Here is a 144,179-nt window from a genome sequence, read left to right as displayed (position 1 = left end):
ACAAGAGACTCACCTAATAGGCCCTGAGTGCATCTCGGTGAGGGGTGAGACCTCTCCAGGGACTGGGACATTGGCGGCGGCCATTGTTGTGGCCTGGTGTGAGCGTGCTGACACAAACGCCATTGGAGTTCTCCCTGAGGCCTGCTAGCCCAGGGTCTGCTCCACCCGCTAGAGCACCCATTTAATCCAGCTCAGCCAGGGCAGGCAGCCCACCCTAGAGACTGGCCCCACCCAACAACAAGCCCTCAGGCAACTAGTGGGCCTGCATAGATTGGTGACTGGATTCTCTGCAGCCTGGAAACTGAGCTGACTTGAGCTGGGCAGGGTGTGCACAAGGAGCGGGTGGAGAGTGTGGGGTGGTGGCGGAGTGTGTGGGGCTCCCGCCGTGGAGAGACTGGGTCCGCTTGGGGAGGTCGGGGCACCCACACGGGGCAGGACTGTGTTGACTGTGTGTGTGGACCTGTGGGCAACAGGGCTTGTCAGCTGCAGGAGACTTGTGCTTCTCAAATACTCACATAGGAGGTTTGCCCCACCTTCCAAAGCCTGAAACAATTGGGTGCTCCTGTGCCTAAGGGCAGCCCCACCCAGCTGCAATCCTCAGAGAGCTGACAAGAGACCTAATAGGCTAGAGGTTTACAGCAATTGTAAGGCCCTGAGCCTAACAACCTGCCACACTGGGGGCCTACTCACTTAAAAGAAATACTGCAACACAGATGTGGTATTAGAACTTGCAGCCAACTGTGCTGGGGCTCCCCACACCTGATAAAGAGACTGAAGGGCCCACAACAACTACAAGCAGCTGAGCATTACAACAGCTGGCCAGGAGCATAACTCAGCCTCCCTGGGCGCCTATAGGGAGAGCTAACAGGCCACAATAGAAGGACACACGTAGCCCACATAGGGGCCACCCCTGGAACATTGAGATCTGAGGGAAGCACACTGGAAGCCTCCTAAACCATCACTTACATAAGGTCACCTATCCAAGAGCAGGAGACGTAGCTGACCTACCTAATACATAGACACAAGCACAGGGAAAGAGGCAAAATGAGGAGGCAAAGGAATACATTCCAAGTAAGGGAACAGGACAAAACCCCAGAAAAGGAACTAAGTGAAACAGAAATGAGCAACCTACCCTACAGAGAGTTCAAACTAAGAGTGTTAAGGATGCTCACTGATCTGGGGAGAAGAATAGATGAACTCAGTGAGAATGTCAACAAAGAAATGGAAGATATAAAAAAGAACCAATCAGAAATGAAGAATACAATACTGGAAATGAAAAATTCATTAGAGGGACTCAAAAGCAGAGTAGAGGATACAGAAGAACGGATCTGTGAGCTGGAAGAAAGACTAGAAGAAATTACCCAAGGTGAACAGGTAAAAGAGAAAAGAATTAAAAAGAGTGAGGACAGTCTAAGGGACCTCTGGGACAACATCTAGCGCACTAACATCCGTGTTATAGGTGTCCCGGAAGGAGAAGAGAGAAGCGAGACAAGGGGGCAGAGAATCTATTTCAAGAAATAATAGATGAAAACTTCCCTAACCTAAGGAAGGAAAGAGACATCCAGGTACAGGAGGCACAGAGAGCCCCAAACAAGATAAACCCAAAGAGGCCCACACCAAGACACATCATAATCAAAATGTCCAGAATTAAAGATAAAGAGAGAATCCTAAAAGCCGCAAGAGAATGTCAAGTTACATACAAAGGAAACCCCATAAGGCTATCAGCTGACTTCTCAGCAGAAACCTTACAGGCTAGAAGAGAATGGCACGATATATTTAAAGTGCTAAAAGGAAAAAACTTACAGCCAAGAATACTCTACCCAGCAAGGTTATCATTCAAAATGGAAGGAGAGATCAAAATTTTCCCAGATAAGCAAAAATTAAAGGAGTTTGTCACCAAGAAACCAGTGTTACAAGAAATGTTAAAGGGACTGATTTAAGGGGAAAAGAGAAGACCACAAATAGGAAAAATTATCCATTTCCACGATTAGAACGTAATGGATACAAATGCACAAAAAAGAAGTTGGATATGATATCAAAAATATAAAAGGAGGGAGGAGGGTAGTTAAAGAGTACAGCTTTCAGACAGAGGTCAAACTAAAGTGACCATCAATTCTGTATAGAAGAAGTAAGGAACAGAGAAGGACTACTAAAACACTGAGGGGAAAAAAAAAAAAAAAGTTAAAAAATGGCAGTAAGTACATACTTATCAAAAGCTACTTTAAACGTCAATGGACTAAATGCTCCAATTAAAAGGCATAGGGTGGCTGACTGGATAAAAAAACAAGACCCATATATATGCTGCATACAAGAGACACACTTCAGACCTAAAGACACTCACAAACTGAAAGTGAAGAATTGGGGAAAAGATACTCCACATAAATGGCAATGAAAAGAAAGCTGGGAGTAGCAGTACTCATATCAGACAAAATAGACTTTAAAACAAAAACTGTAAAAGAGACAAAGAAAGGGCATTACATAATGATCAAGGGAACAATCCAACAAGAGGATATAACACTTGTAAATATCTACGCACCCAATGTAGGTGCACCTAAATATATAAAGCAATTATTAACAGACATAAAAACAGAAATAGACAGTAACACAATAATAGTAGGGGACTTTAACACTCCACTTACACCAACGGATAGATCATCCAAACAGAAGATCAATAAGAAAACAAAGGCCTTAAACGACACACTAGAACAGATGGACCTAGTAGATATATACAGAGCATTCCATCCAAAAACCGAAGAATACACGTTCTTTTCAAATGCACATGGAACATTCTCCAGGATTGATCACATATTAGGCCACAAAACAAGTCTCCATAAATTTAAGAAGATTGAAATAATACCAAGCATCTTTTCTGACCACAACGGTATGAAACTAGAAATCAACTATAGGAAGAAAATCAGAAAAGCCACAAATACATGGACATTAAACAAAATGCTACTGAACAATGATTGGGTTAACGAAGAAATCAAAGAAGAAATCAAAAAATACCTGGAGACAAATGAAAATGAAAATACGACATACCAGAATTTATGGGATACAGCAAAAGCGGTTCTAAGAGGGAAGTTTATAGCAATACAGGCCTATCTCAACAAACAAGAAAAATCTCAAATAAACAATCTAAAAATGCACCTAAAGGAACTGGAAAAAGAAGAACAAACAAAGCCCAAAATCAGTAGAAGAAGGGAAATAATAAAAATCAGAGCAGAAATAAATGAAATAGAGACCAAAAAAACAATAGAAAAAATTAATAAAACCAAGAGCTGGTTCTTTGAAAAGATCAACAAAATTGACAAATCTTTAGCTAGACTCACCAAGAAAAAAAGAGAGAAGGCACAAATAAGTAAAATCAGAAATGAAAGAGGAGAGGTTACAACAGACACCTCAGAAATACAAAAGATTATAAGAGAATACTATGAAAAACTATATGCCAACCAATTTGACAATCTGGAAGAAATGGATAAATTCTTGGAATCATACAACCTTCCAAAACTGGATCAAGAAGAAGTAGAGAATTTGAATAGACCAATCACCAGTAAGGAGATCGAAACAGTAATCAAAAACCTCCCCAAAAATAAAAGTCCAGGACCAGACGGCTTCCCTGGTGAATTCTACCAAACATTCAAAGAAGACTTAATACCTATCCTTCTCAAACTCTTCCAAAAATTGAGGAGGGGAAGCTCCTAACTCATTCTACAAAGCTGACATTACCCTGATACCAAAACCAGACAAGGACAACACAAAAAAAGAAAATTACAGGCCAATATCACTGATGAACATCGATGCAAAAATCCTCAACAAAATACTAGCAAATCGCATACAACAATACGTTAAAAAGATTATACACCATGATCAAGTGGGATTTATTCCAGGTATGCAGGGATGGTTTAACATTCGCAAATCAATCAACGTAATACACCACATTAATAAAATGAAGAATAAAAATCACATGATCATCTCAATAGATGCAGAGAAAGCATTTGACAAGATACAGCATCCATTTATGATAAAAACTCTGAATAAAATGGGTATAGAAGGAAAGTACCTCAACATAATAAAGACCATATATGAGAAACCCATAGCTAATATCATCCTCAATGGTGAAAAACTGAAAGCTATCCCTCTAAGAACAGGAACCAGACAAGGATGCCCACTGTCACCACTCCTATTTAACATAGTATTGGAAGTCCTAGCCAGAGCAATCAGGCAAGAGAAAGAAATAAAAGGGATCCAAATTGGAAAGGAAGAAGTGAAACTGTCACTATTTGCAGATGACATGATTTTATATATAGAAAACCCTAAAGAATCCACCAGAAAACTTTTAGAAGTAATAAACGAGTATGGTAAAGTTGCAGGATACAAAATCAACATACAAAAATCAGTTGCATTTCTGTACACCAACAACGAAGTAGCAGAAAGAGAAATTAAGAATACCATCCCATTTACTATTGCAACAAAAAGAATAAAATACCTAGGAACAAACTTAACCAAAGATGTGAAAGATCTGTACACCGAAAACTATAAAACATTGCTGAAAGAAATTGAAGAAGACACAAAGAAATGGAAAGATATTCTGTGCTCTTGGATTGGAAGAATTAACATAGTTAAGATGTCCATACTTCCTAAAGCCATCTATAGATTCAATGCAATCCCTATCAAAGTTCCAACAACATTTTTCACAGAAATAGAACAAAGAATCCTAAAATTTATATGGAACAACAAAAGACCCCGAATAGCTAAAGGAATCCTGAGAAAAAAAGAACAAAGCTGGAGGTATCACACTCCCTGATTTCAAAATATACTACAAAGCTATAGTAACCAAAACAGCATGGTACTGGCACAAAAACAGACCCACAGATCAATGGAATAGAATCGAAAGCCCAGAAATAAACCCACACATCTATGGACAGCTAATCTTTGACAAAGGAGCCAAGAACATACAATGGGGAAAAGAAAGTCTCTTCAACAAATGGTGTTGGGAAAACTGGATAGCCATATGCAAAAAAATGAAAGTAGACCCTTACCTTACACCATACACAAAAATTAACTCCAAATGGATTAAAGACTTGAATGTAAGACCTGAAACTGTGAAACTTCTAGAAGAAAACATAGGCAGTACGCTCTTTGACATCAGTCTTAGCAACATCTTTTCAAACACCACATCTGACCGGGCAAGAGAAACAATAGAAAAAATAAACAAATGGGACTACATCAAACTAAAAAGCTTCTGCACAGCAAAGGAAACCATCAACAAAACGAAAAGACAACCTAACAATTGGGAGAAGATATTTGCAAACCATACATCTGATAAGGGCTTAATCTCCAAAATATATAAAGAACTCATGCATCTCAACAACAAAAAAACTAACAACCCAATTAAAAAATGGGCAAAAGACCTGAACAGACATTTCTCCAAAGAAGATATACAGATGGCCAACAGACACATGAAAAGATGGTCAAAATCACTAACTATCAGGGAAATGCAAATCAAAACTACAATGAGATATCACCTCACGCCCGTCAGAATGGCTATAATTAACAAGACAGGAAACAACATGTGTTGGAGAGGATGTGGAGAGAAGGGAACTCTCATACACTGCTGGTGGGAGTGCAAACTGGTGCAGCCACTATGGAAAACAGTATGGAGATTCCTCAAAAAATCAACGATAGAACTACCATATGATCCAGCTATTCCACTGTTGGGTATTTATCTAAAGAACTTGAAAACACCAATTTGCAAAGGTACATGCACCCCTGTGTTCATTGCAGCCCTATTCACGATAGCCAAGACTTGGAAGCAACCTAAGTGCCCATCAAGGGACGAATGGATAAAGAAGATGTGGTATATATACACAATGGAATACTACTCAGCCATAAGAAACGACGAAATCCAGCCATTTGTGACAACATGGATGGACATTGAGGGTATAATGCAAAGTGAAATAAGTCAGAGGGAGAAGGTCAAATACCGTATGATTTCCTTCATTAAGTAGTAGATAATAACAACAATAAACAAACACATAGGGACAGAGATTGGATTGGTGGTTACCAGAGGGGAAGGGGGGAGGGAGGAGGGTGAAAGGGATAATTCGGTACATGTGTGTGGTGATGGGTTGTAATTAGTATTTTGGTGGTGAACATGATGTAGTCCATGCAGAAATAGAAGTACAATGATGTACACCTGAAATTTTTACAATGTTATAAACCAATGTTACTGCAATAAACAAAAAATTAAAAAAAAAAAAAAAAAAACAAGACAGGAAACAACATGTGTTGGAGAGGATGTGGAGAGAAGGGAACTCGCATGTTTTTGGATAAATATTCAAGAGTGGACTAGCTGGATCACATGGTCGTTCTGTTCTTAATTTTTTTTGAGGACTCCCCATACTGTTTTTCATTGTGGCTGCAACAGTTTGCATTCCTACCAGCAGTGTTTGAGGGTTCCTTTTTCTCCACATCCTCTCCAGCACTGGTTATTTCTTGTCTTGTTAATTATAGCCATTCTGACAGACGTGAGGTGATATCTCATTGTAGTTTTGATTTGTGTTTTTCCTTATTAATTAGTGATGTTGAACATTTTTTTCATGTGCCTGTTAGCCATCATTATATCTTCTTTGGAAAGATGTCTGCTCATGTCCTCTGCCCATTTTTTAATTGGGTTGTTTATATTTTTGTTGTTGAGTTGTAAGTGTTCTGTCTATCTTTTGGATATTAACTCCTTATCAGTTATATGATTTGCAAATATCTTCTCCCAATTGTTAGGTTGTCTTTTCATTTTGTTGATGGTTTCCTTTGCTGTGCAGAAGTTTTTAGTTTGATGTAGTCCTATTTGTTTAGTTTTTCTTTTTTTTCCCTTGCCTGGTGAGTCGTGGTGTTCAAAAAGATACTCCTAAGACCAATGTCAAAAAGCAAACTGCCTATGCTTCTTCTAGAAGTTTTCTGGTTTCAGGTCTTACATTCAAGTCTATAATCTTTTTTGAGTTAATTTTGGTATGTGATGTAAGATAATGGTCCACTTTCATTCTTTTGCATGAGGCTGCCCAGTTTTCCCAACATCATTTATTGAAGAGACTGTCCCTTCCTCATTGTATATTCTTAGCTCCTTTGGCATAAACTAATTGACCATATAAACATGGGTTTATTTCTGGGCCCTCTATTCTGTTCCACTGATCTGTGTGTCTGTTTTTATGCCAATACCACACTGTTTTGATTACTATAGCTTTGTAATATAGTGTGTGTGTGTGTGTGTGTGTGTGTGTGTGTGAGAGAGAGAGAGAGAGAGAGAGAGAGAGAGAGAGAGAGAGAGAGGAAGATTGGCCCTGAGCTAACATCCATTGCCAATCTTCCTCTTTTTGCTTGAGGAAGATTGTCCCTGGGCTCACATCCACGCCAGTCTTCCTCCACTTTGTATGTGGGACACCAGCACAGCATGATTTGATGAGAGGTGTTTGGGTCCGCGCCCAGGAACTGAACCCGCCCAGGAACCTTGGGCAGTGGAAGTGGAGCATGTGAACTTAACCACTGTGCCACTGGGCCAGCCCCTGCAATATAGTTTTAAATCAGGGAGCATAATGCCTCCAGCTTGTCTCAAGATTGCTTTGGCTATTTGAGATCTTTTGTGTTTCCAGACAAATTTTAGGACTGTTTGTTCTATTTCTGTGAAAAATGCCACTGAAATTTTGATGGGGATTGCATTAAATCTGTAGATTGCTTTAGGTTGTATGGACATTTTAACAATATTAATTCTTCCAATCCATGAACATGGAATATCTTTCCATTTATCTTGTCTTCTTCAATTTCTTTCATCAATGTCCTATAGTGTTCAGCATACAGGTCTTTCACCTCCTTGGATAAATTTTTCCCTAGGTATTTTATTCTTTGTGATGAAATTATACATAGAATTTTTTCTCAATTTCTCTGATGGTTTGTTAATAGTGCATAGAAATACAACATATTTTTGAACATTGATTTTTTTATCTGCACCTTTACTGAATTCACTTATTGGTTCTAAAAGTTTTTTGGTGGTGTCTTTATGGTTTCCTATATATAATATTATGTGATCTGCAAATAGCAATAGTTTTACTTCCTCCTTTGCAATTTGGATGCCTTTTATTTCTTTTTCTTGTCTAATTGCTGTGGTTAGGACTTTCAATACTATGTTGAATAAAAGTGATGAGAGTGGGCATCCTTGTCTTGTTCCCGATCTTAGAGGAAAAGCTATCAGCTTTTCACTGTTGAGTATGATATTAGCTGTGGGCTTGTCATATATGGCCATTATTATGTTGAGGTATGTTCCCTCTATATTCACTTTGTTAAGTGTTTTTATTGTAAGTGGATGTTGAATTTTGTCAAATGCTTTTTCTGCATCTGTTGAGATGATCATATGATTTTTATTCTTCATTTTGCTAATGTGGTGTACCACATTCATTGATTTGCAAATGTTGAACCATCCTTGCATCCTTGGAATAAATCCCACTTCATCATTGTGTATGATTCTTTTAATATACTGTTGAATTCAATTTACTAATATTTTGTTGAAAATTTTTGCATCTGTGTTCATTAGAGATATTGGCCTTTAATTTTCCTTTTTTGTGACATCTTTGTCTAGTTTTGGTATCAGGGTAATTCTGGCTTTGTAAAATGAATTTGGAAGTGTTGTCTCCTCTTATTTTTTGGAAGAATTTGAGAAGGACTGGTATTCTTTTTTGAAGGTTTGGTAGAATTCACCAATGAAGCCATATGGTCCTGCATATTTGTTTGCTGGAGATTTTTTATTGCTGATTCAATCTCCTTACTAATAATCAGTGTGTTCAGATATTCTATTTCTCAATGATTCAATTTTTGAATGTTTTATGTTTCCTGGAATTTATCCATTTCTTCTAGGTTGTCCAATTTGTTGGCATATAATTGTTTGTAGTAGTCTCTTGTGATACTTTTTACTTCTGTGGTATCAGTTATAATATCTCCTCTTTCATTTCTGATTTTGAGTCCTATTTTTTGTGTGTGTGTGTGAGGAAGATCGGCCCTGAGCTAACATCTGCCCATCCTCCTCTTTTTTCACTGAGGAAGACTGGCCCTGTGCTAACATCCATGCTCATCTTCCTCTACTTTATATGGGATGCCGCCACAGCATGGCTTGCCAAGCAGTGCGTTGGTGCGTGCCCGGGATCTGAACCGGCGAACCCTGGGCCACCACGGCAGAAAACACTCACTCAACTGCTTGTGCCACTGGGCCGGCCTCTTGAGTTCTCTTTTTTTCATGATGAGCATAGCTAAGTGTTTATTTAATTTTGTTTATCTTTTCAAAGAATCAGCTCTTGGTTTCATTGATCTTTTCTTTTTGTTTTGTTTTGTTTTTATTGGTCTGTATTTCATTTATTTCTGCTCTGATTTTTGTTATTTCCTTCCTTCTACTAATTTTGGGTGTCTTTTGCTTTTTTTCTAGTTCTTTGAGGTGTAGTGTTAGGTTGTTTGAGACTTTTGTTCTTTCTTAAGGTAGTTATTTATCGCTATGAACTTCCCTCTTAGAACTGCTTTCCCGCATTTCATAAGTTCTCATATACTTTATTTCCATTTTCATATGTCTCAAGGTATTTTTCAATTTCTCAATTATTTCTTCAGTGACACATTGTTCAGTAGCATGTTGTTTAATCTCCTTATATCTGTGGATTTTCCAGTTTTATTCTTGTAACTGATTTCCAGTTTCATACCACCCTGGTTGGAAAAAATGCTTGATATGATTTCAATCTTTTTAATTTCATTAAGATTATTTTGTGTTCTAACACATGATCTCTCTTTGAGAATGTTCCCTGAGCACTTGAGTAGAACGTGTATTCTGTTGCTTTTGGAAGGAATGTTCTGTATATATCTGTTCAGTCCATCTGGTCTAATGTGTTGTTTATGGCCAGTATTTCCTTATTGATTTTCTGTCTGGATGATTTATCCTCTGATGTAAATGGGGTACTAAAGTCCCCTACTATTATTATATTGCTATTTCTCCCTTTAAGTCTGTTAATATTTGCTTTGTATATTTAGGTGCTCCTATGTTGAGTGCATATATATTTATAAATGTTATATCCTCTTGTTGTATTACCCCTTTATCATGACATAACGTCCTTCTCTGTCTCTTGTTACAGTCTTTGTTTTAAAGTCTATTTTCTCTGATATAAGTATAGCTACCCCAGCTTTCTTTTGATTTACATTTGTATGGTATATCTTTTTCCACCTCTTCACTTTCAGTGTGTTTGTCCTTAATGTAAAGTGAGTCTCTTGTAGACAGCATATAGATGGGTCTTTTGTTTTTATCCATTCATCCACTCTATGCCTTTTGATTGGAGAATTTAGTCCTTTTACATTTAAAGTAATTAGTGATAAGTATGTACTTATTGCCATTTTTCAAATTGTTTTCTGGATTTTTTTGTGGTTCCTCTCTGTTTCTTTCTTTTTCTCCTGCTCTTTTCCTTTGTGGTTTGATGACTGTCTTTAGTGGTATGCTTATATTCCTTTCTCACTATCTTTTGGGTATCTACTATAGGTTTTGCTTTGTGGTTAACATGAGGCTTACATATAACAACTTATATTCGTAACAGTCTATTTTAAGTTAATAACAACTTAACTTTGAATGCATTCTAAGGCTCTATATTTTTACTGCCCCCAACAGGTTTTATGTATTTGAAGTCACATTTTACACCTTTTTGTCTCGTGTATCCCTTAACAAATTATTATAGTTACAATTATTTTTACTGTCTTTGTCTTTTAACCTTCATGTTAGCTTTATAAGTGATTAATCCACTAACTTCACTATATATTTATCTTTACGAGTGAGATTTATACTTTCATATGCTCCCCTGTTACTAATTAGTACCCTTTCTTCTCAGGTTAAAGAAATCTCTTTAACGTTTCCTGTAAGGCTGGTTTAGTGGTGATAAACTCCTTTAGCTTTTGCTTGTCTGGAAAACTCTCTCTCTCTGCATCAATTCTGAATGATAACTTTGCCATATAGAGGATTCTTGTTTGGAAGTTTTTTCTTACAGTATTTTGAATATATCTTGACACTCCCTTCTGCTCTGCAAAGTTTCTGCTGAAAAATCTGTTGATAGTCTTATGGGGGTCCCCTTGTATGTAACAAGTTGTTTTTTCTTGTTACTTTTAAAATTCTACCTTTGTCTTTAACTTTTGACATTTTAACTATAATGTGTCTTGGTATGGGTCTCTTTGAGTTCACCTTATTTGGAACTCTCTGGGCTTCCTGGATCTGTATGTCTGTTTCCTTGCCCAGGTTAGGGAAGTTTTCAGCCATTATTCTTCAAATAAGTTTTCTTCCCCTTTCTCTCTCTTTTCTCCTTCTGGGATCCATATAATGTGAATGTTAGTTTGCATGATGTTGTCTCATAAGTCCCTTAAGATATCTTCACTTTTCTCCATTCTTTTTTCTTTTTGCTGCTCTAATTGAGTGTCTTCCACTGCCCTGTCTTCAAGGTCACTGATCTTTTATTCTGTTTCATCTAGTCTGTTGTTGAACCCCTCTAGTGTATTTTTCAATGCAGTTCTTGTATTCTTCAGCTCTGTGACTTCTGTTGACTTTCTTATATTTTCTATCTCTTTGTTGAAGTTCTCACTATGTCCATCCATTCTTCTCTAGTGTTCAACGAGCATCTTTATGACCATTACGTGGAACTCTTTATCAAGTAAATTACTTATCTCCATTTCATTAAGGTTTTTTCTGATATTTTATCTTGTTCTTTTGTTTGGAACACATACCTCTGTTTCTTCATTTTATTTGACTCTCTGTGTTGGTTTCTATATGTTAGATGAAACATTCACCTCACCCAGTCTTGAAGGGTTGGCCTTGTGTAGGAGATGAAACTTATCATTCAACCTTGCCATAGCTCTTGTTTGTCTCTCAAACCTTTATGATTGTCAAGCAGCCTATTTTATTTTTCTTAGCTCTCAGTAGTTGAGAGTGTCTCAAGACCTATCACTGTCCCAAAGGGGAGGATCTCAGTCAGCACCTAGATTCAGGTTGATTGGAAGCCAAACCCTCAGGCAGCAGCTTTTAAAGAATGCAAATATATATAGTCCTGTGGGACCACAAGCATAAGCCCCACTGGCATCAGAGCCAGGCAATCTGGAGGTGTCCCCTGGATGACAGTCACAAAAACCAGGGCTCCACATGAGTATATAAGCCCCTTTCTGGGAGACACCAGTGAACGAGAGCAAGGCAGAGGGAGAGCACAAAGATGGTGTTCCCCAGCCTATGTTCCTTTAGAGCACCTCTGTAGCCCTCAGATATGTGCAAACCTGAAGCCTGCCCCTCAAACCAAAGCTCCAGGGCAAGCAAGTAGGCCTCTTTCACAGAAAGACTGGGAGGGTGTTTCAGTCTGCTGTCTGTGCAGTGCCCTGGGGGTCGTAGCCTGCCAAGAACTGTCTCTCCAGTTGTTACAGTCCTGTGGGACCCAGAAATGCAAGTCCCCCTGTCCATCAGAGCCAGGCAATCAAGGGGCATCTCCTGGGCAGCAGCTGCAAAAATCAAGGCACTAGACATAGGAACTGCAGTACCAGACATGTATAAGAGTGCCCCTCTGAGAGATGCTGGCACTCTGGAACATGGTAGAGAGAAAGCACAAAGATAGTGACCACCCTCCAAGGTCTTAGGAAAGGTTTACAGTCAGCCCTTAGATAGGTGTTTATTAGAAGTATGCCTCTCAGGCTACAGCTATGATGATAAGCTTAAAGGCATCTTTCACAGAAAGACTAAGCTCCTGGGTCTGTTGGCTCTTGCTATGTCCTGGGGGTCGTAACCGCTTAAGAACTCTTTCTCAATTGGTTATAGTCTTGTGGGACCTGCAAACATAAGCCCCACTGGTCACCAGAGCCAGGTGATATAGAGGTGTCAGCTGAAAAAATCAAGGAGCCAGACAAGGGTATAAGCTCCTTTCTGGAAGTTACTGGCCTGCTGGAGCCAGGCAGAGGGAGAGCGCAAAGATTGTGTCCACCAGCCTCTGTTCCCTAAGAGCACCTCCACAGGCCTCTAGACGTGTGCCAGTCCAGAAGTCTGCACCTCAGACCAAAGCTCCAGGACAAGCAAAGAGGCTTCTTTCTCAGAAAGGCTGAGGATGTGTTTCAGTCTGCTATCTGTGCAGTGCCCCAGGAGTGGTAGTCTGCTAAGAACTGTCTCTCCAATTGTCAAAGTCCCATGGGACCCAGGAACACAAGCCCCCTTGGCCTCCAGTCAGGCAATCAAGGGGCATCCCCTGGGTGGCAGCCATAAAAACCAGGGTACCAGATATGTGTAGAAGCTCCTCATCAGAAGATACTGCTGCTCTGGAGCACAGCAGAGTGAGCATGAAGATGGCACCCACTGGCTGTAGTGAGGCAGAGAGGGAATGCAAAGATGGCACTCCCCCAAAAAAGGACAAAAAAGAAGAAAAAGATGGCACTCATTGGCTTTAGCAAGGGAGAGGGAGAGCACCAAGATGGCTTCCACCAGCCTTCATCCCTGGAGAGTATCACAGCATGCCCCTGCCTCTCAGACCAACACTTTAAAATTAGCAAGAGTCTCTTTCATACAAAGATTAGGCACTTTTCAAAGGGCTGCTTCTGTGCTGGGCCCTAGGGCAAGTGAATCTGCAGGCCAGCCCTTTAAGAACCATTTCTCTGTTCGGCACAGCCCTGGGTGCTTCATGGGTGCGAGCCCATTGGTTTTCAAAGCCAGATGTTTTGGGTGCTCGTCTCTCAAATGCTGGTCTTAAAAGTTGGGATGCCTGATGTAAGGTACAAACCCTTCGCTCCTCAGGGAGAAGCTCCCGATTTTGATTTCTCTCCTAATTGTGGGTCTCTGTGCTGGGGATGGGATTTATGGTAAGATTTGTCTCAGCCTTTTCTGCCCACCCAATGTGTTTTTTTCTCATTTTCCCCAATGTGAAGGTCTCCCTCCACTAGTTTTTAGGATTTTTTCAGAGGAAATTGTTCCATGTGTAGCTGTAGACTTGGTGTGTCCCTAGGAGGAGATGAGTTCAAGATCCTACATTGCCATCTTGAACCTGAACCCAACAAATTCCTTTAAAGACACAAATTACCAAACTGAATTAAGAAGAAATAGGAAACCTAAGTAATCCTGTATGAATTAAAGGTATGAAATTCAGAATTAAAAAATATTCCACAAAGAAAACTGCTGGCTCACATGGATGCACTGGTGAATTCCATCAAAAACCTAAGGATTAACACCAGTCCTACACAAACTCTTGGAGAACACAGAGGAGGAAGAAATACTTTCCAAATCATTTTATGAAGCTAGTGTTATGCTGATAGCAAAACCAGAACAAAGATATCAAAAGGCAACTTCACACCAATGTCTCATGAATCCTAAAGTAAATAACAGCAAATTGAATCCAACACATTCTGACCCAGTAAGTTTTATCTCAGGATGCAAGTTTAGATGAATATATAGACATAAATCTAATATATCATATTAACAGAAGAAAGAACAATAACCACAGGATCATCTTTGAAAAAGGCATTTTAAAAATTCAACACCCATTCACAATAAAACCTTTCAGCACACTAAGAATAAAAGGCCACTTCTTCAATTTGATAAAGGGCATCTATGAAAAACTTATAGCTGACATCATACTTTATGGTGAAAGACTGAATATTTTCTACTTAACAGTATATGTTAATGCATAGATATATTTTTCTGGGAAGAAAAATGAGAAACTGTTAACTGATAGTTTCTGGGTAGAGGACTCGGGTGAATGAGAGATGAGGGTAATGATGTGACATTTATTTTTATATGTTCTTGAGTATGATTTGAATTCTCTTATGTGTGCGTGAATAATATTTTCAAAAATAAATTACATTAAAATCCCTTAACACTTGTAAAACACTTGACAGATCATCCTCAGATGATGTGTCAGGACTCAGATTCTGATCCTCTACTCAAGGACCAATCAGCTTTTCAAGGAACTATTTTGCCTTAGAATTTCCATTTCTGAAAAAGGTGGGCTAGATTGTATGGACCAATCCTCCCACTGAAAATAGCTAAAAATGCCATGTAAATGACAAAAACCATCTTCTTAAAAGCATCAAAGAGCTGACAAGATAATAATAAATGACTACACCCCAAAAAGAAGGGAGAGATCCTGCTTGGCCTCCACAGAGAACTGCATCCTGAGAAATGGAAAAAAGGCTCTGTAAGTTCATTGCCCAGACATGGAGCCCAGCACTTCCAGCTCTGTGCCCTGGGCTCTGGACTTTCCTACCCATCTGTTTCCCTTTTAAAAATTTAAACAGAGCTTTTTTATTCTGATTATGATGTATATGTATAATGTATTATATACGATTTAATATATATTCACTGTAGAAAAATTATAAAATGTTAAAAGCTATAAATGACAAAGTAAAAATAACTGTAATCCTCATACTTGGAGATATTTTGTTGCATTTTCTCCTAGTCTATTTTATATCCTCTTGGTGCTGTTCAAGTGCTGGAACTCTCTCTCTAAGTGGATGAGCACAGAGCTCAGTGGTCCCCAGCCCTGCTCTCTCCAGGTGCCATTTCCTGAGGCAGTTCACTCTCACTCCTCCTGAGGGGCCTATATCTCACTTTCTCTTCTCTCAATCCCCTCCTCTCCCTCCTCACTCCCCACTCTTAGGTGATGAACTTCTTTCTTTTTTCATTCAGAAAAAAAGAAGGACTCAGATGAGAACTGCACCATCATCCCCTCACACCCCACATCTGTACCTGTATCCTCTGCCTTCACAGCAGTGATGATGGATGGTCCTCCTCCTGTCTAAGGCCACCCCTCAGCTTGGACACAGGATAAAGTCCCCTCCATCCCCTGCATCATCAGCGTCCAACTCTCTACTGGCTCATTCATTCCTACATACAAATATGCTGTAATATCTCTCTTTAAAAAACAAAAACAAATGAAACTGAATAAACCAAAACAAAATCCTCCCATAAAAACCCACCGATGGATCCCACGTCTCCCTCCAATTACTGCTCCATTTCTATGACACTCTTTGTAGGACAATTCTTGAGTCCATTCTCTCACCTACCATGTTGTCTTTTTATTTTTATCAAATGGATAATGTACATAGTTTAAAAAGTCCAATATTTCCACAAGGCTTGTTATGAAGACAGATGTCCCTCCCATTTCCTGAATCTCAGAGACAACTTGTTTTAGTTCTTTTAGCTGACTCTCCAATTGTTACTTCTATGCTTCTAAATGTCATGCTTATTATACTCCTTTGTTCCTCAGTTTTAGCAAATTGGCTCTTCTTTCACACACCCCCATCCTCCCAACATAATTACTTTACAGTTGTGATAAGCTCAACGTGCAGTATTTGCATTATTATGACCATGTAAACACTAGTCACAACTGAGCATTTAGTAATTTATGACTATTTTTCCTTTCTTGAGTCAACTTTTTATGTTCCCTGGAGTTAGTAAATATTTTGTTTCTTCATTTGCCTAGTTTCTGTTGTATTCATCACTAAATCATTCCCTTGCTGCCCCCAGAGTCTAAATGTTCGTGAATATATTTGAGCACATCAGTTATTCTACCAACTTCATCTTTGTGAAGACACCTGTCCCACAGCCCTCAGTCCTGCCACACGTGAACTGGTTCCCTGCACACCTGGGGCAGGGCTGACATCCTGGATCTCCTTCACCTCATCCTGGGAGCCCTTTGCCTGTCTCTTATTCTGGTTCCTCTGTTGCTTGGATCCCATTTTTCCCCCTTTTCGGTTTTCTCCATCATTGTTCCCCTCTTTGCCCAGTACTATCCTGAGGAAGGGAACATGGAAAGTAAAATATTCAAACTCTAAACATCTGAAATGTCTTTAGACTGCCCCAGCCCTTACTCACATCTTTTTTTGTGTGTGTGTGTGAGGAAGATCAGCCCTGAGCTAACATCCATGCTAATTCTCCTCTTTTTGCTGAGGAAGACCGGCTCTGAGCTAACATCTATTGCCAATCTTCCTCCTTTTTTTTCCCCAAAGCCCCAGTAGATAGTTGTATGTCATAGTTGCACATCCTTCTTGTTGCTGTATGTGGGACGCGGCCTCAGCATGGCCGGAGAATTGATGCCTTGGTGTGCGCCCGGGATCCAAACCCAGGCCGCCAGTGGAGGAGCGCACGCACTTAACCACTAAGCCACAGGGCCGGCCCCCCTTACTAACATCTTGACTTGTTATGGAACTCTGTGTTGGAATATTTTTTCCTCAGAATTTGGAAGGCATTGCTGCAAGGTCTTCTAGCCTCCAGGTCTGTGTTTGTTGCCTCTTGAAGTTTTCAAGGTCTCTTCTTTTCCACTCTCTTTCTGAAGTTCCATTGTGATTTTCATGGTGTGGGTTTGTTTTCATCTACTGGAGTAAGAACTTGGTTAGGCCATTCAGAATGTCAACTTTATCTGTAAAGTGTGAGAAATTTTCTTGTAATTGTTTTTTATCATTTCCTACTCTCCATTATTTCTGAAACTGGTATTATTTAATGTGTTGGAATCCCTTGATTGATAGACTAATATTCTTGTAGATCTTCTCTCCTGATTGTCAAGAGTTTTCATCTGTACTACTCAGTGATAGTGTGACTTTAATCTTTCAGTTCATCTACTGAATTATTCATTTTTATGATGATATTTTTAATTTCCAAGAGCTCTTTCTTGTTCTATGATTGTATATAATTGCATATAATTCTGTTTTTGTTTCATATGCCATGTATCTTACATCTCTTAGATATTATTGATAATAGTGGTGGGGGACCTGTAAGGTCTCCTGGTTGTCTGCTTTCATGTCATCATGAACTCTTTCCTCACAGCACTTGGCTCAGTAGTGATTTCATTTACCTTTGTCATTTCTGCTAAATGTCCATCTCTCTCAGGACAATGCAAGCTCCATGTCACCAGGGTCTTATTTTCCTCTTCACTGTATCTTCAGAGTCTAGCTGATCTGGATCCACCAGAGACCTTGAAATATATGCTGGATGATGGACTCTCCTGTGGTTTTGGCAGTTAAGTCACACTACCCCTTGATGTCCTTCTGAGCTCTGAGCCTAGTGGCCTCGTGTCATAAAAGATTCTGGAACACTGAAACAGTTCATTTGCATGGGGTGCAGAGTCATCCTACCACCAACATTGGCCAGGGAAACCAATGGAAGACGAGTCAACAAAGCTCTGAGAGAAACTCCCTGGGTTCCACCCTGGCTCCTTCCCCTCCTAAACCTCTCTGAGTCTCCCTTTCCCTGTCTGTACAAAGGGATCACATGTTGGGTGCCTCACGGGTTTGCTCTGAGGATTAAATTTGACCCTCTACATAAATCATGGCATTATTGATTGAGACATATTACATGTTCCACTATTTATAGCTCCCATCGTTATACAGATTATAGCATTTAGATAAATTCTATTCTTTTGCTTTTATAAACCACAATTCAAGAAACATCCTTGAACACATATTTTTGAGAACATGTATGATTATCTTCTTAGGATAAATTCCTAAAAGAGAAATTTCTGCATCAAAATGTAAGCACACCTAAATTGCTGTGGTGTTTTGCAAAAGTGCCATTTAGAAGTCTCATATTCCTTTTCTGTACTTCAGAGCTGAAGAAAGCCTAACACTTTATTAACATTTAATGTAATCATTAATTCTAGTATTTTTTCCTTCAAGTTTTCATACTTCAGGATAGAGATGAGCAAAACATTCTGGGCTTTAGAAATCTTTCTCGGAGTGATTAAGAAAGTCAGCTTTGTGCTTGGCACACTTAAAAATAATTTTATATTATATAATCTTTTGGTAACAATATTTAGACCATGTCCAGGGAATCTAATATTCAATTACTAAATTGTGTCCTCTTTACTACTTATTTTGTAACCTTATAATAGGGTGAGAGTAAATACAAATTGATAAAGTGCTAAGAAGAAGGGAAAAAAAGAAATTTTGTATTCCAGTTTTCAATCCCATCAAGCTTTAAGACAGTATATTTTCCCTATAGTCTGGTCAATTTCCTCATCATTTCCTTTCATCTTTGCCAAGCTGATAGATTTTCATTTTTATTCCCATTTCTTATTCCACATTCTCATTTTTGTTTACGTTTATTGCCAATATATTTGTTTGACATTTGCATTTCTTCTTTTCCAACTTACTTTCAATATATTTAATTACTTTCTGATTGAGATGTGCATATTTAAAAATATTGAATTTAAGAAAGAAGAAAAGCAGCTCCTGACATCCGGGAACTGGTCTGACGCTTAAAACTAGACATCAGTGCCGTCAAAACGCGGCCTGGTGCTCACAGCTAAGCTATGTTGTTCTCCTGTTGGACAAACCATCTTATAAAACACTCACATCAGACAAGGACACTCTGAGACCATGACAAAATGAGACAAAACAAGACCACTACATCATTTTATTTAAGCACAGACAAAAACAAGGCACTGTGCAACTCACAAAATACCAAACGTCTCCCTGTACTGGCTCATATGAGCGACTGCTGCTTCTTTCCAGCTAGAGTTTTGTCCTTGCTCTAGTCAGCCCTGTCTACAGACAAGATTTATTGAGATGCCCAGTCATAGAATTACTTCCATTTCCAGACAATATCCAATCTAGAGTGAGCCCCTGCTTCCACTGACCTTCCCCAAAATCACCCAACCAAAGCCCAAATCCTGTAATATATTCTTTCTAACAGCCTGATCCTAAGACTCCACACAGTTTCGCATGGTGCATGCTCCCCTCTCTACATTGAGTAATAAACCCAAAGTGTTCAACTACAGGTATGTTCCTGGTGGTCTTTGGCTCAAGCACATTGACACATGTTGCCCTTTTGTCTGTCAAATTTTTTTGTGTGTCTTTGAGTTTGATTATGGGCATGTATTTGAACATTTGTCAGTTTGTGGTTGACAAAGAGAAATTTTATTTTTTCTTTATGGTTTTTCATCTTTCAGTCATGCTTAGAGAATCCTTCTTTACTCCACAATTGTAAAAGTTTCATGTATATTTTCATCTGGGTAGAGACGATGAGGAGGGAGAGGTCTGAGGGTGAAGGGAAATAGAATTGTTTGAACTTAGGGAAATGTGATGGGGAGTGGGGAGCAATAGCTAAAGAGTGCTAAGACAGTAGAATTCTAAGGTTTAAATCTTCTGCTTATATTTTGAAAATATGTCTAAAGGGCCCACATCCCTGTCTTACCTTCATGTTGCATGAGGTGCAAATTCTTACCTCTCTATTGAAAATAAGAGTCTGAATATAAACTTTTCTCAAATTCTTGCCATGAGGTGGGGTTGGTGGGTTAATAAAGGAAAGATTCTTAAAACTTGAGAGAGGAAATAAAACCTGAGAACCTTCCAGAATCTGCATGTTTGCTGTGCTAAGTCTGTTGCAGGTGGGGACAGGAGAAGGCTCTGAGTAGCCGAGTGTGGATGGGACCTGTGCCCAGTCGGTGCTCAGTGCATCATGGGCTTTTATGTGGTCACTCCTCTGCTGGGTCATCTCTCTGTTCCTTTGTCCTTGTCCCTTCAATAGGATCTTGGCCCACCAGGACCTGTGATCACAGGGACTTGGGTATCACCTGGGTCTTGTAGTGTCTCCAAGACTGTGGGCAGCGGGGACTTCATGTGGCCTGGTCAGCCTAGGCTCAGGCCTGGGTCTGGCCCTCAGCCTCCATCTTTTGTGTTTTTATTTGCTGTTTGTTTGTTTCCGTAGGAAGTTGTGCCTATTCTTGTTCTTGTGTGCAAGTTCTGGTCTCATTCTCCTCTGGGTGTCCCCGTCTCTGACAGCAGCAGGAGTCATCTTGCCTGTCATTGTCCCCACGAGGCCCATGGTGGCACTGCATGCAGGAGACCCTGTGGTATTGAGAGATATGTTTTCAGACTGTTCAGCTCTTTCCCTCTTTCTAGGGCTGTATCCTGGATTGTTCTTTCCATCTTTTCCCCAACCTTTTTAAGGAAACAGATTCTGAAATTAGCAGAGAGGAGAGATTTGATAGTTTATCATCTTGGATAAATTCCTGTTAGATTTCTAGCTTCTCTTCTCTCCTACCCATTTTCCATGCCCTTAGCTCTAGTAATCCAAGTGCTGGCTCCAATCCAAACTCATGGATTTATAAAGCAGAGTCTCATTTAGATTTATATTCAGTTGGAAAATAGGGCCCATAAATCAAGGATTATTGTTTTCTGAAGAGAGAAATATAATGATTCACAGTGTGCAGGAGGGTTGTGGGAGAGAGGGAGAGATGGATGGACGGAGGGGAGACGAGCACTTGTGAGAAAAGTACAGGTGGCATTGATGGCAATGTGAGTGAATGTTGTGCTGTTGCTGCCATAAAATAATGCTTGATCTGAGGCTACATTAATAAAGATACTATCTCTAGAATAGGGAGGTGCTCTACAATGATGATTCATGCAACCAATATTTTTTGAGTACTGGCTACATGACACACTATTTTTGCATCTAGAATACATCAGTGAACTAAAAACTGGTGAAAACTGCTGGCCTTGTGAATCATTTGTTCTAGAGGGAAGGGGCACACTATATACTGTAAGCTTAGTAAATAAGGGAAATGTTTATATTCGAAAGTGGTAAGTGCTATGGAGAAGGCGATCCTGAGTGTGGGTGTGTCTGGAAACGGGAGATGGCTATTCTACTAGCATGGTCAGCATGGGTCTCATTGAGAAGGTGACCTTTGAGGAGAGATGTGAAGGACGTGAGGAATTATCCATGAGGATGTCTGGGGCAAGCTGTTTCCAGGCAGGGGAACCTCCAGTGCAGATGCACAGGGGCAGGAGTGTGTCTGTGTGTTCTTGAAACAGTCAGGAGGCCCGTATGGCTGGAGCAGAGCATAACTGACTGGGGTCAGATGAATGGGGAGACCATGTAGGCTGGAGGATATTGGAGAGTTTTGACTTTGAGTGAAACAGTTCTGAGCAAAGACAGACAAGGTAGGACTTCCCTTTTAAAAGTACCCATCGAGCTGCTGTGCTGAGAATGGAATTAAGAGACAAGGGACAAACAAGGCAATAGGGAAAAGCATAGGACATTATTGCAGTCTTCCAGACTAGAGATGGTGGTTGTTTTGACTGAGGTATTAGTGGTGAAAATAGTGGGAAGTGATTTGATTCCAGATACATTTTGAAGAGGGACTTTGCAGCATTTCCTAGTGGTTTAAATCTATAGTATGAGAAAGAAGAGTCAAGGACACAAAAAATTTTGGATTATGCAAGTAGAAAGATTGAGTTGCAGTCAGCAAAGATAGGGAAGACTCTGGAAGGAGCATATTTGAAAAGAGGGCATCACAGGCATTCAGTTTAAGAGATGTTAAAGAGGAGAAGTCTACTAGAAATACAAGTGAAGTGTCAGGTTGGCAGTTGGACAGATGAATCTGGAGACATTTAGGGGAAATGTCTGGGCTGGAGAAATAGACTTGAGAAATGATGCCATAAAAATGATATTTGAAGCCTTGAGAACGGATGAGGTCACCAAGGTAATGATGACTATAGAACAGAATGGAACAAGGACTGAACCCTGGACCCCCCAGTGCTAAGGGATCTGATCAGACAACACCCAGGGCAGACTGCACAGTTCTGACACCACATCTAGAAGGCTCAGAGACCAGGGAGTCTCAAACTTACCTGTGCACAGGAATCCCCTAGACGTCTCGTTAAGGTTCAGAAAATCTGGAGTAGAGCATGAGATTCTGGATTCATAACAAGGTGATGATGATACTGGTCTTCAGATCACACATTCAGTAGCAAGAACACAGACCAGGATTCCCACATGGCTGGGCATTAGCCTCACCTGTAGCTTATTTATATTTATTTATTTTTTTTGTGAGGAAGATCAGCCCAGCTAACATCCTATGCCAATCCTCCTCTTTTTTGCTGAGGAAGACTGGCCCTGGGCTAACATCCATGCCCATCTTCCTCAACTTTATATGGGATGCCACCACAGCATGGCCTGACAAGCAGTGCATCAGTGCACACCTGGGATCCGAACCTGCGAACCTTAGGCCGCCGAAGTGGAGCACGTGCACTTAACCGCTGCACCACCAGGCCAGCCCCCTGTAGCTTGTTAAATAAGTGATACCTGGACTCCATGCCCAACATTCTGACAGCAGTTTTGGGGAGAGACCTGCATATTTTGTAACAAGCTGTTATGTCAGGTTCGGGGATTCGATCGGAGACGTAAAAGACACTTTCCACTCCAAACAAATGGACTGAAGGTATATTTTATTATATAGAGGATAGTAAAGGCGACAGTCTGCAAACTGATCTAAATAGGTCAAATATTAAGAGGGAAAAAACATCAGCCCGACTGGAAAGGGAAAACACCCACATCGGCTGAAGAGAAATGACACAAATCAACCGGAAAGAGAAACACCAGGTTGACCAAAAAGAGAACACATCAAATCACTTACTACACATCAAATCAATTACTTCACATCAAATCAGTTACTCACAACATCCACGCCCCACTGCCGGGAGAGTCCTGTCAATCGACGCGGCTGGGCAAGGATCACACGTCCTGGGCAAGGTGTCCCTTCCATAGGTGGAACTCTCACCGGGGCTCAGTTTCCAGCAGTTTTTATACCATCAGTGATTTTCAGAGTAAGCAATTACAGAGTTTGCAGAGCAAGCATTTAGTGTTCCCATGCACAAAATGGTTATCAGTGGCGTACGCGCACTGAGCCCCCTGGCTAACGTCCCAGCCCAGTAGTTGTGTACGTGCATTGTTCTCTTTGGTTATCGTCTCAGCCCGGCACAGATGGCCAGTCCATTCCGGGCCACGACGCTCCAAGAGCCTTGAAATGTTACAACTTGCAACTCTCTCCGTGGGAGAAAGGCCAGTTCCCGGGAAAAGGCCAGTTCCCACCACACAGAAAGCAGCTTGGTATTTCTGTTTGTGCTGGTGGCTGTAGGTCAATGGAGCGGCCAAACATGGCTGTACTCATGTCAAGACACAAGCCCACAAGCCATCCTGGTCTTGGCAAGATTTGGAAACACAAAAGTCAGTGATGAGAAAGCACCCAAGGTGGGGAGGGGCCTTAAAGCCATATTTAAATATCGTTTTTTCCTGGGAAAGAAAAGGGATTTCATACATCATCAATTATGAGACATGATGGTAGGAGATACCTGTTGTTTTCTCTATCATGGGGTACAGCCAGGCGAAAGATTTAGGAAGTTGCTCTCAATTCAGCATAATTAAAAATCTCTGAGCATTTGCTCTCTGAAACTATTCCCCAGATTAATTTCTCACTTACTTCTTGGAGGAAACAATGGAATCCAAATGTTTCTAATTTAAACATAAAAGAATTTATATATGTCGTGTCAGAGGCTCATTTTGTTTGGGGGAAATCCCTAGAACCAGGCTTGAGGCTACACAGCCAGGAACAGAATCCACAATCTCACCCTAGGTCAGGTCCCACATGGGAACCACTGCCCCTTCTCCTGGACACAGACATCACTGTTCACACCCCTGACACCCTGATGCTGGACACTGGACCTTGAGGCTGGGACTACTATCACTGTTGTTCCAGGCAACTGGCCATTGTTACTGCCACTCACACCACCCTTGACAAATGCATTCTGCATATTTCTACCTTCTCTGTGTCACCACGTCCTGATTCAGAGTCCAGATAAGGTCACCTGACTGGTGGACCCAAAGCCTCATGCTGTGTCCAACTGCAGCAACGCTGAAGAAAGCAAATGTTCCTCTTTTACGGAAGGAGGTGATCTCTGCCTCCTACCAAGACTCTTTAATCATGAGATTTCCCAACATAAGAAGCAAGTTCAGATGCTGGGGGTAGGGGAGTGAGGCATGGAAAAAGAATGACAAATTTCAATTCTTGGAGCAGTGATCTGAGACCACAACTTGATCTGGTATACTGTAGGCACTCAGGTTTGGTTGGATAAATGAGTGACTAATAAATGACATTTTTCAACTTATTCCCCTGATAGTTTGTTTTGGGGTCCAGCTTTTGTCTACTCCAGTTTATACTCTCAGATAAGTGGAGTGAGATGGTGAAGTGGTTACTCAGTGTCTTCTCCCTACCTCTGTCTCTTGCTAGGATTAAAACACCCAGGTCCTTAAGACTTCAGAGGATCTGTGTATACACTGACATTTTATATTTGTACTTTCACATATTTCTAGGGACAGTATCCATAACATTCATCACTTTTACGTGATGCCCACAAAAGCCTAAAAAAAATCCTACTTTAGACACCATGCTACGTAAACTCTGGCCTGTGAACAGCTGACAACCAGAGTGTTTTTAGCAGACCTCAGGACACAATATAAGTGCTCACCTTTTGCCTTGCTGTTATCAGTCTGGGACAAGATAAGAGAGAGGTTCACTTGCTTACTCTCACTCTCAATTTCTGTACGTATCTTATTGTGGGTTGATAACAGTTCTCAGACCAGTGTGGCCCACAGACCACGCTCAGAGTTGCGTTGGTCTAAATGAACTTGTATTCCAGCATTTACCCTGGTGTCAGATTAAGAGCAGGCATAATTCACTGATTAATGGGGATACTATTTCTAGTAATATAGCGGACTAAGACATAAAGCTGCCTCTCCCAATAAAAACAATTAATAAAATATAAAAAGCATCCAAAAGTATAAAAGAACAAGCAAGAGAACAATCCTTTAGGCCAAAAAATAAATGTGGGCAGGAATTCAGAGGCAAAAATTGCTATTATCCTGAAGGCATCAGCCAAATCGAAAACTCTTAGCTTTGACTTTTTCGAGCTCACAGTCTATAGTAGACAGGATACACCCTCACAGCTTGTTTGTATGGGAAGTATAAAAGGAGACACTCTCACACTCTGGAAAATCTAGGAAACTAAAGACACATTTCCTCAGAGTAAGGGTGATGAAACAAAACAAAATCTGTTTCATCCCCCAACACGAGTATTCTAACAAAATTTGACTTTGAGTCAGCAAAACACAAAGCAAACAACTGTTTTTGTGAATTTGTAACACCAGCCAGCCCTCCTGTGTATTTGTTGCCCAAATTTGCTTTACTGTTTTCGGCCAAGATAACCACATGCCATGATTTTGTTTTATAATTGCCCTGGGTTGGTGGTGACCCAAAAACTAGAAGAAGGAAACAAAAGTCTATAGAGAAACCTATATTTAACTCATGTGTCAAATAATTTACAAGAATAATTTCACAAGAAAAAAGAGCAGCTCAGAGCAAGAGATGCATAAGTACAAGTGGAAAAAGTCAACATGATCGAGAACCACAAGAAACAACAGATAGTAAAAAGAAGCTCCTAGGACTTCAATGTTGGAATTATGAAACATAGAAAATAAAATAATCAGGATTATTGTATATAAAGAGAAAAATGACAAGCCTGAAAATGCCATGATGGAGTATGAAGGACCAGATTTACTCTCCCTCCTTAAACACTACAAATTCAGATAAAATATGAAACAATGATATTTAGACATTGTACAGTAGAGAACACAAGTATTGTGATCTCTAAGAGATGGGAAATAAAAGAGGTGAAGCCTAGGATTGTCCAGCTTTCTTCCTGGAGAGTTTCCAGGATACGGTGCAGGCAGGAGCCCTAACAGAGCCCAGGAGTCTCACTGAGTTGTGGGGACAGTGTTGTGAACTGGGGAGGCCACAACAGCCAGAATTGAAGGTGAAGGCACATAGAGAAGAGAGCTGGACAGAAAAGGCACTGGAAGTCTGCAGAGGCTTCTCCTCAAGTCTTCATGCATGTAAGGAAACTATCCAAGGATAGAGGAAGAACAATCCAAAAGGATAACATATATAGCAGGTAGTGCTCCACAGAACTGGGAATAGCACCTGTTCCCAGCCAGTCTCGGAATTCTCATAATTCGCTGGGCATTGGATAGAGTATTCAGAAGGGTCTTGTGTCAGCATTTGGGAATAATTAGCCCTGGACTAAATACTTTCCAGTTTTGCCTAACAAATATTAAAAGTAAGACCCCAAAAGATGAAACTGCTTTTAAATAACTTAATTTGTCCCAGAAATGAAAGCTGAAGAATTTATAGAATGCAAACATATCTGGCATGTAACCTGGTAAAATCACAATGTCTGGCATCAAATTAAAAATAACCAAGCAAGTAATGAAAACAAGATAATACAACTTGTTAAGACAGAGAAAAGCAATCAATCTAATCCAGAAATGACACACTTACACAGATGTTGGAATTAGCAGACAATGACATTAAAGCAGTTATTATAAATGTACTCCTTATGTTCAAAAAATTATATAAGAGACAGAAAAGATACATAAAAGACTAAAATCAAACTTCTAGAGATGAAAATGTCTGAGATGAAAAATATGCTGGATATGAGATGGCATTAATGGTAGATTTGATACTACAGAAGAAAAGATCAGTGATCTTTCCAAAATTATATGAAGTGATCATCATTACAATGTATTGTTGGGTCTATAACATATTTATTTATTGTGTGTATAATTATAACAGCACAAAAAGGAAAAAGAGGAGAGATATAGAGCATAATGTTTCTATATCTCACTGAAGTTAAGTTAGTATGAATTGAAGTAGATTTTGATAAGATCAGATGTATATGGCAAGTCCTAGTGCAACCACTAAGAAAATATGCAAAATAGTGATAAAACATTAAAGGAATTAAAATATTACAATAGAAAACATCCTCATAATACGAGAAGAATCAGTGAAGGAGGAAAAGTGGAACAAAAAGGACATGAGACACATAGAAAACAAAAAGTAAAATGGCATTGTAACTCCAACCGTATCGATGTTAACATTAAGGAATGAACAAGCCAATCAAAAGGCAGAGATTGTCACGATGGATAAAAGAACAAAGTCCAACTATATGTTGTCTACAGTAGACACTCTTGAGATTTATAGTTACAAATAGATTACAATTAAAAGAATAGAAAAAGATATATCAACAAGAACCATAAGAAAGCTGGAGTGGCTACAGTAATATAAGATAAAATAGACTCTTAAAAAAATTCTAGTAGAGATAAACAGGGACATTTTATAATGCTGAAAGGGCCAACCCATCAGAAAAAAAAAGTATAACTGTATATGCACCTAATAAGAGAGCACCAAAATACAGAAGACAGAACTGACAAAAATCAAAGGAGAAACAGACAATAAACAATAGTAGTCGGAGACTTCAATACTCCACTTTTGGTAATGGATAGAACAACTAAACCGAAGATCAACAAGGAAATAAAGGATCTGAACAACACTATAAACCATCTAGACCTAATGGACATCTATAAACACTCTACCCAACAACAGCAGAATATACATTCTTATCCAGTACAAATGGAACATTCTTTAGGATAGACCATATGTTAGGCAATGAAAAAGTTAATAAATTTAAAAGGACAGAAATAATACAAAGCATGATCTCTGACTACAATGGAATAAAATAGAATAGAAATCAATTAATAACTGAAAAAAATTTGGAGAACTCACAAATATATGAAAATTAAGCAACACACTCCAGCATAACCAGTGGGTCAAAAAAATAAATCAAAAACAGAAATCAGAAAATACTTTGAGATTAATGAAAATGAAGAGACAACATGCCAAAACTTATGGGATGCTAATAAAGCAGAGCTTACAGGGAAATTTCCAGCTGAGAAAGCCTACATTGAAAAGGAAAAAGATTTCAAATCAATAACTTAACTTTCCACCTTAACACATGATAAAAAGAAGAGCAAATAAAACTCAAAGGAAGCAGAAGGAAGGAAACAGTGAAGATTAGGGTGGAAAATAATGAAATAAAGAATGAAGAATACAGAAAATCAATGAAATCAAACACAGTTCTTTGAAAAGAAGGACAAAATTAACAAATCATCAGCTGAACTCACTAAAAAAAGGAAGACTCAAATTACTAAGATCAAAAATGAAAGAGGGGACATTATTATTGAGTTTACAACAAAGAAAAGAAATGAACAATTGTATGCCAATAAGTAACTTAGATAAAATGGACAAATTTCTAGAAAGACACAAATTACTGAATCTGACTCAAGAAGAAATAAACAATCTGAATATACCTATAAAAAGTAAGACATTGGAGAGTGATGTCAACATCATGGTGGAGTGAGCTTCCCCTATAGAACTCTCCTCCTCTAAGACACAACAAAAAAGACATTCATATTCCAACAGAAGCTATTCACACAACACAGGGGACGTCTGAGGCACCCAGGCAGCTGTACGCCCAAGGACTGAGGTGCTGGAATCCCCAGAGTAAGTGGAAGGAGGTAAGAGGAGCTCCCTTCCTTCCCCAAGGACTGCAACCCAGAGACTGAGACCATGTAGCTCGCAGAGGAGGGGGAGGGGCAGCTCTCCACATGAAAACCAGCGCTCTCCAAGAGCCCTCACAGCCCCTGGGGATCCCCCTATGGAGGCACCGGAACTGTTGCAAGGGTAGTTTTAACAAGCTAGACCCTCAGGAGAGTAGAGAGCAACAGGGAGGCGAGAAACATCTGAGATTGGGGAGGTGAAAAGAAGTGCCCCTCCTCCACCCAGCCCACCCAACTGGCGCTTCAGCATAGCAGTGCTTCAGCTCAGCCCCATCTCCAGAGGCAGCAGCCCCCAGGTGCCTGGGCCCGACCAGCAGCGGGGCAAGCCTGCACCCACACACCAGAGGCCGCAGCAGCTCAGGTCCTACCACGCCACAGCCTCAGCTGCTCCAGCTGGACCAAACCAAGGCCCCAGCTCCCCTGGCTCTACCGTGCCCCACCCCAGCTCCTTCGGCTTGACCGCTCCCCTCCCCCTGGCTCCAGCCACTTCGGCTTGGCCTGCGCTCAGGTTCCAGCTTACTTGGCGCCAGCAACTTCGACACACCACACTCCAGTTCCAGTTTCTTTGGCCCAGTGGCGCTTCAGCTCCTGCTTCTTTGGCCTAGCGGCACTTCAGCTGCAGCTGCTTCAACCCACCTGCACCCGAGCCCCAGCTGCTTCAGCCTAGCTGTGCTCCAGTCCCAGCTGTTCCCACTCTCTAGCTCCTGCTGTTCCCATGCTTCCCCCCAGCAGCCTCCACTCAGCCACGCTTCAGATCCGCTAGGGGCCGATGAGAGTGCCCGCAGATTCAGGCGGGCCAGAATATACAGACTTTGACCCCCACCCAGCAGCAGCAAGAGGCAACTGTGACCATATATTTTCACTATGAGGAAAAGTAAGCCAACACCAATAGGCAGCATGCAAAAATATATTAAATCTCCAGACCAAAAGGAAAATGACAGGCACCCAGAAGTCAACACGGAAAGCACAGAAATGTACAACCTTAATGACAGAGAATTCAAAATAGCCATCATAAAAAAGCTTAATGAAATACAAGAAAACATAGGCAGACAACTCAATGAAATCAGGAGTTTCTTCATAAAAGAGATTGAAACTATAAAAAAAAAACAATCAGAAATCTTAGAGAGGAAAAACACAATAGAGGAGAAAAAGACAAATCTGGAAGCCTTAAGCATCAGAGCTGACATATGGAGGAAAGAATTAGCAATATTGAGGACAGCAATGCAGAAATGCTCCAGATGGAGGAGGAAAAAGAACTAAGACTAAAAAGAAATGAAGAAACTCTCAAAGAAATATCCGACTCAATTAGGAAATCCAACATAAGGATTATAGGTATTCCAGAGGGAGAAGAGAGGGAAAAAGGAGCAGAGAACTTGTTCAAAGAAATAATATCTGAGAACTTCTCAAACCTGGGGAAGGAGCTGGAAATACTAGTGAATGAAATAAATAGATCTCGTAAATATACCAACATGAAAAGACCCTCTCCAAGGCATATAGTAGTAAAGCTGGCAAAAGTCAACGACAATGAAAAAATATAAAGGGCAGCTAGACAAAAGAAAAAAAAAATAACACACAAAGGTTGGCCTATCAGGCTCTCAGCCAATTTCTCGACAGAAACTTTACAGGCTAGGAGACAGAGGAACAACATATTCAAAATTCTGAAGGACAAAAACTTTCAGCCAAGAATACTCTATCCAGCAAAAATATCCTTCAGATACGATGGAGAAATAATAATTATCCCAGATAAACAAAAGTTAAGGGAGTTCATTGCTACAAGACACCCCTACAAGAAGTGCTCAAGAAGGCCCTCATCCCTGAGGAAAAAAAAGAGAAAAGAGATTCAAAGTTTTTAACAAGGAGGAAAATAGGTCCACAAAACCACAAAAATTGCAGTCCTCTATCAGAATAGATTAGGAAACACTTAATTATAAAATCAAAGATCAAGGGAAAGTAAGCACTAAGCATAAATATAACCTCATCTTGTTAAACACGAACTCACAACACAAGAAGGAATAAGATGTAACAACAATAACTTAGAAAGGGAAGAGGTAAGGGATCAAATCATCTTAGTCTAAGGGAATAAGAGGCCATCAAAAAATGGACTATCACATCCACGAGATTTTTTATACAAACCTCATGGTAACCGCTAACCAAATAATCAGAACAGAATCACACATGATAAAGAAAGAGAAAACTAAGAGAACCCCCATATAGAACTACCAAACTGAATTGGCAGTCCAAAACACACAGGACGAGAAACAAAAGAAATGCAAAAGAACCGGAAAAAGAGCGATAAAATAACAACAACAATCCCCCATATATCAATAATTACCCTAAATGTAAATGGACTGAACTCTCCAATCAAAAGACACAGAGTAGTGGGATGGATTAAAAAACAAGACCCAACAATATGCTGCCTCCAGGAAATACATCTCAGCTCTAAAGACAAACACAGGCTCAGAGTGAGAGGATGGAAGACAATACTCCAAGCTAATGGCAAACAAAAGAAAGCAGGTGTCACCATACTTATATCAGAAAAAGTTGACTTCAAGATAAAACAGGTAATGAGAGAAAGAGGGGCAATATATAATGATAAAAGGGACACTCCACCAAGAAGACATATCACTTTTAAATAGATATGCACCCAATACAGTAGCACCAAGGTACATAAAGCAACTATTAACAAACCTAAAAGGAGATATTAACAACAACACAATAATAGTAGGGGATCTTAACACCCCACTCTCAGCAATGGACAGACCATCCAGACATAAAAAAAATAAGGAAATAATGGACCTCAACGAAAACTAGACGAGATGGACTTAATAGACATATACAGAGCACTCCACCCAAACACAGATTACACATTCTTCTCAAGCGCACATGAAACATTCTCAAGAATAGACCATATGTTGGGAAACAAGGCATGCTCATATAAATTTAAGAAGATTGAAATCATAACAACCATCTTTTCAGACCATAATGCCATGAAGTGAGAAATCAACTACAAGGAAAAAACCAGGAAAGTGACAAAGCTGTGGAGACTCAACAACATGCTACTTAACAACGAATGGATAATTGATGAAATTAAAGGAGAAATCAAAGCACATCTGGAGACAAATGAAAATGAAAATACACCATACCAACTCATATGGGATGCAGCAAAAGCGGTCCTGAGAGGGAAACTCATAGCAATACAGGCCCACCTTAACAAACAAGAAAAAGCCCAAATAAGCAACCTCAAACTACGCCTAACAGAATTAGAAAAAGAAAAGCAAAGCCTAAAGTCAGCAGAAGGAGGGAAATAATAAAAATCAGAGCAGAAATAAATGAAATGGAAATCAAAAAAACAGAAAAAGGATCAATGAAACAAAGAGCTGGTTCTTTGAGAACAAAAACAAAATTGACAAACTCTTAGCCAGACTCACCAAGAGAAAAAGAGAGAAGGCTCAAATAAATAAAATTAGAAATGAAAAAGGAGAAATTACAACAGATACCAAAGAAATACAAAAGTTTATAAGAGAATACTATGAAAAACTATATGCCAACAAATTGGACAATCTAGAAGGAATGGATAAATTCCTAGACTCATACAACCTCCGAAAACTGAATCAAGAAGAAACAGAGAACTTGAATAGACCAATCACAAGTAAAGAGATTGAAAGAGTAATCAAAAACTTGCCAAAAAAGAAAAGTCCAGGACCAGATGGCTTCTCTGGAGAATTTTACCAAACATTCAAAGAAGACTTAATACCTATCCTTCTCAAACTATTCCAAAAAATAGAGAAAGATGGAATACTTCCCAACACATTCTACGAGGCCAACATCACCCTGATACCAAAGCCAGGCAAAGACAATACTAAGAAGGAAAACTACAGACCAATATCCCTGATGAACACAGATGCAAAAATCCTCAACAAAATATTGGCAAACCGAATACAGCAATACATTGAAAAGATCATACAGCATGATCAAGTGGGATTTATACCAGGCACACAGAGATGGTTTAACATCCGCAAAGTAATCAATCTGATACACCACATTAACAAAACAAGGAATAAAAACCATATGATCTATCTCAATAGATGCAGAGAAGGCTTTTGACAAGATCCAACATCATTTATGATAAAAACTCTCAACAAAACGGGTATAGAAGGAAAGTACCCTAACATAATAAAGGCCATATATGACAAACCCACAGCCAACATCATACTCAGTGGGGAAAAAGTGAAAGCCATCCCTCTGAAAACAGGAACAAGACAAGGGTGGCCACTCTCACCACTCCTATTCAACACAGCACTGGTGGTTCTGGCCAGAGCAATTAGGCAAGAAAAAGGAATAAAAGAAATCCAAATAGGAAACAAAGAAGTGAAACTCTCACTGTTTGCAGATGACATGATGTTATATATAGAAAACCCTAAAGAATCCATTTGAAAACTTTTAGAAATAATCAACAACTACAGCCAAGTGGCAGGGTATAAAATCAACTTACAGAAATCAGTTGCATTTCTATATAACAACAACAAACTAACAGAAAGAGAACTCAAGAAGACAATCCCATTTACAATTGCAACAAAAAGAATAAAATATCTAGGAGTAAATTTAACCAAGGAAGTGAAAGACCTATACAATGAAAACTATAAGACACTATTGAGTGAAATCAATGATGACACAAAGAAATGGAAAAATATTCCATGCACTTGGATTGGAAGAATAAACATAGTTAAAACGTCCATACTATCTTAAACAATCTACAGATTCAATGCAATCCCAATCAGAATCCCAAGGACATTCTTCACAGAAATAGAACAAAGAATCCTAACACTCATATGGGGCAACAAAAGACCCTGTACAGCTAAAGCTATCCTGAAAAAGAAGAACAAGGCTGGAGACGTCACAATCCCTGACTTCAAAACATACTACAAAGCAATAGTAATTAAAATAGCATGGTCCTGGTACAAAAACAGACACACAGATCAATGGAACAGAATTGAAAGTCCAGAAATAAAACCTCATATCTACAGGCAGCTAATCTTTGACAAAAGAGCTAAGGACATACAGTGGAGAAAGGAAAGTCTCTTCGATAAATGGTGCTGGGAAAACTGGACAGCCACGTGCAAAAGAATGAAAGTAGACCATCTTCTTTCGCCATACACAAAAATTAACTCAAAATGGATCAAAGACCTGAAGGTGAGACCTGAAACTATAAAACTCCTGGAGGAAAATATAGGTAGTACACTACTCGCCATCAGCCATTTGAATTCCATGTCTACTCAGACAAGGGAAACAAAAGAAAAAGTAAACAACTGGGACTTCATCAGATTAAAGAGCTTCTACAAGGCAAATGAAACCAGGATCAAAATGAATAGGGAACCCACCTGCTGGGAAAAAATATTGGCAAACCATATATCTGACAAGGGATTAACCTCCATAACATACAAAGAACTCACACAACTGAATAACAAAAAAACAAACAACCCAATCAAAAAATGGGCAGAGGAAATGAACAGACACGTCTCCAAAGAAGATATACAGATGGCCAATAGGCACATGAAAAGATGCTCAACATCACTAATGATCAGGGAAATGCAAATCAAAACAACACTAAGATATCATCTTACACCAATTAGAATGGCTATAATCACCAAGACAAAAAGCAACAAATGCTGAAGAGGCTGTGGAGAAATGGGAACCCTAACCCACTGCTGGTGGGAATGCAAACTGGTGCAGCCTCTATGGAAAACAGTAAGGAGATTCCTCAAAAATTAAAAATAGAAATACCTTATGATCCAACTACCCCACTACTAGGTATCTGCCCAACGAACCTGAAATCAACAATCCAAAGAGGCTTATGTACCCCTATGTTCATCACAGCATCACAATAATAAAAAAAAAAGTAAGACATTAAATCAGTAATAAAAAACTACCCACGAAGAAAATCCCAGGTCCAAATGGCTTCACTGGTGAGTTCTACCAAATATTTAAAGAAGAATTAATACCAATTCTTCACAAACTCTTCCAAAAAGTGGAAGAAGAGGGAAGACTACCCAACTCATTCTATGAGGCCGATAATATTCTGATACCAAAATCAAAGATATCACAAGAAAACTACCAACCAATATCTCTTCTGAATAGAGATGCAAAAATCCTCAACAAAATCCTAGCAAACTGAATTCAGCAACATATAAAGAGAATTATACACCATGACCAAGGGTTGATAATAAGTAAATCTATAGAGACAGATAGTAGATTAATGGTTGCCTAAGGCTGAGGGGATGCTGGAGGGAAATGGGGATGACCACTTAGAAATATATCGGTATGTGGTGACGAAAATTTTCAAAAAATGTTTTTGGAGTGATGAAAATGTTCTAAAATTGACATGGGGATGGTTGCACAACTCTATGAATATACTAAAAACCACTGAGTGTAAATGATTGAATACTATGCTATGTGAATTATATCTCAATAAAACTATTCTAACAAAAAGTGATGGTTCACATTAAATGAAGTAGAGATGCCAGAACTTCCATGGCAGACTGTAGAGAAAGAGATAAAAAGGCTCAGAGAAGTGGGCATGCTACCCTATGAAACCAGAAAACTCACTAGATGACTATTTTCCTTGAAAGGGTCCAAAGAACACTCTGCTTGTCAGAGATTAAGGAATGAGCAGGTGAGAGGAGTATCAGCCTCACTATGTCTGTCCTTGGTAGGCTGGGGCTGGCTCTAGAAGATAATGTTACAGAACTTGGCTCCCTAGCATCAATGGGGATAATAGGATCCCAGAAATGCAGAAGACAAGTGACAGCAAGGTAAAAGCAAAGTGAGAAAATTGCCAAAATAGCCAGCAGTGTCAGAATGGAAGCCAGGAAAACCTGACTGCAAAAGATTTATAGAAATGACTAATAGACCACTGTATTCCTAGGGGTAAGATAGTGAAGCAGCCTACAAGAGTGTCGCTTAATATTTTAACCAATAGATGAAGAACAAATAAACTGAAGGCTGAGATTAATGGCCCCAATAGAAAGTTATGATTCCTTGCCCAGTTTCCAGATCTGAGCCAGTTCTCAGACCCAGAATCCATCAATTAAAGGAGAAGCCATGTCCCCTGTTGAAGTACCCTGCAACACCATGGCTAGTGTGTACAGTAGTAATCCTCAAGTCCTTCACTAAAGGAGTCAGTGGCCATTTATCCATACACTGAAGAAAGGGAATATCCAGATATTTGCTAAGTCTGTTAGATACAGGGTCCAATTTGATACTAATTCTTGGGGAACCAAAGAACCATCATGGACTCCCATTACAGGAGAGGAATATGGGGACTAGGAAATAATTTGCATCCCATCTCAGGTCCACCCAAATCTCAGTGGATTCTCTGTGTCCACACATCTACTTTGTGGTCATTTCCCTGGTTTCCAAATATGTAATTGGAATGGACATGTTTAGCAGTTGCCAGAACCCTCACATTGGTTCTTCGACCTGTGGAGTAAATGCTTGGTAGTAAGACAGGCCAAGTAGAACCCACTGAAATAGCGTTCCAACCTCAGCCAGGATAGAAAATAAAAACAATATTGTATCTTGAGTGTAATGAAAGAGATTAACAGCACCCTCAAATATATAAAGGATGCAGGGGCAGAGGGTGGCCCCAACATATGAACGTTGCATTAACCACTCTGGTTCTTGCAAAAATTGGATGGATTATGGTAGATGATAGTGGACTACTGGAAATTTAACCCAATTAGCCTAATTGAAGCAGATGTGCTGAATGTGAAATGTTTAATAGAGCAGATTTACACAGCTTCTGGTACATGGTATAAGGCTATTGATGCCTAAAGTTATTCTTTAACTCAAGTTAGTTGTATAAACAAGTGGCTCAAACCCTCATGTCACCTACCACCTTCCTCATGTCATACCTTTGCCTTTTCCTCAGCTCTCACCTATGACCTAATGAGGAGTTCCTATGACCAGGTGACATGAGAAGAAAAATACCTCAACTTGGTTCACAAATGTATCAGTTCAGTGTGCTGGTGTGAGCCAAAAAAGGACTGCTGCCACACTACAGCACCATTCAGGGCTGACCAAAGACAGTGTTGAGGGAACTTCCTTCCAATGGACAGAACTTCAGGTGCTGCTCCTACTCATCCACTTTGTGTAGAGACAAAAGTGGCCTCAGGTAAAAATATGCACCAACTCACAAGCAGTAGTAATGGCTTAACTGGGAGGGTCCTGGAAGGAACAAGATTAGAAGATCACCGCCAAGAATATCTGGGAAGAGGCATATAGTAGACAAAAAGTGTTAGGATCTTTTCTATCAAGTGTTAATGCCCACCAGAAATTACCCACCATACAAGAGACACTAAAGAGTACAGGATGACTCAGCCAGTAGACATTAGCCAGCCTCTGTCCTTAGCCACCCCAGTGCTCGCACAACAGTCTCATGAAAGGAGTATGAATGGTTGCAGAGAGGCGTGGGTCTAACAGTACGGACTCCCTTTTACCAAGGCTGATATATTTACTGCCACAACTGAATGTCTGATCTTCCAGCAACAAATAAACTCCAGTGTGGTACCATCCCTTGAGGAAAACAACCAGCCACTTGGTGGCAATTGGATTACATTATTACTCTTCCATCCTGGAAGAATCAAGGATTGATCTTGATCTGGGTTGACTTGTATTCCAGGTATGAGTCTGCCCTTCCTCCCCAGTGTCTCACTCAGAACTCATATCCAAGGGCTCACATGGGTAAGATTTTCTAATATGGGACCCTACATAACAGTGCCCCACACTAAGAGACCTATTTTACAGCAAAGGCATGACCATGAAATCCACTGGTCCTACCCTATACGGCATCATGCAGAAGCTGCCAGCTGAGAGAACTGGAATGATCTCTTCAAGGCGCAGCTGTGGTACCACCTTGAAGATGACACTGTGCAAGGATGGGTGCTATCCTTTAGAATGTAGCATCCGCCAAGGTTTAAACTGACAGCTATTATATAGTGCTGTGTCTCCAATAGATGGAATAAGTAGGTCTCTGACAACCAGGGGTAGAAAAAGGAGTGACTACTCACCATCACTCCCAAGAACCCAATTGGGGTATTTATGCTTCCCACCCTCTCAATGGGTTCTGCAGGATTAGAAGTTTGGGTTCCCAGAAGAGGGTGCTTCAACCAAGGATCACAGTAAGAGTCTCATTAAACTTAAGAGCTATAGCTGTCACCTGTTCAATTTGGGCTCCTCATGCCAGTAGACCAGTGGGCAAAGGAAGGAGTTGCCATATGGACAGGGATAACTGATCCTGATCATCATGAGGAACACACCATGTGATCCATGCCTCCCATGGGGCAGCTCCTAGAATTCTGATGTCCATTTTTAATTGTAAATGAGCAGATACTGCAACCACAAATAATAAACGTCTAGAAGCCAAGGCTCAGACCCCTCAGGGATGAGGAAATAGGTCAAATCAACAGGCGAACCTAGACCAGCTGACGTGCTATCTGAGGTTGAGGAGAATCTAGAATGGATGGTAGAGGAGGAGGTGAGTTGTGGTCTTGGAACCAACTGCAGCAGGGAGGACTTTCATTTATACCACTACGGGTCCTAATCGTTTTCTTGTAATTTCCCTAGACATTGTGACCCAGAAGATGGAATGCACTTAATGTAAGAAGATAGTGGAACTGAGAGGTGCAAGGGATGGACTGCAACAGGTGCTTTTGGTGCCCCACCCAGATTCCCTTTCGCAGGCCCAAACACCTGTTCTCAGGTGCAGTGAGTGATGTTGCTTAAGACTCACAGCTGCCCTCTTCTCCAGAGAATGGCCTTCAGCTCATGGAAGCTGCTGGTGACCACTCAGCCAATTTTGAAGAACCAGGCTTCTCAAGGGCTATACAGAGCACAGTAAGCCCTGGCCTATAAATTGTGGAGACTCTTCTAAATTATAAAACAAGAGCTCTGAATGCTAGAACTCTGAATCATACTGCTTCTCTTCTCCTCTCCCCATCTCTCCTTGCCTCCTTCCTCCCTCTCACATTTCTCCTCTCTTCAATGTCTGTCCTCTTCTCCCCTTCCCCTCCACCTAGAAAGTTAGAAGTAAATATTTTATAACCTTATGATAGCAAAGGCCTTTCTAAACATAATGCAAATCCAGAAGCAACAAAGTAAAAGATGGATTGATCTGACAATTTATATTCGAAATTTTGGTACAGTAAAAACAACAACAGGGCCGGGCCCGTGGCTTAGCGGTTAAGTACGCATGCTCCGCTGCTGGCGGCTCGGGTTGGGATCCTGGGCGCACACCGACGCACCGCTTCTCCAGCCATGCTGAGGCCGTGTCCCACATACAGCAACTAGAAGGATGTGCAGCTATGACATACAACTATCTACTGGGGCTTTGGGGGAAAAATAAATAAATAAATAAATAAATGAAAAAAAAAAACAACAAATGGAAAGGTATTATTATCCATAGTATCTATAAAGAGGATTTCTAAATCAATAAGACAAGATCCATACACATGCTTTTCTGTGTGCTTTACTCTTCCTTCTTTCTGGAAGAAAATGACCTCAGCCACCTTAGGAGCCATGTAATGAACATGGTACAAACTCTGTCAGCCTGAATCCCTGAATGATTGTGTGGAGCAGATGTGCTGCCTCCCAACCTCCCCAACACACTGCTCCATTAGAACCACACTGGGCAGCTTATTAGAAAAAATAACCTCCTATTGTGTTGAGCCAGTGAAATTTTGGAATGTATTTGTTATAAGAAATATGTTACATATCTATGTTAAATATGTGAGAGAGAGATATATTCTTTCACCAACAGCCAGGGTCAAAACACTAACACACCTGGGAGAGGAGAAAAGCCAAGCTTTGCATTGTTATATTAAATTTGAGATTCAAGTTTTAACAGGATTGATTTTTAAAATACTGTAATGAGACTATTCTACTAACATAAACTACCCATAAAATCATAGATACGCCCAGAAATTTGTTCAGGGACCCACTATAAGTAGGGAAAAGGGGACAAACACAGCAGAGTTGGAGGCCGAAAACAGAAAAATATATATACAACATTTTCATGTGTTTTGAGAATGGACTGAATAAACTGTTTTACTGGTTTAGTGTAGCAAAGTTCAGAAGGTATAGTGCCCAGAAGAATATCAATAAGTTGTAGCCATATCTGCAAGAAGAAAATATAAAATGTGGAGGTAACATTGGAAATAACCCCTTCTTATTCTTGGAAGTGCTTGAGAGGGTCTTTGCAGGGGCTGGAGAGCCTGGTGAGCAGTTACAGCCAGAGCCTGGAAAATGTGCTGAGGAGACCCAGATCTAGATGCCCTGGAGGGTCCCTCCCTCCCACTGTTGTTAGCAGAGTAGGGAGCTGGGTCAGCAGGTCTGAATCTGCTCTTCAGAAAAATGGGCCAACGCAGCCACTGAGATCCAGGGACTGCCACTTTCTAACAAGCTCGGATCCTTGATCAGGGACCTGCTGTTGTATCATAGTAGCCCTGATGTCTCTGTCTTGCTGTCCCAGTAAATACACAGAGCATTTGGGGATGTCCTCACTCCTGGAACGCTGGCCATGGGAATACAGTCCACTGTGCCAGACTAAGCACACTCCTCCATGGGACAATGAGAATATGGGGATCAGTGTGTTTTGATCCTTCTCTGTTTATTAATATTTCCTGATATGTTTTACACATGCACCATGTGGCACTGTGGTGTGTGTGCCTGTGTTCTTTTGAATCACATTTCAGTTATATATTGAAGGGCTTCTCCAGGATTGTTCTGATTCCAGCTAGACCATGGATTAATCCCTATCCTGATGTAACAAAGGGGCAGTGAACAGCATTACAGCCTAAGGGCTGAAAAGTGGGCAGCATCAGACTGTTTTACATTTGTGAGCCGGAAAATTTAACTGCAAGACAGTGGGTACTGCAGCTGCCAGTAGGAAATATGATTGTTTTTAAAGAGAAAGGACTTTTTTCTTCGGTTTTGGGAGGACCAGACTCAGAAGAGTATAAGAGCAGAAGAACGGCTACAGCTGGAGGAAGCCGCCTCATCCAAGTTCAGAAGGCCTCAATAACAGAGTCCTCAGCTTTTTCCTCCTTCCTCTCTCCATCATCCCTGCACCTGCTCCAACAGTGGTGGCAGCAGTGTGGAGCTCACTGCCTTAAGAGAGCAACTGAGGTCCAGCATCACCATCAAAGGTAACAAGGAACCAGGATCTGCCCTTTAGATAAAAGAGGGAAATGAGTGTCCTCAAGGTTTTAAAGGAGGGCTGGTCCAGGAATGGGGTGTGGCCAATTCTGCAGCTCTTCTATATTCACCATGCCGAGTAGGGAGCAAGCTCAAGGCAGAATATATTAAATGATAGCATTTGCACCCTCCTATAGAGGTCTCAGAATGTCCAATGACCATGTCCTTATTGGTCCTTGAATGGAAACTTGGTAAAGTGAAGAGTTGCGGGGACTGGCAGGATAACATTGCAAATGTGTATCAGAAAATATCTTTTGAGATCACAGGAAACACAAAAGAGAGAGAAACAATTTAATACCATGAGAAAGCCATTCACCAAATTCAGAATACAGAACATTCTACAGGACAAATGACCTAGTTTCTCTAAGAAATCAAAGGCTAAAAGAAAGGGGTAGGCGGGGCTGGCATATTATAGAAGAGCAGAGACTAAAGAGACATAACAATCAATTGCCAAGTGTGGACCTTATCTGGATCCTGTTCCAGACAGACCAGCTGAAAAAGACACCTTGAAGATCACAAGGGACATATGAATATGCACTGAGTATTGAGTGAAATTAGGGAATTACTGTTCATCTTGTTAGGTATAATAATAGCATAGGGGCCAGCCCGGTGGTGCAAGTGGTTAAGTGTGCGCGCTCCACTGCAGCGGCCCAGGGTTCACTGGTTCGGATCCCAGGCGCACACCGACGCACCGCTTGGCAAGTCATGCTGTGGCGGCGTCCCATATAAAGTGGAGGAAGATGGGCACGGGTGTTAGCCCAGGGCCAGTCTTCCTCAGCAAAAAAAAGAGGAGGATTGGCAGATGTTCGCACAGGGCTGATCTTCCTCACAAAAAAAAAAAAAAAATAGCATAATTGTTATGTTAAAAAAAATAACCCTTATCTGTGACAAGTGTACACTAACCTATTTAACTTCCAAATTATATGTGAAGGATTTGCTTCTAAAGTAATCCAGGAATGAATCCACACTGACATAAATAAATGATTGATTGCATATATACATATATATAAAATAGAAGAGAGGAGACAAAATCTTCTATGCAGAAAAATTCTAAATAATTTATATTTCTACTCTGTAGAGAGGAGAAGAGAGAGAGTACTCAAGGAGAGAGAGCATAACTCCCCGCTCCGTAACTGTAGGCTGTGCATAGTGACTTCCTTCCAAAGATACATTATGGAAAGGGAGGGAGAATAATTTTGCAATGGAGAAACCTGATGACACGACCTCAGTCAGGTGATCAGGGGCAACATCAATAGTGATAAATCATGTTGACAGTATACACCCTTGATATGATGTAGTGAAAGTGGTACTTCACCTCTGTGGTTTTCATCCCCCAAACCCATAACCCCAGTCTTATTATGAAAAAAAAAAAAATCACCAAATTCCAGTGGAGGCACATTCCACAAAATACCTAACCTGTACTCCTCAATACTGTCAAGGTCATCAGAATCAAGGAAAGTCTCAAATTGTCACAGCCAAGAGGACCCTGAGGAGACATGACAACTAGATGTAATATGGTGTCCTGGATGGGATCCTGGAACAGAAAAGAATATTAGGTAAAAACTAAGGAAATATGAATAATTTACGGACTGTAGTTAATTATAATGCAGCAATATTGGTTTGTTAATTGTAACAAATGAACCATACTAATGTTAGATGTTGATAATACTGGAAACTGGGTGTGGGGTATATGGGAACTCTCTGTACTATCTTCTCAATTTTTCTGTAAATCTAAAACTATCCTAAAAATAAAATCTATTTAAAATAAATACTCCTGGGGGAAAAAACTGGAAGAAATAGATGAAACATGATAGGGGGAATGTTGATAATTATTGAAGGTGATGATGGGTAATGTGGAGTCATTATACAATTCTCTCTACTTTTGTGTATTTGAAAATTTCCATAACAAAAAGTTTGAAAAAGATATATAGAGATAAGTACAAGAAGAAACTGTTTAAAGCATCAAAAGTGGCTGCTTTTTTTATTTTGGTAAAACATACATAACATAAAATATACCATTTTAACCATTTTTTAAGTGTACAGTTCTGCGACAGTAAATACATTCACATTGAGCAATCATCACCATCCTCCATCTCCAGAATTTTTTCATCTTCCCAAACTGAAACTCTGTACCCGTTAAACAATGACACCTCATTCCTCCCTCCCACCAGCTTCTGGTAACCACCATTCTACTTTCTGTCTCTATGAATTTGACTACTCTAGTTACATCGTATAAGTGGAATCATACAATATTTGTCCTTTTGTGTCTGGCCTATTTCACTTAGCATAATGTCTTCAAGGTTCATCCATGATGTAGCATATATCATAGTTTCCTTCTTTTTAAGGTTGAAAAACATTCCATTGTATGTAAAACACCTTTTGTTTATCCATTCATCTGTTGATGGACATTTAGGTTGTTTCTACTCTTTGGTAATTGTGAATAATTCTGCTATGAATGTAGGTCTACAAATATCTGGTCCCTGTTTTCACTTCTTTAGGGTTTCTGCACAGAAGTGGAAACGCTGGATCATATGGCAATTCTGTGTAATGTTCTGAGAAATCAAAAGTGGTTGCACCTGATGGTGCTCAGGGCAAGCTACCCCAGGAGGCACCACTCTGGTATGCAGATTATTTCGAGCTGAAGACAATAAGGACTCAGAGAACTCAGGAAGAATATTTGAGTTTCCCCTCCCAAACTGCCTAAAGAATTTAAAACAAAAGATCTGCTTCAGGAAGGAGTTATTATCATGATGGCTGTAAAGATAATGTAGGATAGAGGTTACAATAGGAAAGGCACCAAGCCCCTTTTATCAAAAACTCTGTCTCTCCCTGACCACATCATCTATAGATGACCCTGAAAAGAACTGTCTTCCTGCCCTCTGAAGTCCCAGACCACTACCCACCTCCAACACGCTCCTCACCTTTAGCTGCAATACTTAAGCAAGCAGCTTAGACAGAGGGACGAGTTGCTCATTTCTGAGTTTCTCCCATGTATACATGTTATTAAACTTGGTATTATTTCCTCCTGCTAACCTGTCTTGTTAATTATTTGGCCAGCCATAAGAACCTTAAGGAAAAGGGCAGAGGGAGATTCTCTCCCTCTCCCGACACACCTAAGGAATAGAAATCCCAGTAAGGAGGGTTGAGGCAGGGACCTATTCCTGTCCCTGAACGCTTCAAGTTTTCATTATAAGCTTTGTAGAACTATTTTTAAATGATACATGATGAAAATGAAAATAAAGTGCACAATAAGCCTCATTTATGGGCCGGCCCCGTGGCTTAGCGGTTAAGTGCGCGCGCTCCGCTGCTGGTGGCCTGGGTTCGGATCCCAGGCGCGCACCGACACACCGCTTCTCCGGCCATGCTGAGGCCGCATCCCACATACAGCAACTAGAAGGATGTACAGCTATGACATACAACTATCTACTGGGGCTTTGGGGGAAAAAAATAAATAAATAAAAATTAAAAAAAAAAAAAAAAAAGCCTCATTTGTGCTGGGCACTGGAGATACAGGGAGGGAGCCCAGAGTCCTCTGGGGAAGAAGCTGGTTACAGAACAGTGTGAGCACAGGTGCCATGCAGAGGGGTCTCCAGGTGCAAATGTGCATAGAAGTAGACAACTAGGGAGATGCTTTACAATGACATGCAGAGGTGCCCTAGAGGAGGTGGTGCTTGGAATGGAGGGGAGAGAGATGACATTATAATTTGGAGAACTGGCAGTTTAAGCTCAGGAATGATGACAACAATGAAATTCTAGAATTACATTATGCAATTCGCCTGTCTCAGAACTAACACTTGAAAATCTTGCCTTCTTTATGTCCTTCGAATTTGGCCTTAAATTTAGCTTCTTTATCTTCCTTGGTCTGAGTCTCAATTCTAAAACTGGTTGTGATTCCAGAGTAGGAGTTTCTCTGACTTCTTTCCTCTGAAATCCCAGAGCCTGAAATTTCCCATCAGTCCCAAAGAAGACCAGACTCAGGAGAAAACCCAGGAACCCTGAATCCCAGCAGGTGAGGCTGAAGGCCATGGGGTGCTAAACCAGTTCTAAAAGAACCCATCCGCCTCCCATACTCTAAGAGCTTGATGAAATGCTCAGCATGCCTATGGGAATACAGGTGTCTTCATAAAGGATAATACATCCTGGCAATTTCATACAAGAAAAGCTTTAGAGAAAGGCGTGTCTTGGTGAAACTATGCAAACTAACCTGTGGCCAAAAACAATCCAGAAAATGTATTAGACTCTTTAGATTTCTCAAAATTATGAAATCTTAAAATTTGGATATTGATGGGAAAACATTATATAATTGAATGGCTAAATGTACGGTATGCCAATCAGCCAAAAATATTGCATACATTTAATTTTTTCCTTCAAAAGCTATTAAAAAACTAAGTGCAGCTTAGAAGTGATGAAAGCGCTGACATATTTTGAAGACTTTCCAAGCGCCAGGTGCCAGGCAGTCAGCTGTTCAAACCAGGCTGGAGAAGCGCAGACTCCTCATGGAACCCAAGGGCAAATGACTCTGCATTCCTTGTCTACCAGAGAGGTTGCTCCTCTAGATGTCAACCTCCACAGTCCCTGCCATCAGACAGGTGATGAGGAAGAGGTCACCAGCAATGTTTCTGATCCTGGCTAAGATGAAGAGGGGATTTGGTTTGCAAAGAAGACAGGAAGTGAAGAAACAAAGACTCCCAGATCTAACACCTGATGAGCCCAAACACTCCCCCAGGGAAGCCTCATGGCTAGAAAGATGAGGAAGGTAACAGTCTCCAATCTCTGTGCTGCCCCATGTAGCCAAGCTCTCCCTTACTCCAACTTAGAATAATGTCCCAGGGAGCCCACAGTGGTGAACACTGTAAATATGTCTTTGCTCATCTCCAGAACAGATCACCATGGCCACCCACTCCTGGGAAGTCCTATTCTCTGTCTGTGTATTAGTTAGGATATTAATTCAGGTGTGTTCATCAGATACTCCAACAACAGTGCTCTAAACAGGACAGAAGCTTGTACATGTCTCACAGGACAGTGAGGCAGGTGGTCCAGGGCTGCTAGGGTGACTCTGCACCACGAGGTTCTCCAGGCATCCAGGTTCCTATCACCTTCCTTCTCTGCTGTCCCTGGGATGTTGCCTTTATTTGCATGAATCAAAGTACCTGAGACCATGTCCATGGGCCACGAGCAGGACAGGGAAAGCAAGGAAGGAGGAGAAGCGAAGCCCTTCAAGGGCAAAACCTACAACTTCACATCTGCTTCATCATATTGGCCAGAACTTAGTCACATGGACATAGCTAGTCTCAAGGGAGGCTGGAGAGTGAATGTAGTTTTTAATCTGTGTGGCCCTGTGCCCAAATAAAATTCTATTACTATGGAATAAGGATGATTTTTGCTACACTCTGTAAAATTTTTAAATTCATAGCACCAGAATTATCATTATGAATATCTTAAACTGAACCAGATTTGTACTTAGAAAATGGAATAATCTCAGAATATATTAATTGAAAACAAAGGCACAGGGCCAGCCCAGTGGCATAGTGGTTAAGTTCACACACTCTGCTTTGGTGACCCAGGGTTCGCGGGTTTGGATCCCAGGCGAGGACATACACACCGCTCATCAAACCATGCTGTGACAGCATCCCACATACAAAATAGAGGAAGACTGGCACAGATGTTAGCTCAGGTACAATCTTCCTCACACACAAAAAGAAATTGCAATTTGGGAACATTAAAAAAAAGCCCATTTTTTTAAAAAGTTGATTCTTTTAAACTGGTGGGAAAACATTCTATGGATTATGACTTAACTAACAGTTAAACAGGAGGCTCACCATGGTCCCTGACACTGATATTTGCTGTATGCATGAACAAATGTCATTCTCCCATCTTTTGAAGTGCACACATATCGTCGTGGCGTCAAAATCTGAAATGCACTGGGAATTTGGAAGTGTTTGCCTCCCATTTGCTCCATAAAGATAAATTTACACACTCTTTTCTAGGGCCAAATAGAGAGAAAATCAGCAGGGAAAATGCTAATGTGCTAACAGGCTGGAGAACAGAGTGAATGCACAGCTCCAAGTATATGTGGCTAAACCGGTTTATTCTGACCCAAAAAAAAAAAAGGAAATGAAAGAAAACATGACTCTGGTCATGGAGCCGGATTGGCCGTCCACTCGGCTAAGCAACCAGACCGTCCTCCGGGCCTAGCTTACTTCTGGCTCTGGAGACAAGAATGGATCGGTGCCTGAGCTGGACACGGGAAGGCGAGGAAGACCCACGAGGAAGGGGCCAATGGAGGGTCAAGCAAGCAGGGGGATCAGGCCTGGAGGGAGGACACAGCGAACTTCACCCTCCTCCCGAGCCCGCCCGGCGGCCCGGCCCCGTCCTGCTCTCGACCCGGCGGCCGCGTTTGGTCGCGCGGACCCCGGGGCGCGTGTGGCCGCTGCTTTGCTGCATTTCTCATGGACGCCCCCTACTCACCGGCCGCGAGCTCCGGACCGCGAATCCGGGGCTGGGGTCGCTTCTCTCCCGCGGCGGTCAGTTCCGGGTCGCGATACCCCGCGAGAACCCAGCGCGACAGCGCGTCCCCGCCGCTAATCTCCCGGCGCTTCCGAGCCCCCATCGAGATCCCCCCGATCCAGCGCCCGGATTGGCCCCTGCTGAACTCCGCCCCCCAATGGGAACCTTAGTCTCCTTCACGTCACCGATCACCGGGCCAATCCCTGGGCCGCGGCGGGGGGTGGGGGCGGCAGGGGTCGAGAAAAGGAAACCGAAATCAGACGGAGCCGAGGCGGCGCGGGAGCGGCGGCCAGAGTTCGTCGCGTAGTGCGAGCTCCTGGATTACAAGGTGGGAGGGAGTCTAGTTCTGAGACCTAATGACACCCCATTGTAGGACTCTGGGATGCCAGTATCCCCTCCCCTCCTCCCGATTCCCGTCTCCGGTTGGATCAGCGTCGGAGGGCGACGCAAGTGGCGCTCGCCAGATGCTCAACATTAAACAGGACTCCCTGCCCCCAACGTGGCCCAGATTTGTTTCCTGGACCAGGCAGGATCTTAGCAAGCAAATATTCTCAGGGGGCTGTTTGCAAAATTAACCACCATTGCCGAAGCACCTACGATGAGTAAGGCGCTTTACATAAAATACCCTTAAAGCAGGCAGGCATTATTGTCCCCATTCGACAGAAGGGAAAATTGAGGTTCCAAGAGCTAAGGGGCCTGGGCCCGGTTCACTGGGCTTGTTTCCCTCCTCGGGGCTGGATTCAGAAACCACAGAGCCCGCAAAGCGGGCCGAGACTCGGTTCCCAGGGTCCTCGGTGGGGAGGTGTCCTGGAGGCTCCCGCGCGTCCCCGCCGCCCGTGGCCCCGGTAGCTGACGGCGCCGAAGCGGCCCCAGTTGCCCACCTGCGCCCGCTTCCTGCTCTGCCTGCGGCCGCCCCACGTGGTTCGGTCGCGGGCCCCCGTGTGCAGCCGTTGCTGAGTCCCAGGAACCATCGCATGAAAGTCCCCCAGTCTCCCGGAGCCAGCGGGCCTGCCGCCGCCTTCAGCCCCTGCGCGGGGCTGGGAAGGGCGGCAAAAGTTCTCCTGGTCAGCCTGTTCCCTGCCCCTAAAGGCGGACAGATCAAGGTGGGGACACAGGTCGCCCGCCTGGCGGGGGTAAGGGAGTAGGTTACAGGTGTTGAGGGGTATTCATGACAGGGTGAGCTCGGGGTCTTAAACCCTAAAACGTGCCCGGCCTCCAGCCCTCCCCCGCAGGGGGTGGAGAAACTTGAGGCTAATACTCGGGGTTTAAGATAGAGGGGGTGGGGTATTCAGAAGAAATCCACGCCCATATTTTACATCCCTGTCCTCTACCCCACGCCCCGCCGGCTTTTCTCCCTTTGTCCTCCGGTGTGACTCTCGAAGCCCCTCTCCTCTGGGCGGGAGGGGTGTGGGCCTCACCTGTTGGCCACGACTCTGTGGGCCTGGGCTCTGGGTGTGGTCTCAGCACATCCCAGACCCTCCAGCCACGTGCTCTTTTAGTTGATGTGGAAGAAAGCGTGTTTAAATGCTCCTCAAATGATTTCGTTCTCTCCCTGTCCCTAGGAAGTACTTGCCCCACCCACAGGCGTCCTCCAACCTTAGAGGTCCCTTTCCCTGGCTTAAAATTCTCCGATATCTTCCCAGCCCGGTTAGAGAAGGCTTCTGCAGGGCCTGGGGGGCCGACATGACTGCCCTCCTTGTCTCTCTGACCTCCCTCTTGCCACTTCTCCCTCAGTCCCTGTGCTTTGTCCCCTCTGCCCTAGCCCTTTGCATCGCTGCCACCTTCCTATCCGTCGTGTCTCTGCTCTCAATTGGCATCTCAGAAAGGCCTTCCTCCACCACCCAGCCTAAATCAGTTCCCTATAATGCAGCATTCTGTCTCACTTTCTTCATGTGTTTGTCATCATTTGAAAGCATCTTGTTCATTGCTTTGTCAATATATTTATTTTTCACCACCACCACCACCAATGTAAGCCCCATGAGATTGGCAACACACCTGTCTTCCATGCACATGGCTGTCACTCAATAAATGTAATGTTGAATGATTGAGCTCTGCTTGGGCATTTCTGGAAGTTTTCTGAAGCCTTATGGCCCTGCTTGGCTGCAGTATGTCCTACACTCCTGTCTTACACCCCACTACACCTCGGTTGATGCAGCTTCTCAAGTCCCAGTAAGGGTAATGGAAATGATGGCTCCAAGGCTTACTGTGTGCTCAGAGCAGTGTTGTAGCAGCACACAGTGGTACCTGCCTGGTGCTCAGACTCACTGGCCCCCAAGGTTCTGAGAGCAGAGTCAAAATTCCTTCCTCCAGCTCTCTAGCACAGTGTTCATACCAGATGGTGACCAGACCAGTATACGGGGCTGGTTGGGAGTTTGGCTTTGGAGTAATGTCTCTGCTCGGCTTTACATGACCTGGAATCCTCCTTTCTGCCGCATTCTGTGTGACTTTGGGGGGTTGCTCAGCCTGTGTGCCACAGGTCCTTTCTCCACAAAATGGACATGGTAATTATATCTACTTCATACATTGTTGTGAGGATTAAATGAGCTAATACATGTAAAGCCTTTGAAACAGTGAATAAGTATTGACTAGACCAAAGGGTGTGATAGAATTACTTCTGTTTGAAATGAGAATTATAAATCAAGCAGATTTAGTGGGTATGTTTCTGGAGCAGCTCTAGTTTAACCTAAGGAACAAATAGGGCTGCCCTCTCCAAATGACTTTGCATAGTGTAAGTTTATTGAGTTAAAATATGGCATTCAGAAATCTCAAGGTCACAAGAATGTTAGAGAGCTTGGAAAGAGGCCTCCAAACAAAAATAGTTAAAAATATGAAGCTCCCATTGGTAAAGATGCAAAGAATTTGTTTGAATCTTTCATGTGAAGGATGCCTTGGAATCAGGGCCAGAATGAATGACTGTCTCTAAAGGAAAAGCTAAAAGTTACATGAATTAAACTGAGTTTTAAGCCTGTATTTTTTTTTTTTTTAATGGAGAGGTTCTTTTTTTGTGTGTGAGGAAGACCAGCTCTGAGCTAACATCTATTGCCAATCCTCCTCCTTTTTTTCCCTTTTTCTCCCCAAAGCCCCAGTAGATAGTTGTATGTCATAGTTGCACATCCTTCTAGTTGCTGTATGTGGGACGCAGCCTCAGCATGGCCAGAGAAGCGGTGCTACGGTGCGCACCCGGGATCCGAACCTGGGCCGCCAGTAGCAGAGCACGTGCACTTAACCGCTAAGCCACGGGGCCGGCCCTAAGCCTGTGTTTGTTTTCTAGCAAATTTATTTTATTTTATTTATTTTAATATTTATTTATTTATTTTAACTAATAAAAAAATAATTGTGTGCTACTAAGAACTAACTGCTTTTGTGCTAAGACTTTGCTGCAGGCTAAAAAATAACAGTCTTTATCCCTTTTAAAAGGAAAAAAGGGCATTTTGAATGCTAACAGGATTAACTGCTGGGTTTTGAACAGAAAGAAGGCGTAGGCTGAGCCAGTCTCTTATATGACATGGGTTGTCCTTTGAAATACTTTATATTCCAAATTTAGGGACTTTTATATAAATGTCTTTTAGTTCAAAAGTTAGTAAAAATATATTGTATAGTAAACAATGAGAAATTCAACTTTTAGCTTTAAAATTAAGAATTGTAAGCCTTATGTGGTGATGGTGCAATTACCCCAGAATGTGAGAATGGAATACTATTGTTACCGAGCAATGGGCTCGCTGCAGTCAGAACCATTTAATCATGAGTTAGGGATCGAGAAATGAAGTTTAATTCGATTACCCAGCATAACCGGGAAGATGGTAGACTAATATCTCAAAAAAACCATCTTCAAAGATTACAGAATCTTGAGGCAGTTATATAGGGAAAATGGGCAGTGAGGAGAGGTTCTAGGGATGTTGGTCTCCAGGCATGATGGATTCCAGGCATTACATTGTTCCATTCTTCTGTCAGCTGTGATGGATACCTCGTAGGTGTGTTTCCCACCTGTGGTCAGCCTGTTCCTGCAGAGAAACTCATAGAACAAGGTTTTTAATTTATCAAGCTATTGGGGAGTACATACATAAGTGGAGGCCATAAATCAGGAGAGCATGGTAATTTTTTGGAGTATGTGCAGAGCAGCGAGTAGTCACGCAGAGGAGGGGCTGGGGCCATTTAGTGTAACAAGATGGCTTCGCTTATGCACACTTAGACTATCATGACATATTTTTAAAAATTATTATGAAATTTTTCAAATCCACACAAAAGTAGAGAAAATATCATGAACCACTTAGTTTCAATGATTATCAACATGTAATGTTTCATCTATTCCTTCCCTCCACTTTTTTTGTGTGTGTGTGTGAGGAAGATCAGCCCTGAGCTAACATCCATGCTAATCCTCCTCCTTTTGCTGAGGAAGACCAGCTCTGAGCTAACATCTGTTGCCAATCCTCCTCCTTTTTTTCCCTTTTTCTCCCCAAAGCCCCAGTAGGTAGTTGTATATCATAGTTGCACATCCTTCTGGTTGCTGTATATGGGTCGTGGCCTAAGCACGGCCGGAGATGCGGTGCGTCAGTGCGCGCCCGGGATCTGAACCGGGGCCGCCAGTAGCGGAGCACGTGCCCTTAACCGCTAAGCCACGGGACCGGCCCACTCCACTTTTTTTTTTAACTGGAGTATTTTAAAGCAAATCACAGACATATTTTACTTTACCTGTAAGTACTTCCATATGGTTTTCTAACAGATAGGGACTTTGCTTACACAAGCAAAATGTAATTATCGCACCAAGCAAATAATTCATATAATTATTCAATATTTTCATATCATTTAGTACCCAGACCATGTTCAAATCCCCTGGTCTTCTCAAAGATGTCTTTTTACAGTTGAGTTTTTTGAACTGATACCAGCTCGACACAAGGTTGACATAAGGGAAGACATATTATAGAAAAGAAACCATATTGTAACTTAGAATGACCTCTGACTAACTGACATGCTCTATGGGTTTTATGGTCCCTCCCAGCTGCTATGAGTTGATAACTTTGTTCTTTTGAATTTCTTAGGAATGTGATGACCCCCGGGGCAGAGAGTCTATGCTGATAGCCAACATCAATGATAACTGAAAGATCAGGGTATAGAACGTTGCTCCAGTCTCTGATGCATATCCAGTAAAACAAAAGACTATCAGGAACTAAGACAAGATGTCTGCCTCCATCTGGAGATCAGATGGATGCCCCCATCTTGAGACAAGATGCCTCCCCCATCCGGAGACCAGCCGCCTATATAACTGGCCTGTAGTCTTTGTTCTGTAAGATGGTGCTTTCGGACATTAGTCAGCCATCTTCCCCTTGCTAGCAAGCTAGAATAAACTGCCCTTTCTCTGCCACCATCTTGCCTCTTGATGATTGGCTTTTGTCTCGCAGCGAGCAGATCATGCCCTTTGTGCAGCAACAGAATCAAGATGCAAACAAGGTCCACACCATTAAGAAAAAAAAATTCCAAACTTGGAAATAGGTAAAATGATGACTGTATGTCCCTTTTGTCTGACACTGGAGCATTTTCCAACAGGTCCACAAAAGAATTATCAAATTCTCTAGGGTAACTTTGCTTTGACTTAACTAGTTTAGGGTACTTAGAGTACTCTTTAAGGGTAGATGTTAATTTATGGAAAAGTGATATAGACACAAATGATTCTAGGTCGATAGCAATGTAAAAGAATATTGTTCAGTAGAGATTAAAAGATGTACATCCAGTGCCCATGTATATTCAGTCTTTTGAATTTTCTTTGAACTAGTTCTCTTTTAACACATCTTTGATATACTCTTTTTTATATTTGTATAGGAACATGTTTTTAACTTTTTGAAAATTATCTTTTGAAATATATTGCATTTTAGTATTATCTCTCTTAATCCTTTTCTTATCTATAGCAATCCACCCTCCCTTTATTTTCATACTATTGATTTGTTGGAGAAACCAGTTCATTTACCCTATAAAATGTTCCACATTTTGGATTTGTCTGGTTTCCTCTGTCATAATTGACTATAGTGAAGCCATTTTAAAATGGAATTGGAGCTGCCTTTCTGGAGAAACTGCCTTGCTGTCTTGAACCGTGGACTAGGCCAAACCTTTGGAGTGGGCCAACATAAATAAATACTAATCAGCTTTCTGTCACTATAGATTGGTTTGCATTTTCTAGAATTTTTTATAAATAGACTAATAGTGTGTACTCCATATTTGTCTGTCTTCTTTCATTCAACGTAATTATTTTGTGATTCATCCATGTTGTTGACCTTATCAACAGTCTGTCCCTTTTTATTGCTGTAGAGTATTCTGTTGTACGAATGTACCACAATGTGTCTATCCATTCACATGTTGATGGAAATTTCAGTTGTTTCCAGTATTGGCTGCTCCTTGTTGTATTTAGCAAGATATTATAAGAAAGCATGAACACAGGCAAGAAGAGACCAGATTGCAAGCACAGATTGAAGGGAATAGAATGAGTCCAGATATGTGGGTCTTTACAAGGTTGGGAAATCCACCTGCTTTTGTACATCAAGTAGTAGGAGATAAGGCTTTAGTTGCTTGTGGCGAGCAGAATAACGACCCCTCGAAGAGGTCCACATTCTAATCCCCAGGACTTGTGAATATGTTACCTTACACGGCAAAGGGGACTTTGAAGATGCGATTAAAATTAAAGACCTGAGATGGGGAGATGATCTTGGTGGGCCCAATTGAATCACTTGAATCCTTAGAGGCAGACAACCTTTCCCAGCTGTGGTCAGAGAGAGAGATGTGATGATGGGAAGAAGGGTCAGAGAGACACGATATTGCTGCCTTTGAAGATGGAGGAAGGGGCCATGAGCCAAGGAATACAGGTAGCCTCTAGAAGCTGAAAAAGGCAAGGAAATGGATTTTCCCCTAGAGCCTCCAGAAAGGGACGCAGCCCTGCTGACACCTTCATTTTACTTTAATGAGACTAGCATTGGACTTCTGACTTACAGAATTGTAAGATGACAAATTTGTGTTCTTTTAAGCCACTAAGTTTGTGGTAATTTGTTAGGGCAGCAATAGAAAGCTAATACATGCTCAAAGCCTTTCCCCAAGGCCTTTTATTAATCCAAGCAAAGAGATACAGGCCTGAGGAAAAGATTAGATTAAGAGTGTTCTCTTCCCACCCAAGGTTGCTCCCATAATGTTGAGAGAGAGGTATGAATCATTCAAGAAAGTATAGAACTAAAACAGACTTAAGAACCAGACCTAGACAAGAACTTCGGTTGTGGTTATTGACACTAGAAGCAAATAGAGAAGAAGCCCTCTTAGTTTTTGAGGGGATTGTTTTGCCAAAGAAACTTTGAGCCTTACCTGAAAAAGCCTGTGGCTAAGTCTTAAAATAAATTGCAAGCCCCCAAACTTCATCAACAGAAGAAAGGCTGCAAACCTGTACAGAGCAATCCTAAAAAAATGGATACTCCTCAATTCCTCTTATATTGGGCATGGTGGATAACGGAGAAGGAAGAATCTTCCAGAAAGCAAAGTGAGGAGTCACACAGTATGACAGACAAGGAAGTTCCTCCCATAGGGAGCACCAGGGACAGCCAGTTGTGCTAATAAAGAACTTCCTCCCCTGATAGGGTAAGGAGTATTTCAGAGTCCCACCCAGCAAGATTTAATTGTCTTTATAGACCAATGACTGCTGTGTGTTTCCCTTTGCTTAATGAGGGTTTATGGCTATGATCCTGTACTTGTTCCACCATTGCATATTGTCTGTGTGTCTGTCAAGGGGGGAGTAGATAATCTGGGCTTTATTACTTTATGAATCACTGGTCCAAAAGAACCCACATGTGAGTCCAACAGAGATACATAAACGTCGCTTCAAGATCCTGGGTTTTGAGCTGGATGTCATAACTGAATGAAACTTAGATGTCCCTCTAAGGATGAGGTGAGTTCTTTTCTAAATGGAGAAAGAAGAGTATGTGTGAATTTTTGGTGACCAGAGGTAGACTGTGTAAAGACTTCTAACTGTCCACCAGAATCCATTCTTTCTTCTTCCATATGAATAGAGCTGTAGCTGAGACATGGCTGCACACAGATTACATTTCCCAGCCCCCTTTGCAGCTCTCAGCTAGATGTAACCATGTGATGAAGGTCTTGACAAAGGGATGTGAGTTGTGATAAGTGAAATGTTCACCACACAAGTTTAAGAGGCCTTGAACTTCAGTCCGTCTTGACACCTCTCCTCGTTGATTTGGAGGACACTGATCTTGGAAATCATGTGTTATAGATGGCAGAACTTCCAATAGCCTGGATCCCTGAATGATTGCGTGGAGTACGACCACTCACCATCTCGATAAACATATCCTGGACTGTAAAATGAGAAGAAAATAAACTTTTTTGTTTGAGCCATTTCATTTTTATTACTATTGCAGTTTTGTTTTCTACCCTGATACACAGGATAACATCAATAGGAAGAAATAAATGCTTTTCATATACCTTACAACATGTAGGTAGAAGATATAATGTAAGAAAAGATACCATCTACAAAATGGCAACAAAAAGATAAAGGAATGAATTTACTATGAAATGTGTAATACTTACATGTAACAAACTTTAAAATACTTTTGAAAACAAAAATTGTTCTTGAATAGATATACTAATTATCATAAAGTTGTCAATCCCCCTGGTTAATATATTAATTTAAGTCAATAAAGATATCACAGTCTTTCTTTTTAACTAAACAAGCTGATTCAAAGACTCATATGCAAAATAAGCAAAGAAGAATAGCAAAGAATCCCTAAAGAGGAGCTTGAGGGAAACTAGCCTTACTAGATATGAAAATATGATAAAGCCATAATAATTAAAACAATGTGATAGAGGTGCGTAAGTAGACAGATGAATGAAAAAGAAGAGAAAGCCCAGAAATAAACCCAAAAACACATAGTAATTTAGTGAATGATAAAAAAGAGATCTCAAATCAGTGGGAAAGATGGATGATTATTCAATAAATGGTTTGGGAATAACCAGATAACTACATAGAATATAATAATTAAAGTTGGGGCGATAGCTCCTGCTGTACACCGTGATAACGTCCCAATGGGTCAAAGTTTTTAATGTAAAAAAAGAAGGCAAAATTCTTTTATAATTTTGGAATGGGGAAGCCTTTCTATAATTCAAAATCCTGAAAACCTATAAAGGAGAATATTAATAAATTGAACTACATAAAAATAAAAAACAGTTCTGAATGGCAAAGAATATCATAGGAAAACAAAAATGCAAATGAGAAACTAGTAAAAATATTTTTAATATATCACAAAGAAATAATCTCTCTAATATATATTTTTTTTTTTTTTTTTTTTTGGTGAGGAAGATCAGCCCTGAGCTAACATCCATGCCAATCCTCCTCTTTTTTGCTGTGGAAGACCGGCCGTGGGCTAACCTCTGTGCCTATCTTCCTCCACTTTATATGGAACACCACCACAGCATGGCCCGACAAGGAGCGCATCAGTGCACGCCTGGGATCCGAACCCGGGCCACCAGCAGCAGAGCACGCACACTTAACGGCTACGCCACGGGGCCGGCCCCCTCTCTAATATATAAAAAACACCTAAAAACTGAGAAGAAACTAATAAGCCTACAGAAAAAAGTATGAAAGAACCCTACAGACAGTTCACACCAAAAAGGAAACAAAAATAGCTTTAAACATGAAAAAATGCTCAACCTCACTCATAATAAAGAAGGAGCAAATATCTACACAGAGATTCCATTTCTCTACAGTCAGATTGGCAAAAATCCAAAAGTTTAGCATGGACTTTGTTGGCAGGGTTGTGGAAAGACAAGCATATTCACTCATTGCTTGTAGGAGTCCAAACTGGACAAACCTTTTGGAGGACAATTAGGCAATGCTTGTTAAAATTGTAGGGTGTATACCCTTAAATCCTGCAATTCCATTTCTTGGAATTCATCCTACAGATATACTTACATACACACAAAAATACTCTGTATGAGTTTGTTTGTTGCAGGTTTTTTGTTTTTGTTTTTAGTGAGGAAGATTGGCCTGGAGCTAACATCTGTGCCAATCTTCCTCTATTTTGTATGTGGGATGCCACCACAGCATGGCTTGATGAGCAGTGTGTAGGTCCATGATCGGGATCTGAACCTGAGAACCCCCGGCCACCAAAGCGGAGCGCGTGAACTTAACCACTACACCGCTGGGCTGGCCCCTCTTGCAGTTTGTTTTAACAAAAGATTGGGAACAATCCACACATCTATCAATTTTGGACTGGCTGAAATTTTACACACACACACGGGAATTCTATGCAATGAAAAACTAATGACAATGCAGGAGTTCTCTATGTACTTTTGGTAAGATCTCTAAGGTATATTGCTAAGCAAAAAGAACAAGGTGAAGAACACTATGTTTTATAGGCTCCCTCTGTGTTAAAAAAGAGGAAGGAACCAAGAGTCTATTCATATTTTCATTAACTGGAAGTTATACAAGAAACTAAAGAAAGTGGTTACCTATTTGGGAGTGAGATGTGAACTGGGACAAAATTGTGATAGTGGACAAAATTGGGAGCAAGACCTTCACTGTCTCTACTGTGGCAGAGCGTTTCTCAAAGCAAATGGATAAATAGAGGAATGACATCAGCATAATGTGCAGCTGCATTGTGTCATGTACAACTGTCGCACCATGTTAATGTTTTGTGCTGAGTAGCAACAGCTGAATTCAAAGTACCAAACGCAATTGAACAGAGCAAGCTGGGGAAGAATACAACACGGTGCACGAGGCCATTCACCCTCCTCCTTCCTCCTCACTCGGTTTGGACATATTCTCTATCTTGAAGTGCTAATTAAGTAATCCTCCTAATCTTCAGGCACTTTTTTGAGAACGAAAATATTAAGAAGCTGCTGCAGTCCCGTTCTACACAAGGGCTGCAACAACATGTTTCCGAGGTGCCCCTCAACAGTGCAGAAGAAAGATTTCACTGAGCTGCCCCACAACTGCTTTCTCAGGTGTCTTCTGCTTTAAATGTGAGTGAGCTGCATTTTCAGAGATAGAAAACGATGATTTCAGTGCAGACTGCACTTTGTGGCATAAGGTTGTATTTGGGACTATATAAACGGCTTCTTAACAAAAAAAGGAAGGTAGCAAGACAGCAAAAAACCAGATGTCTTTTCTAAGCCAGTGCAAAAGAAACAAGCATAAAAGAATGAACCAGAGACACTCATGGTTGGCATCTACGTTTAGTGCAGCCTCAGCCTGTTCTCTTGCAACTTCTGATGGTGACGTCCCTCCACCTGTCTCCATAAACCACTGGCTTCTGTCATTCTTTACGCTTTCTGGGTATTTTTACCTTTTTTTTTTTAACAGTAAAGTCCCTTATTAATATTATAATCTTTATCTATTAGAAGTTTAACAAGTCTTTTTAAAACTATACTAGTATTTTTATGTGGATTGTTATTGTTTTGCTAGTGTATGATTACAAAGGTGTGTAGATTCAGAGTTGTCTGCCCAAACCCTATTTTTCCTATAAACCCTGTTATTTTCATGGACACTTTGCAGCTTGGGAGGTTTTTTTCAGGAATGCGTACATGGTGTTAGGGCAGAAATATCTGTAAATCATTTTATACTGTTTGACTGTAGAATCATGTGAATGCCTTGCTATGCAAAACTTTTTAAACAAAGAAAATGAGTAAACCATAGCAAGATTAAAAAATAAAATAAAAAAGTTACCTACACTCCCACCACAGCAGAACTCATAGCAGGATGAGAACGCTTGGTTGGAGAGGGACAACCTTTTCTTTGGCGAGAGGATCAGTCTTCCCTCTGGCCCAGGGACAGGCTGGCAGCTGCTGTCAAGGGCTGTCCTGCTCCACAGAGAGGAAGGCCTTGAGTTCAAAAGCCCAGGGGCTGGCAGGCGCTGGGAGAATGTAATTGCTAAAGACTCTGGTAAGATTGGTCACAGACACCCACAGCTCTATGAGGCCTGAAGGAGGCAGGGATCTTAAAAGTGGGGCTTGTCTTACAGCTGATTGGACGCTTCCAAGGCTTCTTGTTCCCAGGGTCCTGTTCAAATTGTGTTGCTTGTCTGGGAATTTGGTAAAAAGTCGTGGGATGTGCTTCCTCCAATATCCAAAGAGATTAATCAGATATTGGCAGGAGTGTGGGGTCACTTTTTCTTTGTAGTTGCAGGCTGTAAGGCTAACAGTTTATTCTTACTAGATTGTGGAATGTCTCTTTGGGCTCTGCCTGGATGGCTCCCAAGAAAGATATAGATCCCTGGATTCAGATCCTCACTCAAGGCCCACTCAGCCTTAATCAGGCTTGCAATGTGATCTGAGCAGTTTCTTCATTGCGGGCTACTATCAGTATAATACCAGTAGCTTACGTTGTGCTGAGACCTATTCAACCCATTGATGGCATATTGCAGAATACTTTAAAGACTCCTGTGGAAGTGTAGCAAAAATACATTGCATGACTTGCTAAATAAAGAAAAATGTTCCTGTTTGGAGGACTATAGAACAGAAGGTATTAGCAATGTCTGAGGCTGCATCTCACATGCCAGTGGTGGCCACAGTTTGTCCACCCACAGTAGCAATACCAGGATCTGCGGGAGTAATAGCAGACGTCTCCTTGTATGAGCCTCCACAGTCCACAGTGAGACGCCAAGCACCAGAGACCTTTTCAGTGGCTGGATGGGGTGGGGACTGGGTTTTCTAACATCTAACCAGCTTTAATTACTGAATGAAAGGATAATTCCCATTTCACCTTCGAGTTCGCAAATCTGTTTCAATTGCGCTACCTTGACCAGACTTGGAAGTGTAGACAGGCTCTCTCAGCCAACTGTTATCTGCAGCTGTTGGGAGCTCAGGCCATGAACCCCGCCAACATCATCTGAAGCCCCAGTAGGGATCACAGCAACCTTGTCCAACCAGCATGTAGGTGTACATTTCAGGACTTAGGTAACCCCAATACTAATTACACAGTCTGATAAGGGGACATCACCACAGTCCAAACAAAGGGGCCAAACGCCCGACAGTGAGTGACAGTGAAAGTTAGTTGGCTCCAGCTAACACCTGTACCAACTCTGAGAGGGTGCTTCTTTTATGAAGGCTCTTCTCTGATCTAAGGACAATAGATCGTTGAGCTCCTGTGGGCAGCAAGCCCAGGAATGTCTTGAGACCTCCCCCGCTTCTAACACATAAACTGGAGCGTATGTGGACAGTCTTCTAGAGGTGGTGGGGGACCAAGCCCAGCCCTAGTCCTCCTTTTGTTTGAAATAACTCTAATTAGGATATAGGGAAACTTGAATTTTCAGAGGCAGGGCTGCAATTATTTCCCCAGAAATCTCAATTCACTAGAGTTGGAATTATATGCCTTCCACATCATACTCTAAGAGCTCCAATGGGAATTCTGGGGGCTCTGGGACCTTAGAGGCTAGGCCTTGGGAGACAGACCTAACAGTTCCAGTCTGTAAGAAGGACCCCATCCCAGGGACTTCCTCAATCCATTTTTCTGATTTTTCCCTTCTAACAACTCCTCGAGTTTACAGAGCACTCTCTTTTCCTAGCTCTCACATGTCATTTCTCCATGGCTTCTGTAAGTCTTGTTCACTTTCACATAGGCCCACCAGGCTCCTTATATCTCTTCTGTAATTTCTGTCTTGTCCATCTATTCATGAACCATCACCCCATTTCCCTCTGAGAAGGGGCCTCTGCAGGGAATCCAGCCTTTGTTCCTCCCTTTTTATGTTTGCCCTTTACTTATCTCCCAGAAAGGAATCTGTGTCACATTATTGGCAGTTTTACTCCACCCCTTGTCCTGAGGTGAGGAATGACTATTCTATTTCTGATAGGCCCTTCCCCTGCCTGTCAGAGGAGTAAAGTCAAAGCCAGGGACCACTGGGGGGGCACCTGTTATTAAATCATCCAACATTCTCTGAGTCAAAGGCACATATTATCAGGGATTCTCCTCAATGGCTTCTTATAAAAAACTGCTAACAAAACAGTTGTTTCAGAGAGGCTATAGCCCCAGGGGTGTATTCTCAGGGAAATCTCCCCAGTGGGAGTAGCTATGCCCAGTTCCCCCAAGTACCCAGTTTAGGAATGGAAACAGGATGCCTGTCCCAGCATTTTTACTAAGCTCACTCTTGATAAAGGTCATGAGTTCCTCCTATGACCCTCCATTTGATACCGGCTCAAGAAAAGGTTGACATAAGGGAAGCCGTGTTGTAGAACAGAAACCCTATTGTAACTTTGAATGACCTCTGACAAACTAACTAAACTGGATATGCACCCTCCAGGAAATCTAACTGCTATGTTGATTTTACAACCCCTGCCTATGCATATACCTCCCAGCTGCGATAAGATAACTTTGTTCTTTTGAGTTCCGTAGGAATGTGATGACCCCCAACAGAGAATCTATGCTGAGAGCCATCGTCAATGAAAACTGAAAGATCTGGTGTGATGACTCCCAGTCTGTAACACCAGAAGGTCAACATCCCTAAACCCCTTCCCTATAACCCACTGGCCTATATAACTGCTATAAGATTTGTGCCCCCTTAAGATGGTTTTTTTCAGACATTAGTTGGCCATCTTCCCTCTTGCTAGCAAGCTGTAATAAAAAAGTCCTTTTCTTCCTACCACCTTGCCTCTTGACTATTGGCATGTCTTGCGGTGAGCAGAAGGCCCCACATTGGGCGGTAACACATTCAGCTTCATTCAACAGCACTGATGTTGCTGCATCATGCAAAGAAATAATCCAAGCTCTCCGGATGCCAAGAGTACCAATTCCAACTCCAGAGGCAGCCTTGTTTTTATTCAGTGTACTGCCGTACCTGCTCTTGCTGATGCCCTTCTTGGTCCCTGTAGAGTGTGCTGCACAAGAACTGGTTTTAAAACTAGAGGAGATGATGGCCTCCACTTGTTGAAACAGAGGCTCAGAGGAGGCCTATCTCACGTTCCCTCCTGGAGCAGCCAGTGTTCCTCCTCCTCATTTTCCTTTCTTCTTCTCCTTCTGAGGACAAGACTTCTTCCTAGAATGAAGGAGTCAGGGAATTGAGTTCAGGGCCCCCTCATCTGCCTCAGTCACCCTCTTCCAGAGGAGCCACTTCTCCAGTGCTTCCACGGTCCGGTGGGAGATCAAGATTTGGCCACCCTGGGCTGGCCCTGTGGCTTGGCGGTTAGGTGAGCACGCTCCGCTGCTGGCAGCCTGGGTTTGGATCCCGGGCACGCACTGATGCACCGCTTCTCTGGCCATGCTGAGACCACGTCCCACATACAGCAACTAGGAGGATGTGCAGCTATGACATACAACTATCTACTGGGGCTTTGAGGGAAAAATAAATAAATAAATAAAATCTTAAAAAAAAAAAAGATTTGGCCACCCTGAAATATATCTCTTTACCTTGATTGTTTTCTCTGATGGACATTTGACCTCCCCCACTACCTGCCTAAAGAACTTGACATAGTAACTCCTTCCTGGAACAGCTCTTCTATCTGATGGCTGTAATATAATGTAAAATAGATGTTACAATAGAAAAGGCACCAACAACCCCATGTTATCGAAAGTTCTGTCTCTCTGACCACATTCTCTGGATGGCCCTGCGAGGAGTTGCCAGACAAACATTTACATTTATAAGGGAAATCTCCATTTTTACAGTTATAAGGGAAATCTCCATTTGTAAAGGTATCTCCCTCTCTGTATTAGGAAGAGGGGGGATGGCCTCATTTCTAGAGACTTATCAATGTGGAAGGTGAGGCCTTAAATCTGCATAATAACCTTACTCTTGTTTACTGTGCTTTAGTGGTAATCTCCTGTAACTGACTCCCCCCACCCCCAACATCCTCCTTTGTCTTTGGCTGAACATGGTATTTAAGACAAGAATTTCTGCTATTGTGTTGAGAAATGCAGTGTCCCTGGTTTCTCCCATGTATACATGTTATTAAACTTGGTATTATTTTCTCCTGCTAACCTGTCTTGTTAATTATTTGGCCAGCCATAAGAACCTTAAGGGAAAGGGCAGAGGGGGATTCTCCCTCTTCCCCTACAGTCCTTAGACTCATTCCCACAACCATCTAGTCACTGACAATCCCAACAAGGCCAAATGAACTTCCACTGTGCTCAGGGAGGTCTCCCACTTCAAGGGTGGCCTGGTCAAACTTCTTCCCCATTTACAAAACACCATGACACCAGGACCTATGATGTGGGCCCCACTCTGGATGGCAACCATGGTGTAAGATGTGGTGACTCACACCACTAGTGACAAATGATGTTGCTTATATTAAGATTTACTAATTGATAGTTACTTACAAGCATAGGAGTCACAAAATGCAAAGGATATGCCAAGCCTCCTTAGTTATTCCATAGAGACTATGGTCTATACCAATAGGGCTGGAAGAGCTGTGAAGAGTCTTTCAGTGAAAGGAAACTGCCCCCCAACAACTTCACATATTTACAAGCTGGCCCCAGGGAGGTTTGGGAACACTTTGTCTTCTGGGTAACAAAGAATGTGACAAGAAACCTCCAGGCCCAGGAAACAACCTTCAGGGCTTTCCAGACCTCTAAGGAGATTGCAAATCAAGGTGGTTGATGTCAGCCAGAGGCATTGCTGTCCTTCCATGAACCAGTTAAATCCAGTTCACTGTCAGACTATAAGGAGGGAAAAGGGGAGGAATGCCCTCATGAGCATCCATCCAAGATAAACGGCTTATCTGTCCATACTTTCAGAGCACTTAATTCTGGGTTCAAGTAGGGCAAGACAGCAGCTTAGTCCTAAATCTCCCCACATACATTAGTCAAGATAGGCTAAGTATGGTAACAAGCAATGCAAACTTTCTGTGACTTAATACCATAAAGATTTATTTCTCACTGAGGTTGCAGGTTGATACAGATCAGGTTGCTCTGCTTCATGCTAAAGGACACAGGCCCCTTGTGTGTGAGGAAGATCGGCCCTGAGCTAACATCTGCCAATCCTCCTCTTTTTTTTTTTTTTTTTTTTGCTGAGGAAGACTGGCCCTGGGCTAACATCTGTGCCCATCTTCCTCCACTTTATAGGGGACACCACCACAGCATGGCTTGCCAAGCAGTGCATTCGTGCCTGCCCGGGATCCGAACCAGCGAACCCCGGGCCGCCGCAGCGGAGTGCACACACTTAACCGCTTGCGCCACCGGGCCGGCCCCGGACACTGGCCCCTTGAATGTATGACTCTGCCTGTCTGTGCCTTAGGGCTGCAGAGTCCTCCAGTGGCTCCTCTGCATCTGTCCAGCTGACGAATGAAGAGCGAGAGCATAGAGAAGGCACACCTGTTCTTAATCACCTCCACTGACAGTGATACACATCAATTACAGATTGGGCAGATCTCGATTGAATGGCTCCACCTAACTGAAGGATAGGCTCAACGTGGTCCTCATGAATATCAAAAAGAAGAAACAGGTTTAGTGAATAGATCCATCTTTGTCCAATCATCTCCCCCCAAGAAACCCTACAGAGCTGTGCTGTCCAATGGATAGCTACTAGCTACATGTGGCTATTTAATTTAAATAAAGTTTAAAACTTCAGTTCCTCTGTTGCACTAGCCATATTTCAAGTGCTTAATTGCCACTTGTGGCTAGTAGCTCCTATATTGGACAGTGTGGATGGAAGTTTCTATCATCACAGGAAAGATCTATTGGATGGCACTGATATAGAGTATACTAGACAGGATCTTGGAAAGAAACAGATGAAATATTCAAATAGAATAATCTTAGGAGAGTTTAATAAAAGAACTATTTACTAAGATATGGGCATGTTTTAGGAAAATTTTGATAGTGCAGTACCTTGGGACTAGTAATGCCATGGTTACTATCCCTAGGCTTGAAGTAGTGATGGGAAGGAGCTGTTACTGGAAACTGGAGTAGAGGCTGTGTAGAGAGACCATCTGACTGGAGCTATCAGCTTTGGTTGAAGAGTCAGTCAACATGTGGCAACCCTGCAAGGAGGGAGCTAAGAGAATAACTATCTTGATCTCACTCTCCTCCCTCCCTCCTATCTCCCTCTGGAATGTCCCACTGGATGGACCCAACCAGAGCCCAATGGACAAGGGAGTTTATTGATTTAGTACATACAGGTCAGCAGCTCAGGACACTGAGCAGGGTGGAGAAGGGTAGAAAGTGGATCTGGAGGGACAAATGGAAAAATTTCAGCAAAGTTCTCTTTTTGTCCTTTAGCATCAGTCTTATTTTGTGTACCAATAACAGGGGGCATAAAAAGTTCCAAAGGCCACATATCATCATGGGATCATGTCAACTTAGTCACTTGGAATCTAAAATAATAGATACCACCATGTTTTTCCTATAAGGCAATGGGGAGAAGCACGAGATAAACAATTAATAGAAAAATAGTTGCTACAACCTTCACTTCTGTAGCTGTTCACAAAGGCCTATGTTGATAATCATATCTGTATTCTTCTAACAACCACCCCATGTTACCCTTACTCCCTGCTTGCACCTCAGCTAGAGGAGGCTCTTTACCTGGTGAAGTAACCCAAATTTTCATGGCTATGGGATCTGAGTTCTTGGTGGTCTTGTCTTTATTGAGTTGTGTAGTTTCCCATTGACCAAGATTATTGAGAGTACTAACAGGTCCCCTAATACTCCTTGGTTCCAAACATAATCCCCTGGCAACTGGGATCAATTACTAGGATGGTACTATGACTTCCTTCTCTACTTGTTAGTTCAGTAGCATGAGGAACTCTAAGTTTCCAGAGGACTGTTTCACTTTCTAATTAATAGGAACCACTACTGTGTTCTCTGATGGAAGTATTTCTCTCTTGGATACTAGAACCTGTAAAGCCATTGAACCATTGTTTTCTTATATTGTAGCAAAAACTTAGCTAAATGTGTCTTACAATTATAAGGAAAACAGAATTTGTAAGCAATGAACTTGGATATTTAGTTGAGGATATTTCCAAGCAAAGTGTTGGAGGTGCAACCTGTTTTCAGAGGAAAGCCAGGAATAGAGATTTGATTATCTAAGAAATATCTGTGGAGGAGGCTCATGTCTAATGGCCTGAATCTTCATGACATACACGGGAGACCAAAAAGGTTTTTGAGAATGTTATATCAGCAGAAACACTGCCAGCTTGGATTGAAAGAGAAAGAGACAGACAAAATGAAAGAATGCTATTAGACTCCCAAAATTCTACAAGAAACAGGCTGCTGAAACAACTCAATTGCAAATATGTGCTACTCTTTCAAAAAACAGGAAAGACGACTCTGAGGGCAGAGCCTTGGGCCCAGAGGGTGGAGCTACCAGCCACAGAGGATTATTTCCCGGCATTGAACCTATAGGGCATTTTCCCTGCTGGTTTTAAAATTGCTTCAGTGACTCATTTCTTCCTTCCATTTTCTCCCTTTTGGAATGGGAATGTTTATAGCTGTTATCATATACCTGTCTCAGCATTGTATTTTGGGAGAAGATAACTTATTTTCTAGGTTCAAAGGTCCACAGTTGGAGTGGAATTTTGCCCCAGGATGGATTACACCCAATGATTATTCACACCTAGTTTAATGATTTAGATGATGAGATTTGGGTCTTTTGAGCTGATGATATATAGACGAGATTTTGAACTTGAGTTAATGCTGTAACAGGTTAAGTCTTTTAGGAATGTTGGAATAGGTGAATATATTTTGCACGTGGGATGACATAAATTTTGAGGGGCCAGAAAGAGGAGTGTGGTAGGCTGAATAATGGGCTTTGAAGATGTCAATGCTCTAATCCCCAGAACCTGCGAATGTTTCCTTATATGACAAAAAGGACTTTGTAGATATGATTAGGAATCTTGAGGTGAGGAAATTATCCTGGATTATCCAGGTGGGCCCTAAATGTGATCACAAGTGTCCTTATAAGAAGGAGGCAGAATAAAATTTGACTACAGAAAAGAAGTAAGGATGAAAGTAATGTACTTTGAAAATGGGAGAAGAAGCCACAAATCAAGGAGTATAGGTGGCCACCAGAATCTGAAAAAGGTAAGGAAATGGATCCTCCCCTCAGAGCCTCCAGAAGGAACCAGCCTTACTGACAACTTGATTTTAGTCCCATAAGACTCATTGTTATGACATTGTTAAATTAAAATTGCCTAAGTGGAGCACAGAGTGCCAGATAGTTAGCTGTGGTTCAACAACAGACCACAAGAGAAATGGAAATAGAGAAGTTTATTACTCACAAGTCCTGGAGGAGGTACATGGCACACCTCAAGGGGCCACATGGGGAGGTCAAGACAGAGTGCAGACAGAGAGAAGTAAAACCTGGAGCACATGCTTTTATTAGGGTCCTGGGCTAGGGCCAGATTGATTAATTCAAATCAAATAGATCAGGTATTGGTAAGCTCCATGGAGGTCTTATCTGAGGGGCACACAAAGGGAAGGCCCTGGGAGGCAGGGGAGACTGTTGATCACAAGGGCTGTTGGGGAAGTTTTATCAGGAACTTACATTTGCTTGTGATTCTGTGGGGTGTTATCTAGGGCATGCGCTCATATGAAGGGGCTAGTGTCAGTTTAAGGTCGCTGCAGGCTGCTTGGTCAAACAAAATGGATGCCGAGGGAGCAACACCAGGGAGTAGCTTAGCTAAACTCTTAACACTCATTTTGGACTTCTGGCCTCCAAAAGAGAATAAATTTGCATTGTTTTAAGCCATAAAGTTTGTGGTAATTTGCTACAGCACCAATAGGAAACTAATACAATTGGCCACTGGTTTAATGCACGTATTGCTTCCTGTGAGATAGCACTGTAACCTCGTACAGGATTGTCTTCCAGTTGGTGCTGTAAGTGAATCTCAAAGTAGGCCATTGCACCACTTCTTGAAGCTAGTCTTCTGGATGATGTGACATGTGTTAAGATCAGTGAATTCCATGGACTTAAGGCCATTTACACATTTCCTTTGCTGCAAAATATGTCCCTTGTGAGATGTGATGCTGTACCATTACCATGGTAATGGACAAGGCATTCTGTAAGGTTACAGTTGTAAAGCTTGTAGAAGTGAACCAGTCATGAAAAACAAATCCATACTAGAGTAAGTATCTGTGCTGGAAAAAGTTAACTCAGCAGGCCTGGGTTGCTCAAACCCTGCACATTCCCAAGAAGGACCTTTTGGCCAGGTCCTGGAATTGAGCTCTTGGAATGCTCTGACTGATAAGAATGTTTTCCATGCTGTGTTGTACGACCTTAAATTATGTGATTAATATTACAAAATTTTTATGAGCTTAATATTATGTGCTGTCTTGACATCAAGTAAAATTGGGAGAGCCTCAAATGGCCTAATTGGAAGTTCCCCTCCCCACTGCTCCCGTGGATAAGGGGCTTAGCCAAGGAGCAACTCTCCATATCAAAGGGACCAGGCACAGTTCCTGCTTAACCCTGAGTAGTGAGTGTCAGCTCCCTGACAGCCTGAAGAATTATTCAAACAAGCTAATCACAACCTCCTTAGAGAACCAGAGGCCACTTCATCCTCGTGATACTACAAAGCTTGCCTCCCATAGTCCCTAGTTGCCCACCATGTTACCAACTGCAATCCTTTTGTGCCCCTGTGTGGTGTATCATGGGGTACTTTGCCATTGTACACAATCTTTACAGGCACATCTTTAACTGCATCCACATTTCTCCAGGAGCACAGGTATGATATTACATTAGTGACATCTCCTCTGGGGAGATTTATTTGACATACTTATTTAAGACATAGAAATACTCACAAAGGCGCTCACAAAAAAGGGATGGGCCACTGCCCCACACATAGTACAAGTACAAGACCCTGCCCAACACCTCTGTTAAATTCCTAAAAATTATTCAGCAAATAGAGGACTGCTCCATCCCTGACACTGTTAAGAAACAGCTGTTGACCCTCTTGCCAACCACAGTATTAATACAAACCCAACCTATTGATCTTTTTGGAGGGTTCTGTGGACAACATATTCCTTATTTATAAATTTTACTTAATCTCATTTTTGCTATCACTTGCAAATCAACCCACCATGAATTTGTCCACCTCCAACAAAAGGGTATAAGAGGCACTTTCATTAGTTTCCCCAGAGACTTCTTCACTGCAGAAGACTAAGCAACCTCATCTCATACATCCTGGAGTCTCTGGACTACTCATGTTTGCTATAAGTTGTTCATTGGTTTCTGATGCAAGAAATTGCCCTCCTTGTGTCTGTGCTATACATCATCAGAGGTGCAACTGCTGGCCACATACTGTGTGCTTCTAGAAATAGAGACTTTCACAGGCCCTGAGTCTGTGGTCCTCTGTACTCAGCTGCCCTTTATGCTTTGGGTCATGAAAGGACCCCACAAGTTAAGCTTAGCTACCCAGGCCTCCTTGTTACTGGATGGAGCCAAACCTGGACCTTCTGGCATATCTTACCTGCAGGAACGGGTAGCCTCCGCTGTCCTCAGTCCTGTGCCAGATTTCATGGTGCTAGAAGAGGTCACCACTCCCAGACCCCTTGGCTACTGGGGGAGCCCTTTGGGATCAGCCAAGTAAACAGCGATGGGAGTTCATACACTTTACAGATGGTATCATTCCCATAATACATGATGGAACTCAGTGGAATTTTTTTGCTTTTCATCCCTTAACCAGGATGTCCTTAATAAAGGAGGGGACCCAAGGGTCAGCACAATTGGCCACACTTCAGGCAGTCATCTTAGCACTGGATGCCAGCCCAGCAAATGGCCACATCTGCACTTTTTCACAAACTCTTGAGCCATTGCCTAAGAGTTGCCTCTTTTGTGGTAAAGAATCCTGGAAATCTATTGCCTTTAGATACCCAAAACATAAATGAAGTAACAGATATCTCTACATATATTAAAGCCACAATACAAGTTCCCCTCTCAACTCTGCCCCTGCAAAAAAAAAGTCCTCTAGCCAAACAACCTTCCTCATCAAAACAGGCTGGGCACAGTTCCTGTTTAGCCATGAATGGTGCATTCAGTTCCCTGCCACACAGAAGAATTGTTCAAACAAGCCAATCACATTCTCCCACAGAAACCAGGGGCCACTTCATCATCTTAATACTGCAAAGTCTGCCTCCCACAGCCACTGGTTGTTAGTGTTCCCAAATGTAACCCCCATGTGGCCTTGTGTGTGGTATGCAGTTTCTTCCCTCCCTGGGCTGAATAAATGTGACTAATAAACTGCTGTTGAACTCATAATCCAGTTTTGGGTGTTGTATATTTGGCCACCTTCATAACTCTAGGGCAGAAATCCCTCACTCACCAACAGAGTGATGAGATAATGAAAACACACCTGGGGTTTTGAGCCACACTGTATCAGTTTATCTAGATAGTTTATTACTAACAACTATGTATTTTATGGTGAACAATTACTTTCCCTCTGGAGGTGCACTGTATGGCTGCATGACTGACCCCCAATAAAAACCCTGGACACCTAGGCTCAGATAAACTTACTTGATTGGCATCACTTAACACATGTTGCCCCACGTTGTTGCTGGAAGAATTAGGCATGTCCTGTGTGACTCCGCTGGGAGAGGACTCTTGGAAACCTGGACTTCTGATTTCCTCTGGACTTCACCCCATATGCCTATTTCTTTTGTCGATTTTACTTTGTATACTTTTCTATATGTTATGTAATGTAATTTATCTTACATAATAAGCCATAACTATGAATATAACAATTTTTGGTTCTTGTGAATCCTGCTAGTGAATCATCAAGCCTGAGGATGGTCTTGTGTACCTCCATCACAGCATCTATCTCTATGAGGTCTAAGTGACATACTTCCATGAAGAGAGTGGCCTGATAAAATCAACCTATCATCAGGTAGCTAGCTGGTCCTTCTCAGGAATGGTGGTATTTTGGGAGCTAAGAGTTGACCTAGAGATTGAGAGCTCATTAGTAGTGGAAGTTTTGGGGTGTGGAAGTTGATTTTTATTGAGCTATGCATAACCTCCATCCTTGCCACTTGTTCACTTTGTATATGGGCCTATTGATCAAGCAGCATGGTGATTGATATCTACAGAATGGATCAACGTAATGCATACTAAGAGGTACTCCTCAGAATTTTCCCCCAAAAAAACTAAGCACTTATTCCCCCAGCTGCTGAGAGTCTTGGTGTCCAAGAGTTCACAGCTCTTTCTCCAAAGATTGCCCTTTGCTAAAAAGAGCTGCCTTGCTCAAGGTTATGTCTCCTTCTCAAGGGCTTGCCTACATGTCATGACTCGTCTATATGGAGTTATAATGACCTAGTTTCATTGCCCCAAAGTGGGATGATGCTACAGGGCCATTCTAGCTCCATAGCTCCTCATAAGGTAGGCAGGTCTTTGTTGTGACTGTATCACAGCTCAACTTCTCCCTCTGCCCAATCCTTCGTCCTTCACTTCCTCCAGGTGTTGATTGTGAAGGTACTCCCTAATAACTTCCTTCACATTAATATCTGTCTTAAAGTCTGCTACTCAGGGGATCCAATCTGGGACAGAGTCTACCAGAAGTGGGGGCTGAGAAAGTAGCCTCTAAAATGGGATTTTGGAGCTCTATTAACTACTTGCTGGCTGTCCTTATTACTGGTGATAGGTGGAACATTGATAGACCCCAGCATAGGTAAAAATGCAATTGTTAAAATTTCTAGCATTGGTGAACTGGGATGAAGTACAAGTGGAAGGAAATGCACGGGTGGATAGAATGTATGAGTCACTTGAGAAATACAGGGAAAACATAATCCATTTTTTTTTAAAGAAATGGAATTAGATGGCTGCTGCTGGGAGCAATCATTGCATTGGGGAAAGATAATGAAAGGCTGGGAAATAAATCAGTGAGTAAAGGCTAAGTGTGAAAGCCAGAGGACCTCCTCACAACATATAAAGGGACTCTTATCTCCTGCAGCAGAAAGGCAGAAAAAACTGAGCACCAGCCTCAGCACTTAATTCTAAGAGAAGCAGAGCTCCAAGAAAAGGTTGAATTCTCAGCATTACTAGGTCTGTTATGCCAAGGTTGGGGCCTGTTTGTGAAAGAATAGAACCCTGAGGGATGGAGAATATGTGGGTCAATGTATCAAAAAATCTTCACTATCTAGATTCCTCTGCATTCTCTAGGCCTAGAGAAGTGGCCCACTCCTTCCTGTTATGGGTTGTCTTCCCCAGTATTGGGTTGAATGGTGGCCCCCAAAAAGATATGGCCATGTTCTAATTCCTGAAACCTGAGAATGTTAACTTATTTGGAAAAAGAGTTGTAATTAAGTATCTTGAGACGAGATCATCCTAGACTATCAGAGTGGACCCTAAATCCAATGACAAGTGTCCTTATAGGAAACACACAGAGAAAAGAAGGAAGCAATATGAAGACAGAGGCAGAGCTTTGAGTGATGCAGTCACAAGTCAAGGAATGCCTCGAGTCCATGGAAGCTGGAATAGACAAGGAACAGAATCTCCCCTAGAACCTCTGGAGGGAGTGTAGCTCTGCCAACACCTTGATTTTGGACTTCTGGCCTCCAAGACTGTGAGAGAATAAATCTGTTGTTTTAAGCTACCCAGTTTGTAGTAATTTGTTATAGCAGCCCTCAGAAACTAATACATCCCCCCTTAGTCAAAGATGATGCAGTGGCCTCTGACTTGCCACATATTTTTTTTTTTTTTTTGTGAGGAGATCAGCCCTGTGCTAACATCTGCCAATCCTCCTCTTTTTTTGCTGAGGAAGACGGCCCTGGGCTAACATCTGTGCCCATCTTCCTCCACTTTATATGGGACGCCGCCACAGCATGGCTTGCCAAGCAGTATGTCAGTGCGAGCCCGGGATCCGAACCAGCGAACCCCGGGCTGCCGCAGCGGAGCGCGCGCACTTAACCGCTTGCGCCACCGGGCCGGCCCCATGACTTGCCACATAACATGTACCTGCCTCAGCATTAGACAAAGGGCCAACCTCTCCTCCTGACCATTAGATCAATCACCAGGGTTGTCAAAAATACTGAGCTGGAGAATTGTAGACCTGCTAAGGAAGGAAAGATTTTTATCCCAAAAGAGCTGAAGGACCTAGCCAAGGTATACCAGCGAGAGCCAAGAGAGTATACATGGGACTGAATTCTGGGGATGCTGGATCAAGAGGAAGGAGCAGAACACCAATTTGGAAAAAGGAATATAGGAGAATTCTCCTGGGGATCAGGATTTAACACACTTGCAAAGGAACCTACGAAACATGCTGCTAGGACGGCTCTGAGAAGCTGGGCGAAAGTGATTACCTACACTAACTGATAAAGAAATGCCACAATTGCTGTGGCAGATGCAAGAAGAAGGGATCAAAAGACTCAGAATAGTGGACATTTGGAGTGGATATACAGGATAAAACCACTGCCGTCCTCAAAAGAGCCCACGGGCCATCCATTGCTGTGGAGTGCCTTGGGCTTTCTGGGGTTTGTACCTTATATAAAGCCTAACTATTGGTCATATTTTGTCTCATTAATTCTGTTTATCTCTTAGTTTAGAATAAGTTGTGACAGGGCCGGCCCCGTGGCTTAGCGGTTAAGTGCTTGCGCTCCACTACTGGCAGCCCGGGTTCAGATCCCAGGCGCGCACCAACGCACCGCTTCTCCGGCCATGCTGAGGCCGTGTCCCACATACAGCAACTAGAAGAATGTGCAACTATGACCGACAACTATCTACTGGGGCTTTGGGGAGAAAAAGGAGGAGGATTGGCAATAGATGTTAGCTCAGAGCTGGTCTTCCTCAGCGAAAAGAGGAGGATTAGCACGGATGTTAGCTCAGGGCTGATCTTCCTCACAAAAAATAAAAAATAAAAAAATTTAAAAAAAATGCTGACTGAATTAAAGTGTGTTTAGTGACTTAAAAAAAAAAAGAATAAGTTGTGACATATTGACCCAACACATATACTTTTTAAAAACTTTTTATTATGGTAAAATGTACATAATAGTTATCATTTTAACCACGTGTAAGTGTACAGTTCAGTGGCATTAAATACATTCACAATGTTGTGTAATCATCACGACTATATCCAAAACTTTTTCATCTTCCCCAACATAACCTCTGTTTATGACAACTCTCCTTTCTCCCAATCCCAACCCCTGGTAACCTCTATTCTGCTGTCTGTTTCTATGAATATGCCTATTCTAGATATCTCATAAAAGTGGAATCACACAATGTTTGTCCTTTTGTGTCTGGCTTATCTCCCTAAGCATAATGTTTTCAAGGTCCATTATGTTGAAGCATCTATCAAAATTTCATTGTTTTTTATGGCTGAAGAGTATGTATATGCTACATTTTGCTTATGATGGACACTTTGGTTGTTTCTGTTTTTCACCTATTATGAATAATGCTGCTATGAACATGAGGGTACAGATGTCTGTTTGAGCCTTGCTTTCAATTCTTTTGGATATGAACCTAGCAGTGCAATTGCTGGATTATATAGTAGTTCTATATTCAATTTTTCGAGGAACTATCAAAGTGTTTTCCACAGTGGCTGCATCATTCCCACCATCAATGCACGAGGGTTCCAATTTCTCCACATGCTTGTCAATACTTATTTTCTATTTTTAAAAAATTACGTGATCCTAGTAGATATGAAGTGGCATCTCATTGTGATTTTGATTTGCCTTTCCTTAATGACTAATGCTGTTGAATATCTTTTCATGATCTTATCAACTATTTGTATGTCTTATTTGGAGAAATGCCTATTCAAGTCTTTTGCCCATTTTTGAATTGAGTTATTTGGGGTTTTGTTGTTGAATTGTAGGAGTGCTTTATATATTCTGGATATTAATCCCCTTTCAGATATATGACTTGCAAATACTTTCTCCCATTCTGTACATTGTCTTTTTGCTTTTTTGATAGTGTCCTTTGATGCACCAAAGTTCTTAATTATGATGAAGTCTAATTTCTTTATTTTCTTTCACTGTCTATGCTTTTGCTGTCATATCCAAGAAGTCATTGCCAAATCCAACGTCATGGATTTTCCCCAAAGTTTTCTTCTAAGAGTTTTATGGTTTTAGCTCTTAAGCTTAGCTCAAATGGTCATTGACCCATTTTAAGTTAATTTTTATATATGCTGTAGGGTAAGAGTCCAACGTCATTCCCTTGCATGTGGCTATCCAGTTTTCCCAACACCATTTGTTGAAAGTCTATCCCTTCCCCATTGAATGACCTCAATACCTTATTGAAAATTATTTGACCGTATATGTGAGGGTTTATTTCTGAGGTCTCTATTGTCCATCATTGGTCTATATGTCTTTCCTTATGCCAGTACCATACTGTTTTAATTACTATAGCTTTGTAGTAAGTTTTGAAGTTGGGAAGTGTGAGACCTTTAACTTTGTTCTACTTTTTCAAGATTATTTTGGCTGTTCAGGGCCCCTTGCACTTTCATATGAATTTAAGGATCTGTTTTTCCATTTCTATGAAAAAGGCTATTAGAATTTTTATAGAGATTGCATTGATTCTGTAGATCACTTTGGGTAGTACTGACATCTTAACAATGGTAAGTCTTCCTATCCATGAACATGGGATGGCTTTCCATTTATTTAAATCTTCTTTACTTTCAGGAATGTTTTGTAGTTTTCATTGTATATGTCTTTCACCTCCTTGGTTAGATTTATTCCTAAGTATTTAATTCTTTTAGATTCTATTGTAAATGGAATTGATTTCTTAATTTCCTTTTTGGAATATTCACTATTGGTAAATAGAGTGCAACTGATTTTGGTGTGTTGATCTTGTACCTTGCAACTTTGCTGAATTTGTTTATTAGTTCTAGTAGTTTTCTTGTGGGTTCTTTGAGATTTTCTCTATCTAGGATCATGTCATTTGCAAATGGAGAGTTTTATTTCTTCCTTTCCAATTTAGATGATATTTATTTTTCTTGTCTAATAGCCCTGGCTAGACTTCTAATACAATGTTGAATAGCAGCAGTGAAAGAGCAGTCCTTGTCTTTTTCTGATCTTAGGAGGAAAGCTTTCAGTCTTTCACCGCTGAGTAAAATGTTAGCCACAGGTTTATCATGTTAAAGAATTTTCCCTCTATTCCTAGTTTTCTGAGAGTTTTTATCATGAAAGTGTCTTGGATTTTCTCAAATTCCTTTTTTGTATCAATTGAGATGATTTTATTTCTTTCACCCTATTAGCACAATAGATTATATTGATTAATTTTCTTATGCTGAACCAATCTTGCCTTCCTGGGATAAATCCCACTTGATCATGGTAAATAATCCTTTTAATTTGTTGTTGGATTTAGTTTGCTAAATTTTGTTGAAGATTTTTGCATCTATATTCATAAAGGATATTGATCTATAATTTTCTTTTCTTGTGGTATCTTTATCTGGCTTTGGTATCAGGGTAATGTTGGCCTCATAGAATGAGTTAGGAAGTGTTCCCTTTTGTGATGATTAATTTTATGTGTCAGCCTGACCAGGCCATAGGGTGCACAGATATTTGGTCAAATGTTATCCTGGGTGTTACTATGTGGGTGTTTTGAGATGAGATTAACATTTAAACTGGTATACTGAGTAAAGCAGATTGCCCTCTCCAATGTGGGCCAGCCTCATCCAATCAGGTGAAGACCTGAATAGAACAAAAAGAATGACTCTTCTCGGAGTAAGAGAGAATTCTTTCTGCCTGACTGTTTTTGAGCTGGGACATTGGCTTTTTCCAGCTTCAGACTCAAACTGAAACATTAGTTCTTCCTGGGTCTTGAGCCTGCTGGCCTCAGGAACTACACCATTGGCTATCCTGGTCCTCAAGCCTTTGGGCTTAGCCTGGAACTACATTGGCTCTCTTGGGTCTCCAACTTGCCAGCTCACCCTGTTTGGCCTCCATAATCATGTGAGTAAATCCTTTCTTACATACACATATACACGTACACACACACAAACATTCTGTGAGTGGTGGTGGAGATAGGTGGTGGGGTGAATGAGTATAGATACCAAGATGAAAGAAGAGCTACTAACTGTTGAAGCTGGGTATTTGGGACTATATCTTCTATAGCTATTAAAGCAGGATTTCTCAGCCTCAGCACTATTGACATTTTATTGTGTGGGGATTATCCTGTGCGTTGTAGGATGTTCAGCAACATCTCTGATCTCTACCCATTAGATGCTGATAGCCAGTAGCACTCTCTCCTCCACTGTGACAACCAAATTATCTCTAGACCTTGCCAAATGTTGGGGGGAGGATGGATGGATTGGCCTAGGTATTCAAACACTTCATTAGAGGCTTCTCTGGTGCATACACTTTTGGCTCAAAGATAATGAGCCTACTAACCTATCTAGAAGCACTAGATATATAAATTCCATGCAAAAGTGTTTTTCACAACTACTATGCTTATTTCCCACCTTTTGGCCTTCTATTTGGTATCAGGAAGCTTCACATTTGTTCCCACTGATTGGTTATTTGTGACATTACACTTTGCCAATATGCATGTCTGGTCTGAGGTAAAAAATAATGGGATGCCTGGCATCACGTGAAGGGTTGTTAAGGCCTTACACATTCTGCTAGGGAAAATATTGAAGAATTCTAGGATACATGGATATAGCTGTCTTTGAACCAGTCTTAACACACAATTATGCCTTCCTGTCCCAATTAGGTTACCAGGCTCTCTTGATTCTTCATTTCTGTTTGAAAATAAGGCCTGGTCCTAGATACCCACCACTCAGTCTGTTACATTGATACTGGCTCAATACAGGGTTGACATGAGGGAAGCCATATTGTCAAAAAAGAAACCATAATGTAACTTTGAATGACTTCTGATTAACCAGGCCAGACATGCTCTCTGGATTTTACAGCCCCTCCCATCTTCAATAAGTTGATAACTTTGTTCTCTTGAGTTCCTTAGGAATGTGATGACCCCTGAGTAGAGTCTATGCTGATAACCATCATCAAGGACAACTAAAAGATCAGGGTATAGGGCGTTGCTCCGGTCTCTGATGCATATCCAGTAAAACCAAAGACTATCGGGAACTAAGACCATATGTCTGCCCCCACCTGGAGACCAGTCCCATATATAACTGGCCTGTAGTCTTTCTTCTGTAAGATGGTTCTTTTGGACATGAGTCCGCCATCTTCCCTCTTGCTAGCAAGCTGTAATAAAAAGTCCCTTTTCTCCTACCACGTTGCCTCTCAACTATTGGCATGTCTTGCGACAAGCATACAGCCCCAGGTTGGGTGGTAACAATATGACAAGCTGGACCCCAGGTCCTAGTTTTCCAGCTATCCTAAGTGTATTTTCCTCTAAACCCTCCCTTCTTGGACATTGCTTATGGTTGGGTAGTTGCACCAATCTGGAGTTTGACTCCAACGGTCCATGACCTCTCCAAAAGGTTGTGGTGGGGAATCGAATGAAGCACTTTGGATTTTCAAAATAGCAAAACCAAATGAATGGTGAAAATGGCAGAAGCACCTGACTCTGGATTGATGATCCTCCCCACGTACAAAGGGTAAAATCCCCAGCTTCAAGTGCGGGAAACCAGAGGTCAGCCAGGAAACTCAGGGCCCCATTGCCCCGCAACTGTAGGGGTCGCCCTGGACAGCCTGCAGGGACCTTGGTTGAAGTGAGGGCCGCTATTTTGGCCAATTGGTCTTGGCTGCGTCACCTTCCTTGCTCTCTACTGATTTGTAAAATGGGATTACCAGCGTCTTTGCACCCTGCCTCACGGGATTGTTGAGCATCACAACATGGTATAAATGGAAATTTTAAAAGCATTCGTAGGCTGCTAATCCCCCTGGTACCGCAGGGCCTTCTCTGTGCCCAGCCGACCTGGGCGCGAAGGGCCAGAAGGCGGATGCTCGGTATCCGATCAATGGTTACAGCCCTTTGGCTGCCTGGTGGAGGCCTTTCTGGAAGGTCCAAGAGGCGGGACTGAGGGGCTGGGATCCTAGAGGCGCGGTCTGGGCCTGGATTGAGCGGGCTGGGTTACCCAGGAGGGCCCTGGATTTGTCGCAGAGGCTCCAGCAGAGCCGAGTGACTGAGGCCTCATCTGTGATTATCCGGTGGCGGGCGGCTCTGAGGGGATGGGGGTGGGTGGGCCAGGCACCACGACAATGGTGCACTGTGACAGGAGAGAGAAATAAGTCAAAGCAGGGGTCTCTGTGAGGCTCAGGATGGCAGCAAAAAACTAAATATTAGCTCTGATTTCTTGGTGTGGAAATAATAACCAGCATTCTATAGGGCATTTTGCTTTGCAAAGTGATTTTCATCTATTTACCTGAACTCTTTTAATCCTTTCCCGGGTCCTCTGGGACGTGGGAGTTATTATCCCCTTTTAATGGGGGTAATGCTGGTGAGGGTGTTTTCATGGCTGGATTAAGGCCAACTGCTGCCTTAAGAACAGCTCTACATTGGTGCCTCTTTGGCCTTTGCATGATTTAACATAAAGAGCCTAAGGGTCCCTTGCACAAAGCAGCTGATGAATTAAATGCTAGCCAGCTGTGTCTCACTCCAGAAGAGGGAAACAAAGGTAATATCTGACGACACCTTCAAACCAAACTTTTAAAGCTTAGTTACTCACCATGCCAGATAAAAATTTTTTTTTTTAACAATGCAGATTAAAAAGTTCAACATGACAATTACAATTTAAAAAATCGACTAAAGTCGAATGTGGCAGTGAAACAGTTAAGGGCACGATAGCTCTGGGAACAAAACTGAAGACTCCCTTCTGTTGGTGCCCTAAACCTGTGCTTATTTTTTTAGTGGTTAATCCAGCACTGGGAGGTGAATTGTGGGAAATGTTCAGAGATCAGATCCTGGCTTCTACCCTTATTGACTGAATTTTCATAATTCTGCAGTTAACTTGGTTTCCTCTTATAATAAGTGGAGATGTTGCATGGCTTTCAGGTGTGTTGGAAGGATGATAGTATACAAAGGATATATTACTGGTCAGAAAGACAAAAACTTCTTTTTCATCCCCTTACAGATAAGGAATGTGGGGGTTAAGGTTTTTCTAAGATTATTTAGGGCACTTTTGCAAACAGCTAGGGACTCGGGATAGGAAAAAATAAGATAACATTCCCATTTTGAAGAATCTCAACTGAGATATGTGAATAGATAATTTTAATACCATAAGGTTTTGTAGCTGGTGCTATGGGAGCACAGTGTAATGCTGAGTTTTATTTTTGCTTTTTCCCCATTTTTTATTAACATGTAATTTATATACAGTAAAATTCACTTTTTTAGTGTACAGTACTGTGAGTTTCGACAGATGTATACGGTCATGTAACTACCACAATGAAGATATAAAACTGATCCATCTTCTCTCAAAATTCCCTTGTGCTTCTTTGTGGTGTCCACTCTAGCCTGGGGCAACAGTTGATTTCTTTCCCTCGCTACCGTTTTGTCTGTGCAAGATAGTCATATAATTGGAATCTTACAATTTTGAACTGGGCTTACTTTATATAGCATAATGCATTTTTTTTTTGTGAGGAAGATCAGCCCTGAGCTAACATCCATGCTAATCCTCCTCTTTTTTTTTTTTTTTTTGCTGAGGAAGACCGGCTTTGAGCTAACATCTGTTGCCAATCCTCCTCTTTTTCCCCAAAGCCCCAGTAGATAGTTGTATATCATAGTTGCACATCCTTCTAGTTGCTGTATGTGGGACGCAGCCTCAGCATGGCTGGAGAAGTGGTGCGTCGGTGCACGCCTGGTATACGAACCGGGCCACCAGTAGCAGAGCACGCGCACTTCACCGCTAAGCCATGAGGCCGGCCCTATAGCATAATGCATTTGACACTCTTTCATACGTTGAGTGTATCAGTGGTTTGTTTTTTCTATTGCTAAGTAGTATTTCATTGTATGGATATACCACAGTTTATCCATGCCTCAGCTGAAGGGATACGTTTGCTAGAAACATTTGTGTGAACATAACTATTCATTCACTAGGTAAATACCTAGGACTGGGATTTCTGGCTCAAGTGGTAAGTGTCTGTTTAACTTTACAACAGCTGCCAAACTGTTTCCAGAGTGGATGTACCATTTTGTGTTCTCATTTGCAAAGTATAAGTTCCAGTTGCTCCACATCCTCCTCAGCCCTTGATTTTGTCAGGTTTTTTGTTTATTAATTTTAGCCATTTTAATAGATGTGGTGATATCTGATTGTGGCTCTACTTTATACTTCCCTAATGACTAATGATGTTGAGCGTCTTTTCATGTACTTACCTGCCATCTATTTTGTATATATGTTTATATCCTTTGGCATTTTTTCTGTTCAAATTCTTGACCATATTTTTATTGGGCTGTTAAATATTCTGAATAAAAGTCCGTTGTTGGATAAATGCTTTTCTTTTTCCATTTGCCTCAAATAAAAGCTTAGGTAATTGATTAGAGACCTTTCCTTGTCTAATATAAGCAGGTACTGCCATAAATTTTCCTCTCAGACCACTTGAACTGCATTTCACAAATTTTCATATGTTCTGTTTTTATTTTCCTTCAGTTCAAAATAATTTCTAATTTCCCTCACAATTTTCTCTTTAACCATGACTTATGTAGAACTGTGTTTTTTAATTTCCAAATGTTTGAGGATTTTCCAAATATTTTTCTATCTGTTTCTAGTTTAATTCCATTATGGTTCAAGAACATAGTTTATATAATTCACTCCTCTTAATTCTGTTAAGGTTTGTTTTATGCCCCAGAATATGGTCCCTTTATAGGAATATTCCACGTGCACTTGAAAAGAATGTGTATTCTGTTTTTGTTGGGCAGAATGTTTTTTAAATGTCATTAGGTCAAGTTAGTTGATGTGTTGTTCAGGTCTTCTTTATCCTTACTAATTTTCTGTCTAATTTTTCTCAATTTTTTAGAGGGGAGTGTTGAATTCGCCAACATAAGTTTGGGTTTGTCTATTTCTCATATCAGTTCTATCAGTTTTTGCTTTGTGTGTTTTGCAGCTCTGTTGTTGCATACACATTTGAGATTGGCATGTTTTCTTGTAGAATTGACGCTTTTATCATTATGTAATAACACTGTTTATCCCTTGTAACATAGCTTGTTCTGAAGCCTACTTTATTTAATATTAATATAACCACTCCAGCTTTCTTTTGGTTAGTGTTTGCATGGTACATCTTTTTCAATTCTTTTACTTTTATTCTGTATATATTATGTTTAATATGGGTTTTTTGGAGATAATTATGTAGTTGGGTCTTCTTTTTTTTTAAAACCAATCTGACAGTCTCTTTTAATGGGGGTGCTTAGACTATTCACATTTAATGTAGTTATGATATTGCTGATTTGGGGTCTACCATTTTATTATTTCTGTTTTGTCCCTTATGTCTTTTACTCTTCTGTTTCACTTTTCCTGCCTTTTCTTGGTTTACTCTAATATTTTTTGACACTCCAAGTTAATTTACCTATTGGCTTTTGGCTATATCTTTTTGTATTATTGTTTTAGTGGTGGTCTCTGGGTTACAATATACATACTTAACTTTTCATAGTCTATTTAGGGTTAAAAGTTTACAACTTTAAGTAAAATGGAGAAGCTTACAACCATATGGGTCCCTTTCCCTATGCTTGTCTTATGTATTACATCTACATACACGAACCCATCTCCAATAATCTTATAATTTTTGCTTCCAGCAGTCTTACATATTTTAAAGAACTTGTGAGGTGTAAAATAGATGATTATATGCACTCAAATGTTACTACTTCTGTTACTCTTCCTTCTGTTGCTGTTCCTGAAGTTCCAGATTTCCCTTTGGAATTTCATATCAGCCTGAAGAACTTCCATTAGCAGTTCTTTTACAGCAAGTTTGCTGGTGACACATTTTCTTAGTTTTCCTTCATCTGAAAATGTTTATATTTTGTTTTCATTTCTTTTTTTTTTTTTGTGAGGAAGATCGGCCCTGAGCTAACATCTGCCAATCCTCCTCTTTTTTTTTTTTTTTTTTTGCTGAGGAAGACTGGCCCTGGGCTAACATCCATGCCCGTCTTCCTCCACTTTATATGGGATGCCACCACAACATGGCTTGACAAGCGGTGCTTGGGTGCGTGCCTGGGCTCTGAACTGGTGAATCCTGGGCCGCCGCAGCAGAGCAAGCACACTTAACCGCGTGCGCCACCGGGCCGGCCCTTGTTTTCATTTCTGAAGGATATTTTCACTGGTATAGAATTCTGGATTGATAGTTCTTTTCTTCCCCCAGCACTTTGCAGATGTCTTCCCACTGCCTTCCTGCCCCTGTGGTTTCTAAAGAGAAATCTGCAAACATCTGAATGTTCTTCCCCTTAATGTGATGTCATTTTCTTCAGTCTGCTGTCAAGACTTTTCTTCATCTTTGGTTTGCAGCAGTTTGATTATGATGTATCTGGGGTGGTTTTCCTTGAAGTTGTCCTCTTCGGCTTTTGCTGAGCTTCTTGAGTCTGTAAATCTGTGTCTTTTGCCATATTTGAGAAGTTTTCAGCCATTCTTTCTTGAAACATTTTTTTTTCCTTAACCAATTTCTTTCCTCTCCCTTAGGACTCTAGTGACATGGACGTTAGGCGTTTTGATATTGCTCTACAGGTCACTGAGTTTTTCCTTTTTTTAAAAAAAAAGTCTTTCTTTTCTCTCTGTTATTAAGATTGGATAATTTTTGTTGCACTATCTTCAAGTTCACTGACTCTTTTTTCCTGTCATCTCCATTCTGCTGTTAAGGCCGTGAAATGAAATTTTCGTTTCAGATATTATGATATTTAATTCAGTGACCAGGTGTGGAAGGTGAGAGTGAAAGAGAATGAGGTACTAATGTCACACCTAGGTTTTGGCTTGGGTAATGGGGTGGTTGTTGGTACCTGTTACTGAGAAACAGGAAGAATGAGGGAGATAATGCATTTGGACATGTGAATTTAAGGTGCAAGAAGTGTATTCAAGTGGTGATACAGTAGGCCTTTGTAGATCCTAGAGTTTGCATCTCTGGGTAGATGTCAGAGTTAGTGATAAAGCTGTGATTTAAATCAGTGTTTTTCAAAGTATATGTTGCAGTACTTTGTATCATGACATCAATTTTGTGGATTATAACCAGGATTTTAAAAATGCTTTGTAATAATAAAAATCCATGTATTACATATAATAAAGAGTAAATGGGATTTAACAAAACTTGTTTCAGTGTGTTTGTGTGTGTGTGTGTGTGTGTGCACGCACATATGCATGCATATTAGACTGGGATGTGAATGCATTTCTTACTGTGATGTTTCAAAAAATGTTTGAAAACCATTAGTTTAAACCACAATAAGATTTCCCAGGCTGAGTATGAATAACAGACCTGTGACTGAACCTAGTGGTTTCTAATAATCTAACTCTCAAGTTCTCAGATGAGTTTTAAGATATAGCCCTAAATTTTTGTACTTATTATTCTCTACTATTGAATTATTTACAGCAAATATTTTTTACTGAACTGATCTACTAAGAGCGAGGCAAATTCCTTAGACTTTATTGGGAATTTACTTTCCCCTATTCTTCTAGAATACTCCACTTAATTACATGTATTAACACCCTTTGAAATGTTTATAGCAGAGCTAGCTACCTGAAATTAACACCCATTTAACTTTGCAGGCTGGAATCTGTTCTGACAAGTGCTCTGGAAGGCACTTTGAATTTGGAGGAAAAAGGTTGGGAACAGTGTGAACATAAAAACTATTTTCTCATGGATTCCAACTTCATGTTGATTAAACTCACAATTTCTGTTTTTCCTTCATGTCTACTTAGAAAGTCATTCTTTGCTTTGAGAAGGAACTCTCTGCAGGGCTTGGGCATAGCTATCACAGCTGCTGCCTCTGCTCTGAGAAACCTGGAGGATGTGGTGCTGTGCTCTATCTGCTTTGACTACTTGAGAGACCCAGTAACCGTTGACTGTGGTCATGTATTCTGTTACCATTGCATCATTAGGGTCTGGGAACCTGCTAGGCAGCCACTGTATTGTTCTCTCTGCAAGACAGCCTTTAAGAAAGAGAATATCCGCCATGTGTGGCAGATAGCCAGCCTAGTGGAGAACCCCTGGAGGATGAAGGTAGATGAGGAGAGACAACCCAGAGAGGAAAGATCACTTGAGCAAAGAGCAGAGAAGCTATGTGGGCAACATCTGGAGAAGCCACATTACTACTGCAAGGATGGCCAGCAGATACTGTGTGTTGTGTCTGGGGAGTCCCAGGATCACAGGCGTCACACTGCTGTTCTCCTGGAGGAGGCTGCACAGCCTTATCGGGTGAGAATCCTGATTGACCCCAACTCTGTTCTTGTAGCCAAAAAAGTTCTGTGGTATCTTCAGGATAAGATCCAAAATTTTGTTTGATAAACAGTTTATTGAAGTATGATTGACATGTAAAAAGCTGTACATATTTAATGTATACAATTTGATGAGTTTGGGGATAAGTGTACACCTGTGAAACCATCACTACCATCAAGGCCATAGACATATCCGTCACCTACTGAAGTTTCCTCCCACCCCCTTTATTGTTATTTTGTGTGTGTGTGTGTGTGTGTGATATGAACACTTAGCATAGATCTATCCTCTTAGCAAATTTTAAGTACACGGTACGATATTATTTGCTGTAGGCACTATGCTGTATGGTAGATCTCCAGAACTTATTTATGTTGCATAACAGAAACTTTTACTCTTTGACCATCACCTCCTCATTCCTCCTCCCGCCCCGCCCAGCTGCTGGCAACCATCATTATACTCTCTGCTTCTATGAGTTTGACTATTTTTAGATTCCATATATAAGTGAGAGTATACAGTATTTGTCTTTCTGTATCTGGCTTATTTCACTTAGCATAGTGTTCTCCAGGTCCATCCATGTTGTTGCAAATGGCAGGATTTCCTTCTTTTTTAAGGCTGAGTTATATTCTGTTATATCTATATATCCCATTTTCTTGATCCATTTATCCATTGATGGACATTTAGATTGTTCCCATATCTTGGTTATTGTAAATAATGTTGCAATGAACGTGGGAGTGCAGATATCTGTTTGAGATCCTGATTTCAAGTCCCTTGGATAATCTAGAAGTGGGATTGCTGGATAATATAGTAGTTCTATTTTTTTGTTTTTTTGAGAGGAAGATTGGCCCTGAGCTAACATCTGCCAATCCTCCTCTTTTTGCTGAGGAAGACTGGCCCTGGGCTAACATCCATGCCCATCTTCCTCCACTTTATATGGGATGCTGCCACAGCATGGCACGCCAAGCGGTGTGTCAGTGCGTGCTCGGGATCCGAACCCGCGAACCCCCGGCCGCCGCAGCGGAGTGCGCGCACTTAACTGCTTGCGCCACCTGGCCGGCCCCTGGTAGTTCTATTTTTAATTTTTTGAGAAACACACATAATGTTTTCCATAATGCCTGCACCAGTTTACATTCCCATCAACAGTGTACCAGAGTTCCCTTTACATCTTCACCACTACTTATCTTTTTTTTTTTTTTTTTTTTAAATAATAGCCACCCTAACAGGTGTAAGTTCAAGGTCCAAATTCTTTTTTTTTTTTTTATTGCAGTAACATTGGTTTGTAACCTTGTATAAATTTCAGGCATACATCATTATACTTCTATTTCTGTGTGGATTACATCATGTTCACCACCCAAATACTAACTACAGTCCATCACCACACACATGTGCCTAATCATCCCTTTCGCCTCCCTCCCTCCCCTCCTCCCGTCTGGTAACCACCAATCCAATGTCTGTCTCTATGTGTTTATTTGTTGTTGTTTTTATCTTCTGCTTCTTTAGCATGCAAAGTTCTTGGTAAAGTGTTACCCTTTGAATTTGGATTATAAAATTGGCGTGTTTCCATATCTTTGTATAATGGTAAGTCTGTCCCATTAGCTTGATATTTTAGTTTCTGAAGCATTCAGATCAGGTCTCAACCACCAATATAGAATACTAGCATTCTTGATGGCCCTCTTGATAAATAACTTCAGATGGTGTGTTCTCCAGCACATAAATGTAAAAATATTTTCGAGAGGGGCCGGCCTGGTTGCCTAGTGGTTAAGTTCTCACACTCTGCCTCGGCAGTCTGGGGTTCATGGGCAGGATCCCGGGTGTGGACCTATGCACTGCTCATCAAGCTGTGCTGGGGTGGCATCCCATATATAAAGTAGAGGGAGATGGGCACACATGTTAGCTCAGGGCCACTCTTCCTCAAGCAAAAATAGGAAGATTGGCAAGAGATGTTAGCTTAGGGGCAATCTTCCTCACCAAAAAAAATACGTATATTTTTGAGAATATTGCATCCTGTATAAAACCTCCTGTATAAATTTTCTCTCAGAATTTAATCTCAGGGAAAATATTATTTCCTCTGAGGTACTAGTATGTTTCCTCTTGACTGTGAAGGAAGAATTATACGTTTTATTGTTTCCCTTTTTTCCTTGGCTAACAGAAAGCTTAAAACCAATTTAGTCATTCTCTTAATAATTTGGAGTTAGTATATATAATTTCCGTAACTTTTTCTGTTGCTTTTCTTTTTTTATTTCTATGCTATTAATTTTAAGATAGATTGTCTATATTTTTGCTGGAAAGAGAGTGTAAATATAAATAAACACTACACCATAAGTCTTAATAGTTGTAATGGTAATAAAATATTGTTTTATCTCACTTCTGAGAAACTGCTCTAAGCCAACATAGCACTCACTCACTTTGCTTCTTTTTCATCAACTAGAATGGAACTATTCCACACGACTATTATTATACTACATAAGGTCAAACGCTATCTGATTTCACTCTGGAGTCATTTTGCATCTCTCCTTTCTTATTGAGGATATTTTCTTCTTCATCTTGAGATTATTCATGTTTAATTCCATAGGGTAAAATTCTAAACCATCTGAAGATTCTGAAGGGAGACAGGGATAGGATTCAGAATTTTCAGTCTATGGGAAAAGATGAGACTCAGGCTCTGCTGGCAAGAGGAGTCTCAAGTGAATGTTCTGTGTAATGTGCATGGGGTGGGAGTGTGGGGGATATTGAAGGATGGGGAGAGGGAGGGTGATCGAAGGGTTTCCTGTTCTGAACTCATTCCCAGAAGATCTCACAAATGTTTGGTGTTTCCTAGCCTTTCAGAAAAAAATCCCGTTTCTCTTTCTGCCTTTACTGTAGACAAAATTCCAGAACCACAGGCAAGACATAGTATCAGTGTATGAACAGGGCCATCAGTTCTTGAGAGAAAGGGAGCAGTACTTGTTAGATTGGCTGGAGGGGACGGAGCAAGAGCTCACTGAAGGGATGAACAGCTATGTCACCAAGGGCTCTGAGGAGGTCCCCTGGCTTGGGACCCTGATTTCCGAGTTGGAGAAGAAGCCTTGGCATCCAGCACTTGAACATTTGCAGATGAGGGACCAACTAAACTATGCCTGAGTCCCCTTGTTCTAGGCTGCAGTGTGCCTTCTCCATTAGCATGAGATTTGGACCAGAAGTCAGGAGAGACAAGGTTTTATTCTCATTTATTGAGTTCCTTGATAAGTTAATTAGCCAACCAATAGGTTTTTAAGTCCCAGATTGTAGTGGGCAGGGCACCGTAATATGCACAGACCGTACAATGAGATAACAAGATCTGTATATACATATAATTACAACAAATAATTGAGTGTTAAATCTTGTGGTCAGACTGGAAGCCACAGGAATCCTGGAAAAGGCTAGAGTTTAGTCAGGGAAAGCTTCGCGGAAGATGAGGCTCTTAAGGTTGGCCTTGAAGAAAATGTAAAGATTTGGATTAGCAGAAAGGAGGGGCTGAACATTCCATTTGGTGGAGGTGCATTGGTAGGAATGAGATAAAGGAATATGATAATAAACTTAAGGAATGTGATAATAAAAAGATGGGTGTAGGTGCTGAGGAAGATAGGAATAGGAAGATAGATTGGAAGATAGGAAAGGTACATACAGTGAAGCTGTCTTTTTCTTTTTTTTTTTTTTTTTGCGGAAGATCAGCCCTGAGCTAACATCTAGTGCCAATCCTCCTCCTTTTTGTCCCCAAAGCCCCAGTAGATAGTTGTATGTCATAGTTGCACATCCTTCTAGTTCAGCTGTACGTGGGACTCCGCCTCAGCATGGCCAGAGAAGCAGTACGTTGGTGCGTGCCCAGGATCCGAATCCAGGCTGCCAGTAGCGGAGCGCGCGCACTTAACAGCTAAGCTACAAGGCCGGCCCCAGGAGCTGTCTTTCTGAGGAGTGAGTTTAAGTGAGGAAGAAGTTAAAGGGAAGATGAGATTGGTAAGATGGGACCAACTGAGTAGAGGCCTTCCAAGGCAGACTGAGATTTCAGTCTTAACCTGATAGACAATAGAATTCTTAATAGATCAAGGTTGGTTTCTTGGAGGGGATAGTTTAGAACTCAAATGGAGGAAAGGAACAAGAAACATGTGTCCCTATAAACTGATACTATAGTGAAGAACAGAACAGGTCCAGGCCCATCAGAATAATTCTCTGTATCATCCTGTTATGTCCCCATTCGCCAGGGAGCCACAGTAGGGAATGCTGTTGGCTCCTGGGAACTTTATTTCCATGACAGTCTGTTCTCTTCCTTTGCAGGACCCAAGTGACATAATAAGCAGGTAAGTGCTGCTTGGTTTTTTTTTTAACCACTTAGGTGTCCCTTTGTTTTCTCTTTCTCTCATCTTAACTTACTGCAATCTGACAAGGGCTAGCAAGGGGATTACTTGGAGGGAAGAGAGGTTCTTCTAGTAGGGTAAGTTGAGAGTTATTCCAAGGAATCGGGGAGGGAGTTCTAGAAAAATTGTCATGGAACTTACGTTAGGATGGTAATGGGCTGAGAGAGAAATGAAATGGGAGGAGATTATGGGAGATATTACAGAAAATTTAGAATCTACATTTGTTTCTAAAACTCAATTTTCTTTCATTTTTCCTATTCCTACCTGGTTCCCAGCTGCCACTCCTGGCCACAGTTTCTCCCATAGTCTATAGAGCATATATCATCATCAGATTTTCCTCCATGCTCGTTAGTGATGGTTTCCTGCTCTCTGCCCATCCACAAGAAGAGGACACTTATATGGGTCCTAGGGATAATGATTTCTCTGGCAGTGGGTCTGAGGAAATGTGTGTTAGACATTTGACACTGACAGTTTTCAAAATCATACCCACAAGATACATAGAAGCTTTGAACAGAGAATAGGCAGGTAGTTTGATAAGACACAATTCATCTTCAGAGACATCCAGGACTATTGCATATACTGAGCATTTACTGTGGACCAAACACTGGGTAGAAAGGAGCGTAATGAGATAGGTTACCAGATTGTGGCTGGGGAGACTGGCCAGACACTTAGCTTAGAGTAATTACAAAAAAATAAGGGAGATACAGAACGGGTAATATTTCTTGCCCTAAAGTATTCTGTCTGATATTACTAAAGTTATTCCAGCTTTCTTTTGGTTAGTGTTTGCATGGTATTTCTTTTTTTATCCTTTAACTCTCAACCTTTCTGCATTGTTATTTTTATGTTTCTTATAAGCAACATAAAATTTTGCTTTCTTTTTTAATAAATCCATTCTGACAATTTTTAATTGGAATATTTAGTATTTATATCTCCTAGAAAATCACCATTTTCCTTCATATTTTCAAAAGTATTTGCATAGTTGGTCCAAATAATGTCCTTAAATTTAGTTTTTCTTTTACATCTGAATATTTTTTTACTTCTTATTTTGTGTATTTCTACTTTTGTCTCCTCTAGTTGCCTGCCTTTTTTCCCCTATTTTTAATAGAAATTATTTTTGTTTTTGTTGGTTCTTTGATTTTGTTGGTGTTTTTTTTTTTGGTTTTTGGTTTTTGGTTTTTGGTTTTTGTCTATGAGCCCTGCTTTTGTTGTATACCATAATTTCTAGCGTATGGTATTTTTATTGTTTTCTAGATATTTTGAAATTTTGAATTTGATTTGCTATTTAACATAAGATTTGTTTAAGAAAGATGATATTTGTCAGTGGTGCTGAGGTTTTTTCCCTAATAGTTTTATGCTTCGTAGTTTTTAAATCTTGTGATCAGACAAGGTTGTTGCTATTTTCTATCTTTTGGACTTTCTTGAGGCTTTCTGTGTTATGTGTTGTAAATTTTTGTGACAGTTTCAAACATTTGAAAAGAAGGTGCAGCCTCTATTTTCTTGGAATAGGATTTGATATATCTCCATGAGGTTTTCCTTAGTAATTTTGTTATTATTTATATTGATACTTGCTTCCTTTGTTGTTGTTATTTTTTTATTTTATTTTATTTTTTAATTTTTGTTATTGCGGTAATGTTGGTTTATAACATTGTGTAAATTTCAGGTGTACATCATTATACTTCTATTTCTGCATAGATTACATCATGGTTACCACCCAAATACTAATTACAATCCATCACCACACACATGTGCCTAATCATCCCTTTCACCCTCCTCTCTCCCCTCTTCCACTCTGGTAACCACCAATCCAATCTCTGTCTCTATGTGTTTGCTTGTTGTTGTTTTTATCTTCTACTTATGAGTGAGGTCATATGGTATTTGACCTTCTCCCTCTGACTTATTTCACTTAACATAATACCTTCAGTGTCCATCCACGTTGTCACAAATTGCTGGATTTCATGGTTTCTTATGGCTGAGGAGTATTCCATTGTGTATATATACCACATCTTCTTCATCCGTTCATCCCTTGATGGGCACTTAGGCTGCTTCCAAGTCTTGGCTATTGTGAATAATGCTGCAGTGAGCACAGGGATGCATGTACCCAACCGTGAAAACACGTTGGTGTTTTCATGTTCTTTGGATAAATACTCAGCAGTGGAATAGCTGGATTGTATGGTAGTTCTATCCTTAATTTTTTGAGAAATCTCCATACTGTTTTCCATAGTGGCTGTACCAGTTTGCACTCCCGCCAGCAGTGTATGAGAGTTCCCGTCTCTCCACATCCTCTCCAACACATGTTGTTTCCTGTCTTGTTAATTATAGCCATTTTGATGGTTGTGAGGTGATATCACGTTGTAGTTTTGATTTGCATTTCCCTGATAGGTAATGATGTTAAACATCTTTTCATGTGCCTGTTGACCATTTGTATATCTTCTTTGGAGAAATTTCTGTTTAGGTCTTTTGCCCATTTTTTAATTGGGTTGTTAGTTTTTTTGTTGTTGAGATGTATGAGTTCTTTATATATTTTGGAGATTAACCCCTTATCAGATATATGGTTTGCAAATATCTTTTCCCACTTGTTAGGTTGTCTTTTCGTTTTGTTGATGGTTTCCTTTGCTGTGCAGAAGCTTTTTAGTTTGATGTAGCCCCATTTGTTTATTTTTTCTATTGTTTCTCTTGCTCAGTCAGACATGGTGCTTGAAAATATGTTGCTAAGACCGATGTCAAAGAGCATACTTCCTATGTTTTCTTCCAGAAGTTTCATGGTTTCAGGTCTTACTTTCAAGTCTTTAATCCATTTTGAGTTCATTTTTGTGTATGGTATAAGAAGATGGTCTACTTTCACTTTTTTGCATGTGGCTGTCCAGTTTTCCCAGCACCAATTGTTGAAGAGACTTTCCTTTTTCCATTGTATGTTCTTGGCTCCTTTGTCAAAAATTAGCTGTCCATAGATGTGATACTTGTTTTTTGACTTCTTAATATGTCATGGACTAGAGAGGTCAAAGGTTCCTACTAGCAATGGATTTTTGCCTATTTTTCTTCTATTCTTATAGCTTTTGCTTTTTATATATTGATGCTTTTTTTCTGCATGACCTTTAAGGAGAGGTGCATCTTAATTGTGGATTATAATATTCTTAGTAACATAAAATACCCTCTGTTGTCTTATTTAATATTTTTCTGCCTTGAATTCAATTTTATGTGATAAGATCAAGACCTCAGATTTCTTTCATTTTGTATTCAGCTTAGGTGTCTCTGCTCAACTATATCTTTATTTTAAGTTCAAAGCTTTATGTTAATTTAAATTTATCTCGTATATATCCTCAGGTAAGTTTTTTAGAAGTTGAAATATTAGTGTCATGTTTCAAATACCTTCCAAGGCAGAAAATGGCTTTCTTTCTTTTTTTAACATCATACATAAATGATATATTGGTGAGTAGAGAATACTTGGATCATGGTCCTTTCTTTAGAACTCTATATATCTTACTCTTTGACTCTGATTTTGGAACTGACCACATGGAAATACAGCTTTTACTCTCTGCCCTTTTGGTCCATTGCTAATGTGTGTGTGTGTGTGTGTGTGTGTGTGTGTGTGTGTATGTATGTATGTGATCGTGGTGGGAAATCATGCCTGTCTCTCAATAGTTGCCACTGTGACTTATTTTTTCTAGATATCCCCAGAAGAAGTTCTAGATTGAAAAGCCTACTAGTCCTGCAATCAAAAAGCGGGTAGAAGAATTTTCAGATAAACTTCTTTCTTTAGAGAAAGGCCTCAGAGGATTCCATGGTAAAGGAATGGGTGAAGGAAGGGGTTCTAAGCCTAGAAAAACCTTTCTTTCTCTATAATGTTTCCTTAGGTTTTGGTTCTGGCCTTGGAGTTCCTTGCTATTGTGCAGGTCATTCACACCAGGCAGGGACATTCAGGAGGGAATCTAAGTAAATCCAAACCAGGGAGTATTTCCACATGACAGTCTAAGAATGTTACCTAGTCTACGGTAGAATCATAGTCAATAGGTCCCAGAGTTGGTAAAAAGATGTTTCATATTCAAAAGTGAAGTAAAAGAATATTGGGAGGCTACAGAAAGCAGTATGCCAGTTCCTCAAAAAATTAAACATAGAATTACCATATGACCCAGCAATCCCATTTCCCAAAGAATTGAACGTAGGGTTTTGAAGAGATATTTGCACACCCATGTTCATAGCAGCAGCATTCACAATAGCCAAGAAGTAAAAGCAACCCAAATGCCCATCAATGGATGAATGGATAAATGAAATATGGTATATACATACAATGGAATATAATTCAGCCTAAAAAAGGAAAAAATTCTGACACTTGCTACAACATACTATATATATGTGAACAATATACTAAGTGAAATGAGCCAGTCACAGAAAGCCAAATACTGTATAATTATATTTATATGAAGTATCTAAAGTAATCAAATCCAAAGACAGAAAGTAAAATGGTGGTTACCAGGAGTTGGGAGGAGGGGGAAATGAGGAGTTGTTGCTTAATGGGTACAGAGTTTCAGTTTTGCAGGATGGAAAAGTTCTGGAAATTCGTTGCACAACAATGTAAATATACTTAACACTACTGAACTTCACACTTAAAAATGATAAAGATGGTAAATTTTATGTTACGTTTTTTACCACAATTAAAAATAAAAAAAAAATTTTAAAAAGAATACTGGGAGGGGCTGGCTCTGTGGTGTAGTGGTTAAGTGTGAGCACTCTGCTGCTGGCAGCCCGGGTTCGGATCCCGGGCGTGCACCAATGCACCACTTGTCAGGCCATGCTGTGGCGGCATCCCATATAAAGTGGAGGAAGACAGGCACAGATGTTAGCCCAGGGCCAGTCTTCCTCAGCAAAAAAAAAAAAAAAAAGAGGAGGATTGGCATGGATGTTAGCTCAGAGCTGATCTTCCTCACAAAAAAATAAATAAATAAAATTAAAAAATAAAATAAAAAAAAAGAATGCTGGGAGAATTAAGCTCTAAGAGATCTCTTTGAGAGTGGAGATAAATAGCGTGATTTAAGACTAGAAGTCCATGAATTAGTTAAGGAACAGAGAATATGCCCAAAGGTACTCGTTAATGAAGCACTAGGTGTGTTCAGCAGATGTTGGCATGGATACTTGAATGAACTACTTTGAACTGGACAACTCTGGGTGTCTCCTGCATTGATTTCTGTATTTCACTTGAGTTTTCATGGTGCCCTGTCACCTTTTAAAGTTGTATTAGCCAACAGCAAGAGAATTTGACCTAGAAAGATGTGGTGTCAGAATTGCTTACTGTCTTTTTCTTCTTTCACTCTAGGAAAATTGATGAGGGATCTGGAATGTAAGACAAGTGAGTAGCTGGAGGGAATAGTGGTTGATGTTTGCCTCACAGTAAACTCTCCTACCCCAAATTGCAGCTTTCCTGTGAAGCTCCTTTACTTATGGATCAGCTCTTTAAACAGGAAGGTCCTGCGGTGGCTAATGTATCCAAATTCTTTATCCTGAGGTTTCAGATTTCAAAACCACGAACCTTTCCTTGGCTGTAATGATCCCAGTCCCTCTCCTCGCCACCTGCCGCCTCCCCCCACCCAGTCTCATCATGCTGCCTATGCCTTTGAATTTTCTCCCTGTGTTCTCTCCATTCTCTGGCTGTGATTGCTAAGAGTATGAGCACAAGGTCTAAAGCAATCTCTGTCCTGGTCCCCAAAGAGAGTCTCCCACCGTTGTCAAAAGGCCCCAGAACCTGAGACATATCTCCTTCGATATCTTTTATAATGCCACACTTTTATCCCCTTGTCCCCACAGTGAGGATCATCCTGAATTCCCAGACAGCCGATGGCTATTTCTCAGCATCGCTGAATGGAAAGAATATGATATTCACTGGCTTGTGGATGAACAAATACCAATATGGTCAGCAATTTGATCCTGGTGTGCTGGGCAGTAAGGGCTTCATCTGGGGAAAAGTGTACTGGGAAGTGAAAGTAGATAGGATATGGTGGGGAACAGAGGAGGAAGAAGAAGGAGTGAAATACATGGGTAGAGCCAGAGGTGTGTTTGGCAGTAGTTATCTTGGTGGATTCACAGGCATCACTGATGGCTATAGTTCACTGGATATAGAAATGAGAATGAAGAGTTGAAGGAGGGATGGTCTCAGGAAAATAGAATATGGCCCAAATTCTGCATGGTAGGGTGGCAAGAGAGTAAGTGGTGAGAAGAGGATTTTGCAACTTCACCTCTGAGGAGGGATTCTGGATTCTGCAGGTGTCTTCAGCTAGAGTCTATATATATATGTATATATATATATATATATATATACATATATATATATATATATACTAGCTCTGAGCCTTTCCAGATCCTGTCCTACTGTCCAAGGCAGATTGGAGTTGCTTTGGATTACCTGGTGGGAAGGTAATCTTTACCAATGCTAGAACTCTAGAGTTTATCTGTGAATTCCCATCTTCCCTCACTGGGAGAATTTTCCCTTTCCTGTGGCTTAATTGCATGAGATCCAGACTTACACTGAGACCCTGAGAGAAGACTTCATGGGCACAGCCCTAGGTTTCTTCATTTATCCCTATTCCTGTACATTATTCCTAACTTTCTGCCTCAGCTAGACTGTCCTGCTGGGTTTCTGAATGCCCTTAGATGACTGGAGCAGTGTGATAGAGTCAGGAGTCTCTTATCCTCTCTGCTTCGTCTCTAAAATGAGAATTATAATACTTGATCTGCTTTCTCTACAGGGAAGGGTTGAAAAGTCTTTGAAGTACTTATCAAAATATGTGCTAATATTAATCGTTCTATTCTGTTGCTTTTGATTTGGTCCCTCATCTGCCACTGAGACAAAGATATGAGAACGAGTGACTATGTCATAGGATTGCAGCCCCTGCCACTAACAGTAATTGATTACAACATCCATATCGATTTCTAAAGCACCTTTCCTGTCACATAATTTCTCCTGCCATCTTTCTAAGCAGCTGAGAAAACAGTAAATATTTTGATGCAATTCATGCCTGATTAAAATTTAAGATATCTGCAATAGGAATTGGTTTATTTACTTCTGCTATGTTCCTATAAAACTTGCAGTAAGAAGTGGGGAATAAGAACCAGTGAGGTTCAGGCGTATATGAGTTTTTGGAAATCACTTGGCCCTGAAGTAAGTCTTGTGTCAGCTGGTTTTGAGATGATAGAAACAGGTATTTAACTTAATATTAAATTAGCAGTCTTAGCTATAAGCAGCAGAAAAAAATCCGACTACAGAAATAGATTGCCAAGTTTGTATGTTCAAATCCTCGATATAGCAGGGACAAAGCAATTTGCAACCAGATTTTTTCTATATGATGAGTGGCCAACGGTTTTAACTAGTGTATTCTATTACAATTCAGTCCATTTTTAACAATTTATAGGACCCAAGGGAACAGATTTTATGGGTTAAGGATGTAGAGGACATTCCAATGATTTTGGTTAAAAATAAATGTGAACTGAAATATGAGTAAGTAATTATGAAAGAACAGGGTCAGAATTCAGCAAGACAATGGTGAAACTGTTCCTCTTTAGAATATTTTTTAAAGTCAAAGATTAACACTAATGAGAGACTTATTGGACAGATAAATAGAGAAACATAAGCAGGAAAAAAAAAGCCTAAAAAAGAAATTCTGTCTGATTCTAGACCCATCGTTAGCAGCAGGTCTAAGCCAGATCACAGGAAGGAAGAACTGTTGCCTATTTTAAGTGTCAACATTCCAGTCTTCAAAAATTAAAAAGGCTGTTTTGTTCCTGTTTTATGTATCTTGTGAAAAATTGAGATCTTATATTGGTTTGCACAAGTTTCCTGCAGCAAAATTGCTCTGTGTATTTATGTTTGAAAAAAAGACGATAGAATTTTTCCTTTGCAATAGAAGTTGTAACCAATGTGCAAATAAAAATACTCAACTCTAACATGATTATCATGAAAGCAATCTTCATTGTTAGTGTGACAATAATAAAATTCTATATGACCTTTTTATCATGATTTCTAGCTGTCACACACTACAATGTTGAACCATTATATTTTCTATCAAACTCATTGTAGCAGGTAACTTTCTGGAGTTGTTGATGCCATTTAATGATTAAGAGTATGATTCTTTTCTGTATTCTAATTAAAAGTGTGCCTAATGCTTCGGATAATGAAAACGCAACATACCCAAACTTATGGGATGCCATGAAAGCAGTCCTAAAAGGGAAATTTATAGCTGTAAATGCTTTCATTAAAAAAAGAAGAAGAAGGGGCCCGCCCAGTGGCGCAAGCAGTTAAGTGAGCACGCTCCGCTGCGGCGGCCCGGGGTTTGCCAGTTCAGATCCCGGGCGTGCACTGACGCACTGCTTGGTAAGCCATGCTGTGGCGGCATCCCATATAAAGTGGAGAAAGATGGGCACAGATGTTAGCCTAGGGCCAGTCTTCCTCGGCAAAAAAAGAGGAGGATTGGCAGATGTTAGCACAGGGCTGATCTCCTCACCAAAAAAAAAAAAAAAAAGAAGATCTCAAATCAACTTTACAACTTAAGGAACTAGAAAAAGAGGAGCAAACTAAGCCCAAAGCTAATAGAAGAAAGAAAATAATGACGCTTAGAACAAAGATAAATAAAATAAGAAATAGAAAAACAGTAGAGAAAATCAATGAAACCAAAATAGGTTCTTTGAAATGATGATCAACAAAATTGACAAACTTTTAGCTACATTGGCTAATAAAAAATGAGAGAAGACTCACATAACTAAATTTGGAAAAGAAATAGGGGACATTACAATTGATTTTACAGAAATAAAAAGGATTATAAGAGAACGTTATGAACAATTGTACACCAAAAAATTAGAGAGCCTAAATGAAATGGATAAATTCCTAGAAACACACAACCTACTAGGGCTGAATCATGAAGAAATAGAAAATCTGAACAGATCTATAACTATTAAAGAGGTTCAAGCAGTAATCCAAAACCTCCCAACAAAGAAAAGCCTAGGAACAGATGGCTTCACTGGTGAATTCTATAAAATATTTCAAGAATGAGCACTAATCCTCCTCAAACTCTTGCAAAAAATCTAAGAAGAAAGAACACTTCTAAACTCCTTCTATAAGGCCAGCATTACCTTGGTCAAAGCCAAAGACACTACAAGAAAACTGCAGATAATATTCCTAATGAATATTGATGCAAAAAAATCTTCAACAAAATACTAGCCAACGGAATTCAACAGCACATTAAAAAGATTATGCACCATGATCAAGTTGGATTCATTCATGCAATGGAATGGAATTCCTCCAATAATGGTTCAACATACAAAAATCAATCTATGTAATACACCACATGAACAGAGTGACAAAAAAATCCCCACATGATCATATCAATTGATACTGAAAAACCATTTGACAAGATTCAACACGCTTTCATGATAAAAACACTTAACCAACTAGGAATAGAAGGAAAGTACTCCAACATAATAAAGGCCGTATATGAAAAGCTCACAGCAAATATCATACGCAATGGTGAGAGACTAAAAGCTTTTCCTCTAAAATCAGGAACAAGACAAGGATGCCTGCTTTCACCATTTCTGTTCAACGTAGTACTGGAAGTCCTAGCCAGAGCAATTAAACAAGATAAAGAAATAAAAGGCATCCAAACTGGAAAGGAAGAAGTAAAATTATTTCTGGTTACAGATGATATGATCTTATATGTAGAAAACACTAAAGATTCCCCCCACATAAAAAGCTGTTAGAATTAATAAATAAATTCAGCAAAGCAGCAGAATACAAAATCATCACACAAAAATTAGTTGTGTTTCTGTACACTAAAAGTGAACAATCTGAAAATTAAGAAAACAGTTCCGTTTACAATACCATCAAAAACAATAAAATACTTAGTAATTGGGGCTGGCCCGGTGGCTTAGCGGTTAAGTGCGCACGCTCCGCTACTGGCGGCCCCGGTTCGGATCCCAGGCGGGCACCGACGCACCGCTTCTCTGGCCATGCTGAGGCCGCGTCCCACATACAGCGACTAGAAGGATGTGCAGCTATGACATACAATTATCTACTGGGTCTTTGGGGGGAAAAAAAAGGAGGAGGATTGGCACTAGATGTTAGCTCAGAGCCAGTCTTCCTCAGCAAAAAGAGGAGGATTAGCACGGATGTTAGCTCAGGGCTGATTTTCCTCACAAAAAAAAAATAATAATAAAATAAAACACTTAGTAATAAACTTAAGCATGGAGGCAAAAAATTTGTACACTGAAAACTACAAAACATTGCTGAAAGAAATTTAAAAAGATGCAAATAAATGGAAAGACATCCTGCATTCATAGATTGGAAGACTTAATATTGTTAAGATGTCAGTACTCCCCAAAGCAATCTACGTATTTAATGCAATCCCCATCAAAATCCCAACAGTGTTTTCTGCAGAAGTAGAAGAACCCATCCTCAAATTCGTATGGAATCTTAAGGGACCCAGAATAGCCAAAAACCATTTTGAAAAAGAAGGACAAAATTGAAGGTCTCACACTTCCTGATTTCAAAACTTATTACAAAGCTACAGAAACCAAACCAGTGTGGTACTAGCAGAAAGACAGACATATAGACTGATGGAACAGAATGGAGAGCCCAGAAATAACTCTTGAGTATATGGTCAAATGATTTTTGACAAGGGTGCCAAGACCATTCAATGGGGAAAGAACAGTCTTTTCAACAAATGGTAATAGGAAAACTGGATATCCACATACAAAAGAATGAAGTTGGAATGCCACCTTACACTATATATAAAAATTAGCTCAAAATGGGACAAAGACCTAACTTCAAGAGCTAAAACTATAAAACTCTTAGAGGAAAATATAAGGGAAATATTTATGATATTGGATTTGGCAGTAATTTCATGGCTATGACACCCAAAACACAGACTACAAAAAAAAAAAAAGATATGGAGTACATCAAATTTTAAAACTTCTGTGCACCAAAGGACACAATCAACAACGTGTAAAGGCAACCTGTGGAATGGGAGAAAGTATTTGCAGATCACATTATCTGATAAGGGATTGATATTCAGAATACATAAAGATCTCCTACCACTCAACAACAAAAACCCACCCAATTCAAAAATGAGCAAAGCACTTGAATAGATATTTCTCCAAAGAAGATATTCAAATGACTAACAAATACATGAAAAGATACTCAGCATCACTAGTCATTAGGAAAATGGAAATCAAAACCACAATGAGATATCACCTCACACCTGTTAGGACAGCTATTATCAAACAAAAGATAACAAGTGATGGCAAGGATGTGGAGAAATTAGAACCTTTTTACACTGTAAGTAGAAATGTAAAATGATGCAGCTGCTATGGAAAACGGTATGGAGATTCCTAAAAAAATAAAAATAGGAACACCATATGATCCAGCAATCCCACTTCTGGGTATGTACCCAAATAAATTGAAATCAGGATCTTGATGGAATAGTTGTACATCAATGTTTATAGCAGCATTATTCACAATAGCCGTAATAGCATTATTTGCAATAGTTATTTCTTCTATTTCTTGCTTCACTTGGGAAAGAACCAAGTGTTCACCAACATATGAATGGATAAATAAAATGTGGTATATACACACAATGGAATATTATTCAGCCTTATAAAGGAATGGGGGAGGGGACATTAGTGTTTAATGGGTATAGAGTTTAAGCTTTGCAAATGAAAAAGTTCTAGAGATCTGTTGCATAACAATGTGATTATACTACTGAACACTACTGAACTGTACACTTAAAATGTTTAATATGGTTAATTTAATGTTATGTCTTTGTTACCACAATTAAAAATGAACTAAAAACAAAGAAAGGTCTCAAATAAGCAACCTAACTTTACAATAAGGAACTAGGAAAAAAAAAAAAACTAAACCCAAAGCTAGCAGAAGGAAAGAAATAATAAAGATTAGAGAAGAGATAAATAAAATAGAGAAAAGAAAAATGTTAGAGAACATGAACAAAACCAAAACTTGATTCTTTGAAAATATCAGGAAAATCAGCCCTGAGCTAACATCCATGAAAATAGAGAGAAGACTCAGTTAAAACCAGAAATGAAAGAGGGAACATTACAACTGATTTTATAGAAATAAAAAAGATTGTTAAGAGAAGCCAGCCTAGTGGCATAGAGGTTAAGTTCACGCACTCTGCTTTGGTGGCCCAGGGTTTGCGGGTTCAGATCCTGGGCACAGACCTACAAACCACTCATCAAGCCATGCTGTGGCTCTATCCCAAATACAAAATTCTTGAAAAGATCAACATAATTGACAAATCTTAAGCTAAACTAACCAAGAAAAATAGAAAAGACTCAACTAAAATCAGAAATGAAAGAGAGAACATTACAAGTGATGTTATGGAAATATAAAAGATTATAAGAGAATACTATGAACAATTGTATGCCAACAAATTATATAACCTAAATGAAATGAATAAATTCCTAGAAACGTAAACCTGCCAAGACTGAGTCATGAAGAAATAGAAAATCTGAACAGACCTATAACTAGTAAGGAGATTCAATCAGTAATCCAAAACATCTCAACAAAGAAAAGCCTAGGACCAGATGGTTTCACTGGTGAATGCCATGTAATATTTAAAGAAGAATTAGCACCAATCTTCCTCAAACTCTGGTAAAACATCTAAGAGAGCATTTCCAAAGTTATCCATAAGGCCAGTGTTACCCTGATATCAAAGCCAGACAAAGACCCTACAAGAAAAGAAAACTACAGACCAATATCCCTGACAAATATAAATGCAAAAATCCTCATGTTTATTATTCACAATAGCTAAAAGATAGAAGCAACCCAAGTGTCTAACAGATGAATGGATAAACAAAATATGACATATACATACAATGGAATATTATTCAGCTTTAAAAAGGAAGAAAATTCTGATACATGCTACAACATGGATGAACTTTGAAGAGATTATGTTAAGTGAAACAAGCCAGTCACAAAAAGCCAAGTACTGTATGATTCCACTCATATGAGGCCCTCAGTGTAGTCAAATTCATCGAGACAGAAAGTAGAATTGTGGTTGCCAGGGGCTGAGGGGAGAGGGGGATGGGGCATTATTGTTTATTGGGTACAGTTTCAGATTTGCAAGATGAAAAAATTTCTGTGGATGAATGGTGGTGATGATTGCACAACAGTGTAAATGTACTTAATGCCACTGAACTGTACACTTGAAAATGGTTAGCATGGTAAATATTATGTTGTGTATAATTTATCACAATTTTTAAAAATTATTAAAAAGAAAAGATTCTGATTGTGATCCTCTACTCTGGGGCCAACTATCATTTCACTGAACTATTTTGCCATAGAATTCCCATTTCTGGAAAAGGTGGGCTAGATTATATGGACAAATCCTCCCTCTGATAATGGTTAAAAATGCCATGAAAAATACAAAAACCATCTTGTTAAAGCATCAAAGAGGTGACAAGATAGTAAAAAATGATCACATCTCAAAAAGAAAGGAAAGATCCTGTTTGGTCTCCACAGAGAACAGCGTCCTGAGAAATGGAGACAAGGCTCTGTGAGTTCTTTGCCCAGACGTGGAGCCCAGCACTTCCAGCTCTGTGCCCCGAGCTCTGGACTTTCCTACCCATCTGCTTCCCTTTTAAAATTTTAAACATAGTGGGGTTTTTTTTATGATTATAATGCAGTATATAGTCAGTACAGAAAAATTTTAAAATGCTGAAAATATTAAATGAAATAAAAATAACCCATAAACCTCACACATGCAGATATTTTGTTGCATTTCCTTCTAGAACATTTTACATCCACGTGCTGCTGCCCGAGTGCTGGAACTCTTGCTCTTTACGTTGATGAGCACAGGCCGTAGTGGTCTCCGACACTGTATCGAGGCAGTTTATTCTCATACCTCATGAGAGGGCTATTTCTCACTTTCTTCTCTCTCCTCACACCTTCAATCCCTCCCCACTCCCCACTGTTAAGTGATGAGCTTATTTATTTCTCACTCAGAAAAAAGCAAGGACTCACATGAGAACTGCATCAGCATGCCACAACACCCCACCTCTGTACCTGTATCCTCTGCCTTCACACCAGTGGTGACAGATGGTCCTGCTCCTGTCTAAGGCCACCCCTGTGCTTGGGCACAGGATCAGATCCTCTCCTCCCCTGCATCATCAATTTCCCACTCTCTACTGGCTCATTCAATCCTGCATACAAACATGCTGCAATTCTTCCCATTAAAACAAACAAAACTAAATTTAAAAAATCACAATATTCTTCCAAAATATACACCACCCAATCCCAAGTCTCTGTCCTACTACTGCCCCACACCTATACACTACATATACACTATAGAGCAGTTCCTGAGTCCGTTCTCTCACCTATCATATTTTTTTTAATGTTGAATTTTTATTTTTATCAAATCGACGTATGCAGATAGTTTTAACGGTCGAATACTTATACAAGACTTATTATGAAGACAGATGTCTCCAATCTTTCATGCACCCCCATTTCCTGAAACCTAGAGGCAACCTGTTTTACTTCTAAGACTGACTCTCTTGTGACTTCTATGCCTCTAAAATATCATGCTTATCGTGCTCCTTCATTTTCAGTTTTATGTATTATCTTTAGTGGAGTAGCTTTTTTTCACACACTCTCATCCTCCCAATATAGTTATCTTATAATTTTAGTTATCTCAGTGTTCAGTGTTTACATTATTATGACCCTGTAAATGCTGTTCATAATGGAGCATTTAGTAGATTACAATTATTTTTCTTGAATTGAGTTTCTATTTTCCCTGAAGTTAATAAATGTCTTGTTGCATCATTTGCTTAGTTTCTGTTGTACTTATTATAACTCACTCTCAAACTCTCCCTCAAGGTATAAATCTCAGTATACATATTTGAGTACATCAGGTATTCTATGAACTTCAACTTTGTGAAGACACCTGTCCCACAGCCTTCAGTCCAGCCACATGCACACCTGGGGCAGGGCTGACATCCTGGATCTCCTTCACCTCATCCTGGGCAACCTTTTGTCTCTCTCTTGCACTGACTCTCCTGTTGCATGGATCCCATGTATTTCCCCTTCTTGGTTTTTTCCTATCATTTCTTGTTTCCCACTTTGTCTAGTAGTATCCTGAGGAAGAAAACATGGAAAGTAAGATATTACAACCATAACATTTGAAATGTCTTTAGGCTACCCTAGCACATAGTCACATTTGGCTGGGTGTAAAATTTTGTATTGAAAGTATTTTTCCTTGAATTTGGAAAGTCTTCTAGCTTCCATAGCTGCTTTTTATTGCCTCTTGAAGTTTTCATGGTCTCTTCTTTTCCACTCTCTAAAATTTCATTATGATGTATCTTGGTGTGGATCTGTTTTCATCTACTGTAGTAAGAACTTGGTTGGGATTATTCAAAGGGCAAAATTTTGTCTGTAAACTGAAAAATTATCCTGTAATTTTTGAAATCACTTCCTACTCTCCATTCATTTTTTTTAAAGTAAAACAATCATTATTCACTGACGATGTGGTTGTGTAATATAAAATTCAAAGGAATCTATAAACTCTTAAAATGAATATTAGATCACAGGATACAAGGTCAACACATAGAAATCAATTTTATTTCTGTATCTTAGCAAGAAACAATTGGAAAATTATTTTTTTTAATTTTAGCTTTATTGAGGTATAAAATTGTAAGATATTTAAAGTGTACATCATGGTGATTTGATATATGTATGCATTGTGAAAGGATTCCCCCCATCTAGTTAATTAACACATTCATCCTCTCATATATTTATCTTTTTTTTGTTGTTGTTGTTGAGGACATTTAAGTTCTACACTCTTAGCACATTTCCATTATACAATACAGATCTTGCTCAACTTACGATGGGATTACATCCCCATAAACCCATTGTAAATTGAAAATGTTGTAAGTCAAAATGCATTTAATACACCTAACCTACCAAACATCATAGCTTTTAGTCTAGCCTGCCTTAAACATGGTCAGAACACTTACATTAGCCTACAGTTGGGCAAAATCGTCTAACACAAAGACTTTCTTATAATAAAGTATTGAATATCTCATGTAATTTATTTATATTTTTTATTTTTTGAGGTAACCTTGGCTTATAACAGTATATAAATTTCAGGTGTACATCATTATATTTAAATTTCTTTTTTTTTAAAGACTTTTTTTCCCTACCCAAAGCCCCAGTACATGGTTGTATATACTAGATGTAAGTCATTCTAGTTCTTCTATGTGAGCTGCCACCACAGCATGGCAACCGACAGGTGGTGTGGTTCTGCAATTGGGAAGCGAACCTGGGCCACCAAATCAGTGAGCGCTGAACTTTAACCACTAAGCCATCAAGTCTGGTTCTATGTTTTGATTTACATGTAGACTACACCATGTTCACCACACAAAGACTAATTACCATCCGTCCTTGTACACATATGTCTTATCACCCTTTCCACCTCCTCCCTCCCCACTTCCCCTCTGGTAACCACCAATCCAATCTCTGCTTCTATGTTTTTATGTTGTTGCTGTTGTTTTTATCTTCTACTTATGAGGGAGACCATACAGTGTTTGACTTTCTCCATCTGACTTATTTCGCTTAGCATAATACCCTCAAGGTCCATCCATGTTGTCACAAATGGCAAGATTTCATCTTTTTTTTTGTAGCTGAGTAGTATTTCATTGTGTATATATACCACATATTTATCCACTCATCCATTGATGGGCACTTAGGTTGTTTCCAAGTCTGGGCTATTGTGAACAAAGCTGCAATGAACATAAGGGTGCAAATATCTTTACGCATTCATGTTCTCATGTTCTTTGGATAAATACCCAGCAGTGGAATAGCTGGATCATATGGTAGTTCTATTCTTAATTTTTTGAGCAATCTCCATACTGTTTTCCATAGTGGGTGCACCAGTTTGCATTCCTACCAGCAGTGTATGAGGGTTTCCTTTTCTCTACATCCTCTCCAACACTTGTTATTTCTTGTCTTCTTAATTATAGCCATGCTGATGGGTGTGAGCTGATGTCTCATTGTAGTTTTGATTTGCATTTCCCTAATAATTAGTAATGTTGAACATCTTTTCATGTGCCTATTGGCCATCTGTCTATCTCCTTTGGAAAAATGTCTGTTCAGATCCTTTACCCATTTTTTAATTGGGTTGCTTGTTTCTTTGTTGTTGATTTGTATGAGTTTTTTGGATATTAACCTCTCATCAGATATATGGTATGCAGATATGTTCTCCCAAATGTTAGGTTGTGTTTTAATTTTCTTGATGGTTTCCTTTCCTGTGTAGAAGCATTTTAGTTTCATGTAGTCCCATTTGTTTATTTTTACTTTTGTTTCCCTTGCCTGGTGAGACACGGTATTTGAAAAGATACTGCTAAGACTGATGTGGAAGATTGTACTGCCTATATTTTATTCTAGAAGTTTTGTGGTTTCAGGTCTTACATTCAAGTCTTTAATCCATTTTGAGTTAATTTTTGTGTACGGTGTAAGATAATGGTCTACTTTCATTCTTTTGCATGTGGCTGTCCAGTTTTCCCAACACCATTTATTGAAGAAACTTTCCTTTCTCCATTGTGTGTTCTTGGCTCCCTTGTTGAAAATTAGCCGTACAAAGATTTTTGGGTTTATTTCTGGGCCCTCAATTCTGTTCCATTGATCTGTGTCTGTTTTTCTGCCAGTACCATGCTGTTTTGATTACTATAGCTTTGTAGTATATTTTGAAATCAAGGAGTATGATATCTCTAGCTTTGTTCTTTTTTCTCAGGATTCCTTTGGCTAATTGGGGTCTTTCATTGTTCCATATAAATTTTAGGATTCTTTGTTCTATTTCGGTGAAAAATGTCACTGAGACTTTGATAGAGATTGCATTGAATCTGTAGATTTCTCATGTAATTTATTGAATACTGTACTGAAAGTGAAAAACGGAATGGTTGTATGGGTACAGAATTGTTGTAAGTGTGTTGGTTGCTTACCCTCATGATCTCATGGCTGACTGGGAGCTGTGGCTTGCTGCTGCTGCCCAAGAGAGTGTCGTACCACATATCACTAGCCTGGGAAAAGATCAAATTCATAATTCAAAGTACAGTGTCTACTGAAGTGTATTGCTGTCACACCATTGTAAAGTTGAAAAATCCTAAGTCAAACCATTGTATTTTGGGGACTGTTTGTACAGTGTTATCAGCTATAGTCACCATGCTTTACATTAGATCCTCAGAACTTATTCATCTTATAGCTGAAAGTTTGTATCCTTTTACCAATATCTCCGTATTTTCCCCACCACCTGGCCTCAGGCAACCACTTTTCTATTCTTTTAACTTTCTTTTTTTTTTTTTTTTAAGATTCCACATGTAAGTGATACCGTGCCGTATTTGTCTTTCTCTGACTGGCTTATTTCACTTAGTATAATGCACTCAAGGTCCACCCATGTTGTCAACAGTGGCAAGATTTCCTTCTTTTTTCATGGCTGAATAATAATATTTAATTTTTATATAAGCACATATTCTTTATCCATTCATCTGTTGATGAACACTTAGGTTGTTTCCATATCTTGGGTAATATGAATAATAGAAATGAACATGGGAGTGCAGATATCTTGAAAATACCCTGTTTTCATTTCCCTTGGATATATACCCAGAAGTAGAATAGCTGGATCATGTGGTAGTTCTGTTTTTAAATGTCTGAAGAACCTTCATATTGTTTCCATAGTGGCTGCACCAATTGACATTCCCACCAACAGTGCATAAGCATTCCCTTCTCTCCACATCCTCATCAACACTTGTTTCTTGTCTTTTTGATGATAGTCATTCCAACAGCGATGAGGTGACATATCTCATTGTGGTTTTGATTTGCATTCCCCTGATGATTGGTGGTATTGAGGTCCTTTCATGTACCTGTTAGCCATCTCTGTATGTCTTCCTTGGAAAAATGTCTATTTAGTTTCTCTGTCCATTTTTTAATCAGATTGGGTTTTTTTGCTATTGAGTTGTATGGGTTCTCTATGTATTTTGGATATTAACCCTTATCAAATATATGATTTGTGAATATTTTCTATTCTGTTCTATTCTATTCTAGGTAAGTTGCCTTTTCATCTTGTTGATGGTTTCCTTTGCTGTGCAGAAGCGTTTTAGTTGCATATAGTCCCACTTGTTTATTTTTGTTTTTTTGCCTGTGCTTTTGAAGTCAAATCCATAAAATAGTTGCCAAGACTAATGTTAAGGAGCTTATTGCCTATGTTTTCTTCTGAGAGTTTTATTGTTTCAGGTCTTACATTCAAGCCTTTAATCAATTTTAAGTTGATTTTCAATTTCAGTTTTGAGTTTATGGTGTAAGATAGGGGTCCAGTTTCATTTTTTTGCATGTGGCTGTCCAGTTTTCCCAGCGTCATTTACTGAAGAGACTGTCCTTTCCCTGTTGTATATTCTTGGCTCCTTTGGAGTAAATTGACTATATATGTGTGGGTTTATTTCTGGGGTCTCTATACTGTTCCATTGATCTATGTGTCTGTTTTTATGCCAATATCATACTGTTTTGATTACTTTATGTTTGTAATATGCTTTGAAATCAGAAAGTATAATACCTCCAGCCTTGTTCTTCTTTCTCAAGATTGCTTTAGCTATTTGGGATCTTTTGTGGTTCCATACAATGAAATTTGAGGATTGTTTTTTCTATTTCTATGAAAAATGCCATTGGAATTTTTATAGGGATTGCATTGAATCTGTAGATTCCTGTAGGTAGTATGGACATTTTACTATGAGGCTTATATAAAACATCTTATATTTATAACAGTCTATTTTAAGCTGATAACAACTTATGTTTGAATACATACTAAAGCTCTATGTTTTCACCCTCCTTCCCCATGTTTTATGTTTTTGATGTCACAATTTAGATCTTTTTACTTTTTGTATTCATTAACAAATTATTGTAGTTATAGGTATTTTTACTACTTTTGTCTTAACCTTCATACTAGATTTATAAGTGATTTTCCAACTACCGTTACATTATAGTATTCTGAGTGTAACTATATACTTAACTTTACCAGTGAGATTTATACTTTCATGTGTTTTCCTGTTACTAATTAGCATCCTTTCATTTCAGCTTGAAGAAGTCCCTTTAACTTTTCTTGTAGGACCAGTCTAGTGGTGATGAACTCTTTCAGCTTTGCTTGTCTGAAAAACTCTGTATCTCTCCTTCAATTCTGAGGAACAACTTTACTAGCTAGAGTATTCTTGGTTGGCAGGTTGTTTTCTTTTAGCACTTTGACTATATCATGCCACTCCCCTCTGGCCTGTAAATTTCCTGCTGAAAATCTGCCCATAGTCTTATGGCGGTGGGGGGTGGGGTCCCTTGTATGTAATAAGTTGTTTTTCTCTTGCTCTTTTTACGATTCTCTTGTCTTTAATTTTTGACAATTTAATTATATTGCATCTCAGTGTGGGTCTTTTTGGATTCTTTTTTTTTTTTTTTTGAACTCTCTGGCTTCCTGAATCTGGATGTCTGTTTCTTTCCCCAGGTTAGGGAAATTTTTAGCCATTGTTTCTTTGAACAATTTTTCTGCCCCTTTCTCTCACTCTTCTCCTTCTGGGACCCCTATAATGGAAATATTGGTTCACTTGATGGTGTACCATAATTCCCCTAAGCTACCTTAACTCTTCTTCATTCCTTTTTCTTTTGCTTCTCTCATTGGATGAATTATACTGCCCTGGCTTTGAGTTTACTAATCCTTTCTTCTGCTTTATCTAGTCTGCTCTTGAACTCTTGTATTGAATTTTTCAGTTCATTTTATGTATTCTTCATGTCTGTGATTTCTGTTTGGTACTTTCTTATGTCTTCTGTCTCTTTGTTGAAATTCTCACTTTGTTCATCTGTTCTTCTCCTGAGCTTGGTGAACACCTTTACGACTGTTATTTTGAACTCTTTATCAGGTGAATCACTTATCTCTTTTTCATTAAGCTCTATTTCTGGAGTTTTATCTTGTTCTTTTATTTGGAACATATTCCTCTGTTTCTTCATTTTTCTTGACTCTCTGTGTTGGTTTCTGCACATTAGATAAAACAGCCACTTCTCCCAGTCTTGACGGAGTGGTCTTGTGTGGGAGATGAACCTTATCGTTTAGCCTGGCCCAAGCTCTTGGTTGTCTCTCAAACCTGTGTGATTGTCCAAGCCACCTTTGTTCTTAGTGGTTCCCAGTAGTTGAGGGTGTGCCAAGACTTGTCAGTGTTACAGAGGAGAGGATCTCAGTCAGCGCCTAAATGCAGGCTGATTGGGAGCCAGACCCTCAGGCAGCAGCTTTTAAGGTATGCAAATAGACCTCTTTCAGGAAAAGACTGGGAGATGGGTATTTCTGTCTGCTCCCTCTGTGCTGAGCCTTGGAGAATAGCCAGTTAAGGACTGTTTCTTTATTTGCTGCAGTCCTACGGGACCAGTGAATATAAGCCCTGCTGGCCACCAGAGCCAGATGATCAAGGAGTACATCCCCTTGGTGGCAGCCATAAATACTGGGCTGCCAGACATGTGCACAAGCTCCTTCTAGGGAGACACCAATGACCTGGAGCAGGCCAGAGGGAGAATTTGGAGACAACACCTGCCAGCTTCCTGGTCTCTGGGGAGGATTGCACTCAGCCCGTAGATGTGTGCGAAATTAGAAGCCTGGCCCTCAGGGAGCAGCTTTTAAAGTATGCAAATGGGGGGCTGGCTTAGCAGGTTAAGTGCGCACGATCCGCTACTGGTGGCCCCGGCTCAGATCCAGGCGCGCACCTCCGTACTGCTTGTCTGGCCATGCTGCGGTGGCGTCCCACATACAGCAACTAGAAGGATGTACAACTATGACATACAACTATCTACTGGCGCTTTGGGTAGCAAAAAGAGGAGGATTCCTCAGCAAAAAGAGGAGGAATGGCATGGATGTTAGCTCAGGGCTGATCTTCCTCACAAAAATAAATAAATAAATAGATAAATAAATAAATAAATAAAAATTTTTTTAAAAGTATGCAAATAGGCCTCTTTCAAGGAAAGATGGAGATGGGCCCTGGGGGAGGGGGCAGTAGCCACAACAAGTTCTCATGAGCCATTAAAAACTGGTTCCTTGTTTGCTATAGTTTTGTGGGTCTCATGGATGCAAGCTCCATTGGCTTTCTGAGCTAGGTGTTTTGGGGGCCCACTTCTCAGATGGAAGTCTTAAAAGTTGGGGTGCTAGATGTTGGGTCCAAACCCTTCACTCCACAGGGAGAAGCTTGGAGTTGTGAGTTTCCTCTTGATTGTATGTTGCTGGTCTGGGGGTGGGGTTTATGGCAAGAGTGTGTCTCAGCCTTTCCTACCCATATCACTGTGGGTATTTTCTCATCTAACCAATGTGTAGGAGTTGCTCAACTAGTTTCTGGATTTGTTTCAGAGGGAATTGCTCCATGTGTGGCTGTATATTCACTGTGTCCGTGGGAGGAGGCAAGTTCAGGATCCTCCTATGTCACCAAGTTGGAGTGCAACTCTCTCCATTCTTTCTGAAGCTTGTATCATTAGGTTGTTGAAATTCCTTGATTGACAGCCTAATATTCTTATAGTTCTCCTCTACTCTTTGCCATCACTTTTCCATTTGTATTTGTGGGGAATCAGAATTGGCCACCTCAAAATATGTCTCTTTGCCTTGCCTTGATTATTTTTAAGAACAAAAGACTCTGAAAGAAACTTTGACCTCCCCCCAAAATGCCTAAAAGAATTTAAAGTAAAAGGCCTGTCCCCGGGACAGGACATCACCATAGATAACTCTGGGCATTGGTAGACTGTGAGGATCCTTACTAAGCCCACTCTTATCAAACTTCTGTCTACCAAACATTTGCTTTTCCGTTTACAAGTGAATTGCATTTCTCCCCTTTGAGATCCCAAACCACTACCCCCAACACCCTCCTTTGCCTTTAGCTAAGGTGCTATTTAAGATGACAATCTCGGGCCGGCCCTGTGGCTTGGCAGTTAAGTGCATGTGCTCCGCTACTGGCGGCCCAGTTCGGATCCCGGGCGTACACCGACGCACCGCTTCTCCGGCTATGCTGAGGCCACATCCAACATACAGCAGCTAGAAGGATATGCAACTATGACATACAACTATCTACTGGGGCTTTGGGGAAAAAAAAGGAGGAGGATTGGCAATAGATGTTAGCTCAGAGCCAGTCTTCCTCAGCAAAAAGAGGAGGATTAGCACGGATGTTAGCTCAGGGCTGATCTTCCTCACAAAAAAAAAAAAAATAAGATGACAATCTCGACCATCCTGACTGAGTTCCTCAGTTTTCCTGGGTCTCTCCCATGTATACATGTTATAAAGCCTTGTTTGATGTTCTCCTGTTATTCTGTCTCCTGTCAATTTAATTCATAGCCCAGGTAGAAGGAACTAGAGGATAAAGGGTTTGTCTTCCTCCCCTACATACTAACTACTCACTGGGAGCGTGATTTTAATATTCCAATTCATCTATGGATTATTCATTTCTATAATCATATTTTTAATTTCCAAGGGTCTTTCTTGTGCTCTGATTGTAGGTAATGCTGTTCTTGTTTCGTTAGTGCCATATCTTCTCTTACATCTTTTAGATATTACTGATAATAGTGGTAGGGGACTTGTTAGATATCCTGGTTATTTGCTTTCATGATATCATGAAGTTTTTCCTCACAGCACCTAGCTCAATAGGGATTTTATATTTATCTTTGTAACTTTTGGTAAATGTTCGTCTCTCTCACAACAGTGCAAGCTCCGTAGAGGCAGGGTTTTACTTTCACTCTTCATTGTACCTCCAGTGTCTAGCAGATCTCCTGATTCACTGAAGGCCTTGAAATATCCATCAGGTAAACAGACTTTAGTGTGGTTTAGGCAATTAAGTCACACTGCCCCTTGATGTCCTCTTGAGCTCTGAGCCTGTCAGCCTCCTGTCACAGAACATTCTGGAACATTGAAACAGTTCACTTGCATGGGGTACAGAGTCAGTCCTGCCTACCCCTACCTTTTGGACAGGAAGTCAGTGAAAGACAAGTCAACAAGGCTCTGAGAGAAAATCTTCTGGGTTCAACCCCAGCTCTACCACCTCCTAAACCTCTCTGAGTCTTCCTTTTGTGTCTGTGCAAAGGGATCACATATTGGCTAACTTGTGGATTTGAGAATTACATTTGACTCTTTATGTAAAACACACAGTAGAATTGCCTGACATGTATTAAGTGTTCTGCTAATCATAGCTACCATTATTATGTTGATTATAACATTTAGACTGTTTCCATTCTTTTGCTTTTGTAAACTGCAATTCAGTGAACATATTTTTGAGAACATATGTGATTATTTTCTTAGGATAAATTCCTAGAAGAGAAATTTCTGTGTCAAAAGGTAAGCCCACTTAAACTGTCGAGACATTTGCAAAAATGCCCTTGAGAAATTTTGTACCAGTTTTCAATCCCGTTAACCCTTATGACAGTATATTTTCCCTACCCTGTGGCCAACTGTATATATATTTTTTATTTTCTGTATATTATTATGTTTTGACATCTTTAAAAACCTTCTAGCTGAGGAGAAATTGCCCTTCCCAGGGCTAAACCCCAGCCAGGAGCATGCCTTTGATATACAAACTAACCAATCCAGAGCCCTACCTCCTCTATCTGGCCATGTACCCCAAGGGACAATATTTCTCTGCCTTAATCATCCCAGGGCCAGGTACCAGACAACTAAAGACCACTCCGATAGCCCAAAGCCTGCTAAAGTTATTTACAATCAATTATTATTAGCCAATCCTAATCTATTTACCCTGCCCTGCCTTGGCTTTCCCAAGGAGACCCAATAAGGGCCGTGGCCTAAGCGTTGCCCCTGCCCCTCCTGTCTTCTACCTCCTGACCCCCTGAGTGCTCTTCCATGTGCCCCGTGTGGAGTGGTGTGCCTCCTGTCTCTAGGACTTGTGAGTATAGTAAACTTCGTTATTTCCTGAGCCTTTCCTCTCTCTCCTCTTGTGGCTGCACTTGACTGACCATCTCATAAAAGAATACAAAACACCAATACTCTCATCATTTATTCTCACCTTTGCTAAGCTGATAGATTTTAATTTTTCTTCCCATTTCTTCTATTAATCATATATTTGTTTGATATTTGCATTGCTTCTTTTCCAAATTGTTTTCTAATAGTATTTAATTATTTTCAATTGAGATGTAGGCATTTAAATATATTGAATATAAGAGAGAATAAAAAGCAGCCCCTGACCCCAGAGAACTGGCCTGACACTTACAGCTAGACCTTAGTGTTGTCTGAAGCTGGCCTGGTGCTCACAGCTGGGGCATGTTATTCTCCTCTTTGACATAAACCATCACATAAAATACCAACAGCAGACAAGGACATGCTGAGACCATGATAAAGTGACACAAAACAAGACTATCACATAATTTTGTCTAAGCACAGAGTAAAACAAGGCACTGTGCAACTCACAAAGTACCGAACATCTCCCTGTGCTCGGTAATATGAGTTACATGGCTCCTTCTTACCAATTGCTGCTTTATCCTTGCTCTAGTCTGCCCTCCCTATAGATAAGATTGATTAAGACACCCAGTCATAGAATTGACCTGGTTTCCTGACAATAGCCAATCTAGAGTGAACCTCTGCTTCCTTAGTCCTCCCCCAAGTCGCCGAATCAAAGCCCAAATCTTGTAACAATATGTTCTTTCTAACACCCTCATACTAAGACGCTCTATGGTTCCCCATGGGGTGCATTCTCCCTTGCTGAAACAAGTAAAAACTGCAATGTGTTCAACCACAGGTGTGCTCCTGGTGGCCTTTTGCTGAAGGACATTGACACAAGCTAACCTTTTGTCTCTCAATTTTCTGTGTGTGTCTTTGAGTTTGATTATGGGCATGCATTAGTATATCTGTGAGTTTCTGATTGCCATAGAGAAGTTTTATTTTTTTCTTTATGGTTTTTCATCTTCGGATCATGCTTAGAGAATTCTTCATTCCACAACTGCAAAAATTTCTTGTATATTTTCATCTAGGTATAAATGATGATGAGGAGGGTCCAAGGGTGAAGGGAAACAGAGAGAACTGTTTGAATTTGGGGGGAAAGTATGAATAAAAGCAATAGGTAAAGAATTCTAAGGTGGTGGAATTCTAAGGTTTACATCTTCTGCTCTATGATTTTATAAGTGTGTACAGGGCCTACAAGGTATTTGCTATATGTTGTGTTCAGTAAATGCTTCCTCCTGGCTAAGTGAAGACTTGTGTGCCTGCTTATGTTCACCAGGTTAATGAAAACAACACCAAGAGTCCCAGTGTGACATACACAAGGGTTAGCTTCAGTGATGGGCATTTTTGATCACTTATAACCTTAAGGTGATAAATCATGTTGTGGTTAATGTCTGTACACTCTAGCTGTTAAAATACATATTAAGCTTTCTTGGGCATTCTGTATTTTAAGGATATGTCTAAGACCCACATAGACAAATCTATGGCTTCCATATGAAGATAATTTTAATGTACTTCAGTGTATGAGTCACATAGTATCTTTTTGAGGTGGGACATTGAAAACTAAAACACTCTAAATATGCTCTGTCAAATGTGGTAGCTACTAGCCACACATGGCTACTTAAATTTAAATTACATAAAATTAAAAATTCAATTTCTCAGTGGCACCTGCCACATTTCAAGTACCCAATAGCCACGTGTAGCTAGTGGCTACCATATGGACAGTGCAGACATAGAACAATTTCCTCCTCACAGCAAGTTCTATTGAAAAGCTTTGTTACTGATGCTTTGTGGGCCTCAACTCAGCATTAGACTCATTTAAAATGAAGGGGCCAATACTATTTCTCATACGATTGCATGAGATTTCTGTCTGGGATATGGATAAATATTAAGCTGGAGTGAACAAAACCAAAATGGGTCATGAATGAATGAATATCTGGTGCCTTCAGGCACAAACTGTTCCCAGTTCTAAAGGGGAAACACCTGTTCTTCCACCTCCCTTCCCAGACTGAGGACACTCACTGCCATCAAATTTCCAAGGGGTGAGTTCTGTTCTAGAAGAGTCCAAGAGGAGAGCCCTAAGCAAAGTTTCCGGGAGCAGAGAGTCCAGCTCAGGGAGAGGGATTCTGGGGAGTGAAGAGGAGGTGGGGATCACTTTGGAGAGACTCCAAAGTTTACTCAGCACAGTAGTTCTCAAAGTGTGGTCTGTGGAACGCTTGAAGTCACTGAGATCCTTTCACAGCATCCACGAGATGAAACTATTTTCAGAACATTACTAAGAACTTATTTACCTTTTTCACTGGGTTGACATTTGAACTGAGGTAAAACTCAGCAGGAATGGAGGCTGTCTGACCAAACAGCAATAGTAGTTATTGTATTCTTCACCACTACTTAATCGCAGGGGGAAAAAAAGCAGGTTTCACTTAAAGATATCATGGTTGTAGTGTTAAAAATTATCTTGATTAAATCACCATTCTCAAGTCCACATTTTAGAATATCTGATAGGATGACATGGGAAGTACACATGAAGCACTTCTGCCATATTCCAAAGTACTGTGTCCCAAGGAAAATAATTTGTGTGAGCTGAGCTAGCCTCCTTTTCATAGAATACCATTTTTACTTGAAAGAACAAGTGACAGAAAAACTGTGATTATTCAGACTTGATTATTTGACATACACTTTCTCAAAAATAACCATGAGCTTCTCCCTTCAAGAAAATCAACTGACAGTATTTGTTGCCAATGATAAAACATGAGCTCTCATAAGAAAAGTTTGGAAAACTTGTATCCACCATTGTAATGACAACTTCTCAGTACTGACAAACTTTTCTAGTAGGATCTGTGGTAATATTAACAAATGTGATTATATGATAATTTTAATTAAATGTGTCAATGTTGGAAGATCAATATAACTTGGTGAAACAACGCATTACTTAAAAGAAAATCATGCATTAGTACAAGATTCATCCAATGCATGAGATAGACTTATGGATTTTAATGTAACAGATTTTGAAATAGTCAGTGACAGTGTTTCAGGTTCCACATTGCAAAGAACCTTTAAGAAACTACTTGTGTAGTTTCAGTGTAGTATCAAAGACGAATAACCACAACTATCTGAAAACTTTATTCAACATACTCTTCCTACATATTTGTGTGAAGCTGGATTATTTTCATATACTTCAACCAAAAGAGATTAAATGCAGAAGCAGTTATGCAAATTCAGCAGTCTTCTAACAAGAAAGACAAGACTTGCAAAAATGTAGAATGTAAAAAGATCCAGTCTTCTCATTATGCTGTTTTATTATGGAAAATAGTAATTCTTCACAAAAATATATTAATTCTGCTACCATGTAATAGGTTATTAATATTATTCTAAATGAATTAAGTATATTTTTTAAAAGGTTTCAATACTGGATATGGTAAAGACAAACAAATATAACCCACATAAAATTATCTTTGAGGTCCTAATTTATAAGCATGTACAGAGATCTTGAAACCAAAAGTTTGTAAATCACTGACTTAGCCCCTGGGCCAGGCCTCAGGGAGACGGTGTGACAAAGAGCTCTCGGGGCAGGAGGGGAGGGGTCAGGGCAAAGTCCCAGGTCCCTGGACGTGGCTCGCAGGCTCTCAGGCCCGAGGGCGGTGTCTGGGGCGGGGAAGCTCAGTGTTGGGGAGCCCCCATCTCCCTGAGTGTCACTTCTCCCTCTCACAATCTGTGTCAGGTCCTCCTGCCTGGAGACTCATGACGCGGCCCCAGTTCTCACTCCCATTGCGTGTCCGGTTTCTAGAGACGCCAATCAGCGTCTCCGCGGTTCCTGGGTGTAAAGTCCACTCAGACCGGCCAGGTCCTGGCGCCCCAACCTTCCTCCTGCTGCTCTCCGGGACCTTGGCCCTGACCGAGACCTGGGCGGGTGAGTGCGGGGGCGGGAAGAAACGGCCTCTGCGGGGGACAGAGTGAGGGGACAGCCCGGCGGGGGCGCAGGACCCCCGGGGAAGGCGCGTCTCCACGGACACCTGCCCAGACCCTCAACCTCGGCCCGCCCCACCCTGATTCTCCTCTCCTCACTCACCTCCCTCTCCGTCTCGCCACCCCTTTTCTCTCACAGCCCCCTACCCCCTACCTCCCCTTCCGACCCCATTAATCTCGGACCCGAGCAGGGGAATTCGCTAGGGTTTTGTCTTCAATTTAGGCAGAAACAGACTCTGACCAATCACCGCCGGTCTGTCTCGCGCGCGAGTGAGGAAAGTGGGCGGGGATGAGCGAGAGGACAGGGCTAGATGGGCGTGGATGACCGCGGGGTCGGGGCCAGGGTCTCATACCCTCCAGTGGCTTTGTGGCTGCGACATGGGACGGGACGGGCGCCTTTCCCGCGGCTACAGTCAGTTCGCCTACGAAGGCACCGATCACCTCTCCCTGAACGAGGACCTGCGCTCCCGGACGGCGGCGGACACAGTGGGACAAGGCGGGTGAGACGGAGCAGGAGAGGAACTACCTGGAGGGCGAGTGTGTGGAGGGGCTCCTCAGATACCTGGAGAATGGGAAGGAGACGCTACAGCGCGCAGGTACGAGGGGCCCCGGGCCTCCTGATCTCTCCTCGCTCGGGATGGGGCTGGCTTCCCGCAAGGAGGGAAGGAAAATGGAATCGATGCTAGAATGCTGCCCGTTCCTCTGGTCCAGAGGGAGAACAGCCCCCCTGAGTTTCTAGATTCTGTACCAAAGAGTGACTCTGAGGGCCCTTCTCTCAGGACAGTTAAGAGATCCAGTCTCCCCGGGGATGGAGAGGAAGAGATCCCTGAAGTAACTGATCAGCTAGTTGTCCCCTTGACCCCAGCAGCAGTCTTGGGAAGAAGGGGCAACTTCCTCTCTCTCAGGCCCTGTTCTCTGCCTCACACGCAGTATGTCTGGAAGTCTGACTCTAGCTTTTTTGAGTAACTTGGCCTCCACCCAGGTCAGGATTAGAAGTTTCTCCTCCTCAGAAGCCTGGAGCCTCCTACCCCGAGCTGTCTCACCCTGATTTTGGAACTTTCGAAAGAACAGGAGATTATCCCAGATCCCTGACTCCAGGCTGGAGTCTGGATTTTACACTTTCTTCCCCCACCCTGATTGTCCTGTCCATTCTCAGGATGGTCACATGAGTGCTGCTGGAGTGTCTCATGAGGGTTACAAAGTGTCTGAATTTTCTGAATCTTCCTCTCAGATTCCCCCCAAAACATAGATGACCCACCACCCCATCTCTGACCGTGAGGTCACCCTGAGGTGCTGGGCCCTGGGCTTCCACCCTGCAGAGATCACCCTCACCTGGCAGTGTGATGAAGAGGACCAGACCCAGGACACCAAGCTTGTGGACACCAGGACTGTGGGGGATGGAACCTTCCAGAAGTGGGCAGCTGTGGTGGTGCCTTCTCAAAAACAGCAGAGATACGTCTGTCCAGTGCAGCATGAGGGGCTGTCCAAGCCTATCACCCTGGCATGGGGTTAGAAGGGGGATGAGGGAACAGAACCTCTTCTCCGACAACAAAGCAGGAGCCCTTCTGGAGACCTTTTAGTGGTATCAGAGCTGGGGCCTGGTGCTCAGGGCCCCTTACCCTCCTTTCCCTCCCTAGAGCCACCGCCTCTGTCCGCCATCCCCATCATGAGAATTGTTGCTGATCTGGTTCTCCTTGGAGCGATGCTCACTGGAGCTGTGACCTGGAGGAAGAAGAGCTCAGGTAGGGGAAGGCGGGGGGGGTCTCTTTTCTTGAACAACTGGGGGGATTTCAACACCCACATAGGAGTTTGCCTGTCTCCTGTCTTGTTACTGGGAGGCACCATCCACACAAGTGCTGTTTTAAACAGCTATATGTTTGTTAACTAAGAGGAAATGGGCCAAAAAAAGAAAACCTGATGGCCTTTTGCATGTAGATATTGCCATGTCTGATGCTCTTCATCTTGTCTGAGACTCTGAGTTTCCATCTGGTATCATTTGCCTTCAGGCCAAAGAACTTCCTTTGCCGTTTCTTATAGGGCAAGTCAGTTTGTTACAAATTCTTTTGGGCCGGCCCCGTGGCTTAGCGGTTGAGCGCGTGCGCTCTGCTGCTGGCGGCACAGATTCGGATCCTGGGTGTGCACCGATGCACCGCTTCTCCAGCCATGCTGAGGCCGTGTCCCACATACAGCAACTAGAAGGATGTGCAGCTATGACATACAACTATCTACTGGGGCTTTGGGGGAAAAAATAAATAAAAACAAATTCTTTTAATTTTCTTTTATCTGAAAATCCTTTTATTTTACCTTCATACTTGAAGGACATTTTTGCTGAATATAGAATTCTGAGTTGACAGTTTTTTTCTTTTAGGATATTAAAGGTATTGTTTCACTCTTTTCTGGCTCTATGTTTTCTGATGAGAAGTCATCACAGGAGAGGAGGAACAGAAGAACCAAAACAGAAAAAATATCATGATAGACATAGTATCTATCGTATCAAAAACTACAATAAACTTCATAGATCGCCACTCCAATTAAAAGGCAGAAATTGTCAGGATAAAGAAACAAAACCCAACTATACGCTGTTTACAAGAGGTGCATTTTCAATATAAAGACACAGGTTGAAAGTAAATTGATGGAAAAAGATATGCCCTGCAAACAGAAACCATAAAGAGGCTGAAGTGGCTATATTAATATGTGAAGTAAAAGAGATTTCAAAATAGAATGCATTGCCAGAGATAAGGAGAGACACTTCATAATGATAAAATCTAATGGAATGGGAAATTTCACAATTACAGGCATAAAGGTGATCAGTAGTTGCCTAGGACTGGGGTTAGGGAGAGAGGATCAAATACAGAGGGGCATGAGGAAGCCTTTTAGGATAAGGGCGCTGTTCTATTTGTTGGTTATAGTAGTGGTTACATGATTGTAAACAACTTACTGATATTCATCTAACTGTATATCTAAAATTGGTGAATTTCATTTCATGTAAAGACCTTAAGAATTAAAAAAGCAGCAAGAAAGAAGGCAAGATAAAGATACTTTTAGATAAATAAAAACAGAGAAATCATTGCTACTGGTCCTGCAATGAAGTAATTTTAAAGGAAGTCCTCCAGGCTTAAGGGAAATGACACTAGATGATAACTCATATATACAGAAAGTATAATGAATAACAGAAATACACATGATATTCTGTTTACATGCATTTTTCTTAATTTCCTTAAAAGACATGACTGTTTCAAAAAGTAATATACTGTATTATTGGGCTAATAATGTATACTAATGTAATATATATGACAGTAACAGCATAAAGGTGGTTCAATGGAACTATATTGCTGCAAGTTTCCTAATTGTACTGGATGTAGTTCAATGTTACCTTAAGTAAATGGTGAAAAGTTAAGATGCAGGTTTCAATTCTTATAACAATAAAAAGTTAACAGAAATATAGCTAAAAAGCCACTAGAAGACATAAAATCATAAACAAAAAATATTTGCTTGAAACAAAGGAAGGTAGGAAAGGAGGCACGGGAATGAAGAAGAGATGAGACAGTTCAAACACAGATAGCAAAATGAGAGACCCAGATTCTACCATATCACCAATCATGTTAAATATAAATTGATGAAAATTCTAATCAAAAGGCTGAGATTATCAGACTGGCTAAATATCAAAACAGACTGTATGCTCTATATAATGGAAAAACTTTAAATACTAAACCAAAAATAGATAAAAAGTTAAAGGCTGAAGGAAAATGCCATGTAAATAGAAAGCATAAGTAGACCGGAATGTCTGTATTACTATGAAGCAAAATAGACTCTAGGAGAAGGAGTATCGCTAGAGACAAAAAAGGACTTTATAGAATGATGATAGGTCAGTATCACAAGAAGACAAAAGTAATAAATGTATAAATACCTAACTATAGAACTCCACAATAGATGAAGCATAAAGTGGCAGAACTGAAAAAGTAATAGACAAATTAAAAATTATATTTACAGATCAGTACTCCTATCTCATTAATACAAGTAAACAACAAACTAGTAAGGATGTAGAAGACTTAAATATTGTGAGCCAACTTGACCTAATTCACATGTTTCGAGTACCATATCCAGCAAGAATAGAATAGACATTTTTTCAAGTGTACACATGGAACATTCACAAAAATAGACTATAGTCAGCCCCTAAAACAAGTCTCATTAAATTCAAAGGGATTGCAATTATAGAGTATATTCTCTGACCACAATGACATTAAATTAGAAATCCATAAAATGAAGATATCTGGAAAATTCCTAAATATTTGGAAATTAATCAACATACTTCAAACCCATGGGTTATCATGGCTTAAAGAAGAAATCACAAGGGAAATTAGGATCCTCCCTCAGCTTCCTCCTTCCTCTCCCAACTTTCCTCCACTCGCAGGCCCTTCATCCTCCTCCAATCTCCAGGATTTCATGAATCCCCGGGCACAAATGAAAAGCAGGTCGTGAGATATACAAACCTAGATGCCCACAATTCCTCTACGGGAAGTTCTTCCTGAAGTCTGCCCAGTCACATTCCTGCCATAAACGCAGTGCTCTCCCCAGTAGAGCAGAGGGTGCTTTCCCCAGGTCTGTGCAGAGGGTGATCCTAGAACACTCTTCCTCCATATAACTGCAGGGCTCACTCCCTCACCGCCTTCAGGACTTAGCTCAAATGTCACCTCTCAGGAAAGCCTCCCTGAGGATAATATTTAAATTACAACTGGTTCCCTTATCTTCCCTACCTTGGTCTTTTCAGCATGTAAGCTCCATGAGGGCAGGGATTTTGCCTGAGTTGGTCTGATACATCTCAAAGGGCCTAGAATAGTGCCTGGCACAGAGCAGATGCTCAATAAGTATTTGTTAATGAATGAAGAAGTGTAGGGACCAGATCTCCTCAAAGCTGAGACTGACACCGGAGAGGTGAGTGGTTCCCTGGTAAGTGATTGGTGGAGGGGGTGTCTCTTTCTGTTGGGAGGGGGAGGGGCTACTCACTAGCTTATCCCAGGCCAGGAGCCAAGCAGACAGAAAAGCCTCACAGAGCCCCTCTGCACTTCCATGCAGCCAAAAACACATGGCCAAGGACTAAGCCAGATCACCAGCTGCCTCCACATGCCCTTGCGCTCCAGAGGGGCACTCTGGCCAGATCGCAGGGTTTTAGATGGTACAGTCCTCCCAGGTCTAGACTTATGTCCAGAATCCCCTGATTCTGCCCAGCTGGAAGGCATGGCTCAGCTGCAGCAGCCTGTGGGGCCCACGGGAGTCCTCCCCTGTCCTGTGACCCCCAAACCCTAGGTCATTTGGCAGGGCCAGAAATTAGTTTTGGGTCCAGTGCCGCAAGACCTTTAATTTCAGGGTTTGGAGGTGGCAGGGAGGGAGGCATGAGAGATCTAGACAGCAGGTCCATGTCTGTTTTGGTCCAGGAAGGGAAAGAGAAGGCAGGACGCTGAGTCCTGGGGTCTAGGGGATGGGGAGGAGGGAGGTGCTGCCCTCCAGGCTCCAAGAGGGTGCTTGGTCTGACACCTGGACAGAAGGGTCCACCCTTGGCGTCCTTGGGTGTGGTGTTTGGACACGTGGGTTTTAGAGGCCTGGGGAAGGAGGAGGGATGCATTCAGGTTTAGGGGGAAGTGTTAGGCAGAAGCCTGGGGCCCTACTCTTTGCTGATCTTCTTGTAGCCCACTGTAGTCTCCAGGCTTCACCCCACGTACTACCCTCGGTGCTCCAGGAACACAGTCTCCGTGGCCTCCAGCAGCTGGACAGTTCCCTGTCTGTGGCCCTGGGGGCACTCTTCTTGGAGCAGTGGTTCCTGCTCTTTTAGCAGAAAAAGAGAAAGTGTCCAGGTAGCAGAAGGCTGTGAAATGGGGATGGACTTGGACACAGCTGGGAAGTCATCGCTCAGGGAGTGGGACTCTGGAAACCTCGGAATCAGGCCCAGGGCTGTCCCCTCCAGGGCAACACAGGCCTTGTCCTCCCCTCCTCTCAGTTCCTTGATTCTCCCTGTCACTCCAGCATAAGGGGTCAGGGGTTGAGGGGAGGGTCTTGCTCTGGAAGAGGGGAAGCCCCTTAATCACCTCTGTTCTCCTCTTCTTATTCTTTTCTTCCATGTGTGTGAGTTATACCACACCTGTAAGTATGGAAAAATGTCTAAGCTTAGGTATAGTTTACCAGCCAGTTATAGAGCTAACACCTATGTAATTACCACCCAGGTGAAAACAGAGACCTCAGCGCCCCAGACAGGAGCCCCTGTGCCTCTCCTCACACAGAATCCTTCCCTCCCTGCACAGGTGTCCACTAAGCTGACCCCTGCCCCTGCCCCTCTCCTCTCTGGTTCCTCCCCGTCCACTCCTGTTGGCCTCCATCCCTCTAATGTCACTATTTCCTCCTTCTCACTCCTCCAGAAGCTTCCCCATATCCCTAGGCCATTACCCTGGGGATCTCTTCCTCCTTATGCCCCTCTTCCACCCCATCCTAGGGATGGAGTGTTCAGAATTGATTCCCTGGAGGATGAGACTTCATCCCTGGAAGCAGCAGCAGCAGGAACAAGTGACAGGGACTCTGGGTTCAAGGTCTTATCCAGGAGACTTTGAGCACCCAGTATGTTTGTGGGCTCCACCCCAGACCTGGGAACCAGCTGTTATGGCCTGGAGATCTGCTCCTCCCTAGGCCAAAGTCCATGGTCATTCAGTGGAGAGGAAAATGTCTACATCAGCGTGTATTTTGGGAAACAGTTCAGACTCTAAAACCTTACACTGGATGGGGGCTCCTCCTTGTGTGCACAGCCCTGTCCTGCTGCTGGGGGCCCAGGGAGACTCTGGAAGGGTCCTGGGGAAGAGGCCATAGGGCATCTCTGGTCTTCTGTGGCCTGTGGCCACAGCCCTCTGGCCACACGGGGGTGCCACCACTCTGCTCACTCCTATTCACACAGCCAGGAGAGAGGATGGGCTGTGATCTGAGTCAAGCAGAGGTGGCTGATCTGGAGGCTGGACATGAATAGGGGATGAAGATGCCTTCTGAGCAGCCCTGGGCCCAGGTTTGGGGGTGGGACAAGGATTGGAGGAGAGGAGAGCTCTGGAGCCCTGCCCTGCATCTGTGGTTTCCATCTTTTCTCCCCTCTCTCCAGCCCCTTGATGACAACACTGTGGAAAACTGAAAAGTAGATCATGTTTTTCTTCCACTCCCAATTCCTTTTCTGAGGGCTACTTTAAAAAATAAACTCTTTTATTTTAGAATACATAGTTTGAGATTTACAGAAAAGTTGCAAAGTTAGTACGGAGTTCCTGTATATCCCACACTCAGTTCCCCGATATAAACATCTACATCACTCTCATATATTTGTCACAACTAGTGAAGCAATATTGATACATTATCACTACACTCCATACTTTATTTGGATTTCATTAGTTTTTCTTTTTTCTCTTTCAAGATCCCATCTGTAATACCACATTGAGTCCCAGTCATGCCTCCTCAGGCTGCTCTGGCTGTGACAGTTTCTCAGACTTTCCTTGTTTTCAATGACCTTGACATTTTTGAGGAGCACTGCTCAGCTGTACTGCAGTCTGTCTCTTGATTTGAGTTTGGTTGACTGGGGCTATGGGTTTTGGGGAAGGAGACCACAGAAGTTAAGTGCCATTCTCAACACAACAAATCAAGGGTATATAATACTCGCTTGATTGATCACTGATGATGTTAACCTTCACCACCTGGCTGAGGTCGTGTTTCCCAGGTTTCTCCCCGTGAAGTTCATTTTATTCTTCATCCCTTTCATACAATAGTCTTTGGAAGGAAGTGACTATGTGCAGCCCACACTTAAGGAGTGTTCTGCTATAAACATTTACACGCAGGTTTTTGTGCAAATGGAAGTTTTCAAATGAGTTGGGTAAATATCTAGGAGAGTGATCAGTAGGTTGTATGGTAAGTCTATGTTTAGCTTTATAAGAAACTGATGAATATCTTCCACTGTGGCTGTGCTATTTTGTATTCCTGCCCACAATGAATGAGGGTTCCTATTGATCCACATCCTGGTCAGCACTTGGTATTACCAGTTTTTGGATTTAGGCCATCCTAATAGGTGTATAATGGTATATCACTGTTGTTTTTATTTCCATTTCCCCAATGACACATGATGTTGAACATCTTTTTATATGCTTATTAGCCACCCATATATCTTCTTTGGTAAGGTATCTGTTCAGGCTTTTGCTCATTTTTTGATTGAGTTTTTTGTTTTCTTATTGTTGCATTTTAAGGTTCTAAATATATTCTAAAACAAGTCCCTTATCAGATATGTGATTTGCAAATTTTTTCTCCCACTCTGTGTCCTGAGCCCTTTTATTGACATAACAGTATACACTAATGCATATTTATTTTTTAGGAAGATTAGCCCTGAGCTAACATCCATTGCCAGTCTCCCTCTTTTTCCTCAGGAAGATTGGCCCTGAGCTAACATCGGTGCCCATCTTCCTCTATTTTATATGTGGGATGCTGCCACAGCGTGGCTTGATGAGCAGTGCATAGATCCGCGCCCAGGATCCAAACCTGTGAACCCCGGGCCAGTGAAGCAGAGTGCCTGAACTTAACCACTACGTCACCGGGCTAGCCCTCGTAGATATATTTTAATGGGAATAGAAATGAGACAGTGCTAACTGTGATGGTTTCTGGGTAGAGGACTTGGGTGACTGGGGGATGTGGGAGGGATGATGTGACATTTATTTTTGTATATTCTTGAGTATAATTTGAATTCTCTTGTATGTGCATGAATAATGTTTTCAAAACTAAATTACATTAAAATCCATTACACTTGTAAAACACATGTCAGATCATGCTCAGATCTTGTGTTAAGACTTAGATTCTGATCCTCTACTCGAAGACCAATTACCTTTTCACTGAACTATTTTGCCTTAGAATTTCCAGTTCTTAAAAAGGTGGGCTAGATTGTATGGACAAATTATCCCACTGAAAATGTAAGATACAAAAACCATCTTAAAAGCATCAAAGCTGACAAGATACTAATAAATGATCACACACCCAAAAGAAGGGAAAGATCCTGCTTGGCCTCCACAGAGAAGAGTGTCCTGAGAAACAGAGAAAAGGCTCTGTGAGTTCATTGCCCAGACATGGAGCCCAGCGCTTCTAGCTCTGTGCCCTGAGCGCTGGTCTTTTTCTACCGATTGCTTCCCTTTTAAAATTTAAACAAAGTTTTTATAATCTGATTATGAGGTATATGTGTAATGTATAATACATATGATATAATGTATATTTACTGTAGAAAAATTATAAAATGTTAAAAGTTATAAGTGACAAAGTAAAAATAACTGTAATCCTCACACTTGCAGATGTTTTGTTGCATTTTCTCCCAGTCTATTATATCTCCTCCTGCTGCTGTCCCAGTGCTGGAACTCTCTCTCTAAGTTGATGAGCACAGAGCTCAGTGGCCCCAGTCTTGCTCTCTCCAGATGCCATTTCCTGAGTCAGTTCACTCTCACTCCTCCTGAGGGGGCTATTTCTCACTTTCTCCTGTCTCCTCAATCCCTCCACTCTCTACTCTTAGGTGATGAACTTATTTCTTTTTTCACTCAGGGAAAAGAAGGACTGGTTGAGAACTGCACCATCATCTCCCCACACCCCACATCTGTACCTGAATCCTCTGCCTTCACAGCAGTGATGAAGGGTGGTCCTGCTCCTCTCTAAGGCCACCCCTCAGCTTGGGCACAGGAACAGGTCCCCTCCCTCCCCTCTATCCATCAACTTCCTGCTCTCTACTGGCTCATTCATTCCTGGATACAAACATGCTGTAATATCTGCCTCTTTAAAACAAAGAAAGGAAGGAAGGAAGGAGAGGAGGAAGGAAGGGAGGAAGAAAGGAAGGAAGGAAACTAAATAAATCAAAACAAAACACTCCCATAGAAATCCGCCACCCAATCCCACATCTCCTTCCAACTATTGCCCCATTTCTATGACACTCCTTATAGGACAACTCCTGAGTCCATTCTCTCACTATCATGTTATCTTTTTATTTTTACCAAATATCTATTTGACATAGTTTAAAAGGTCCAATACTTCTACAAGGCTCATTATGAAGACAGATGTCCATCCCCCCTCCAACCATTTCTTGAATCTCAGAGATAATTTGTTTTAGTTCTTTTAGCTGATTCTCTAATTCTTACTTCAATGCCTCTAAATAGAATACTCATAACATTCCTTCGTTATTCAGTTTTATTCATCATCTTTCATGAATTAGCTCTTCTTTCACACTCCCATCCTCATAATATAACTACTTTACAATTTTGATTAGCTCAATGTGCAGTGTCTGCATTATTATGACCATGTAAACGTTAGTCACAACTGAGCATTTAGTAAACTATGATTACTTCTCCTTTCTTGAATCAGCTTTTTATTTTCCCTGAAGTTAATAGATATCTTGTTCCTTCCTTTGCTTAGTTTCTGTTTTACTCATTGCTAAATCATTCCCAATTCTCCCCAGGATCTAAATCTTCATGCATATATTCAAGCACATCTGGTATTCTAGCAACTTCAACTTTGTGAAGACACCTGTCCCACAGCCCTCAGTCCTGCCATGTGTGGACTGGTTCCCTGCACACCTGGGGCAGGCCTGATGTCCTGGATCTCCTTCACCTCATCCTGGGCAGCCCTTTGCCTCTCTCTTGTTCTGGATCCCCTGTTGCCTGAATCCCATTTTTTCCTCTTTTTTGGTTTTCTCCATCATTTTCCCCCACTTTACCCAGTAGTATCCTGAGGAAGGGAACAAGGAAAGTAAAAACATTGAAACCCTAAACATCTGAAATGTCTTTAGGCTGCCCCAGCTATTATGTCTTGACTTGATATAGAACTCTGTGTTGGAATATTTTTTGCCTCAGAATTTGGAAGGCATGGCTGCAATGTCTTCTTGCTTCCAGACCTGTGTTTGTTGCCTCTTGAAGTTTTCAAGGTCTCTTCTCCACCCCCTTTCTGAAATTTCATTGTGATTGTCGTGGTGTGGTCTATTTCATCTATCGTAGTAAGAACCTGGTTAGGCCATTCAAATTTTTGTTTGTAAACTCTGAGAAATTTTCTTAAAATTTTCTTATCATTTCCTACCCTCTATTATTTGTGAAACTGGTATAATTAGTGCGTTGGAATCCTTTGATTGATAGACTAATATTCTTGTAGGTCTTCTCACCTGTTTGTCATGACTTTTCCATGGGTACTATTCAATGGGAGTGTGACTTGAATCTTCCAGTTCATCTACTGAGTTATTCATTTGTATTATGGTATTCTTTTTTTTTTTTTTTTTTGGTGAGGAAGATTCACCCTAAGCTAACATCCTTTGCCAATCTTCCTCTTTTTGCTTGAGGAAGATTTGCCCTGAGCTCACATCTGTGCCAATCTTCCTCTATTTTGTATGTGAGTTGCCGCCACAGCATGGCTGCCATGTGGTATAGGTCTGCACCAGGGAACTGAACCCAGGCCACTGAAGCGGAGTGCGCCAAACTTAACCACTAGGCCATGGGGCCAGCCCCTGTATGATGGTATTCTTAATTTCCAAGAGCTCTTTCTTGCTCTATGATTGTATATGATTTATATAATTCTGTTTTTGCTTCATATGCCATACATCTTTTACATCTGTTAGATTTTGATAATAGTGGTAGGGGACCTGTTAGGTCCCCACATTATCTGCTTTCCTGGTATCATGAACTTTTTCCTCACAACACTTGGGTCACTAGTGATTTCATTCATCTTTGTCATCTCTGCTAAATGTCCATCTCCCTCAGGACAGTGCCAGCTCCATATCACCAGGGTCTTATTCTTGCTCTTCACTGTATCTCCAGAGTTTAGCTCATCCTGATCCACTGGAGGCCTCAAAATATACGCTGGATGATGGACTTTAGTGTGGTTTGGGCAGTTAAATCACACTGCCCCTTGACTGTCCTCCTCAGCTCTGAGCCTAGCAGCCTCTGATCACAGAATATTCTGGAACACTGCAGCAATTCACTTGCATGGAGTGCGGAGTCATATCCACCACCTGAGGGACAGGGAATCAATGGAAGATGAGTCCACAAAGCTCTGAGAGAAAATTCCTGGGTTCAACCTCGGCTCTACCACCTCCTAAACCTCTCAGTCTCCCTTTCCCTGTTCATACAAAAGATTTCATGTTGAGAGCATCATGGGTTTGCTTTGAGGATTAAATTTGACCCTCTATGTATGTCATGTGGTATTAATCCCTGAGACATATTGTCTTCTTCTATTCATAGTTACCATCATTATTGTGATTATGGCATTCAGATAAGTTCCATTCTTTGTTTTTATAAACCATAATTCAAGAAACATCCTTGAATATATACTTTTGAGAACATGTGTGATTATCTTCTTAGGATAAATTCCTAAATGAGAAATTTCTTTGTCAAAATGTAAACACACTGAATTTATAGAGACATTTTTCAAAAGTGCCTTTTAGAGATTTCGTACCAGCTTTCAATCCCATCAATCTTTATTACAGTATATTTTCCCTACCCTCTGGTAAATACTCTCATCACTTACTTTCATCTTTGCCAAGTGATAGTTTTTCATTTTTATTCCCATTTCTTACTCCATGTCTTCATTTTTTTTACGTTTATTTATTACTGATATACTTGTTTGACTTTGTCATTTCTTCTTTTCCAAACTGTGTTCTAGTATTCTTTAATTATTTTTTGAGTGAGTTGTAGTTATTTTAAAATATTGAGTTTAGAAAGAAGAAAAAGAAGCCCCAGTATTGACAAGTGGTCTGACACTTACAGCTAGGACTCCGTGTTGTCAAAAGCTGGCCCGGTGCTCACCACTTGGCATGTTATTCTCCTGTTGGACAGAAGTCACCTCACAGAACATCCACATCTGACAAGGACACTCTGAGAACATGACAAAGTGAGACAAAACAAGACCACTACATCACTTTTTCTAAGCACAGACAAAAACAAGGCACTGTGCAATCACATAACACCAAACATCACACTGTGCTGGTTTGTATGAGCAGCTGCTGCTTCTTTACAATTACAGCTTCATCCTTGCTCTAGTCGGCCCTGTCTCCAGATAAGATTTATTGAGATGCCCAATAATAGAATTGCCCCCACTTCCTGACAACACCCCATCGAGAATGAGCCCCTGCCTCCATAGACCCTCCCCCAAATCACCCAACCAAAGCCCAAATCCTATACATGTTCTAATACCTTCACACTAAGATGCTCTGTCATCCCGGATGGTGTGCTTTCTCTCTCATAGCTATGAATAATAAATCCAACTTGTTTGCCCACAGGTGTGCTCCTGGTAGTCTTTGGCTGAAGGACATTGAGGTGTGTTATTACCCTTTTGTCTGTCAAAATGTTTTATGTGTCTTTGAGTTTGATTATGAGCATGTGTTTGTATCTTTGTGAGTGTGTGGTTGACAGAGAAGATTTGTGTTTTTCTTTATGGTTTTTCATCTTTGGGTCATGCATAGAGAACTCTTCATTCCACAATTGCAAAAATTTAACGTATATTTTCATCTAGGAGAGGGGTCCAAGGCTGAAGGGAAACAAAGAAAACTTTGAATTTTGGGGGAAGTATGGGAAGGAGCAATAGGTAAAGAATTCTGAGGAGGTGGAATTCTAAGGTTTACATCTTACAAAGTATACATTTTACAAGTATGTACAGGGCCTACAAGAGATTTGATACATGCTGTGTTCAATAAATGCTTTCTCTTGGGCTAAGTCAAGACTGATGTCCCTGCTTGTGTTTACCAGGTTAATGAAAACAATGCCAACAGTCCCAATGTAATATACACAAGGATTAGCTCCAGTGATGGGCAGTTGTAATATACACAAGGATTAGCTCCAGTGATGGGCAGTTTTGAACACTTATGACATTAAGGTGATAAATCACATTTCGGTTAATGTCAGTACACTCTAGTTGTCAAAATACATATTAATTAAACTTCTTGGGCATGCTGTTTTTTAAGGATTATGTTTAAGACCCACATGGACAAATCTATGACTCCCATATGAAGATAATTTTAATATACATCAACCTATGAGTCACACAGTATCTTTTGTGGGGGAGAAGACCAAAAGCTAAGAACATTCTAGATACACACTGTCCAACAAGGTAGCTACTAGCCATTTATGGTTATTTAAATTTAAAGTAAATAAAATTATAAATTCAACTGCTCAGCACAGTAGCCACATTTCAAGGGCCCAATAGCCACATGTAGCTACTGGCTCCCATATTGGACAGTGCAGATATAGAACAATTCCTTCATCACAGGATGTTCTATTGGACAGTACTGCTCTTCATACTTTGTGGGCCTCTCAGATGCATTAGGGCCCATGTAAAATGAAAGGTCCAGTATTATTTGTCTTAGAGATACTTCAGATTTCTGTTGAGATATGAATATATATTCAGATGATGTATACTGAAAGCAAAATAGGTTATCAGTGGTTCTAGTGCCTTCAGGCACAAACTGTTCCCAGTTCCAAAGGGAAACACCTGTCCCCACACATCCCTTCCCCGACTGAGGACACTCTCTGGCGTCAAATTTCCGGGGAGTGAGTTCTCTTCTAGAGGAGAGCAGGGGCAACGCTCTAAGCTAAATTTTGGGAGGCAAGGAGTCCAAACTCAGGGAGAAGGATTCTGGGAAAGGAAGAGGAGGCAAAGGTAGGGACCAGTTGAGAGACTCTCCCTGGTTTATTCAGAACAGCAGTTCTCAAAGTGTGGTCTGTGGGACCCTTGAAGTCACTGAGATCCTTTCATGGGATCCATGAGGTCAAAACTATTTTGATAATATCACTAGACATCATTTGCCTTTTCACTATGTTGACATTTGCACTGAGGTGACACTTAGGAAGACTGGAGGCTATGGTACCAAACTGCAATAGTTATCTTCACCACCATTTGCAAAAGAAAAAACCAAAAACACTTTCACTTTAAAATGTCCTGAAGCATTAAAAATTATTATCTTTACCAAATCATTACTCTTAAGTCCACATTTTAAGAATATCTTATATGATGACGTGGGAAGTACAGATAAAGCTTCTGCTACATTCCCAGGTACTATGTCCCCAAGAAAATAATTTGCACGAGCTGAGCTAGCCTGTTTTTTTTTTTTTTTTGTGCTGAGGAAGATTCACCCTGAGCTAATATCTGTTCCAATCTTTCTCTATTTTGTATGTGGATAGTAGCCGCAGTGCGGCCAACAAGTGGTGTTAAGTCTGTACCTGGGAACTGAGCCTGGGCCTGTGCCGCTGAAGTGGAGCATGCGGAACTTAACCACTAGGCCATGAAGCTGGGCCCTGAGGTAGCCTCTTTTTTATGGAATACCATTTTTACTTGAAAGAATGAATGACAGAAACTATGATTAGACTTGGTTAATTGGCACAGACTTTCTCAAAATGAACGTGAGCTTCTCCCTTCAAGAAAATCCACCGAGGGTTGACAACTGACAGTACTTATTGCCTTGATAAAATGTAAGCTCTCAAGGGAAAACCAGAATTTTGGAAAACATGTGTCCCACCAGGTAAGCTTGACAGCTTTCCAGTATTGACAAATTTTTCTGTTGGGTTTTTATTATTAATTAATATTAATTAAGATTAGCAAAGGTGGTATTTTGATAATTTGTAGTTAAATGCATCAACAGGGGAAGATCTATACAAGTAGTGAAACAATGCATTACTTTTAAAAATCATACAGTAGTACAAGAGCCATTCAATATGCAAAATAGACCTGTGGATTTTAATGTAATGGAACAGAAAATATTCAATGATATTGTTTCAGGTTTCACTTTGCAAATCACCACTGAGAAACTACCACTTGTGTAGTTTTAGTATCAAAATTGAATATCCACAATTATCTGGAAAGGTTATTAAAAATACCACTCCCACATATTTGTGTGAGGCTGTATTTTTTCCAACCAAAATAAGACATTAAATGCAGAACATATATGAAAATGCAGTGATCTTCTAATGAGACAGACAAGAAAGACACTTGTAAAACTGTAAAAAGATCCACTCTTCTCACTACCTTGTTTATTTGGGGAAGTAGTTACTTTTGATAAAAACATTATTTCTGTTAACTTGCAATGGGTTATGAATATTATTCTAAATAAATTAATAAAATAGTTAAAAACTTTTATTTCTAGTATGGTAAATATTGATAGATATAACCAACATCAACATTATCCTTGGGGCCCTCACTAATTTGTAAGACTTGTCTAGATATCCTGAAACCAAAGTGTTTGAGAATCGCTGACTCACACCTCTGGGCCAACCCTCAGGGAGACAGTGTGACAAAGAGCTCTCGGTGCAGGAGGAGAGGGGTCAGGGCAAAGCCCCAGGTCCCCGGACGTGGCTCTCAGGGTCCCAGCCCCGAGGCTGGTGTCTGGGGCGGGGAAGCTCAGTGTTGGGGAGTCTCCATCTCCCTGAGTTTCACTTCCTCTCACAACTTGTGTCAGGTCCTCCTGGCTGGAGACTCATGACGCGGCCCGAGTTCTCACTCCCATTGCGTGTCCGGTTTCTAGAGAAGCCAATCAGCGTCGCCGCGGTTCCGCGTTATAAAGTCTCCCCCACCATCCGGAACTCAGATTCTCTCCAGGCCTCGAAGAGGGGGGTTATGGCGCCCGCAACCTTCCTCCTGCTGCTCTCGGAGGCCCTGGTCCTGACCGAGACCTGGGCGGGTGAGCGCGGGGTCGGGAGGAAACGACCTCTGCGGGGGCGGAGCGAGGGGACCGCGCGGCGGGGGCGCTGGACGCCCGGGGAAGGGGCGTTTCCGCGGACACCTGCCTAAACCCATTCACTCACCTCATCCCTCCCTGTCCTGACCCCCGCCTTCTCCCGCCCCCACTCTTTCCACCCCGACTCCCCGACCTTCTCCGTCCGCCGTCCCTTTTCCGTATCACGACCCCCTCGCCCCCTCCCGGCCCCATCACTTTGGTACCCGGGGACCTGCGCCGGGAGGAGGGTGGGGCCGGGTCTCAGCCCCTCCCCGCCCCCAGGCTCCCACTCCCTGAGGTATTTCTACACCGGCGTGTCCCGGCCCGGCCGCGGGGAGCCCCGCTTCATCGCCGTCGGCTACGTGGACGACACGCAGTTCGTGCGGTTCGACAGCGACGCCGCGAGTCCGAGGATGGAGCCGCGGGCGCCGTGGATGGAGCAGGAGGGGCCGGAGTATTGGGAGGAGCAGACGCGGCGCGTCGAGGGCCACGCACAGACCTTCCGAGTGGGCCTGAACACCCTGCGCGGCTACTACAACCAGAGCGAGGCCGGTGAGCGACGCGGGCCCGGGTCCAGGTCAGACCGCAATCCCCACTGACGGGCCGGGGTCTCCCCGAGTCTCCGGGTCCAAGATTCACCCCGAGACTGCGGGACCCGCCCGGCCCCCCGACCCGGGAAGAGCGGCAGGGGACTTTTCCCTGGTTTCATTTTCAGTTTAGGTTTAATCACTGCGGGTGGTCGGGGCGGGGGCGGGGCCGAGTGGGCGGGGCTGACCGCGGGACGGGGTCAGGGTCTCACACATTCCAGGTGATGTTTGGCTGCGACGTGCGACCGGACCGGCGCTTCCTCCGCGGGTACGTGCAGGACGCCTACGATGGCGCCGATTTCATCGCCCTGAACGAGGACCTGCGCTCCTGGACCGCGGCGGACACGGTGGCTCAGATCTCCCGGCGCAACCGGGAGGCGGCCGGTGATGCGGAGTACTGGAGGAGCTACGTGAAGGGCACGTGCGTGGAGTGGCTCCGCAGGTACCTGGAGAACGGGAAGGAGACGCTACAGCGCGTAGGTACGAGGGGCCGCGGAGCCTCCAGATCTCCTCTCAGCTGGGGCTGGCATCTCAGAGAGGGGAGGAAAATGGGATCCGTGTCAGAATCCCGCCCCTCAGGAGAGGGAGGAATCCACCCAGGTTTTCGTATTATGTACTAATGACTCTCTCAGAGGGCGGCCTTTCTCTAAAGGAAAGTTAAGGAATCAAGTTTCTTTACGAATGGAAGAGGAGACCATCCCTGATCGCCCATCACTGGTTCCCTTTGACCCTGGCAGCCATCTTGTTAACCATAACTTTCTCAACGCCTTGTTCTCGGCCTGAGAACGTCTTCGCAGGTCCAAATCCAGTTTTTCTGTCATTCAGCCTCCACCAAGGTCAGGACCATTACTCTGTGTTCTTCTCCTTTGAAACCTGGAGCCTCCTACCCTGGGCTCTCACCCTGATTCTAGAATTTTCCAAGGAATAGGAGATTATATCCCAGATCCCCAAGTCCAAGCTGGTATCTGGGTTGTGTGCTTCCTCTTTCCAAACCAGTTGTCCTGTCCATTCTCAGGATGGTCACATGAGTGCTGCTTCAGTGGCTCATGGAGGTGACTGAAAGTGTGAATTTTCTGATTCTTCCTCCTCAGATCCCCCAAAGACACACCTGACCCACCACCTCATCTCTGACCGTGAGGTCACCCTGAGGTGCTGGGCCCTGGGCTTCTACCCTGCGGAGATCACCCTGACTTGGCAGCGTGATGGGGAGGACCTCACTCAGGACACAGAGCTTGGGGAGACCAGGCCTGCGGGGGATGAGACCTTCCAGAAGTGGGCGGCTGTGGTTGTGCCTTCTGGAGAGGAGCAGAGATACAGCTGCCATGTGCAACATGAGGGGCTGCCTGAACCTGTCACCCTGAGATGGGGTGAGGAGGGGGACATGGGCTCAGAGCCTCTTGTCAGGGAAAGCAGGAGCCCTTCTGGGGAACTTCAGCAGGGTCGGGGCTGAGGCCTGAGGTTCAGAGCCCCTCACCTTCCCTTCCTTTACTAGAGCCACCTCCTCAGCCCACCATCCCCACTGTGGGCATCATTGCTGGCCTGGTTTTCCTTGGAGCTGTGGTCATTGGAGCAGTGGTGGTTGGAGCTGTGATGTGGAGGAAGAAGCTCTCAGGTAGGGAAGGAGTGTGGTTTGAGGTTTCTTGTTCCAGTGGGGGGTTTCAAGCCCCCGGTAGACGTTTGCTTTGTCTTATTAATAGGAAGTACCATCCACACACATGTAGTTGCAACATTGGAGTTGATTGCTGACACTGTTTTGTAAAGTACTTGTGAAAATGAAAGACAGATTTTTTCACCTTGATAATTCTGGTGCTGGGAACCTGATTCCCGCAACTGGAGGTCAGAGGAAGGTCCCTACTGATGACAGAGCTCCAGGAGGGCACTTGGTCCCACCCCCACACATCTCCTTTTTCACGTTTCCTGAGGCTGCCCTGGGTCTTCAGTCATGGTTCTGGAAGCTTCCTTGTGGTTCAGGACTAGGGGGTTCCTCTAGGATCTCATGACCGAGGCTTCTCCCTGTTTTCTTCCCACAGGTGAAAAAAGAGGGAGCTACATGCAGGCTGCAGGTAAGTTTGAGTGGGGAGTTGATTCCTGAGACCCTTGGGATAGTGTAGACGGGAGCCCATGGGGGAGCTCACCCATCCCATAGTGCCTCATTTTTTAATTTTTTTGGTGGGGAAAATTAGCCCTGAGCTAACATCTGTTGCCAGTCCTCTTTTTGCTGAGGAAGATTGGCCCTGGGCTAATATCTGTGCTTATTTTCCTCTACTTTATACGTGGGATGTCTGCCACAGCATGGCTTGATAAGAGGTGCATAGGTCCACACCTGGGATCTGAACCTGCGAATCCTGGGCTGCCGAAGCAGAGCGCATGAACTTAACCATTACACCACCGGCCCAGCCTCCCTATAGTTCCTTCTTTAGTCTCATCTCTTCTGGGCTTTGACCACATCCTCTTTTTGTCCTATCCCAGCCAGTGACAGTGCCCAGGGCTCTGATGTGTCTCTCCCGGATCCTAAAGGTGAGACCCTGGAGACATGAAGTGGAGAGGGGTTGGGTCAGAGGGAACAGGACTAGGTTATGGGGATTCTTTGAGTGGGACATTTTGAGTTTGTGGCGGGCTGTTGAGAATCTCAGCACTATGTGACTGACCTGAATTTGTTCATGATTATTTTTTCTCACAGTGTGAGACAGCTGCCTTGTGGGGAACTGAGTGATGCAGGATTTGTTCATGCTCCCGCTTTGTGACTTTGAGATCCCCTGACTTCTTTTTCTACAACTGGCATCTGAATCTGTCTGCGTTCCTATTAGCATAATATGAGGAGGTGGGGAGATTCGTCCACCTCCTGCCCACCACGACCCCCTCCCGACACTGCCCTGTTTTCTTCCCCGATGGACTTTCCTGTTCCAGCAGAGGCAGGGCTGGGCTGTCTCTATCCTTGTCTTAACTTCATGTTGCACTGAGTAGTAATAACTAGCTTCTTATTGAAAATATGAATCTGGATATGAATTTCTTTTTTCTAATTCTTGTCATAAGGCATTGATATGTCAGTTAAAGGAGAAATTTCCTAAAGTTTGAGAGAGGAAATAAATGGAAGCACTGATAACCTTCTAGAATTCATGTGTTGACTGTGCGGAGTCTGGTGCGGGTGGGGACAGGAGAGACTGTGAGGAGCTGAGTGTGGACGGGGCCTGTGCCCAGTCACTGCTCCATGCATCATGGGCTTTGACGTGCTCCCTCCTCAGCTGGGTCATCTCTCTGCTCGTTTGTTCCGGTCCCTTCGGTAGAACCTTGTCCCACGAGGACCTGTGATCACAGCAACTCAGGTCTATCACCTGGGCACTGTCATGTCTTCAGGACCGTGGGCAGCGAGGGCTTCCTGTGGCCGGGTCAGCCTAGGCTCGGGCCTAGGTCCAGACTCAGCCCCTGCCATTTCTGTGTTGATGTTTTGTTTCTTTGGGGGTTTTTTTGGATTATTCCTGTTCTTTTTCATGTTTAGCCTGGTTTCATTCTCCTCTGGGTGTCCCCCATCTCTGACAGCAGCAGGAGTCATTTGGCCTGTCATTGTCCCCACAAGGCCCAAGTGGCCCTTGCACACAGGAGACTCTGGTATCGAGAGATGAATTTTCGGACTCATCCAGCTCTTGCCCTTCTTCTAGGACTGTTTCCTGGATTGTTCTTTCCACCTTTTCTCCCTTCTTAAAGAACCGGATTCTAGAATTAGGAGAGAGGAGGGATTATATAGTTTCCTATCTTACATAAATTCCTGTTGGGTTTCTATATTCTCTGCAGCCTGCCCCCTTTCTCTGCCTTCAGCTGTAGTCATCCTAGTGCTGGCTCCAATCCAAACTCATAGATTTACAAAGTTGTCTACTTTACATTCACAGTTGGTTGGAAAATAGGACCCATAAGCCTCAGACTGTGCTTTCTGAAGAGAGAAATACAATGGTGTGTGTGTGTGCAGGAGGGAGGCTGTGGGAGGGAAGCTGTGGGAGGGAGGGGTGAGCAGCACTTGTGAGAAAAGTACAGGTGGCATTTATGTCAGTATGAGTGGACGTTGTGCTGTAGCTGCGACAAAATAGCTTGTGGCCTGAGGTTACATTAATAAAGATACTATCTCTAAAATAGGGAGGTGCTCTACGCTGATCATTCATTCAGCTGATAATTGTTGTGTGCCAGATATATGACAAAATAATTTTGCATCTAGGAAAACTTAGTGAACTAAAAACGAGCAAAAATTGCTAGCCTTGGGGAGCATGTGTTCTATCGGTGAGGGGCAGACTGTATGCTACATGCATAGTAAATAAGAGAAGTGTTTATGTTAAAAGTTTAAGTGCTTTGAGGAAGGTGACCCAGACTATAAGAGTGTGGAGACAGGGAAGATGACTGTTTTCCTAGGATGGTCAGCGTGGGCCTCATTGGGAAGGTGACCTTCAATAAAGACTTGAAGGACATGAAGGAATTATCCAGGAGGATGTCTGGAGGAAGTTCTTTCCAGGCTGGGGAACCTCCCGTGCAAATGCACTAGGGCAGGAGTGTCTGTGTGTTCAATGAAGAGTGACAAGACCGGTGTGGCTGGAGCAGAGAGTAATTGAGATGATGTCTGAATTACACCCAGGTCACGTAGACCTTGAGGATATTGGAAGGTTTCGACTTTTCTCTGAGAAAGATGTGCAGTTACAAGATGATTTTGAACAGAAGATCGACCTAGTGTGACTTCTCTTTAGAAGCATCAGTCTGGTGCTGTGCAGAATCAAGTGGTGAAGGGCGAGCAACCAGTAGAGAAAACTGTAGGAAACTAGTGCCGTGTTCCAGGCTAGAGATGTTGGTTGCTTTGTCTGGGGTGTGAGCAGGGAAAATAATACGAAGTGATTGGATTCTGGATACATTCTGAAGATGGGCTTTACAGCATTTCCTAATGAATTGTCTGGGTTATGAGGAAGAGCATCAAGGAGGACACCCCAAATTTCAGACTGTGCAAGTAGAAATATGGAGTACCTTCAGTGGAAATGGAGAAGACTCTAGAAGAAACACATTGGAAGAAACAGCATCATAGACATCCAATTAGGAAAGTCGAAACAGAGATGTCTATTAGATGCAAGTGAGGTTAGTTTTAGCAGGTGGATGTGGAAGTCTGGAGTTAGAAGACATGTCTGGGGTAGAGAAATAGATTTGTTAGGTGACACCATATAAATGATATTTAAAGCCTTGAGAACTGATGAGGTCACAGAGGGAATGATGGCTATAGAAGACAAAGGAATAAGGACTGAACCCTGGACCCCCAGTGCTAAGGGATCTGATCAGACCACACACCCAGGGCAGACTACACAGTTCTCACACTGCGTCTGGAAGGCACGGAGACCAGAGAGTTGCAAACTTGCTTGTGCACAGGTTTCCCCTGGACATCTCACTAAGATCTAGACAATCTGGAGTAAAGGGTGAGATTCTGCATTTATAAGCAGTTTGGTGGTGATGCTGGTGGTCTTCAGAGCACACATTTCATAGCATAAACATAGACCAGGATTCCCATATGCCTGTGCATAAGCCTCAGAGGTCGAGCTTGTTAAATAAGTGAGTCTTGGGCTCGGTGCCCAATGTTCTGAGATGGTGGGTCTGGGGAGAGGTTTGTGTATTTTGAAACAAGCCCACAAGCAATCGTTGTGCTCAGCCAGATGGGGAAACATTGATGTCAATGATCAGAGAGCATTAAGGGTAGGGAGGGTCTTAAATTCACATTTAAATGTTTTCTCCTGGGAAGAAAGAGGCAAATCACACGCTGGGAGATATATGTTGTTTTCTCTACCATGGGGTATAGCCAGGTGGAAGATTTCGGAAGTGGTTATCAGCTCAGCAAAGGAAAATATCCAAGCTTCTAAGAATTCTTTTTTTTTTTTTATGCTGAGGAAGATTAGCTCTAAGCTAACATCTGTGCCAATCTTCCTCTACTTTTTATCTTTTTATATGTGTGTTGCTGCCACAGTGTGGCTGATCAGTGGTGTAGGTCCGTGCCTGGGATCTGAACCTGCAAACCCAGGCCTCCAAAGTGGAACACGTGGAACTTAACCAGTGTGTCACTGGGCCAGCCCTCTAAGAATTCTTAAATGTTCTCACCACGAAAACAGAGATGGTAATTATGTGACATGATGCAGGTGTTAGCTAACTCTGTGGTGTTAATCATTTTGCAATATATGAGCATATCAAATCAACAGGTTGTATGTACAGCTCTGACGTACAAAATGTTGTGTGTCAATTATATCTCAGTAAAGTTGGAAAAGAATCTCTGAATCCTTGCTCTCTGAAACTGTTCCCTACACGGATTTCTCACTCACTTTTTGGTGTGAACAATGGATTCCAAATTGTTCTAATTGAAACATAAATAATATAGATAGATTATAGAGTGAAAGTATTGGGGCCTTGGGTACCACGTAGGAATCACTGCCACTGCTGCTAGACACAGATGCCACTTCTCATACCACTGATCTCCTGATGCTGGATACTGGACCCTGTGACTGCTATCTCTGCTGCTCCTGGCAACTGGATGACACTACTGCCAGTCACGCCACCTTTGCCAAATGCATTCTGCACAGTCCCAGCCTTTCTGTCACCACGTGCTGAGTCAGAGTCCAGCATGTGGTCACCTCAATGGTGGAGCCTCATGCTGTGTCCAACTGCAAGAATCTGGGAAAGTGGGTTCCCCTCTCTAATGGATGGTGTTCTCTGCCTCCTACCAAGATTTAAGTGTGGAATTCTCCTAACGTGGGAAGAGGGTACAGGTTGTAGGGGTAGAGGTTGGGCGTGAGAGATGGAAAAAACAATGAGAACTTTCAATTTTTGGAGCAGTGATCTGAGACCAGAACTTGATCTGGTACATTGCAGGGACTCGGGTTTCGTTGGATGAATGAGTGACTAATAAATGACATCTTTCAACTTGTTCCCTTGATAGTCTGTTACGGGGTCCAGCTTTTGTCTACTCTAAGTTATACTCACAAATAACTGGAGTGGCATTGTGAGATGATGAAGGGATTACTCAAAATGTCTTTTCCCTGTTTTTGTCTCTCGCTAGGATTAACAAAACCAAGATCTATAAGACTTCAAAGGATCCATATAGATATACACTGACATTTTATATTAACTTTTATATTTCTTTGTATATGCATATATTTCTTAGGAGAGTATCCATAACATTTATCAGTATTTACATGACCCCAACAAAAATCTAAAAACCATCCTAGTTTAGACACTGTGCTACTCAATCTCTGGCCCATGAACAGCTAATAATCAAACTGTTTTAGTAGATACAATAACATGACATAAATGCTCATCTTTTCCTTGACCATTACCAGTCTGAGACATGAAACATGATAAGGTAGAGGTTTACTTGCTTATGCTCA

General features: G+C 41.4%; 2 protein-coding genes and 1 pseudogene across 2 annotated transcripts; all 3 read left to right on the top strand.

The window, feature by feature from the left end:
• Positions 1–49,026: 49,026 nt before the first annotated feature.
• On the top strand, positions 49,027–97,069 carry LOC147915662 (tripartite motif-containing protein 26-like; annotated as a pseudogene).
• A 22,193-nt stretch (positions 97,070–119,262) lies between these two features.
• Positions 119,263–121,879, top strand: LOC147915661 (class I histocompatibility antigen, Gogo-OKO alpha chain-like). The gene is made up of 5 exons (XM_087437810.1): positions 119,263–119,431; positions 119,937–120,083; positions 120,807–120,995; positions 121,125–121,229; positions 121,525–121,879. Exons 1-5 carry the CDS (start codon positions 119,263–119,265, stop codon positions 121,737–121,739), a joined length of 825 nt encoding a protein of 274 aa, XP_087293936.1. The 3' UTR covers positions 121,740–121,879.
• A 14,087-nt stretch (positions 121,880–135,966) lies between these two features.
• On the top strand, positions 135,967–139,894 carry LOC147915660 (patr class I histocompatibility antigen, A-126 alpha chain-like). Its single transcript, XM_087438407.1, has 8 exons — positions 135,967–136,168; positions 136,487–136,756; positions 136,996–137,271; positions 137,883–138,158; positions 138,284–138,403; positions 138,822–138,854; positions 139,261–139,308; positions 139,472–139,894. The coding sequence occupies exons 1-8, from the start codon at positions 135,967–135,969 to the stop codon at positions 139,474–139,476; spliced, it is 1,230 nt and encodes a 409-aa protein (XP_087294533.1). The 3' UTR covers positions 139,477–139,894.
• The last annotated feature ends 4,285 nt before the right edge of the window (positions 139,895–144,179 follow it).

This window comes from Ceratotherium simum, chromosome 13, assembly GCF_057802395.1.
Source record: "Ceratotherium simum simum isolate JZ-2026a chromosome 13, ASM5780239v1, whole genome shotgun sequence".
Classification (NCBI taxonomy): Eukaryota; Metazoa; Chordata; class Mammalia; order Perissodactyla; family Rhinocerotidae; genus Ceratotherium; species Ceratotherium simum.
Note: the sequence above shows the minus strand (reverse complement) of the source record. Positions and strands in the feature narration are given on the sequence as shown.

What these genes read in the sequence shown, in the direction of transcription:
- LOC147915661 (XM_087437810.1), top strand. Translation starts at nt 119,263, where the DNA reads ATGACGCGGCCCCAGTTCTCACTCCCATTGCGTGTCCGGTTTCTAGAG. An exon ending in CCTGACCGAGACCTGGGCGG is followed by an intron (nt 119,432 to 119,936) that starts GTGAGTGCGGGG and finishes TCACCTCTCCCT; the next exon opens with GAACGAGGACCTGCGCTCCC. An exon ending in GCCTATCACCCTGGCATGGG is followed by an intron (nt 120,996 to 121,124) that starts GTTAGAAGGGGG and finishes TTCCCTCCCTAG; the next exon opens with AGCCACCGCCTCTGTCCGCC.
- LOC147915660 (XM_087438407.1), top strand. Translation starts at nt 135,967, where the DNA reads ATGACGCGGCCCGAGTTCTCACTCCCATTGCGTGTCCGGTTTCTAGAG. An exon ending in GGAGACGCTACAGCGCGTAG is followed by an intron (nt 137,272 to 137,882) that starts GTACGAGGGGCC and finishes CTTCCTCCTCAG; the next exon opens with ATCCCCCAAAGACACACCTG. An exon ending in ACCTGTCACCCTGAGATGGG is followed by an intron (nt 138,159 to 138,283) that starts GTGAGGAGGGGG and finishes TTCCTTTACTAG; the next exon opens with AGCCACCTCCTCAGCCCACC.